Genomic DNA, 144,179 nt, shown 5'->3' with positions numbered 1-144,179 from the left:
TTGGCACTGAATTCATGGTTGTGTTCACACTTCAATGTTCAATGTGTCACTTGTAACTGAACCAGCACTCTCCTAACCAGCACAGCTTCATGCTTTTGCAGCTATGCTATGTGGTAATGATGCTTGGTCCAAGTAGAAAAAGCAGAACAGCTATTTAATGGATTGCCATTAAATTTTGTGGAGACACTTGTGGTCCCCTTGGAATGAATCATATTGACTGTACTGATGCCATGACCTTTCCTCTGGCACCACCAGCTCCGCAGATTCCTTTGAGCCCTTTGAAGTCATCTTAGTTGGACACAAGCTATATTTTTAATAAGATTAAATTTGGAACTAAACAGTCTATTTTTTGACAGTTTTTTAAACTCTGGATGATTAATATCTAAACTCTCTGAGATTACTTTCCTAACCCCTTTCCACCTTTATGCAAATCAAAGTTTCTTAATACAAAGTCTTCTGAAATGCTTTGTTTTCTTTTTGAGAGAGGCATGGTTAACATCAGCTGATGCTTCTCATGAATAACAAACCTAAAGTGTTTTATATAAATCAAAGCAGCTGTAACACACACCTTGTTTCATTGATTGGACTCCAGGTTTGCTCACTCCTGACTGCAATTAGATTTGGTTGATATCATTTGCCTCGGGCTTCACCGAGATTTCCAGCCAACACTGTAAACAACTGAATGATGTATTCAATATACAGAAAATTCAATGATCTGTGTTTTATTACCAAAAAATGATTCGATTTCTTTACAATTGCAACATAGACTGTTGTTGTTATTGTTTTGAAAGGGTTGCTTTTTCTTTTTCTCTGTCCTCCTCACATCTTTCTGTTCTTTACTACCCTTGAACAACATTAAGGTCACTGTGAATTTTACACACTGAAACTAAATGTAGAGACTTAAGAGGCAGCCAGACGTCTTTTTGGCTCTGGCTCTGGAGGACAAAAGTAATATTCCCCAAACTAACATATTCCTTTCAGCACACTGTTTGTGTTTTAACAGTCAGTCCTTCTAAAATGAAACGAATCCCTGATAATAAAACAAAGAGACCAAAAATGAAAGATCAAATTTTCCTTTTCCCTTCAGGGAATGTGATATTATGATGATCAGAATCACTTCAGCCACCAATAACTGTTTAAGAGTTTGTATTGGCCTGAAACCCGAAACCTAATAGGGCTTCACAGACTATAATAATGACACACAAGGCAGAAGGACGACAGGATCTCATGGTGCAAAATGATACATTTATGAACCACAGACTGTGGATATTAGTCTAAATATATACATTTTAACAGTATCTGTGTTTGTGTAGGGCGTTGTGTAGTGCATTTGCAGCTGCAGAGGAAACTGTGGGGCCTGATAGTGATTATTATAAGATTTGTAAAATGAAGATGTTGTACTTACAGATACATAATCATTTTTTTCTGAGACCTCAAGCGTTTTTCTTTTGCTAACATATTTATACAGAAACATATATCAGCCATATGCTGTATATAAATGATGGACATCCATCATTTGTGTTGAACTTGTAACAACGGACAAGAGTTGGCCTGACAACGGTCCAATGTAGCCCACTGGGTGGCTTTGCAAAGTATAAAAACTGCAGTAACATGCTGATGACAAGCACCAGCCTACTGCACAGGCGTGCAAATGTTGTAACATGAAATAAATTTTAGATGTAGAAATGTCATGATTTACTACATCTTATATACTCAAATCAGACCAGGAGATAAAGGTTAGGGATGTTTATTACACGTTTATTACAATCACACTGGGAAAGCTTACTTTTCTTAGTAATGGTACATAGTAAGAATGTGACTGTGTGGCTGTGGAGAGTGGGGAGGCAGTCAGGTGAGTTTTTGTGGGAGCCAGTCTGTCTTTTGTAGAGGGAAATCCAACAACAGAATCCAAAATCTAAAGTCCAAAATTCAAGCATATTCCAGGCAGGGAGGTCCAGAGCACACCAAAGGGAAACAAAAAAGGAGACGCGACATCAGTGTAGGTATATGATCAAACACAAATCTGAGCCCAACATTACCAAAACGTAACTGTGAAGCTGGGCAGAAAACAAGTGGAAGACCTGGTTCTTCACGCAGCACCTGAAGAGAAAAAAGGGAACAGGTGCACAGCTGGAGGCTCAGCCTAAGGCTGATCACACAGAGAGAAAGAGAGAGAGCATTAAAAAAAGGCAGAGGAGGACAGATATTGCTGGCACCATAACCAAAAGCTCGAGGCACATCAATGGACTTCTCAGAATGCACCTTGTGGAACTCCCTTAACTAGTGAAGCATCCAGGATTAAAGAGTGTGGCATGAAGTATTCCTTTGGACAGTATCCCTCCCTCGACAACATACTGGAGGTCCAAACCCCCCTCACAGGAAGGATGATGAGTCAAGTTGAAAGGGATCAGATGGAAAGCACAGAGCGCTAGAAGACACCAGATGCTGTTGTGGTCTGTGTGTCTTGTTGGGTCATTTTTGGGCTTTTGTGTTTAATGAGTTTTTAATTTGCTTTTCAGTATTGTCCTCAAGCTCTACTTGTAGTTAATATTTAGTTGAATTTCATTATTGGGTTTTTTTCTATAATTGTTCTGTGATTCATTGGTTTATTTTAGAATTATTCTGGATTGCATCTGTGTAGGTCCCCAGTCATCCAGGTCATGGTAGTCTAAGGGGCTTGGAAAGAAAAGCATCTGGACTTCTTTAAGTTTCTTGAAGACGTTTCACCTCTCATCTGAGAAGGTTCTTCAGTTCTAAGAGCAACTGGTGGAGAGTCAGAGGTATTTAAGCCCTAGTGGGCGTTCTCTCTTAAGATAGTCGTTGACCAACTTTTGATCATGTGCCGCATCACATGAGCCAAGGTGTGAAAAAGGGTGTGGGTTCTCAAAACTGGATTGCAGGTGTCATAGGCCACCCCCTCTGTTCAAAGATGGTTGCTAGCAGTGGACGTAGATGGCTTCTTTCACTCGTCTTTCAAACCATCTGGCCTCTTAGTCCAAACTGTGAACCTTAGTTTCCTCGAAAGAGTGACCTTTGTCCTTTAGATGCTGATGTACAGCTGAGTCTTGTCCTGGTGGCTCTTCGATGCTGTTCCACGCGTTCATGGAGTGCCTGTTTGGTCTCTCCAATGTAGAGGTTTGAGCACGTCTCACTGCACTGCACAGCATACACTTCAGCATTTAATTGGTGTTTGGGAGTTTTGTCCTTTGGATGAGCCAGTTTTTGTCTGAGTGTGTGGCTGGATTTGTGCACTGGGATGTCATCCATGGAGAAGATTCTCCTGAGTTTCTTTTATAAACCTGCCACATAAGGGATGACAACAGAATGAAAAATGGAACATTTTGGTCCCTTAACCTACAACCGACAACCTTCATGACAGAGTCTTCTATTTCTATGTAATTTTATCTGCACAGGTGATTGACAGTCTTCTAAATTTCAAAGGGTCCACTGTGGACCTGTACTAAACTACAGCTTTTTTAGGCTAGCCTAAAAAGGGGTTCCTTTAGCTGAAGAACACAGTAGGATTTAAAGCAACTATATAATCTAAGGAAGCCTCTAACGTTTGGTTGACCCATTAGAGGACAGAATCTGGAGGGAAAAGTTCATTGTTGCTCACTTGTGTGTGCCTGACATGTTTGCAGAATAATAACTGCAGCTACATGGTGCTCCGGCCTACACTTAGTTGGCAGTTTATTAGTCACACTTTCAGCTAAAATTTATGTTATCTGATATGACAGGACTGTCTGCTAAACAAAATGCCCGCTTAATGTTTATATTGCTGAAGGGACAGTTGTCTGTCTTTGTCTGGAAACAAAAAACACTGAAATGTACAAGCTTGACCCTCTTTGAGCTGCTAAATGCACCCTGGTTGCTAGCTAGTTTTCTATAGAGCCTCCAAAAAACTGGGATAAGAATGTTTTTTCTGGAGTATTCTTGCATTTCCGTTTGGCTCAACCCACTTATAACAGACTGCCAGTAAAAAGAAAAATCCTTTAGTGCAGATACGATGGAAAAGGACAGATGATGTGATATGTGATAAAACGGCAGCAGCTGCTCTGCATGACTGTGGCAGGTGAAGCTGTGGCTGGATATGGTTACCACTTGGAGTACAGTTGCTGCTGTGGTTCAGTCTGTGGTGCTAGGAATCTGTCTAGCTATAGTGTGTTTTGAACACTGACAAATGTGGTACCAGTAAACTAGTACAGTAAAATACGCTAGCAGTGAAAAGCCAGCACAGTGTCTCGGTGCACATACACAATGCTGCACAGTCAGTGTAACAGGCATAAAAAAAACTGTGTCAGCACCAGAATTATGACAACAAAAGCACAATAGCAGTGACAGTTATGTCATCCAGTGGCTGAAGTCATAATCACAGTGTGTCTCAATTAGCCTTGGCAGCCATCATTGAGAGCTGGTTATATTTATAAATGCAATATTGTAGACTGTCTTAGGGGGGAGGCTCAACACTCTGAAGCAAGTTCGGTATAACATAGCTTCACCATTTAGTTTAAGCTCCCACACGAAGGTGGTTATCAACTCATAAGTCAGCCCAGGATTTCTAAATCTAGCTAAGAGCTCATTCACATGAAAGATGTGGTTTTGGCAGCACATGACTACAAAAAGAAACGTCTACTTGCAGCAGAGCAGCTTGTTTCACAAAGAAGATAAAAATATAGTATTAGAAAATATGAAGAGGGTAGACACATAATGCAGACTGACAACATCACAGCTGCTGCACCTAAGAAAGTGTGTCTGTAAGGTCAGTATGTCTGGAAAAGTGCTGTATAGAAAGTCTATTTGAAGCCAGGATAGAAAACTGGCAAAAATACTGACTTTTTTAGTCAATAAAATTATTAGTTTCACAACTCTATCATTAGGAAAAGAGGGATCTGACAGATTACAATTGTAAATTTCATTAAATCAGTATTTTTAGAGATGCAGGCAATGATTATTATTATCCCCACTGGTGTTAAACTATTGAACTGCAAAGAGACGAACAAATATAAATTGAACCAGGATGCTTGGGTGTTTTTAAAAAGATTTAGGTGCCCTATGGGATCGTATACAAGTGCTTACAGAACATTTAAATAAGTTGATATAAAAGTATTTTCAGGCAACAGAGAATCTCTAATTCTTATTAATACTCAAAGAAAGACAAGGAAATGTAGACCCTATTACTGTCCAGTTCACTGCTGCCAGGGCCAGGCACCGGTTTGGTGGTATATGTGTTGTGTTACGCATTAACCTGAGCAGATTAGACATGACGCACAGTTACCATGGCTTTGTAACAGTTTTGCAATATAAAATTAAGTCAGGAAAAGAAAATTCTCATTGTTGGCTTTTTACTTGTTAACCATGTGTCTGCAATTTTGTTGTACTGAAGGATTTGGAGCTTGACCTCTGAAAAGAACTGCTATAAAAGGCTATGCATCCTCCAACTATGCCTGAGAAGCATAATTATAATAACCTGTTTTCCTCAAGCTGAATTGTGAGGCTGATGTGTACAAGGATGTTTGTACCACAGAGACTGGTGTTGGAAACAAGGTGGGTATGTTGTACTCTGCTTCATACAAGCTAGCCTGAGGATGCTCCCATGCATGGGCCATGCGAGCAACACTGAAACCAACTTAATGCAACCTGCACTCAGAGGCTCAAAAGAAACACGAGGATTATCAATAAGAAAAAGATGCTGACAGCCAGCAGGTGAAGGTTGTTCGTTACACGTGTGCTCAGACGTAAACGCATGCACTCAACATCATTCCTGTAGCTAGAGGGGAGTGGGAAGTGCCAGCAACTCCAGCTCATTATCTGCATTTCTAAACACACAGTAAAAGATCTCTTTCAGTTCCACTGTAATGATGGTGCTCGTTAAATGAAGGTGACTGTATTCCTGCCATGTTATTCTAATTCCTACACTGTGTCATGTTACTTATAGTCTAATATGTTAATACCTTCTAAGCTTAAGGGTCAAATTTAGAGACTGATGCATCCAAACAAATGACAGCATGTTAGTTATAACCCCAATAATCAAGAGCACATGCTGTCTGGGTTCTTTGATTGGGTTCTTTTGTCACTTTAAATGATCTAAGCATATTGTATGTTTTGGTTGTCTGTGTCAATATGTTGATCCATAGAATCCAGAGACAGTAATTCAGAGAGATCTAGCTTCCAAGTTAAACCCATCCATGGAGGGGGCCGCAAGCCAGTGTGCTATTACTGCCATTCCCAAGACCAGCTAAATGGGCAGGGATGCATCAGGAAGGGTGTTGAAAGAATACAAAAATGTCATTCTTCTCATTAAGAGTGATTTCCAAACTGAAGCAGTCAAGACCTCGGAGACCTGGGTTAACAACCTGCTGGCCAAGTGCTTCTGGTGGTGTTGGCCAACAGAGCGCTAGTGTGCTATTGCTGGCTGAAGAAAAAGGAAGCGGGAAGGGTGATTGTAGTTAGTGGATGAGAGGAGAGTGTCAGACAAGATAATGGTTAGATGACATAAGAGAGAGAGGAATTCTGGAATAAGCCAAATGAAGTGGTAGAGAGCGTAACGAGCAGCTGGAAAGGCGATGTCAGTGTACATGTCGGTAAAGGAAACTGTGGTGATGAGGTGGTTCTGGTATGGTATTAAGAAGAGAAATGTAGAAGGATAGATGGCAGTGGTAGAGAGAGGAGGATGGATGGAGGCAAACTGGTGAATGAGGAAGTGCAGAGGATCAGTAAGGCTGAAGCAAGGGTAGCCATGAAGAGAATAAAGAGTATAAAGGTAGTTGGTCCAGATGACAAACCTGTGGAAGTATGGAGAAGCCTAGGAGAAAGGGCAGTGGAGTCTAACCACATCCTTTCACATTCTTGAAAATTCAGAGGATACCTGAGGAATGGACATAACAGGTTTCCAAGAACATGGGTGAAGTGCAGAGCTGTAGTAACTACAGAGGGACAAGGTTGATGAGCCATACCACAAAGCTATAGGAAAGAGTTGTTGAAGCTAAGCTAAGGAGAGAGTTGATGATCAGTGAGCAGCAGTGTGGCTTCATGCTGAGAGAGCACTACAAATGCAATGTTTTCTTTGAGAGTGTTGATGAAGAAATACAGAGAAGGTCAGAAGGAGTTTCACCCTGTGGCTCTACACAAAGCATATAATAGGGTGCCAAAAGAAGAACTGCAAGAGAAGGAGTGGCAGAGATGTGGTGCAGGACAGGAGTCTCCAAGCGCTACGATGATGTTGTGACCTGTAATGAGAGCAGGGAGCAGGTGAAAAGAGCCTGGAGAGGCGGAGGTATGCACTAAGGAGAACAATGAAAGTCAGAAGAAACACAGCATACAAGTGTGTGTGATGAGAAGGAGACAAGTGTAACAGTGAAACTACGAGAGGTACTGGGAATGAAGATAGATGAGTTTAAAAATCTGGGGTCAAGAAGAAGACAGTATAGACGGGGTGGAGATGTGTCAGATGTGATTTGTGACAGAAGAATAGTGATAAGAGTTAAAAGAAAGCTTCGCATGATGATAGTGAGAGCTCCTACAGTGTGTGGTTTGGAGACAGTGGCACTGGCAAAAAGGAAGCCCAGCTGAAGATCAGAAATCAGAGTATCAGAGGGATGGCTCAGGTCGAGCTAGAGAGACAGTGTTGAGATGGTTTGGAAAAAAAGTGTTAGGAGGCAGGAATAGAGTTTTATGGAGGCAGATGGTCAGCTGTGGCGATCTGAGAAGAAGAAGAAGTTTCCAAAGTTATGCCAACGTAGGGCAACTCACACGGTTGTATTCACACCTACTGAAAATAGCTCTTGGTTTCCTTCATCCAGGTCCTAAGTAAATTCCTTTCTGATGAGTGTACCACACACAGAGGAATGTGCCATAAAAGTAGATACACTGGGTTAACAGCTATGCTGAGATTCCAAAGACATTTGAGTGGCACAAAAATGTCTCTCTTTTTACCTGGATAGGTCACCACCTGGTCTAGATAACCTGGTCTGGGGTAGGTTACGTTCAGAGTTTCGGTTCCAAATTGTATCGAACTGACACATTTTCACTGATTCTTTTATTTACAGCATGCTTGAAACAACATAAAGTTCCTCAAAGCATGCTGTAAATTTAAGCTTACAGCATTTAAATGTGTTTCATGTGTGAAGAGAGCTTTCTCTCTTTATGCAAAAAAGTTAAAACAGATCAGGTCTGGTCTGTCATCTTTGCACAGCCTTTAGACTGGTGGCTTTAATATTTCTGATTTATAGTAAAGGCGAATTAAATTTTCTGTCGCTGCCTTCTTTCCACTTGAAAACTGTTTGAAGTGAAACGATCGTGGACACCCTGTGACGACAGATGGATTTGCTGTCATGTTGCTTTGCCCACATTAAGTCCCAAAGCCTTTGTTCTAATTCTGAAAGAATTCCTGAGCTCATGTGCTTTCCTGCTTTTCTTTGCTCGGGTATTTCCAGAATCACAGATGTAATCAGTCATATGATGTTTTACTTCTTTTAACGACCGCACTGACATTATTTTGCATAATGGTTGGAAACACTTGTAAAAAGGAAGAAAAAGATTTTTATTGTTCTGCCAGTAGATGCAAAGCAATTTTAATCACACAGTGGTGGGTAAATGAATCCTCCCATCAGTCTCAGATGGAAATAATTTACATGTTTGGCTGCGTCATGTCTTGTTTTCCATTTTTATTGTTTTGGATTGTTCTTAATTTTTTCTTTTTATGTTGTACAATTATCATTAGATTGCACCAAGTTAACCCTTTACCCTAGAGGGGTCTTTTTCAATCAGCTGGTTTTTAGCAACATGACAAAACAGGAGATATTAAAGAATAAATGATTAACCCAAAGAAACATGCAAATGTTTATTTTCATTTAATGATGAGCTAGAATGCATTAATGTCTCACAGAGGAGTCTGTTATCTACTGCCCTGTCTCATAGATTGAGGCCTACCAAGCTCCAGTTGTTCAACTCAGTAACCCCCATTTATAACCACGTGCTTTAAGTTATTACAGCATAGTTGTACCCCGCAGTATCTCCAGTGTTTCAGAAGACACTGTTCAGTTTCCAGAAAACCAAACACTCTTACATCCTTCATCAATTTTCAGACGTCATGGAGTCTCTTCACTTGCTTGTGATTTTCTTTTGGCTTTCCAAGTTGGGAGTCTGCTCTGGAAAACTATTGTTCATTTAGCAGTAATGTAAAAGCAGCTGAGGCAAAACTAATTTCTCATCATGAAAAGTCCGAGCTACATTTTCATTTGCTGGGCTGCTGTAATCAAGGCCCCAACAAAATGCCCTTTTGGGAATCACCATGTTGGTGCAAAAATACTCTCTTATGCCTGTCAAATTGTATTAACTTTGGCATTTTTCGTAGATGCCACTAAAGAAATGGGAATAAATGATATTTTTACACCTGTGTCTGCTATGTTAGCCATCTGTGTCATCATGTTTACCACTCTTTATCTTGTCTTCATCATGTTTTTTTTTGTGACAGGCTACTAGTGACAAGTGCCCAAGGCCAAAGATACAATTTAAAATGAGTTCTTTGCTAGGTTGTGTGTTATGTACAGACACAACATTGGTTCATTCTTTGATTTGGGTGCTTTTTTATGTTTGAATCATTCATAGGTCACTGTTATGTGGCTTAACAAACAAATAACAATCTTCTGAAAAATGGTCAGGTACAACGACTGGAGCGAAAATGAGTGAAAAAGCAAAAATGTCCAAAGAAAATCTTTAAAAGAACTTTCAAAAGCCCGAAGAATTACTGCTCAAAAACACTCTCACTCCTTGACTGCAAAATGTAAAGAAATGATGTACTGCTCAAGGCTTTTGAAGGTACTACAAATAAATATAAATTTAAAATAAAACAAAGCATTGGGACATGTCACATATAATTGCACTGATGCTGTTTGAGGACCACAGAACATGTAATCTAATTCCAAATATATGAGTGAAAACAGAGACACATGACAACTTACACCCAAAGCAAATCAGGAAGTAACCAAAAGACAAAACAATGAAACATGAACACACAGAAACACGAAGACTAACAGTAAACATGATGATGGCTGAACACAGCAGGCACAAGAATAAAAATAACTAAAAATTGAATAACACAGCGATTATTAAATGTTAGAGTTAACTTTTTTTTTATTTTAAAAAGAAATTTCATCCAGATGTGGTGCAAGACAAATGATCAAGGGTTCACAAAAATCCCCTTTAAACTTCAGCCGCCCACTTATCACCTCCACAATCTGGATCCCTATTTTCTAGAAGTTATGCTTTTTACTTTATCAGGTGCCAATATAAAACCACAAAAGTACTGCAAATGTAAGAAATGGATGATATATTAAAATGATGGTATTTTGGCAGAAATAACAATTCAATGTGAATAGATATGTTATTATTGTTCTTTTTAAGTAGTATATCAGGTTGCTTTAAACCAGTGAATGGAGCGAATGTCTTAGACAATAAATGGGCAAAAAAGATATAAAGTGCTTTGCATCGTTAAGGAGAAATTATATACAGTGTTTTAAAAATTATCAATTTGACCTGAGAGAAAACTAAGAAACTGCAACGAAAATAAGCACTCGCAATTTTACAATTCACCCTTGTGATTAATTTACCTGTTACAAGCCATTACAATGAGCCTTACATCACTAATCCCATATATTCAACTGCTGTTGCAGGCTCATTAATTAGAAAACAGCCTTTCCTATTATCTTTCTCATCCCCAAAACAGTTTGAAGATGATATGTGATGCACTCGCATTAAACACAATGAACATTGTTTGTCACAATATTTAATGATCTTACCACCTGCATCTGCAAAAATCATTAGCGGTGTTATTGGCCTGCCGTGCTGAGGTGTTACTGGGCTCGGACTAATATGAGCAGTGAGTATGCAAAACCATGTTCTCTATCAGTCTTTGAACAGTGTGTTGTCTCTCGTCACACCACCAACTGAGATGCGCAGCCACTGTCAGCATCAATTCCCAAGCTGATGAGATCTCTGTGTTTGTGTGTGTGCGTGTGTGTGTGTGTGTGTGTGTGTGTGTGTGCACATGCATATGTGTGTTTAAGTCTCTTGTATATTAGGCTTTGATAGACAACTCAGTGTGTTTGCCCACGTTGACATCGTCGTTGGCAGGCCCTGAGGTGATCGTATGATATTGTTTTAGTATTTGTGAACATTTGTAGTTTGACATCAGCCACCCACATCAGTCTCCTATTTAGTCTGTTTCTGTTTTGTCACTCATAGAGAACTAAATTTAAAGCAGGACTCTTATTCATAGTTATGAGGAACTCATTTAAAATCATCAAATAATGAATGATATATTTGATCTAACAAGATAACCATGTTCAACAATTCAATTCAATTCAACTTTATTTATACAGCGCCAAATCACAACAACAGTCGCCACAAGGCTCTTTATACTGTATTGTAAGGTAGACAACATAATAATACATACAGAGAAAAACCCAACAATCATATGACCTCCTGTGAACAAGCACAAGTGGGAAGGAAAAACAGGAAGAAACCTCCGGCAAGATATCGTAGGAGATATCTTAAGGAGTCAAACACATTTTAATCCAAAGAAAAACACATTGAAAAATGTCCTACTATGACCACCAACTGTCCTCTGGCATTCTTTGGTGAAAAGTAATTGATCAAGTTGCTGAAATCCAACTCTAAGACAGTTGTGTTTTAGTGATATTAAATGACAATCAAACCCCATTTCCTCCACAAATGTCGTCATCTTGTCAGGGTCCTGGGACTGGGCGACCCAGGATCCCTGGGCAGTAATGGACCTGTGTATTATTATGTATTTTTGGTGTCGTTTCCCCTTCTCTGTGCGTGTACATATGTGTGTTTCTCTGTGCTGTGTTAGTCTGTGTCCCACTCATATGTTTAGGCGAGGTATGGGTGTGTATGTCTGCGGGTGTGCCTGGAGGATGGAGCTCGGCCACCTGCAGGCCTGAGGGGTGTGGCCCTGCGGAGGGACTGGCCACACCCGAAGCCACACACCTGCCGCTGATCAGGGCTCGTCGGGGGAGCTACTTAGGAGAGTCTTGGAGCTCCCACCGACGCGGGATCATTGCATGAGACTCCACGTTAGTCACCCCGTCTAGGTTTTGTCTTAAAGTGTATGCCTGCTATTCCTAAGTGTCCTGACAGCTGCCGCTATTGTTTCCCACAGGTGGAGCGTGGAAGGCTTGGGAGAGCAGCGAGCACCGGGGGGTGCTGACACGGGAGCAGAGAGCACGAGGGAGACACGACACGGGAGTCTGGGGAATACACTGGGGTTTATTGTTACTTTCCATCACTGTAAATAAACGCACTGTTTATACACAGAGTACCGCGCCTGGGTCCTCCTTTTCCCCACATCCCCACGGTCTGCCAGCCAGACCGTGACACATCTACAGCCAACCTTCCTCTGTGTTGGTCTGGCATACGTCACAACCTTTGAGTTGTCTCAACCAAACCAATTGCCTAAAGGACATTTGTGTTAGCTTTACTACACAATACAATTATGTTTTGCATTACAGTGTACCATCTATAGACTTGGAGAATCACCGCCAAGATTCATTACAACCTTTCCTGCAGCATGTGGTGCCCAACACCGAGGAAAAGACAGTTTATGGAGGCATTTCTTTTCATTTCTCTGTTTCATAGAGTGGCTCTGTTGTGCAGTACTTTACACATTTGCCTAAGAAGTGAAAGATCCCTGGTTTTATCCCAGGAAGCGATAATCTCAGGGGAGTTCCATCAGGAAGTGTATACGGTGTGTAAACTCTGCCAAAGTGAACATTTGGGCTATCTGCTATGGCGACCCCCTGTAAATAAAGGCAGCAGCTGAAAATAGCTTTAAATGGAGTGATGAATGAATTATAATGAGACTGTTCTTGTGTACCAAGACATAGGACATTATACCAAAATGAAAAACATTGATGGGTAGATTTTATCAGTTTCTCCTCCTGCTTCATCCAGTCTCCATGCTAAGCTAAGGTAACCACCAGGATCCATAAAGGATTCATATTTACTGCAACACATGAGCAACACATTCATGTCAAAATAAAAATTGTAAACCTTAGAAACATGATGATGGTCAAAGCTGGCTAGCTAGCCATTAGCTATCGAGCTAATTACGGCTAACTGTTTCTTTGAATCTGACTGGCTGATAAATCAAGCTTGTGGAGCCGCATAGTCAGCACATGATATATGTTACTACAATGCATACCATTTTATTAAAAGAGCCATTAAAAGTACATATTAAAATAAGAATTTTCTCCCCTTTTTTAATAGTATTCATGTTGCTGGTAGCATTTCTGGTGGGCAGCAGTTCTTTGTTTAAAGAAACTATTTCTGCTGACATACCATCCTCAATAAATAAAAATAAAGCTTCCCCCAAGCCTGATGCATTTGATAGAACCATTCCTTTTTATTATGTGAAATAAAATCTCTTAATTTTCACACCAGCTATTAATTTGCACCCGCTGTAGGTCCTTTTTCCAAAAATGGATTATTTGTTTTTCTTTTTCTTTTTTACATTTCTATTTATGTGTTAATATTTATTGTTTTAATTGAAGTTTATGCTGTTTCACTAATAATGATTCTGTTTAATGGGAAATTTGTCTTAGAACTCAAGTGGGACAATAAAATTTTAAATTAACTGAGCTTTTACAAGCTAAATGTTTGGATTATAAACACTGATTGCTAACTGTGGCTATAAAATTAAAGTTGTGAAGTATAATCTGTAACACCTCCCTTTTTAAATGTACCAGAGTTAAGGTAGCCCATAAAGCAGCATGTAAAGTACAATTAAAACTGGAGGATCTGTGATGTGTCCTTCTTGTAAAAGTATACTGTAGTTTCTTTTCATAATCACGTCTCTTATCCCGCCCTGCTTAAGACAAACTCACCAAGAACATTGTAATCAGCTCTGACTCTCATTCTCTCTCCCCACTGAACTTAATCTGCCATTTATTTGACCAAATCATAACAGAAACATTAATAAAATTCCAGGGAAAGGTTTATTTTTCAGAACTCTGTGCCCTCCTGCTTGCTTGTTTTTGGTAACACAACCTTAGCATTTACATTCCTGGTTCTATTTGTATTTGAAAACCTCTGTTTGGCCTGATCTCCACCTTTGCAGATTCTGTAGTTACACCCACACGTCTTGTGATGATATAATGTGGAAAAGTCCAAATGCTCTTGGGACTTTCAGAATAATCCAAGACACACAAGGAGCAGCATGATACTTCACCTATTCAATCCTGGCAGGAAAAATAATCACTCCTTTTCTTTATAGTAAAAAGTATGTAATATGCGACGATTATGCTCCCTTTCAATGTAGGTACTATGTTAAACTGAAGAGAGATTGATTCATGGATTAACTAAATATTGGATTTGGATCGGATTCTCACAAAAAAACAAACAAACATTACTTTGGTTGTTGGCCATATTGCTTTTATTTTTTTTTAAAAAAGAAATGTTTACTTTTTCCAAACATCTTTAAAACTTGATTAGTTATTTTAAAAGCATACAAAAGCAAAAAGTATTTGCTTTAACTTGTCTGTCATAAGAACTCACAGTTGAACTTAAATGCAAGACACTGATTTCTGGATGTCAAACAATAAAAATATCTTGCTAATGAGAGATAATAACAAAAGAGCATTATACAAAGTTGGCAGGAAAGTCCAACAAGGGGAAAAACTAAATTCAGGTTATCAGTAAGACAGCGTTCCCCAACCTTTTCTGTGCCACGGACCAGTTTATGTCCGACAATATTTTCAAGGACCGGCCTTTAAGGTGTTGAGGATAAATACAACAGAATTGATCCAGTACCGCTATCAAAAAATAAGATTCATTCATAAACAGAGATGGGCAGTAACGCATTACTGTAATCCGATTCCTTTTGTCGAGTAACGAATAAAGTAAGGGATTACTATTGCAAAAAAGGTAATTAGATTACTGTTGTTTTCCTGTAAGCACTCTGCGTTACTGCGTTGCTAAAACCATGATTTTTTTGCGAGAGTGTCTCATGACAATGACGTAAGCGAGTGCGACATTCGTGGCAGATCAACAATGGATAATATAACGAGTGAGGAGAGTATGAGCGTGCAGCGTTTAAAGTGTGGAAGTACTGACCTTACTTTGAGTTTGATTCCATAAAAAGTGACAAAAACATTAGCGTCCGCTGCTCAACTTCTTTTTACAGCAAAAAAACCTAAACGTCCAAGCAAGCACCAAATACGCTGCCGCTGGAATGTGAAATTCTGCCGGATCCTTCCACTGACTGCTGCGGCACACCTGCACCAGGGCAAACCTCTGCCTGCTCCACTCCTGCTATACAGGTGAAAATAGAGCAACAGGACCGCTGAGTCTTTGATTTTATTTATTTTCTGCTGTGTTTTACGTGCATCTATTTGAAAGAGTGAGTGTAAACACAAAAAACTATTTTATTTTATGTGCTGGAATGTGCAGAAAATAGCTTTAAATGTTAAACAAATTTCTTCCAGTCAGAGAATGTTGCATATTATTAAATTTTTACTTGATGCATAAAGTTAAAAGATTAAAACTAATAAAACAAGTTTAGTTTTAAAAAGAGACTTTTTCATTTGATTACATTTTGTATGATGGATTATGTAGAAAAAGTAGAATTGGGCTGAAAGATCTATCGCTTTATTACCTATTTAGGGGATAAATCATGTTTTAAAAAGTAACTAAGTAACTAATTACTTTTGAAAATAAGTAATCAGTAAAGTAATAGGATTACTTTATTTCAGGAAGTAACTTGACCAACACTGTTCATAACATACAGAAAAAGGCCCAGGAATCAGAGTTAACGATAAAAAATAACGATAAAACCCTGAAAACCATAAATTTCACACCTGAGCCTCAACTGCTCGCGGCCCGGTACCAAATGACTCGTGGACCGGTACCGGTCCATGGCCTGGGGGTTGGAGACCACTGCGGTAAGGCACAGGCTGGAAAACAGGTTAGCTACATGGCAGGGGAAAAAAAGACAAACCGACAATTTACACAGTTGACTGAAGAAAAGGAAACAGTTGGGAGCTGTGCATAGGAGTAAACGTACAGGAGACAAATAATTAAAACCAATTACAAATATATAAAAAAAAAAACCTTGAAACAAAGGAGGTAACAAGCAAAACATAGGAAGACAACAACATAGAAAAAGTATAAAAAATATGAAGACAAGAAGGAATATAAACATCAATGATGTCAGTAGACTGGCATCTTGTCCCTGCCTTTTGTCCAGTGACAGCTGGGACAGACTCTGGGCCCTCCGCTTCCCTGAACTGAATAAGCAGTTAAGAAAACAGAAATACAACACAAGAACACAGAACATGATAATACTAAAATAAATAAGGCTGTTGATGTTTTTAATTGATTTTCTATTAACCTCACTTTCACTGAGCCATCCTTTCTGCCGCCAAGTATGAATTCAGATGGAAAAGTGAAGGCTTGATTGCACAGAAACAGAAAGAGTACAGCACTCTAACTGTTGGTGCTTTTCTCCATGTAATAGTAATAATAATAAAGTATACTTTATTGATCCCCGTGGGGAAATTCCTCTCTGCATTTAACCCATTCACTCAGTGAAGCAGTGGGCAGCCATTGGGCACCCGGTGAGCAGTGTGTAGGGGCGGTACCTTGCTCAGGGGTCCCTCAGGGTAGCCGTTCAGTGGATTCTGTAAATATCAACACTTCACTGAGTTCTTTTGATTCCTCAGAGGCATCTGATGGAAGACAAAACACTGCTCAGTAGACTATTTAACACTTTATTACTTCAAGAAGGGAGACACGCTGCCGCGGATCTCAAAATGGCAGTGTGCCCCTAACAGTTTTATTACAGAAGCTTTCTCATTCTAGTCTAAACAACAGTGTCTCAGTAACTTTCCACTAGAGATGGTCCCCTCTTATCTACATTTTCCCAGGCAAGCGTGAGCGAGAGTCTGCAGCTTTCAACTCCCCAAGGACACATGGTCTAAGTCCTTTATTTTTCAGGGCTGTGTCCACTTAATATTACACTATATACCTTTATAACACTTATTATTAAAAAAGCATAGCATTATTGAGGCACTGCAGATTATTTCATCCCAACAATTCAAACCCCCAACCTTCCGATCATACGGCCACCATTCTACCTACTGAGCTATCCCTGCCCCGTGTGCTACAGCTGAAGTGGTTGATGCTGGAACAATTAAAGTTACTGGGAAAACAACCTGGCAAGAAGTGAAAAAAAATACCCTGATGCCAGACAAGGTATAAGTGAGGAGGATAAGAGACAGGAACTAAAGTATTAATTTTGGCCTTAGATTTGCCAGGCATGCAGAAACATATTTCTAAAATGTTCAAATTAGCTTTATGTGCAGAGTATTTAAAAAGTCTAAAACACTTAGCGAGTTAAAAGATAATAATGCAGTCTGCTAATGTTGTGCTTAGAGCTTTTATTCTGATGCTCTACAGTGGCTCAACCTGTACACGCCAAAGACATCGAGGCATTCAAGTGTGAATTAAAAATAATCGTAGCACTAAAGGAGAACTCATTAGTATTTATCCCTTGGGGACTATCTGTCAACTCAAGTGAGTTTTATTTATATAGCTTAATATTACAAATTTGCCTCTGGGGCATGTAGTACTGTCAGTTCACAGATTGCCGAGTAAGGTAGGAAAAGTGGATGAAGGTTTATGGGTTATATTTTCTGGTAATTAATATTTCGGTGGAATTTGCATGGAAATTTAGCTCGTGTCACATTTTTGTCTGCAACTGATCCAAGTTGTTGTCAAGATAATTAAGACCTAACTAAAGTGATGGACCACTCTATGGAGTACGAACAGTGTTGTTGAGCGAGAACGTGCAGGCTCAAAGGTGGGGGTGGGAGGGTTAAAGGGTTAATGAAGGGAATAAATTAGTTAAAAAGAAGAAAAAGCAGTGTGTCATCTTGTTTAAAGTCCTTGGCTTAGGCGTGGGGTCATATCCCTCCCCCTGGAGGCTCTTCGGCTCTAAAAAGAGCTGAGTGTTAGGGTTGGATAAACTCAAAGGGAGGAAAGACTCTTCAAATCAGTATGAGCCACAACTATGGGTTCAGTCACCAGGATATAAAATGTAACCAGTGTCCTCTCACGGAGCTAACGAGCACTAGGTTGTGACCTGTGACCCTTAATGTGGTAAAGGTCACTACGCTCATGTGAAATTAAGAGCTATTAACAGACAGGTCATTGCTAATGAGGACCCCTGTCTGGATGTCCGAGGAGCGCTCAGCCTGTGGAATGTGGACTCCTCGTGCGCTCAGGAAAAAGTTATCATAACAAACTCCTGCGAGGCGTGATGAGGTGGTGTTGCAATACACATCACACTGCATTTTAGGAATTTAATTGTGCTCTGTGGGACTTGCAGCGAATGCAGGTTTTGCTCATTACAAACAGCACTAGTTGCATGATAGTAATGCTGTAATGATGAGGAAAAAAAGACAACAAACATCTTTTTCCCTTCAAAGATGAAGCATAGCTTCTGTTTGCCGCAGGACGACAGAAGTCACTCTGATCTGTGATCTGATGAACTGTTCCCTTGATTTCAGAAAACATTTGTGTTGATATTCAGCCTCCAGTGGTTCATTAGTTGTTCTTGTTTTTTTTAAATATTTTCTCCGGTGTTTTTTTTTTATAGCACCAACAGTGGACCATGAATTTTAAGTCTTTGTGGTACACTTATCTCTGTGTACACGAGACTGTGTACACTTGGTCACTACTTTTTTGGTCAGATATTACTGTAGTCTATGAGTCTACAGTAATACTACTGCAATATCCAATGCTTGAGTAGATCCAAGTGAACAATCTGCACTAAGCACAAGGTCCATCACAAGTGAAAGAAATGAGGTCCTGCTGCTGTTGATTAGGTTGGTTCATAACTTATCGTAACTCTTCTCAAACCCCTCTAAATAAACAAAAACATTTCCCTTTTTATGAATGATTATTAAACAGCTTTCATGCCAGGTATGAACAGTGCTCCAAGGCCTAAGTAGCAAAACAAAATTATCACATGGCTAATTAGCATATCATTACATAATACACATTACCAACCACTGTTATTTATACTATATATGAGATACTTGCTGTATACTTTCTCAAATTGCACTCCCGAATATAAAAAATGGTTTAACAGAGTCTCTTTTGAACAAAGTATTTCCTCACAGCTTGGTTACTGTTAGATCCCTACAGCTGGCTACAGTAATAATGGAATCCCTCCTTTTCTCAGTCATGGTTGTCACGTAAATGATGTGTTTTTGTTACATAGTCTCACAGTTTTGTGCAGGGTGGCTGCAATTAACTTTAACAACATGTAGCTATGATCAACGCCTTGATGACTAATGTAATAAGAGCTTACCAAATGTGGCAGCAGCTCAGACAGCCCGTGTACGTGTCTCGGTCTCAGAACCATTACACCCCTACTCTTGGTGGAGCATCATGTTCCAGCCAGTGTGGGTGTTGTTTGGCCTATTTCAAGCCCACACTGACGTTTCCTTTTGGGTTCCTTTTTCTTTGACAATGTTTCATACGTGTCATATTGCATGTTCAGCTAATACAGTACTGTTCGAAAGACTCGAACGAGCGATTTCTCATTTCTCATAAATACTTTGCTAGAAAAATGGGAAATAGGTGCAGCGATTTATTGAAACATGCAAACATACATGGAAATACAGTATATAAAGCAGACTTTGTGCAATTTTAACAAGCGTGAAAGTCAATATTTGATATGACCATCTTTATTTTTCAACACATCCTGAACTCTCTGAGGCTTTCTTGTAATTATTTTTTCTTTAGTCTTCAGGAATAGTTCTCCAGGCTTTTTCAAGGACATCCAAAGCTCTTCTTTGGATGTTGGCTGCATTTTCTTCTGTTCTCTGTCAAGATGATCCCACACTGCTTCAATAATATTGAGGTTCGGCCTCTGGGGACGTCATTCCATTACTGATAGGGCTTCATTCTGTGCTTTTTCGATCCATGTATGCTTTTACTTTAATGGCAGTATATTTGGGATCACTGTTATGCTATTAAAACAAAAAAAACAAAACAAATCAAGAATCAAGCAATTGCCAGATACTTTCCAGTTGTTATTTCATGGTGGATCCTTCTACCACCTGCTGAAACGCAAACTCAAACCATGACAGAGCCTGAACTGTGTTTTGGCTCCAGACACTCACTGCTGTACCTCTATCCTGACCTCCTACTTGTGTATTGACAATGATTTGAACCAAACATTTCACTTTTGGATTCATCACTCTATAAGATCTGTCAGCACTGATTTTCAGTCCAGTTTTTGTGTAATTTGACATACCTCAGCCAAGCTTCCCATCCTTAAGAATGACTTTTTGACAGCCACCCTCCCACTGAGACTATTTCTGATGAGGATTCAGTGAACAGTAGATAATTCAACTGAAGGGCCAGATGGTTCTCTCAGGTCTGTATCAGGTCTTTGCTGGATTTTCCTCCCCTATTTCTTAAAGGCATAACTTTCACATACTGTTCTTTTACTGTAGATAGTTTATAGGCTTGCCACTTCTTTTTGTCCTCTACTTGTCCACTGACAGGTTGCTAGAAAGAAACTGCATAAAGATACAGTTTAAGACTAGTTCTTTGTACAGTTATCTGTTATGTGGAGACACAATGCTGCGTCATTCTTTGAATTAGGTGTGTTTTTGCACTTGAATGATTCATAGGTCAGTGTTAAGTGGTTTAACAAGAAAGTCCATTGAAAATGAGCAGGTACAAGAACAGAAAAGAAAATGAGCATCGACCTTAAATCTTTTGTCAAAGTTGGGAAAGGTTCACTTGTGGTCCACCCACTTCATATCATTTATGCTCCAGGTAGAGCTGGGCGATATAAGATTTTTTCATATCACGATATGTTTTTTTCATTTGAGGCGATAACGATATATATCACGATATAAGCCAAATAACTATATTTGTAAGATTTAAATGTGCCATTGCTCACAAGTAAAATGTGAAATAATCAGCAGGTTGTTTTGATTTAAATATTTATTTCCCATAATAAGTTCAACAGGGTAGATGTACTTAAGGAACATGAGACTTTTTCAGATAAATAAAGGCAAATATTGCAAACTACACAAAAGGCAGCCGCTAAAGCGTTTAAGTTTCAAAATACCGTATTTTCACGACCATAAGACGCACTGTACTAAAAGGCGCAGTCTCAGTTATGTGCGCCATTACTGTATTTAACACACACATAAGGCGCACTGGATCATAGGGCGCAGACAAGTATCGTATGCGTATTTAAAAATAAAGCGGGAGCAAACCCGAGTTCGGTACCTTACTCACATTTTTATTACCAGTAATCATCATCATCAACAACACACAAGCATACAAGTGTGCATATTTAAAAAATAAAGCAGGAGCAAAACAAAGTTTGGTACTCACATTTTTATCATCAATCAAACCTATCGAAGTCCTCATCCTCTGTGTCTGAATTGAACAGCTGCGCTAAATCTCCACCAAACATGCCAAGTTCACTTTCTTCACTGTCAGAGTCACTTTCCGTGCCGTGCGGCTCCTTGGAAATGATGCCAGCTTTTGCGAAAGCTCGAACAACAGTGACAGCAGACATGTTAGCCCAAGCATCTACAATCCATTGGCAAATTGTGGCGTGACTCGCCCGGCGCTGCCTTCCACTCTTGGTGAAACTGTGGTCTCCATCGGTCATCCATCGCTCCCAGGCCGCTCGCAGCCTTACTTTGAACGGGCGGTTCACACCGATGTCCAGCAGTTGGAGTTCCTTTGTCAGGCCTCCCGGAATGACAGCAAGCTCACAGTTCATTTGTTTCACTAGTTTTTTCACATCGGCTGTGAGATGGGCACGCATAGAGTCACAGATTAAGAGCGATGGTGATGCGTGGAAAAAACCACCTGGTCTCCTTACATACACCTCCCTCAGCCACTCTTTCATCATTTCCTCATCCATCCAGCCCTTTTCATTTGCCTTAATGATGATTCCTGCTGGAAACTTCTCTTTAGGCAAAGTCTTTCGCTTAAAAATCACCATAGGCGGCAGTTTCTGTCCATTAGCATGGCAGCCAAGCACAACAGTAAAAGAAGACTTTTCATACCCCGTTGTGCGTATCGCTAGCGTGCTGGTCCCCTTCTTCTCCACAGTGTGACTCACCGGGATGTCAAAAGTGAGCGGGACCTCGTCAATGTTTGTGATGTGGCTGGGCTGGATGTTTTTGTCGCCGATGTGTTTGCTGCAGTAGGAGTGGAAGATGGCCAGCTTTTCATTATAATCCGCTGGAAGTTGCTGCGCTACCGTAGTCCTGGTCCGGATGGAAAAATGGCACCGTTTCATAAAACGAAAGCACCAAGACGGACCTCCTTGGAAATGTTCAATGTTCATCTCTTCAGCTAGTGAAACTGCTTTTAGCCGAATGGTGACCGTCGAAACGCTTCTCCCGCTTTGCTCGATGATCCACCGCTTGAGTCTTTCGTCCAACTCGGGCCACCTCGCCTTATGTCCGCGGAAACTCAGCTGCATTTTCTTGACCTGCCGGAGCTTGTTTTCTAGCTTCCTCCATTTGCGAACCATCGATTCGTTAATCTTAAATTCTCTCGCCGCTGCTCGATTTCCATGTTCCTCCGCGTAGCTGATGGCCTTCAGTTTAAACTGTGCTTCGTAAGCGTGTCTCTTTGCCATTTTCAGGGTTGTTAAAACAACGATGTCCTGCATAATGCACATACCTGTTCTTTTATACAGGTATGTGTGATAAAGTCAACGCATACACTTCACCCTTTAGCGTTCTCATGGTGTTTTCTACTACGGCCTCATTACAACACACAGGGCGCACTGCGCTATAGGGCGCGCCGTACCTTTTGAAGAAAATCTAAGACTTTTAAGTGCGCCTTATGGTTGTGAAAATACGGTAGAACAAACGAAACAGACTAAATTGTCAATTCCACTTAGAAACAAAATATGAATTCTAAAAATAAATCTTAGTTTGTTTTACAGAAGAACAGACAAAACTGACTAACTTTTGTCAATATCAAATAAACTGAGAACTAAAAGGAAATTCTCAATCTCTCCTTGTTGTATAGCTTAGCTTTTCTAACAGTTTTAACAGTTACTTTAGTCTGACAAAAGCCGAATGACGAATTAGCGCTTTCAGTCAGAAAGCGATTTATTGTATTTCCAGACTTGCTTTCGGCACAATTTACAGTGCGCGCTGCTCTGTTTTTTCAACAGTCTCTGGTCAGTATACTTCGAAAAGACTTTTAGACTAAAAATACATAGACATTATTGTAGAATATTTCTCATTTAGGATATATTTTTAGCACACACAAACATGCACACTCTGAGAGCGTATGCCAACAGACTTAATAAACTAATCCGTAAGGCCAGCAATGTTGTGGGGATGGAGCTGGACTCCCTCAAGGTGGTGTCGGAGAGGCGGATGCTGTCCAAGATAAAGACAATGTTGGATAACACCTCCCACACACTCCATGACATGCTGGTCAGTCACAGGAGCACGTTCAGTGAGAGACTGAGATTACCGAAAAGCACCACTGAACGACACAGGAAATCATTCCTGCCTGTGGCCATCTCCCTGTACAACGCATCCACTTAACACACTGTTTGCTGCTACAACTACACATGTTTCTTTTCCAACTATTTATCTATGAGTGACTTATGTATGTATGTATGTATATATATGTATATATTGTACTATTCTTAGTTAGTGTATTGTCTGTCTTGTCTTAATGTTGGTTTAAAATGGAGCACTGTAACAAAAAATAATTTCCCCCAGGGATCAATAAAGTATTCTGATTCTGATTCTGATTCTTCATCAACTTCTTCAGTGATTGGCACAAGGGAGTTAAAGATATACCCTAACTTAAAACAGTTTTGCCTATTTAACTTGTGAGATATCATTATTACGTTTCCTTTTCTCTGAATCATTATTGTGCATCCGTGGCTAAATGCTCCCATATGTGCTGTTCCCAGACCTGGTGTGTCTGTGATTTAATTTTCTCCATGTAAATGTATCTACTGTCTGTGCTGATACAGACTAATTGGATTCGGAGTATCTCATTGTGATTATTTGATTACAGTTCATTACCCTGTGAACTCACACCGCCCTGAGCTGCAGATTTTCAAGCACCAGGAGGTGCTGCCGGTCATACAGGGGTCCATCACTTCCTGTGAGGTCTAAAGTAAGGCAATGATGATGTCTCTCCTTCACTTACTGGTTTGATTTGATAGAGAACACACCAGAATAAGATGATTACGGGTGGGAAAGCAAAGTGAGCGCAGACTGTGTTGTATGTTGATCCTTTTACAAGAACAACTATGTGTTATAATACAGTATAATATAAGGGGAATATAGAAACTGTGGATTGTAGACAGTGGTGGTGATAAAGTTTAAGATGGAGGCTTGCATGGGGCTCTGAGTGACCAGGGTGAGGCAGAGATGTTAGAACTTGGTTGGATTAATACAAGTCCTAAAGGCAGAATGACAGAAGAAGCACACAGAAGGCAGGCGACAGAATGATTGGACTAGAGTAATGATGTCAGCAGTGAGGCTGACAGTGTGGGAAAAAGGAACTGATGATCAGAATAGACTAGCAGACTATCCTAACACCAAGAAATGCCAGCAGATGAGTGATTACAGATCTTCTTTATTGAACTTTTCCTTCAAAGTGTGGTTCTGTGACCTCAGGAAACATTTTCCTTATGACTTTATGGGATCATTCACCAGTTGCTGTCATGGTCTGTAGCTTTTGTGAACTTTAGTTTTAGCTTTTCATTGATAATTTTGAGATTTAGTTTTCTATTTTAGGTTGAGTTTTACTAGTTTGAGTGATTATTCTTGGATTTAAAATTCTGTTATAATTGTGTTCATGTTCACTTGTATTCTTGTATATTTCCTTAAAGTTTTGATGTCAAGACTTTGTTTCTGTGTTAGGTGTTTTCCTGTTTTTTCTATTTGTCCCTTGTCTCTTGGATTTAGGTTAACTTCCCACCTCTTGTCTCAGTGGTCTTGATTGTCTTCAGCTGCATTTTGTCACCCTCCTGTGTTCCAAACCAAATTGCCCTCACGTGTACATATAATCCAGTCTTTGCCTCAGTCTTTGTCACAGTGTCTGTTTGGTCCTTTGTGTGCCTTATGCTCCAGTTCCTAAGTTTGGACTTTGTTCTCTTTGGGCTTCTACACTCAACCTAATTAAAGGTTCGTTTTTCCATTTACCTGTTTGCCCACATACCTGGATATGGGTCCTCTTCCTTTTTTTTTCCCTGTCATATTTAGTAATACAAAGGTCAAATTATGATTATTATTAGAGTCAGGAAGATTTCCTTAGTATACTCATTGGCTAGCCACTGGTGTATCCAAACCTTCATTTAGGTTGAATGCCCAAAAAGAAACTAACAGGTATTCAAATCTAAACATGCAAACTAGGAAGCACATGACAGATACCCAGATGCTATGAGTAAGAACAAACATGAACGACTATTTATACACACTGAGGTCTAATCGGGGAACAGGAAACGGGTTGGGAACAAGCAACAGCTGCTATTAATTAGGACAACCACAGGGGAGGAATCAAAAATCCCAAAAACCCAGGCATATAAGACAACCGACTGTCCCAAAAAACAACAACAACAACAAAAAGAGGTAATAACATAAGAGCAAAACTACACACAGAGATGAAAAACTCACACAGAACATGATATAAAGCGATAGGAGGGAGGCTACAAAAGTAACCCAAGATGCAAAGAAAACCTTAAAGGACTGAGCTCAATTAGACAACTCCATTGCATCTAACTAGAACTCCGATATAGTAGATTTATCAGAACTTAATAATAACAAAAACTAAAATCTCAAATGACAAAGTAAACAACAAAACCACATACCATGACACCTTCAAAGTGTAGACATTGGTGGTGATGGAGCAGGATAAGCACATGACTGATAGGATATTTTGGCTGAGATGCAGTTGGCGCTGAGGAGGCGACGATGGAGGAGGAGAAGGAACACATGACAGGAAGCCTGAACGGTAGAATGAAAATTTACAGTAAATTCAATCAGCAGTCAAACTTTCCTGTATTTCCACTGCCAAGCCCTTCCAACCTTCAAATGTGGACCAATCTAAGTGGTACACTTTTTATACCTGTAATAACTTCACTTTGTGTTCATGCAAATTAAGGTAAATTAAAAATGTATGTTCATCCATAGCCTAATCTCTGTATTTAATGAACTGCTATGAGAGTTAGTTGCCTAGTTACTGAAACCAGAACCACCATTGACAGGAAGTCAGAAAACAATAATGGCGCTGTGATTTCTGAGAAAGGGCGTTTAAATATGAAAACATCAACAATGAACTCTTGGCGAGCTCAGTTGAGCTTTGATATGTCAGCAGCTGCAATGAGCCGGAAAGGTGACAAGTTCTCCAGGCCTAATTAAACACAGATGATTTAACAAGTAATGCTATTAAAATAGTTGCCTGTTTTTTCCCTCCAAAGAGTGTGGGATGTAGGCCTACCAGATTTTCGCTATGATGGTATGATTTTTATATGCCTCCCATGACTGACAATTCTTTTTCTTTTTTTTGCCTGTCCCATTTGTTTCTTTAGCCATCAGAATTGTTGTCTGAAGACCAACAAGGATACCCAATGGATTTACTTTGTCAGATGGATCATCACGGCCTTGCCGTATTGGTCCATTTGATCAACCTTTGTTGTTATTATTTATTTTATTTTATTTTCAGTTGTTACAGACGGGACAGACATGATGAGGGATAGGAAAGGGGGAAAGAAAGATGAAGGAAAAGAAAAACAGAAGGGAAGAGGGACAGTGAGAAAGGGCACTTAAAAGAGAAAAAAAATCTCCTGAGTCACCTGTTGAGAGAAAAAGAAGAGAAAACAAGCAAAAAAAAACAGAGCAACATACTAAACACAACACCATCACATTAATCTAGCTAAGTGTAAACAGCAGTAAATACTAAATATTGAATGTTGTTGTGTAGCAAGCAGGACACGCAGCGCACAATGTGCTTGGAAATAGCAGCCAATAAAGGTGTAGTTTATGTCTATGAACAGTGAACACCCGTGTGCACACCTGTGTGGATCAGCGTGCTTGTATTCAAAAGGTTTCCCCATGTAATGGTCTGCTAGAGGATGTAGAGAGCCATAGCCCTGTCCCCCAGGGCATGAAGCAGGCATGGAGGAGATCCAGGCCCCAGAAATCCAGAGGCCCCAGATTGCGAGAGCCCAAGGAGGAGGCCACATCCGTGCCACCCTCCTAGGAAGAGCTGAGGAGAGCCCCAGATGAGGGGTCACCCAATAGCCATGAAACAGAAGCCAGAGGGGTGCCAGAGTGAACTGAGCCGCAGGCCCAGAGGCCCGAGGGCCCCCTTTGCCCCGGTAAAGGCCTGACCGAGCAACAGGCACCAGGCCCCGCCAAGTAATCACTGGGAGTGAGCTGGTACATACCTGAGCGCCCAGCCCCGGACACCAAGAACCACCAACACACCGACCCCTGAGGGCATCAGTTACCGGCAGGGAGTGTATGACTGACAATTCTTAATAGCCTTTTTGGAGTTGATGTGGCTCCTAAACGCTTCCACTTTGCAATCACACCACTTACAGCTGAAGATGTTTCATGGACTGACTTGTTGCACCACTGGCATCCTATTAGAGTGCCACACTTTAATTTAGCGAGCTCTTTAGATTAATCCATCTTTCACAAATGTTGGTAAATGTAGACTTTATGGCTGCATGCTTGTTATTGTTATACACCTGTGGCAATGGGACTGAAAACACCTCTTCCTCCTAGCGTTTTTCCCGCTGGGTCCGCTTTTCTGCAAAGTCGTCTCCACTTGGGTCGGTCAAGGGCGTCGGTCAGATCGGCTTCGATCTTCTTCACGTTGTCCTTGATTCGGTCCATCCATCTCCGCTTTGGTCTGCCTCTAGGTCGACGTCCTTGGGGGCTGAGCCGCAGTGCTGTTCTCACCACTGAGTTCTCATCGCTCCGTACCACATGTCCGTACCACCGCAGCCTCGCTTCTTGCATCTTATCTGTGATTGGCGCGATTCCCATCCTCTTTCTAACGTCGGTGTTCATGACGTGGTCCCATCGTGTCAGGCCTAGGCACCATCGCAGCATCCGCATTTCCATCGTGTGAAGGGCTTGTTCGTGCTTTGGGACTGAAAACACCAAATTTCGAAAATTAAGAGGCACGACCCAATACTGTCCATATAGTGTAGTTAGCACTATATTTAATCACTATTATCTACTCCATTCACCACTGTCTTGCTTTTTTCTCATCTTCACTCCCAGTACTATGCCTCACTTTTTAAGTGGCTTTCCTTCTTGTAATTAGGTTTCCTTAAATCAGACGGGGCCCTCTTAGAGAGACTGGGTCTCTCCTACTGTCACTGCAAACTCTGCATATCACTACTGCTGTAGTTTAAAGTTTGTCAGCCTTTGGGAATCCAAAGATGTTCCCTGCCCTGCCTGCATCTCTGAAAATATCTATGCAGTTACCTCCTTTGTAAATAGAGGTAGGTTTGTGTTTCTTCATGAAGTACTTCTCCTGTTCTGGGTGATTTAGATACTTAGATACTTTCTATATGAGTCTATATCAAATATGCAAATGCTGCTTATTGCAGTTTGTTAGATTAATGTTGGCTTGTTTTCAGTTCAGTTTTATGTTAGGTTTCATTTACTTTCAATTGAGCTTTTTCTGTGTTTCTTGGTAAGCTATTGGGTCCAGATTTAAGAAGTTCATAACAGCTTACAACACTTGATTCACGATATACTTTACAATGGCTGTGCCTGTGTTTTGTAATTCCTGGGTGTGTACCGTGTGTTTGTACTTTAACTTGTTCTTTTTTTCTCTCATTTAAATAATTATATTCTTGTATGTGTATCTTTTTTTAGTTTATAAAGCAAGTGTGTGTGTGTGTCTTAACTGTATGACCACTCAGGAAGCACATTTTTTGTACATCTGTACAATTACAACTAAAAGGAATTCTGTTTCATTCTGATATCAATATATGGACCAAAGTCTCCTAAAACTTGACCAGTTGAGAAACTGAAACTAAAGAGCTGTTTCTGTAACTTTGTAAGTTCACGTCATTGTTTTTGGTCAGTTTTTATGTTTAGAAATTGAGCATTTCTTTGTTGTGTCTGTTTCTGTGTCATTTTCCTCCTATAGTGTCCTTTTTGACTTTGAGCCACTTTATGAGACAATCTTGAAAATCTGTAGGAACATCACAGCTTTCCCACAGCTGTGAGTGTCACAGCGTTTATGTCTTTTTGGAGTGTTTGCCACATAAAGCGGTCCATCTCCACTCCCTGGGCGATGCTGACCTGTGTATCATCAGTGTATCTGCTGCTGTAGCATCCGACAGTTGCCACATAATGGATAGCCGGGGCGGTAGAGTAAACAGTCCAGGGCGTGAGCTGTGTGCAGTGGAGGTCAGGCATGTTGATTTATTGCCTCTGTGATAAATCGCCTGCTCTTTCAGGGAGGAGGTCACCATCAGGATCTTCCTGAGTGAGGAGCATCTGTAGATTCAGCTGTGGCCTCCGTGACCTGCAGGCGGGGCTGCTGATGCAGCCTGGAGCCTCAGTGTCAATCCAAGTCTCCTCCTACTCCATGTCACTCATCTCCTCCTCCACGTCTTTCTTTTCTTCCCTTCTTTGCCTCGCATTTGCTTTCCTTTTGCCATCCATCTCATCTTTTTCATTCCTCTTGTCCCTCTTTTCTGCCTACACATTTTTGTCCTCTTCTGTTTATTTCTCATCCTCTTTCTGTCTCAAATATCACAAAAGTTTTCTTGTCGATCTCCTTCTTCTTCTCCTCTTACAGTTTATTCTTCCCCCCTGTGTCTTGTGGCTATTTGCCTCCTACTCTTTTCCCCCTTGTCATCTCTTGCCGCTTCTTCACCCATCTTCTTGTATCCTCTGTCAGCCGTCACAAGTGCTTCTCTCCTTCCTCCCCCACTTTCTCCGACTTAATCAGACGACACGAATTAATGTTCACGCAGATATCATTTAAGGGTCATACAAATGCCTATTTCAGGGGAGACTGAGGACACACAAGAAAGCGGCATATCTACCAAGCCCACCTCAAAATTAGCGGTGATTATCCCGTGTATTTTCAGTTCAGCAGGGTATTTATTAGACTAAAATGTTAATGAGTCCAGCTGCGGTTCATTTGCATTTGCATGCGGTGCCCCTGTTGTAAATAACACCTGATGCCGAGATATTTAGACACGTGTTGCACATGTCTGGAAAGAAATGGAGCACAAAGTAAAGTGTCTGCTCCTATATCATTAACCAGGCTTCAAGTATGGAGCTGCTGTGAGCTGTTAAAAGCCAAAAAATAAGAAGAAGCCAAAAGAAATGATTATGGTGTGGGAAAAATTATTGGCCTGCTTGTAGATGTGGTCTGACTATACACTATATAACCTTGCTTGTTTGAAAAAATACTAGTACGGCACACAAATGAAAACAGACTTTTTTCAACCCAAGGTAATTACACTCATCTGAGTATGATCATTGAAAGTGACTGCTTCTATTCTTTCATTGTTCACTTGCTCATAGCCCTGAGTGTTATGAAAGGGAAGAAGTCCGTGACATGCATTAAACTTTCAGCAAACATACATATTTCATTTGAGGAGATTTATTTACCATTTTTTGCTTTAATCTCTGTTCTTTATCTACTTTTATCTAGGATGTTGCCATTTCTCTGTTTTCTGTGCATTGTTGTATGGTCTTTACCTCAAAGACCTTCAGTAATAGTAATAAATCACACAGCAATAGTACATTCATGTAGTTGTAAAAAAGCATGATAAAGTATTCAGTATTCAGAATACGTTACTCTCATTGAGTAAAGTATGTATTCTGTAATCTGCAGTGGAATACATTTTAAAAGTAACCTTCCCAACACTCCATACAAGTAAACCTGAACTGAATCACACGTTCGTGTAATGTAATGGTCCAGCATGTACAAAGAGCTCGTTTATTTTATATTTTCTGACTTATATGAGACCCAAACCAGGTAAAAAGGAAAACAAAAACACTTTGTAAACCTGATGCTCTGTTTGAACCCAGTCACCCAGCGACAAATTAAAACAACATTATCCGATCAGTGTTCCTCATCAGCATGGGGCAGGTGATCTCTGCGTGTCTGTCTCATTCTTCACTTCTCTCATTATCTCAAATTCCAGTAAACACACGTGGATGCAGTGATGGGAAGCATTCGCTTGGGAGATCTGTGTGTGCGATCGCAGTCTGGATTCGTACAGCATGTCTGACTGTGTTGGTATTTGCATGTGATGTTTTGATACAGAGATGGGCAGAAATCACCTTGTGTGTGTGTGTGTGTGTGTGTGTGTGTGTGTGTGTGTGTGTGTGTGTGTGTGTGTGTGTGTGTGTGTGTGTGTGTGTGTGTCACCAGACCCTGTCATTCGATTACAGGTCACACTAATCTAATCATCCAGCTGTGAGCTCAGTGAGCAACCATTTATGAAAGGGGCTGTAGTGCTGGTGAACACAGACCTCAGTCTGTCACCATGTTACCTTTTGCTCAATGACAAGCTGTGTCTGGGCTTACTCTGATAGCCCGCAGCTATTTCCCAGACTGATTGCTGTGGGAGTGAGCAGCCTTTGCTTCAATTTAGACATTGCACCAGCTCTAGTTAGACATGGAAGTGTAAACAAGAGGTCACATCTGGCCTCCCAAACGCATGCAGGTCTGTGTGAAACCTGGAAGATGTCCAGGTGTGATGGAGGACAGAGGGACCTCGGAGATAAATCTGTTATCAGTGTGACTTACAGGACTGGACAGGACAAGCAACTCAACTCTCCTCGCTGAAATCATATTGACAGGAAATATGGCTCCTTCAGATGAACTCTGAGACGTTTCGTCTGGTTTATCATTCTCATGCCCGCTTGTGAGGGTTGGCAGCTGATACAGATTTTCTCAGGCTCAATCAGCTGAGCGGCTTGAGGTAAAGGAGATCAATACTTTTCATTTTTTACCACAGAGGCAATATCGACCGTCTGGAGCAGCCTCTTCAGTGGGCACAGAGAGGCTTTCTGCACCACGATAAGAGGCGTATTATTTTAATCAGCCTCATCTCTCATCTGATCCCTCTTATCTGTCGCCCGTAAACAGGAAGATGGTGGAGGACATGGTGGCAATACAAAAAGCTTGACAGAATGATTTGGAGTCACATAGGTGTTTTTAAAAAACGGGTTGATTCATGTGTGAATCAGTGACTTCTAATTTTTTTACACCCTTTTTTTAAATTAAAGTCAGGGCTAATAGAATGACATGCTATCAGGTTGCGAAAACAGGCAGGCTCATAGATGCAACCACCACCATAATGTGCCATTGCTATTACATCCAAACCTAGAAGTAAGCACAGTCAACTCATACAGATAACTGGAGTTTTAGCACTCACCATTGGTAGCAAAAGTGTTACAATACTTTTAGTACAAAGTACATCAGAAATAATTTGTCACTGGAGAGAGGCAAAGAGAATTAATTAAGAGCAAGAACTACCATCAGACTGTTCTATTCAAAGGAAATGCAGAGTGTGATTAGCAATGAACAGATAAAGAAACTGGAACTAAGGCTCTGAAATACTTACTGTCTAATGGTTATAAAAGTGACAGGCCAGCCAACAGCTTTCAGCCAGTGGAAGCATCGTAGACCTGTGAACCACGGAGTACCCCGTCTGTTGCCCTGTGACTACTGGGATAGGTTCCAGACCTGCCCGAATGGGATAAATGCCAAATGGATGAATGGATCATACTTTATCAACATGCTGTAAATACATGGCTCACTGTTACATGTCACCTGTTACATTAGGCGGCCTTCATAGTCAGGGGTTAAAGTACCAGCGTCTGGTACCTTCAGTTAGTGAGCAATTAAATCTAATAGGTTTCATATTGATTTTGAATGAGTTATAGTGTTGCTTTCAGTGACGGCATGGAGATACTTGCTCAGTACCTAATCAATCCAACTTCCAATCTAACTTTATTTATATAGCAGTTCAAAAACAACAAAGTCGACCAGTGCTTTCCAATAATAAAACAGAGATAGCAGTTAAAAACCATACATTAAGCAGACAAAGAAATAAATATAAATAACAATAAAATGAATGCATAAATGAAAAAGAAGATAAAAATAAATCAGTATATATATTAAATATTAAAACAAGAGTAAAATAGACAATAAGATATACAATGAATAAAATTAACAAAATAAAAAGATTAAGAGAAAAACAGCTGACTAAAACTGGCTACAAGCTGACTCTGCCACAGCAAAATCTCCAGTGTTAAATTAACACTAGAGAGTGTCTATATGGGTCCACACCTCTGAGTGTTAAATACAACACTGTTGAGGGTTAAATTAACACTTTTGACAGTGTTATATGTTTAAAAGTAACTTAGTCAGTTTTGAAGATTAACAATGGCTAACACTGAGCAGTGCTGGTTTTCTAACACTGGAATATTTCTAACATTTTGAGTTATTTTCCCAGTGTTAGAAAATCAGCACTCTATGCAGCCAGGAGGCAGCCTGGGATCGAACCACCGACCTTCTGATTAGTGGCTGACCTGCTCTGCCACCTGAGCTACAGCCACGCCCACAAAGTGAAAGTGATTTAAACATTTCAAGTGTTGGGGCCAGCCTAATATGGAGGGGCAGTTTATTCCATAATCAGAATTAAACGGACAGTCCCACCCTTAACAAGAAATCTTTTTGCTTTCATCCTTGCGATGTACTCATGGTGCAGATGTTAAGTTTTGATCACTGCTCTTTAACACTTAGCTCGAGCTACAGAAGATCAGTGAGCCTAAATAGAGTTTCTTTATAAATGGCAGTTAATTTTAAAGACAACTTTTCTAATGATAAAATAAATTTCAGGAAAAACACAAACTTTTCCTGCGCAGTTTCCACAAAATCTGTCTGCAAGCTACGTGTTGCTGTATTTCCACTGGAAGGGAAAAAATACATTAACGTGCAAAACTCAGAGACAGAGAAACATGTAAGAAAAACAGGACAAGAGAAGGCGATGAGAAATTATTTGAAACGGTCTGACAGCAGAGTTTACTACAGGCAGGCATTGGAGTGGAGTGGACATCGAATGTGCCACCTCTGCTTGACAATAGATCACGCTTGAGTAACATGAAAAAGTGATCCTGCCTTAGACCCTGCTCATCACACAATACTTGAAGCCTTGGTGAAATTTAAATGGATAACATATATAAAATTATTATATATAAATTATTCACCTACAGTGAATGAAATGAAATCATCTCTAAACATGTTTTATTTCTTCTGTAAAGTTCAATATGGGAATCTGTGGATGTGACCATGTTTTGAACCAGCCTCAAGTGGCAGCTAGAGGAACTGCAGTATAGCATTTCTTTACTGGCTTATTGTTTAAGCCCCAAAGGTTGCAGCTTAAACAGTACACATCAACCTACTACTTCTCCTCTGGCTGCTGTGGACCCAAGACTTGTTACCTCTGCTGCTACAGATTTACTGTTTACAGCTTTATTGCTGCGGCAGCCACGACTCAGCAAGTCAAACCCATTGATCGCAGGTTTGGTGTTTTGATCCCCGGCACTTCCCTGAAGTGTCCTTGAGCAACACGCTTAATCCCTAACTTGTTTATAACAGTAAATCTAGGGCCTTACATGGATGCCTCAGCACTGGTTTATGAGCGGCAGAATGCAAAAGCACATTGTAAAATCCTTTGGATAATGGGTATTTAAGAGTGAAACTACGTGTTCTGCGTCTGCAAGAATCCATTCTGCTGACATGCTGTTTAGCATGACTCTGAAGCCCACCTAGATGCCGAGGTGGTGCTGACACAGTGCTTTGACCTGCCTGCGGATGGGGGCGAGCGAAAAATCGTTTCTATTTTGGGACAAGTGAAAAATGGTTTCCATCTTGAGATCACCATTATCATGAGCTGCAATAACAGATAGCTGTGTAAACACTCAGAGGAGCCAGGAGACAATGTAATGGTCATATTATCATAAGAAAACAATGACTATTTATATCCACATGCATGCACACTCTATGATGAAGCTATAATATTTCAGAGAAGAAGAATCATGTGATCCCGTACTATCATGCAGCCTTATGAAGAGGAGAACAGTTGGGTTCCATCACAGTTTTTCAGGAGGCAGAGAAACCAACAAACTGCTTATTGTAAATTTATTCATTGACCAAACTGGCATATGAAATGCAAACCATTTCCATAAAGTGGCAAAAAGAGGCAGATGCAATACAAAGATAATGGCTGCACTAGTAAAGTTGTTGTTTCAGTGCACTAATAGACTCTTGAGGATAAACTGTTGTTCAGAAGTCGTAGAAAGAAAATGACGTAATTATTCTGACAAATTAAATCATGTGGACCCCTGCTTTTGTCCTTAAGTTTTGATAGTCTCCATTAATGCAATTCGAAACGATTACTTGTCTCACTTTATTGGATTTCTTTGTAAAAGTTGCAGCAGATCCTCATATAAGTCCTTCCAAATGGTCCATGTGACTGCAGAGAAACAGGGTGTGTGAAAATCCCACTTTTACAATGGAGGCTATTAAGTTTAGTTGACTGTAACTGTTTTGTGGTGGTCAGGGAAAAGTCATTGTCATGGTAGATGGGATACATTGGGTTCTTTTCTCTTTAACCCAGCTCACTTCAGTCCATTATGTTTTGTTTCATCGTGACAAGGTTACAATAACCAGGCACCTCAGTGCCGCCAAATGCTGATTACCTTAAACTATCGCTGCCAGCTCCCATTCAGCCTCCCTATGAATCACTTCTGCTACATCCATTGTGTGACACAAACCAGAGATAGTGAGGAATTTACTCTCTCTGTGCACCTCTGCTGTCAGGAATGTCAAAGTTTCGTTCTTCTGGGGCTGGAAAATATATTTTCAGATCGAAACCATTTATTATTAGAAGACACTTGATTTTTTTGAGCCCAAGAGATGCTGAAATATTTCTTAATGATCATCCAGTTCAATAAGCTCACCAAGATTGTAGTCAAGGGACTTAACCTTCTTAAAGACATGTGACCCATGCTTCCACTTTAAGCAGTCCCACACAGATTTACCCAATAATCCTTGCTGACAATTTACCAGCGAGAGCTTTCAGGATGGTAAAGGAGATTAGCTAAACAAATACAGCACCTTTTGGAGGCTAAATCTTTCTTCAAGGAGACTGGTGAGGAAAAGGCCTCTGTGCAGGGTAATAAAGACAATGAATGGTGTGCGTGTGTGACGACAGGATGATCAGATAGCTACCGAGGACAGCCTGTGCCCTGGAAAATCACACATTTCATCTTTACAGCATTCAAGCGTCACTCACTGTTGAAGTGTCCTTGAGCAAAAGCTTTATGCGAAAATTGAAGAACAGAAAACTGAAAAACAGTGACTTGCTTTTACAAGCCTCTGATCCTCTGGTGTCTATGACCTTTTTGAGAGTAATAGGCCTACAGGTAACAAGGTCTTTCTTTTGCTTTGTGTAAAAACAGGGAATTAAATAAAGGAGCCACAAGGTCTCCACCTGGAGATCAATAGGGTGCATTAAAGCACTGACGACTTGTGACTTTTGAGAGTGGTGGATAACTAATACAGTTTCATCATTTTTGCAATTTAATAAATGAGATTATAAGATGATCTGAATGTTATTATGGGTTTTCTCTTTTTTCCCCTCACTGCAACATGCAGTGACATGAAAACCTCAAGGATGGATATCACATCAATTGTACCTTGTTGGAAAAAATAGTATTCATAGAGCAGTCCTTCAAGTACAAATCTCCATAAAACAGAAATATATGTAAACGAAAACTCTGTCAGTCCCAATTCATGTTCAGCTAAGCCATTGTGGAAGTGTCAAAAATCTGCATTCTGCAGTGGCAAAAGCAAGTTCCTGCATAAACAACCCCTCTTCTCACTTAAGACTCAATTAATACATTCCTGTTCAATTTACACTTTATTAGAAACACTGGTTCAGCTGCTCACCAACACACCTAATCAGCCAGACTGCTTCAAGCTGATGAGCAATAGTATCCTAAATAACCACTCATTACAACCAAGGTATGACTTTGACCATAGCACGGTTGTTGGTACCAGAGACGCTACTCTACTGGGATTTTCCCCTCAAATATTTCTAGGCTTCACAGGGAATGGTCCAAAAAAGTAAATATCCATTGAGTTCTCTGGCAGAAAATCTCTTGATGCTGTGGAGTTTAGAGGAGAATGGCCAGACTGCTGTGAGCTGACAGGAATGCATCAGTAACCACTTGTTACAAACGAGGTATGCAGAAGAGCATCTCTGAATGCACAGTACATCAAGCCCTGAAACAAGCAGACTTGCAACAGCAGAAGACCATACCTGGGGTCACGCCTGTCTGCTAATATGAGAAAACTGTTATTTGTTTTCTTTAATTTGGCAAAAGTGACAAACAATCACACTATCCTTCATGCAGTGTGAGAAACACAACCCAGTCCATATGTCCTTGGAGAGACTGTCTGAAAAATACAGGCTGTTATCCTTGTTTCCCTTACCTTACCTGATACGATGGCCACTCTTCACCTTCTAAGAAAGCATAAAAAATAGCTACAAACACAATTTGATTTTAACATGGTCAGACAGCAAACCTGAAGAATTTGTCCTGAGAGACTACACAACAGCTCTTATTCTAGCCTGAGAGTAATATGTAAAATTGTCACATTTTGAGAGGGGCTAAAATAAATCTGAAAGATATAAGCATGTTTTTGGCCCTCGGCTCTCACTGCTGCTAGTGAGAGCCAAGGGAAACAACACACACCTGTGCTTTCTTACCTGATATTGTTCGCTCCTCTTATCCTTATTTGTTTTCAGAATTACACTTACTTGTATCACATCTCTTTACGGTTGGTTGTTTTTTTTTTCTTAGGTTTTGAAAAGACAAGCGTTTCCTTTGAGAGTTTATCTATTTGCTTTGTGATTGCCTCCTTATATCTCCTCTCTGTCTCACTCAGATAAATGTGTTTCATTTTTGTTGTGGAAATTGTTATAAGAAGCTCTGCCATCAGCTGCCTCAATGGTCTACTTGGATTCTTTCTTCACAGGTGTACAGAGAGCCGAACTGTGTAATTTTGTCTAAACAGAACAATTTAGTGTATGAAATAGTTTGGGGTATAATTTTGACTTAATGTGGGGACCTCCTGATGATTACTAGTGTACCAGCAGTGCCAGTCTATAGTAGTAAAGGCAATTTTAGCTGCAGATGTAGTTCTTGGTGCAAAAATGTTTACCATCTGTTATCTGTAAGAATTCTCAAAAAGACGATAGTTTTGTTCATTAATTAATTAACTTATTGAGCCCACAATCCTTGAAGTTGGCCTTTCTAGTCAGTATATTTCAGATAAGGTGCAGCTCTTCCAGCCTTAAACCGGGTATCGCCCCTTTAGGGGACGCCCAAAAACAGAGCAGATCTACAAAATTGCAAATTTTACATAAGCTAGTCAAAACTGGCAGTTGGCATTGTGCAGCTATGCTTCTTTAACTGTACTCCAACAGCTTGTGCCAAGCGGAGATTTATTTTAGTTTGTACCTGTGATCTGTGAAGCAAGGCACATATAAAAGAAGCATCCAATTAATGGTCCTCTCCTCCAGGCATTTGGAGGCAAATACTAATGCGAACTCCCATTAACTCCCAACATGAATGACACTCACCATTGCCCAATGAAATTTCTGTAACCGGGTACTAAATTGTGATTTATTTATTTTTATGAGGAAACTGCTCTGAGGCATTGTGGGAGATGGAGTTATTCAGTTAATGTAGTTTAACAACGACAAACAAGACGTGTCTCGTTTTCGTGTTCAAAATTCATGTAACTGTATTTCAAACGTGGAGCGTAATGTTGGTCTTCTGTTGCTGCCAGTTCAGTGAATTTTGGTGCTGTCGGGTTAATGGAGGTGCTTTGTGTTTACGTCATTTTGTCGATTTCTTTTATATGCCCTTTTATTTGCTTGCTGTTTTAGCTGTGTTTGTTTTGTGTGAGGCTTTAGCTTTCATAAGAGACCTGGTGTAGAGGTCCATGGAACTGGATGTCCCCCCCCCCCCCCCCCCCCACCCCGCCCCAGTATCGTGGGCGTTGGGGTTTAAGGGTTTTTTAACAAATAAATAAATAGATAATACTGGTCTCAGTAGACACAATGAAAAAAAAAACCACAAAGCAAACCTTTTCACCATGCAATTATTATCCAAGAAATTCTGAATTTATTCACTAAATAGTGACATAGTTGATGCTTGCTTTTATATAGAAATGAAACCAGCTGGAAAGCGGCTGAGTCAAAGCCCCTATTGCTAACAGATGAGTTCCAGAGGAGCTGCACTCATCAGCGCTGACTGACTCAGACTGATTGCATCACGTTGGCAGTAAATAATGTAAATAAATTAGACAAACCTTCACCAGCCTAGCTGACGGGGATTGTAGTATAAGGCAGACCGTGATTGTTTGGAGACGGGTTGACTCACATCAGGCGACCTGTGCAACTGCCTCGTGATCGAAAGTGGTTGCCTAGAGTTTAATGCTGTTGTATGCTCCACTTCTTAGTGACCAGCTAGTTGCTACAACTATTTGCAGTTGGTCTTCAACTGCACAAAAAAAAAAAAAAAATCAGTGCGATCATCACTGATGTTGCTGTCCTGTTTTGTTGTAGCCCATCCGAGCATAGCACTTTCATGCTTTGTGGTTTGCTTTTATCAGATCATTGCGAGGCTCTCCAGGAAATAATACTGAGCTGATACTAAATCAGTATCTGTCAGCAGATTTGTCATTGACATATATTGTGTAAATCTTTTTCTTATTAAAGTATTTCATAAAATTTGAATTCATCATAATAAAAAAAATACTGTAGCTTAAAAAAGTGGAAAATCAGTGTCCAGAAATCAGTGGATTCAAGGTTGTAAGTATTCCACACACTGCAGTGAGACTGTATTAGCTGTTATTCATATCTGTGCAGTGAATGCAATGCAGTAAATAAAACTTGTTAACCAAGCTAGACAAGGCTACCCGAAAACTTCTAAAGATGAAGCTTAAAAAACAGAGATCCATGATGGCTTCACTTCGATGGAGACACAAATTAATGACAAAGGCATCAAAATGTACAAAAGACGTATCACGCCACGCCTGCTTCATTAGCCCATATGTTCAATATGTTTTTAATCATATTCAACAAAAAAACCACAAAAATAATTATATTGTATTACACTACACTACCTTGTAGACTCGCTACATGATAGAAGTAGTTCCAAACATGCAGATATTTTGCAGCTCTCTCTCCTCAGAGTGCGACTGTGCCGCTCTGCTGGGCTGGCACAGATGCCTGTGATCCATCATTACCAGGCACAGCCAATGCGAAGTCACCTCATCCCCACACTATCTCTGCAGGCTGTCTGCTAATTAGGGGAAGCACAGAGTTGTGAAGTAGCTGCGGTGTAATAAAATAACATCTACAGTTCGAGTTATGCGCACGCTCCCAACGTGGAGCAGTGATATTTTAGCTCGCTGAGGGTATGTTTAAATATGCCGTTATATCAAGTTTTCCTCCAAAATTAGATAACTTCCACTGGAAGCAGCACAAAATTGAAATTAAATGGAAAAGTGTATTCCAGTAAATAGCTCGAGCTGGAAGTTAAGAGCTCAGTGACACATGCTTTTAAAAAGTCCATGCAGCATGAGTTAAAATGAGAAAAATCATGCTGATGAATGATTTATCATTGTGTATTTCTATTTTTTTCCCCAGGCTGTATTTATTACAGTTATGTGTCACCACTTGTCAAAAACCAATTTAATTGTTCACAGCAAACAAATGCCAGTAAATGTTGATGACTGCTTTCAGCTGATCTTTGAAGTGACATTGGGTGTATCGCCCACATAGCGGTGTAAAACCACATGTCCTACCAATTGCTGAAATGCTACCGGTGCTGCACCTGGCAGCTGCTTTCTGTTGGCTGTTTCACAGCTTCACGATGATTTGGTTGCTCGCAGGATGCCATGCACAGATTCTTGGTGCTGCGCCAAACTTTGAAAGCCAGAGATACACAAATGAGGAAGGGTAGAGCTGATGTGCCATATCTGGTGCTCCGTGGATTAAATTAAATCATGTTGCAATCCACATAAGGGTCTTTGTCAGGTCTAAATGTCGTAATCTAATAGAATCCTGGGAGGGAGATACAAGCTGTAAGTACTTGTTCTTTATTTAATGGTATTTAGCACTCAGGGGGTATATGGCTATGTTTCTTGTGAACCATCTCCACTAGTATGCTTTAAAAGAATGCAATGTGTTTGAGATGAGCTGGCTGTTTTTTAATGTAAATTTTCAGCATTTTTAGCTTCAGTATCAGCTAAAAATGCTGTATCAGCTGATACTGAGTCATATCATCCTCAGTATCAGCCTGTTCTCACTCCTGGTTGAGGGCTGTATTGCATAAAATATGGCCAGAAGTATGCAGACAAATGAGCATTACATCCTCCTATTTCCAATACTGCCATACTGTCTAAGTGTCAAGTGTCTTAAACTTACCTTAAACTTACCTGGATGTGCTTTGGCATTTGCGCTGATACACCAAAGTTAGTGAATAATGATGGGAGCCTTTCACTGTAATTCATGTAAAGCAGCTCTCGGTGTCATATTTAAAAGCATGTTTACAATGAATCCTGTGGAGTGGCATATGTTAAAAGTGAAAGCAATACTGTTGCAGCAGATGGCTTCCGCTCCCAGAGCCTGGTTCTGCCGGAGGTTTCTTCCTGTTAAAAGGGAGTTTTTCCTTCCCACTGTTGCCAAGTGCTTGCTCAAAGGGGGTCAGATGATTGTTTTCTCTAGTCTACCTTACAATATAAACCACCTTGAGGTGACTGCTGTTGTGATTTGGCTCTATATAAATAACATTAAATTGCACTGAACTGAAAACACAAAGTGAAGCACACAAAATAATATGATCCACGGGTCTCTTTGCTGCCACATTTCTGACATATTGCTCTGCTGCATTTTAAAGTGCCAAATGTGAAATTAATCAGTCTTTAAAAGAAATGAACTGTTATCTCTCGCTGTTCACTGTTGCCATGGTTGGTGCATCACTCATGGAGACCAAAGGACAGTTTACATCTGGTGGCAGTGTTTTATGCGTTGACTTTATGCTGATCGCATAGGATAAAATACATAGAACAGGGCTCAGTTAGCCAAAATACCTGTCTACGTCTGTTCTCACGGGCACAAAAGACCATATAGTGTGAAAAAATAGATTGCACTTTCCATGACTGTTTCATGCTTTCTTGTGAGACTGAGCTAATTTACATCATAAAAGCAGCCTCACATTAAATGTATACAAAAGCATGTGGTCACGGTTTCATTTTATTTGGTGGTTGAGATTTTTTCAAGACATTAAACAGATGGTCAGGACTAATGTGTAAAACATTTTCTAGATATGCATTTAAATGAAATATGCACACACAAAAAAGGAAGAAAATAAAGACCAAAAAGCAAAAACTTAAAAATGAACCATGTATTATCAGTAGCCAGTTTTACGATAACACCCAAACAATTATCTGAAACACCATTACTGTCAAAACAGAAAATATATTGGCCGTACATTTGATATGTATTAAAAAGTCTTTGGGTTATTTTTAAATTAAAAATGTCCAGCTCCTAAAACAGGAAGGCTTGCTGACTTTCTTACTTGTCTTTTGCAATCAGAAGCTCATTATTGTTTTAAAGTATTAAAATAAGAGATCTCTATACAATGTGTTTAAAAACCAAATGATAAACTTTGAAGATAATCACTTTGATAAATCTGTGAACGATAATTAGCTGTAGCTCAGCTGTAAGTTTCCCCGTGGCTGGCCTGGTTATACTTGAACTATAACATAGCCCACATCAACGCTGCCACTCAGCAGCTGATTTTTTTACTATTAAGTGTTTTTTTGCTGAACTATTCTGGAACTCTCTCCTGCAATTATTTGATGTTTCCATTTAAAATTTTGAGGGGCGCTTTGTCAGCCTGACTGCAGCACAAACCATTTATTTCCAAAATCTGTATTAAAGGCCACCAGCTTTATTGAAAAATGTCTGTTTCATTTTCACACAGACCTTCCCAGAGGGGGATCAGATAGCTGTCGGAAGCAGAGCCAGACAATGTAGTCCCTCCTACCCCCCCACTCCCCTCTAGGACAATGACCCGCCACCGTATGTCCCTCCCACCCCCTCCTTTTTCATCCCGCAGACATATGAGCTCATGAGTTCCCTCGATCATTATCTTCAGATCAATTTTAGCGTGCATGAAGCAATTTTGTCTGATTCACCGCTCCCCAATGTCCTGTTCATGAGCAAGTGCCCACTTCAGCCACAGATACCTTGAACCAAAGTCTAATGAATTAAAGCTAACTGGACTAATTTTGAATCATTTTTCATTGGATGAACTGAAAGATGTAAGTGCACCGCATATAATTAATCACATAAATTGCATAAATTAGCTCAGAGAGCTTTTTCTTATTTACATGTTCCACATATTTCATTGTACAAAATGTTTTGCTGTTTTTTTTAAGAGGGGTCTTAGACCTGGCCACTTGGACAAAAAATACAGTCCAATGTATGTAAATATCTTTAGCTATTTTCCATTCTGTTATTATTCCTCTACCCAAATCTAATCCGGACTCCTGCAGCTTTAGAAATAAGCTAATTTCAGGCTGACAAAATTATGTTATGAGAATGGGAGTGACTGGATTGACTGAAAGGGCAATAAGGGACGATCAATGTGCAGATCCACGCTGGACTTTTAGCCCCACAGTATAGAATTCCCCGAGGCAGATTTATCTTCGATTTTCATGACATTTAGACACTCGTTGTAGTCTTTGGAACAGTAACCCACAGCTGCGACTCTTCCCAGTTCATCCAGTTCAGCCCTGCTTTCCCACACAGGAACTGAATGATCAGTGCCGTGCTGAGAATCTCTGAGGGCCGAGGGCCTCAGAAAAAAAAAAAAAAAGGAGAAACTCTTCTCCTGTGAAAGGGTGAAGGACTTCTTTCAGTTATTTTATTTTGATTCGCTGGAAGGGTTCTTCATCAGACTAAAGCTCCCTGGTCTGAAACGTAAAGCCGACCCATAAGTACATTCTTTCTAGTGGTCAATAGGGTGTGACTGCTCCAGTTGTAAAAACTACAAGATCTGTGATCTCAGTAAACACTTGCCTGATGAGTTTACGACCTCAAACGCTAGTTTCAAGCCTATGAATTGAACATGATGTTCATTTTGTAAATTATGGTTCTCCTTAGCATCCAGAAAGATACCCTTAACAGAGTATGACTAAGACTGTACTGTATGATCATGTAGTTTCAGAGCCACCCTGCATTTCAGAGAGCTAAAATGATGGTGACAATAAAGACGCAGCTCAATTCTTCAAAAACCAGACTCTGCTAACCAGAGGGAGATGTCACGGATACCTTCTCTTCTATACAGTCTACGCCAGAAATGAAGCACTTCGGTCATTCTCGACTGAGTTTCAGAGCACTTTTGTTTATCACTGCTGTACTTTGTCCAATGACAAGGGTACTTGTGCAAAACAGCGAACTGGTCTTAAAGGCATTTTTGGCACACACAAATACTCCTTTGATGTGACATTAAGGCAACAATAGTGCCAGTTCATGAAGGCTATAAAGAAAGGGTGCTTTCATCACCTTCTGCCACTGGTATAAATGTACAAATCTGGTGAGAACCTCCCCCATCAGCATAGCAAGCATTCCAGTGTCAGCAGCCCTCAGTCTGAATGACTTTAAGCAAGGCGGGCTCCATGGGTCACAGGCATCACTTACCTACATGCAGGAAAACATCTCTGTGAAAACATGGATGGAGAGAAGTTTTTTTTTCCTCCATAAAAACATGTGAGAGATGTATGTGTGTGCATATGTATATTTTTGTGAATTTGCACCCTCTGGCTTTTGTGCACAAGTGTGAGTTTGTGTGTTTGTGTTTGCAGAGGTCATGTATACAGAAGAGTTCAATCAGGTGCCACACACAGACCTACAAGTGCAGATTCAACGGGAATAACTCAGACCTCCCACGTCTTTCTGCGTCTGAGTCAACCTGTCATCATGCATCTTCCTCACACCCCACCACCCCCTCTCTCAACTCCTATTTCACCTTAATTTGTGTATTCTTCACCGCGGCCAAATCTTTTATTAGAGGCTATTCTTCTTCTAACCGTAACATCTAAAACCTACGTGGAGCAGTGTAGCGAGGCCAGCTGGTAAGGCTCAGGCAGGAGTTTTCGACAGAGCGATGAAGGAGAAGAGGCCGAGGAATAAACTAGTCCCTCAAGGGAGATATAAACATTTACCTTTCCATAAGGGGATGGCCGTAGCATTGCAAGCAGTTGGAAAAGAGGCACAGAGAAAGAAAAAAGGTGAAAGTAAAAGGAAGCAAGATAGATAGAAATGGAAGTGTGTGACTCATCAGTGGCCCTTAAAGCAGTTTATTCAAACAACAGCAGCTGACCTGGACACTTCTTTTCTAAAATCCTTTTAACAACAAGCAGAGCAGATCATGTAAATATGACTGTAACCACCATCAGGTATTAAACTGCAGTGACCAGAATGCATTCTGTGTTTAATGAGTAGTTTTAACATTTAACCCTGACTTACCCCCAAAAATCTAAGAAGTATGCTTTGCTGCATCTGTTATTTTTTTATTGGGCTAACTTTTTTATTTTTTTATTTTTTTTTTAAATCCACCTAACGTCACTTTGTATGGAGCAAAAAGCCACATAGTCTGCAGTCCCAACGAGCTGTTGGTAACACCACATTTAAATGTATTTATAGATCAATAATTAGTGGCTGATTTGCAGGCCAGGCTGTAATTATTTGGACTGTTACACTCGTCTTTGTTCTTTAAGCTCCGCACTTCAGCATTCAATTTGACATTTAAGAAATACACACTAATAAAGTCCTTAGTCTCATCTGCTTTCATGGGGATATTGCACATGGAGAGGGGAAAACAGCATACAGGCGCTGTCCCACGCCTACGTCCTCCCATAACAGCGCAAACACAAGGTTGTAACCAACTGAATGAATCTTTCCTCATTTTAGGTCGACAAAGGTTAATTCAAAACTTTTCTTTGACTTTCCAGATGCGTGACGCATCTGGAAAGTCAAAGAAAAGTTGGCTACATTGTTGCACAATGTAGCCAACTTTATGTAAATGAGGAGCGTGCTATTCGACACCCCCCTCGCTCAAAATGCAACGCGACACCACAAGAATGCATTGCATGACTGCTCACACAGGCTGTGAATTCTAAGTGTGGAAATGATGGCCCCTGTGGACATGTACCTTCACAGGAAAGAGGTTGCATGCAGCTCAGTTATTGCAATAACTATATAAAAAAGGACAGTAAGTGGTGATGTCAGGCAATAAAAGGTGATGGATAACATTCATTAGATAAGAAAGAAATGCCAGTGAACAAACCTCAGAATGTGCCTCTATGGTCCTTGGAGAATGCTCTTGTAAGGAGCTAACATCAGAGACTAAGGCTTGCAGTATTTCTGTGTGGATAGATTTGGACTGCATGAAAAGAAATGTCCTCTGCATTTTTTAACCACAAAGTAAGCTCATACATTTGATTCATATTTTACTTGCAAAAACTGAAAATCTATGCAGAGGTGGGAAACCAGGCAAGGTTTGAAGTCTTTCATCATAACCATGTCTGCCTTTAGACCTGGTTGGATGAAACAAACGAGTCTAAAGCGGTTTGCTTTGAGTATTACTTGCATATATTTCCTCCCCAAGTGTTTCTTTTCCCACTCATATGGAAAACAATTTAATAAAACATTTAATCACTTTAACAAAAGTCTTAGAAAAGTTGATATGAACACAGATACTTTCATGTAATTTTGTTGTATGCGATTGGGATGCATCTGCTTTATGAATGGAGTCAAGCTCAGCTGCATATGTATTAGATCACTTGATCTCAGTGCCCTTTTATTTGGTTTTAGTTTTTCTTATAAGCTATTGTAGCCACTTCAGTTGACCATGCATCACTGATGACTTTGAATATTCATTTTCATCACTCTCTTTGGTACACACCGTAAAAACTATAAGAAAATAAAACAAAAACTTTACAGCACACTTCCCTCTGTCTTTTTCAAAATCTCTCATGTTTGCATGCGACAACAAAAAAATCCCAAATATGCTGAAAGGGGCCGGTGCCTCTATAATGCTTTTCTATTTCAACTGAGCAAGCGTTTTGTTTTTCAAAGCACTTTTTACAGACCTCATTCCCTACTAGCGCTTTTTTCTATACTTAACCATCTTGTCTAGTATTTCCAAACACACTTGTACAGATGCATTTAGTCACTTAAGGTTCAGTAGCTTGAAGATACTTCAACATGCAGACTGGAGTGACCGGAGATCGATCCACTACTTTTCCATTTGGTAGACAACCTGCTCTACCTCTTAAAGCCGTCACTCAAAATAGGTGTTACTGTCCAAATAAAGGTATATAGGCAGCATCGCATGCAGTATAAACAAGTTAAGGAGACACAAATCCCTTTGGGGTTGTGTCAGGAAGGACATCTAGCATAAAAATCTGCCAAATAAGGAAGCAGCTGAAAGCAGCTTTTACACAGAATGTAAACAAATAAAGGCTGCACCTGTGCACCTGGACCACATGCAAATTAAGGTTGTTTTGGGACTGTATGTGTTTCCTCTGCATCTGTTCTAGCTCTCACCACAATGTCATGCTCTCGACTAAACTTCGGTCATATGACCAGTTACAATCTACATGAACCAAACGTTACATAAAGGCCACATTTTCCCTCTTCTTTTATACAGTTTTGATCATTTTTTAATAACTGAACTGTGTAAAATGTTTCTGGAACAGTTACGACTGCTTTTGCCTGCCTATAGGTATCTCACATCTGCAAGCCACTTTGCAACCCACCTCTACCCAACTCTTCTTCATGCTGTGTCTGACACATAGTATAAAAGACTGAAGTAGCTGTGAAGCTGTGATGTCACCAATTGGTTTATCTCTACTTCATCTGTTCTGAAGTAGAGATGAGCATTCAAGCCATCGCCCTCTGCAACTGGATATGATGAAAGAGAAGGTGAGCTGACTATGAGACCACAGTTTCAAAAGATCAAGGTTACAGCTGTGCTGTCCCCATAGACTCCTATAGAAAGGGAAGTATTTTTGCAACCTCAGGTATCGCCCTTAAATCCAGCTTTAAGGCACTTCTGCATTGGCTTCGGAAGCTACAGTATGCCCCTTTTTTATACCGTCTGTGGCCCTGTCCTGTGCTGAGGTGTCGCTGCTGCTCTCCTGGGTCACAGAATCGAATCAGGCTGCCAAATACAAAATTATAGGACAGAAGATAGGATTGAGCTTCTAAAGACTGTTGTTAATGTATAGCTTTTTCTTTTGTTTCATGTTTTTTCTCCACATCATATAAATATAAATTGGAAATATAAAGTCAAGATTTCACTTAAGATCTTTTTTAGCCATGCATACACAAAGCCCGAATTAATCAACAAAACATAAATGACTCAAGCTGTTACAGCAGATATTTAACTTTTAGTAATAAAAAGAAGCAATTTGTTCAGTTCTTTGCTTGCAAGATAGAAATATTGAAATGGATTTTTCTTTACAGAGCACAACGTGATTACAGTCTGTTTACCAGCTGCTAATGGAAGAGGACTGGGAGGCTGTAATGCCTGTGTCACTACATAAACATTCAGTGGCACTTTGATGGTGCTCCTTTATTGCAGATTGCATTCATAAACAACAGGGGGAAAAAAAAGCTGAACAATCTGCACCCTCGCTCTGCTTATGTGTGTGTGTGATTCAGAACTCCTGTGGAAAAACTGTGTGTGATATATACATCAAAATGAAATCTCATTCCTCTCTGTGTGTGACAGTCGAATCATAAGGCCATGAGAAACATTAGGATGCTGTGTGTTGTGCTGGCAGCCCCACTGACCCTAATTTATAATGACTCCATTGTCTTGGGGAACACAGACGTATATCAGGCATAAATGAAGTAGGACAGGCACTTTAGCTGGGGAGATGAGGTGATTATAGCTCATGGATTAGTCTGCCTGGGTGAGGTGGATCATCAGCCCCGGGGTGTGCGCACACACATACACACATGCATGCACATGCACAAAAGTAGAATACGCTCAAACACGCACACACACAAATCACTTGACCAGCCGGTTTGCGTATGCACACTGATGAGTTTGCAAGACGCACACATGCATGCACACTTGTGCACACACAATGACCTCACAAGAAAGCCAAACCAAACACAGCGTACGGTGGATTTACTGTAAACAAAGCCAACGGGAACATGAGCACAGCGTTGCCGAGTTCGGGTTCAGCTTGCTCCCTAGCCTTCTTAGGATGTGTGGTGCACAGCAGGAGTGTGTCACGGTCGTTTCACAAGATTTTTTTCCCATGACTTTATGTATTTGCATGTGGTTCTTTGCCAGTTACAGGAACAGAGAGCTGTTTCATAATGGCAGTACAAGTGTAGTCAGACTTAATTCAGTAATCCAGGAAGTTTTGTTTGATTGAGGTGGTTTAAAAAGTTTGACCTTAGATATAATTAAAGAATATTCCTTAGAAAAACAAGTCATGGTAAATGGCCTGTATTTGTATAGCGCTTTTCTAGTCCCTAAGGACGCCAAAGCACTTTCGCAACCAGTCATCCACCCACTTGTGATGATAAGCTACATTGTAGCCACAGCCACCCTGGGGCGCACTGACAGAGGCAAGGCTGCCGGACACTGACGCCACCGGTAGGGTTGCCAACTCCCTGAAAAATAAATAAGGGACACCTCGGGCGACCCAGTTGTCTTCACCCTTCCCAGTGTGGTGAATTTTCTAGCTCTTTTTTTGTGTGTGAAATTATTTTTTTAACCATTTGACTTGAAGTTGATTTAAGTAGATGCATATTCTATTCTTTGTGATATGAACACATGTGAAACAAATGATCATTTAGCCATTTATTTTTAGCTCAAAATGACAACATTAACACAATAAAACAGGTCTCTTTCTTAAACAGAAGCCTGTCATGCTTAACTTTTGAGAATATAAGTAAATCTTTCTTTAAAAGCACTCTGTCCTGCTTAACTTAAAATAATAGAAAACAATAGAAAGAAAAATATTCTTGTAACAGTGCACATTTAGTGCATTTAGTACAATTGGCTTCAGTTGAGGTATTATTTCAGCTTTTCTAATGCTAATCAGCTGCTCCTGTTTGTAAACCCGCTTGTTCCCATGATTACGCATCATAACTCATCATCATTATTCATCTATGTATTACTTTTATGTATTAGTCATCAATTTGTTGTAATCATCTATCCTTGCAGTTGTTTATTACACAAAATAAATTATATTATCACACTTCTGGCCACATAGCGCTGATATTCACTGCACATGCCCATATTAACGTTTTCCAGCCAGGTGTTTTCCTTTTCCCATTCTTCCCTTTCTCTGAGGGGAACAAACATTGCTGCTCTAATGCTGGGCTCACACTGTGCGATTTTTGGCCCATTTTGAGCCGATTTTTGAGTGATCGGACCGATTTTGGCCTTCATCGTGCGTCGTGTAGTATACGTGGGGTAACGAGAAGTGATTAACACCTCACGACCAGCTCCCGATCATCAATCGCTCGTGAGGGTGTCACCACAGGCGCTCACACTGCTCACGCGCAAACACGTAAACGTCGGTGAAAAAGACGGAGCAGCACGGCAGTGCAGCGTGTGATCTGGACACAAGCGATGGAGGCACAACTTGTAGAACTTTGGAGCCTTTTCGATGTGGCATCACAAAATTATCACGACCACAACAACCGTGAAAATAGTTGGATCTACACTGCTGCTCAATCACAGCTGCCTGATCAATGTTTTTCATTAGCAATTTAGCAAAGTTGATGGTGGTGGTGTGCGTGTGAGTGAAAGACAGAGAGAGCGAGCGAGCGACAGATTTTCTGTTATAACCTTCATGTTATGGACGCACAGTGTGAGCACTCAGGTCGCATCAGAGCATCGGGCGGTATAGTGTGAGAGTACATCGTGACATACGAACTTCTAACCCCTGCGAGTCAATCGTGCAGTTTGAGCAGGAGCTGAATAACGTGACTGAAAAAAATCGCACAGTGTTTGCCCAGCTTTAGGTGTACTGTCATCCGAGACTTGCACCGCAGAGTCGGCGTTTGTTCCCCTGTTGGCCATGCTTCTTGTTGTGGTCATCTGTTGTCTTCCGGTATCTCCGCCATCGACCTTTCCTTGACCAATGAGATGAGCGGTAATCTGAATTGTCATACTCGAATTGTCATAAGTGTGCTGTCAGCTCATTGGTCACAAAGCAGGAGAGGGGCTGGGAATTATGTTTTCAAACAAAGCGTTAATTCCATAAACATTTATAGACTACTTTTGATTCTCACTGTATTACGGGACAAAGTGCGTCCCTTATTAGCTCAATACGGGACGTGTACTTTTGTTTCGAAATACGGGACGATTCCGTATTTTAAGGGACGGTTGGCAACCCTAGCCACCGGGGCCTCTGATCACCACCAGTAGGCAACAGGTGAAGTGTCTTGCCCAAGGACACAACACTGGAATTACTCCTTGGAAAGCTCTTCTTTACTGCTGTGCTGTGAACATGAACCTTCTTTATACCAAAAACTTTGTGGTTGAAAATAAACCTGTTGCTGAAGTGCACTTCCTCCCATGTCCACTTGAGGCTCTCTTCAAAACTGAGTTAATTCCCACAGACTACCATGTGGGCAGCTGTGGCTACAACTGTAGCTTGCCTCCACCAGTGTGTGAATGTGTGTGTGAATGGGTGGATGACTGGGTGTGTAAAGCGCTATGGGGTCCCTAGGGGGGACTAGTAAAAAGCACTATACATATACAGGCCATTTACCATTTAAAATTACTTTACAGCAGAAATAAACATCATTACAGACTTTTACCCAAACAGTTTTGATCTTGGGTTGCTGCACACTACTTAATAGGCTAATTCAGGTCACTAGCTTGACACTTCCACTGGTATTTGAAGCCTTTTTAATTATTTATCTGACACACTGTTTATAAGGTTGGGGAAACCTGCAGTCAGCTGAGACTGAAGAAGTCACTTGGATGAGTGACGAAACGTTTCTCCCACAGAAAACGCTACGTCCAGATCAACAGAATCAACCTTTTGGGATTTACTTACCTGGATGATTGAGTACGCATCAAGACAGATAATACAGGTTAGGATCATCCAAGAAGTTTGGATTCCATTGTTTTGGTGAGTGAAATTCAAGTTAGTTGTAGGTAATGCAGCCATATGGGTTCAACTTGCTTACCAACTTAGCTATAACTAGACCATATCTTAGAGCTCTGAAACACAAAAATGATAAACAGTCAACTGAAAAAGAGTTTTCACCGGACTCTCTGCAGTCCTGTGAAGAACTAAGTCCAGCCTTACCGCTTCCATAGGAATTAAGAAGGTAAATAGCAGCCAGGTTCTGATAATCACATGAACCTGATTAAGTGATCATCCGGAACCTGACAAAACTTCTTTAAAAGCAGGAGTTTTGGGGTGTTGTGGGGATGTGGTAACACAATGCATATATGGTTTTTCCAAATTCACCCAGCAATGTTCAGAGAAACTTCAGAAAACCTAAGCGGTGTTTCTACAAGCTCTTGAGTCATGGGCTGTACTTACTTAGAGTCAAACTGTCTCTTTTACATGACTGTAGTAGCCCACAAAACAATAGAAGATCTAATGGTACTGACATCAATCTTTTCTATAGTCTGTGGTTTATACTTACTGTTTGTAAGAACATACTGTGGAGCACCCAGGTGTCAGGTTCAGTGCAGAGCAGCATTTTCTTTCATGCTGGAAGATACTGATGACAGGAGCTCTATAAGTGAAGATGTTCCCAAAGCTAGCGATGAGGATGAAATGGTTTATTTGCCATTTCTCAGAAAACTGATGAACGCCCACCTACCCAGCATCAAATGACAGAGACAGATACCAGCTAACATCTGAACATGCAACAGGCACTCTTGGAGAACACTGCACATAAAAGACTCAGTGGATAAAAACATATTGAAACCATCTTTCTCTGAGGCAGCTGTGTGAACCACTTAACCACTCAGCTGCGGAGTCCCACTCAGAAAAACATTTGATTTGATTTACTGTATAAGGCATTTGATGTGATAATTTGATGTGATATCTACCCTATGCCCTTTCACTTTCACATCATTTCAAGCTGCTCTCACCCCAAAGCTTGCCTCCTGGTAAAATAAGAAAAGAGTGGGGGTGGTGGGTATCTCATCATGTGGAGGGAAAAAAAGTATTTTCTTCTCATTCATTTAACTGTTGCTTTTATTGAAGCAATTTCACATTGTGCTCTGAGTAGTTTTTAAAAACTGAGCTAAACTTTGAAGGAGGCGAGATGGAGTTCAGCCGGCCTTTTTCAGCTGGAATAAATCAAGCTGTTAGTGAACAGAAGCCACAGTGTGAAGAGCGACTGTTTAGTGTCTTAGTGCAGTTTACAATCCTCTTGCTGAGCCCAGTGGCACTCAGACGAGCTTCCTCGGTGGTACTGTTGTTATAAGGAGGATTAGTTCAACCACCAGGCTGAGCTCTATCTGCGTCTGCCTCGGTGCGGAAAGAAAATCTCACCTGATGACATTTATGTAGCCTAAACACCCCGAAACACACAATTTACTTTAATTAGTTAATATAATCTCGTCTCTCATGAGCACAGTGTTGCAATCTTCCTTAAAAAAAAACTGACCCTCCGTGGATCCTCGTGATCTGTGGAGCTTTTCCTGTGACCACCACTACGTGGCGCACTGAGTCATAAACTCAAACCAGCACACATGGCAGGGTGCACATGCACAGCACTGGAAGCTATGAAACAAAGGTCTTATAATGCCTGTGTGTGGCCATGGAAAAAAAAAGAAAGAGAATAAAAAATAAACCCGGTTTCCATTTGTTCAGACAATAAAATATTTGGCTATTTAGAGAAAATGTTGTTTTTTCGGTCCAAGAAAACAAGAGAAAACTCTGCCAGCAGAGCGCTTGAGATCGTTTTACAGGTTTGAGAATGGCAGCTTCCCAAGTGAAAACAGTGCTTTCGGGGGAAAAAAACAGAAAATGAAATTAAAAAGCTTGTTTTCAGGCCACCAGAAGAGCTCTTTATTGACATAATTATGTCAGTAAATCCATTAAACGACTGTTTGAAACGCAATCTGCACGCTGGTGTCACATTTGAATAAAACTTTTCAAGTAGAAAATGAAACTTGGACACTAGGAGAATGGCTGCTTAGTGAAAATGAAGCTGAACCAGTGAAAGTGGCTGGTTGCGCAGCGATCTGAGGTCTGTCTGCGGGCCCGTGGGAAGCCCGCACACACCAGCCACCCTCCCTCAAACCCTCTCACCCCCTCGAGTAGGAGAAGATGTGTTGTTTTTGAAAGCGAAACGCACGTCGTTCAAAAATCCAAAGCCGATGGGAGAGCGCGCACCCGTGAAACTGTACACTGCAAGAAATATCTGCAACAACAAACACCGCTGCAGCGGATCGGCTCCAAAACCCCACCGTGAAGAACTTGATTATGACCCCCACCTCCCCCGTGCACGAGCACGACAAATAATATGGTGAATTTGTGAGGTTGGATCATTTTTTCATTCAAAAAAACGATCTCCTCGGGGGGAAATGGTTTATTTAAAAGTGGGAAAAAGCAAAAATAGCCGATGAATCCAGGTTTTATTTGACTTATTTTCCTGGGAAAAGAGAATCAAGAAGACTGAACAGTCCGAGCTCTAGCCTCTCAACTGTCAAGATTTTTTTCCAGTGTTCCCCGGCTGGCCCGGTAGAAGAGAGAGAGGGAGGGAGGGAGAGAGAGAGAGGGGGGGGGGGGGGGGGGGGGGGTAGAGGAGGAGAAGGGGGGGTTGGTCCGGGAGAGCTTGGCAGCGGGAGCCACACGGCGCTGCTTTTACTTGCTTCGCACCGCTTCTGGCGCGCTTTCGGTTACGTGGCAGAGCGGCTCGTCGGGGGACATTTAACCTGAAGACCGCGCGCGTTTACACGAGAGCTTTGTTATCTCGTGCGCTTGGATAGGAGAGATCGGACAGCTGCGGATTCAGCTCAAGCTGCTGCTTTGAGTGGTTGTCGCTGGATCCACGGGGAGCCAGAGGAGAGGTCCCGAGCTGGCGAGAGCGGCGACACGGGGACTGGGTGTCTGCGCTTTTTCTTTTTAAAACCTCTGCGCTACCAGGAACACTTTCCTGCTGCTTCTTTTATTCTAAAAGACACGCACACACACATATATATAATTCTTCTGTACTGCGTAGATTGCGCAGGGCTGCCTCCTGTTTTGAACTGTTTCACTGCGAGTTGGAGAAACTGTTCGCTGCGCGGTGCGGAGTTGAGCCGTGGATGAAACGGTGATTTTGTGGTGTCTCTTGATTTAAAGTAGATCCGATCGAGGAAATGATCTGACTGCTAAAACCCCAAGTTGCTGCTTTAAATGAAGAAGACGGCGTTTAAGCTCCAGATACAGAAGAATAGAGCTCCATCTTTAAGGAAATAAAAGTGGACTGTCATTCACACAGGCACAACCAGCACACATCAGAGCTTTTAAACCTGATTCAAGAAGGACTTTCGGCCAATTTTCAGTTCATCGGAGTTCCACAGCAATTATGCCGCAGGTGGACATGATCCTCTTCCTCATCCTCATCATTGGGATGTGCGTGTACGGCCAGGACCCTGCTTCCAAGGTGGTGTCCGACCGCTATGCCGTCTTCTGGAACAGAACCAACCCCAAGTAAGTAATCCCGCTATCCCACAGGGACGCAGCGACACGGAGCGGGGAGAGGGGGCTCTTTGTGCCCCGCCGGAGCGCCCTGTGCGCTGCCCCGTGTGCTGCCCCGTGTGCAGCAGTGCAAAAGGCTGATTGATTGGTTGAGGTGGTTACACTCTCAGCTCCATTTGTGGCATTACAGGTGCGCGCAACTGAAGGTAATGCACTTTAGGAAGCAAAGCAAAAAACCCAACGTTAAATACTGATAATTTAATGGCTCAGCTGTTATCACACCTGTTTGTGTCCATGATGTAACGTTTGCCTTTTAAGTGCCACCATTTTTAAATCTTCAAACGCAAGCCTGGCAGATTGCTCGCTGCCTCACTCACCTTAATAATTGTTGTCCTTGTTGATGGATTGTTGCATTGATTGAAGATTAATTGCCCCTCATGTCTGAGTCTTCTTTGTAATGAACCGTGCACATTTAGCAGCATAAATCTCCCCGTGACAGCTCCTCAACAACAAGGTGTTTTTACACAGGCTGTCATTTACGTGCTGTTATCCATTAATGCTCACTGTTTGCTCCACATTATCAGGCTGGAAATTTGAATGCAGAAGTGTTACAAGTGCTGCTGGGAATGCATTACTGTGCTGCTTTAAAAATAATGCTGAGCCGCTTGCAGTCTGCTGTCATCGATTAGAAATGACAGGATCGTTTTGGTGCCAAATGGAGACTCATCCTGTGAGGGATTGCTGATATTCCCTGTCAGCTTAGGGTTAATGTTATTGATCTATCGCACTATCGCTGATAAATTGTAATCTGATGTGTTTCTTGCTTCCTGTTTGAGAGGTTTCTCCCAGAAACTTTTGCTTGGATCCTGAGGTGACATTTCTCCTCCGAAACTTCCTCTTGCTTGTGCCTGGGCGCCTCCCTCCCTCAGTGACTCAGTGCTTCACTTTTCCACCTTCAGCACCGGAGCACATAGTGATATGATGAGTGTTTGTCACTTTGTTTCAGCTTGAATACTTTCTTTATTAGCAGGCTGCAGTTTCAGAATGAGTCAATAAATAAATATTATATCAACATTTGCTCAGAGGCCAGGAACTGGTTTCTGGGCTTCAACAGTCAAAACACACATCAAGAGCCTTTGTATGTCTTTGTAATGGTCACCCTGAGGGCAAGTGTGTGTTACGGAGGAGTTAAACTGACAGGATGTTAATGATAGAAATGCAAATGCTGCAGCGGTGACATCAAAGGAGGTGATGCAGTTCTTGCTCTGCTGCTAACAGAAAGATATCTGAGTCTGATAACAGCCTTCTGTCACACTTGCTGGCTGCAGGTCCTCTCCTCCCTCCATTTTTGGCATTGAAGCAGTTCCCAGTTCCCAAGTCTAGTTTCTTGGTTGCCATGCTTCCCCCCCCCACCCCCTTATCCAAGTGTCCCCTCCGCCTTGTCCGCCCTCCTCCTGGCCCATGCTGGGGCAGACAATAAGCGGGTACACAGGGGTATTTCAGCAGCGGCCAAGGCACAGCGTGGCGCTCAGTCTTGTGAGAGATCCACACATGCTGAGGTCACACACTTGGTAGTAACCAGGCAAGTTGCGGGTTAAGCAGCACAGAGGGGACCGTTGTCAGGGTCAAAACCAGGGCAGTACCGCTGGCCATGGGGCCCGATGACGGGCCCAGCACGGCACCCTGCCTGGACTTTGTCTCGACAGAATAGGGACTAAATAAATGAGTAACTCTAAATGACTGTCTCCTTTTCTCATTCATGACTTTAATCTAAACCTGACCCTTGCTGTATAATGTAAAAGAGGGCCATGCTAAAAAGCCCAGGGGCCCCTGACCCGCAGCAGAACTTAAGAGTATTCCATACAAGCTGGCGGGTGCTGAATCCCCGCTGTTTAATGTAACCATACTCAGTGTTGGAGTCCTGGGAACCTGCTGCGGTACAGTCCCAACTTCCAGATGAGCTTTCTTACCCCCCTCTTCTCCTGTTTCTGCTGCATATTTGACCAAAGTGAGGAAAAATGGCATCCGGAGCAGCAGTCCATACTCAGCCATTCATGAAATGCCCTACAGGAGCTCTGGAATTGAAATGGGAAGTGAGTCGTGAAAAATGGAAATGCTTTGACATTTTCATGTTTTTTCCATTGTTTCAGAGGAGCTGGAAGGAGCCCTTTTTTGTAATTTCGATAAACGTTGCGTTCGTGTTTGCCTTGCTTTCATCTTGGGGAACAATCTTCCTGCGCTGATGCTCGGTGCTGATTAGGCTCAGATGAGCGGGACTTGGAGCGGCGGTGGAGGGATTTACAGCCCTCAGGATGGCTCAGCCTTGCCTGGAGTTTGAAAAGCTTTCACAGTCAGTGACAGCGAGTCGCTGTGCTTGTATAAGCTACTTAATGAAATTAAAGAGAACTCCAGTATCAGGGAGACTTGTTAAAAAGAAACAGCTCACACATAATTGATATAATGACTTATAGTTATTTTTTTAAATGTTAAATCCCTCAAAAAGAATTAAAAGGACTTCAGATTATTGTCAGCTAAATCTGTCTGGTGTAAAGGCTGGAGGAGACAGAAACAATCTGTCCCATTAGTTTAAGGGGGTGTTAGCCGTGACGCACTTGGCTGCTATGCTGCTTTGGAAAGCAGCTAATTTGGATATAAACTTTAAAAATGCTGGTGTTTTACATAAATCTGCAAAGAGTGTGTGTCTCCTCTTAGGTCAGATATTGTCTGTGTGGTGGCCGTGCCGTTTGAGAAGGTTAATAAGAACTGTGTACTTAATAAATTGTTCATAAAATATGAGTTTATTAAACGAATTATGTATATCGACAGATGTGCAGAAAGCAATTTTGCAGACAAACTTTTGTGTTCTCAGGTTGCAAAACATTTTTCTGCTATTCACATTTACAGCCCAACCCTGATGGAAGATTTAGTGAGATTTACAGATGCACTAATATTCATAATAACACACCTCAGGGCGTTTTAGGACCTTGTTTCTGCAAAGTGATCCATTACTATTAGTATATTAGTGCATTAAAGCCAGTAAAACAGGCATATTGTGTCCATTACGTTATCTTTTGGGCCAGTTGAAACTCTCCTATGCTCCTGACACATGATATCATGAGACTATCCGCTTCTCTCAGGGTGTAACGGACCATTCCTGCTGCTCTGTAGAGCGGCGTTTTAGCCAGCTAGCCAGCTGCGAGCATGAAGATCCATTTGAGTGAGTCCACATCGTCAAGTGATGCTGAGCCCCAGCCACTTAAATCTGCGTTGGGATTATTCTGGGGTTCCTTGGACGATTTTCTCCTCTGTAAGAAGTCTCTGGCCGCAAAAAATACCGAGAACTTCTCATTTAGAAGGAGAGAAACATATGATCAAAAATAAAAAAAGTTTTTGAAATGTTGTTGGTGTATTTTCAGGTATTACAGTTAACTGCTGCTGCAATCTGCTTTAAAAAGTTGTACCAAATGTTTAAGAAATAACTTTAAATGTTTAGTTGAGCAGATCTTGGAGTGCCAACAAATATTTGTTAATGTCAAAGTAATAAAGCATTAATAACTTATCTATTACTATTAATTTAACGTCTATCCTACCTTATAAAGTGTTTTCCTGTGAAGGTTTTAATGCTCACAACAGTATGGAGACCACCTTTAGTAATAACTATATGAAGTATGATGTGAAAACTAGCAATAAATCCAGTTGTGGTTTACAGGCCCTCAATAAATTTTATGAGATTATATTATTAAATGTTCACCTAGTGTGATCCATCCTCATAAATGTAACATATGAAGCGTTTATTAAAAAAGTAACAGCAGGGTAAAAACAGCCCAGTCAAGGCAAGAAACCTGGAAAACAAAAACTGCAGCTTTTCCTTGTGGAAACACTCATGTAAGAAAAATGAGCCACAGATGTTCCTTGTCAGCTTAGTCGGCTGTGTCAGTAACCAAATGATGGAATAAAGTGAACGAGTTGGGTATTTAGTGCTGCTCTGACAAGGAGCTATTAGCGAATTCCCCGCTCACCAGCTATTTAGCTGCTTCATTAAAGCCCACCCGGGTCCATATGGCCTGCATGCAGGCGTTGCCTTCGCCCAAGGTGTTTATTTGTTGCTGATAGGTGGGATCAACTGAGAATCAGGGCTGAGTTCCGACCCTAATCTCCCAAGCTGTTTGTGTCTCCGATGCCATGGAAACTGATACCCCTCGTCATCAAAGAACCTCATTGGGTGGGACTAACGACCTGACAGCTGGGCAGAGAGGGATTCCAGCATTCAGGGGGAGCACTGTCACCCCAGGGGTTTCCTTTAATCCTTGATAATGCTCATCCAAAGCTTTCCACAGCAGATGCAACATATTTCTCCATAAGATAGTCAAAGAATCTTTTCAGTGGCCTATTTTCATGTATAAGTGTTCACTTAAAAGACCTCTCTGATGATTGGCCGTTTGCAGTGAAACCCTCCGCGTGCACAGTTCTCCTCATGGCAGAATGACCTCCGATATTTGTTTTTCCTACACCGCTCTCTTTTTAATCTCCACTTAAAGAAACAATACTCCATTTTTCACTTGGTGGCGAGTTGATGTTGTGATAGTTTCCCAGTGGCATTGTGAGTTGCCCCATTTGCATTGTTCCCAGTGTTTACCCTCGCTTTCCCCTCTCAGCCTTTTCCCGGCTCCCTGCTGCTTGGTTCCGCTTGGATTAAAAACGGACACAAAAAGGCAACCATGTCCAAATATTGACTGGGTCTCAGGACCGTAGTCCTCTCCCAGCGCTGGCACAGAACACCTGAAAGGCCGCTATTGTTCCAATCGTACTCAGCAGCCCATAGCCGGCTTTTTAGCTATGCAGAGACAGAGAGGAGGAGACGGGAGAGGTGGAAGTGAAGAGTGTGTGTGTGCTATCTAAGGTGGGGCAGGGGGTTTCTACGGAGAAACTTACACATAAGAGGCCAGAGGCTACAGCAGGGGAACAGTGTCCAGGCCGCGGCATCCCAGGGTGGGGTCAGAATCAGTGTTTCCACCCTGAGGAAGTATCAGTCTCAAAAGGCATCAAAGAGAGCAGAGCAAATGTGATTTCCTGCACCGGGGGCTTCAGAAACTGTCAATAAACTGAGCACGAGAGGCATCTTATCTGAGGTTTACCTTCCATTTTATTACAGAGTGCAGAAGCATTAAGCCCGCTCACAGCACTTCAGTCTCTCAGTGCATGAAATGAAAGAGCGTCAAATCTCAGATAAGAAATCTCCCATATTCAACTTCTCATATGTCCGTTTCCTACCACTCTGTGTACTTTAATCAGTAGTACCTTACAGAATGTACTTCAGGAAGGCTGAACCTTCGGGTCAATTAAACCGGGAGCTTTATAGTCTCAGTTTTCTGCAAAGAGGGGGAAAGCTTTCCTGCGGAGACCCGTCAATCTACATGCCATCTGTGACTGCCTGGAGAGTGAAGCTGCCTCAATCCTCCCTTTATGCTCTGACTAAAGACTCCCTCATGGTACTGCGTTGGTGCTATGCGGAGTTTTGCATATATACATCTACCTGTTATAGTAGTCTGCTGCCACTTGGGGGCTGTTTCATAAATATGTGGAATGCCTAGAAATATAGACAACTGCAAAAAGGTTTATGGTTTAAGCCAATCTTTCAGCCTGAGCGTGGTCACTGCTAATGGGTGACTAGCTGTTGGCCTTTTGTAGGAACGACCACAAATGTGTCTCCATCGCTTCTGTTGTTGGTTCAACTCCCACAATTCTTACACACTGTCATCAGCGTGGGACCATAAATCAGCCTTAATAAGGGCACGGCCCCAGGCTGCCAGGGAGTGACTGACAGGAAGCAGTGACTAAAGCTTGTGTAGCGGGTTTACTGGTTTACAGCAGTATCTCTTTTGAGGTCCAGCACAGTGAATGCACTGTAGATACAGCAACATATCGATGCATCTCATTTTCCTTCGCCATTTTTGTTTTTCATTGCCAGATTTTCCATCTTTTTTTATTCTAAATAGTTTTAGTTTCGTATTCGTGAGAGAGAAAAAAACAGCTGACAGTGCAGCACCACGACACCAAACAGATTGCAAGAGATATCAGCTCACTTTAAGAATTTTCAGGAATCAATGCTGGAATCACACTTAGTGGAAAAAATTATCTGTTGACCAAAATTTGAATACAACCTCATTTCGGCAAAGCAGGGGAAAAGGCTGATAGTAGTCTAGATGACTGTGTGTTAAATTACTGCAGTTCTCCGAAAATTTTAAGTAAAATTACTCCAAGAGTCAGAAAAATCTAAAGTAGTGCAAAAAAAAAAAAAAATCCTAAGAAGTATAATTTCATGGTACACGATTAGATGGATTTATGGGATAAACATTGATATACTGAAAGAATAATAAGCTATGCATAATTCAGCAATGATTAAAATCAATCATTAAATCTCCAATAGAGCACCTCAGGAAATCTGAAAATGTCTTTGCATGTAAAATAATAATAAAAAATCTCCTTTACATCATCAAAAGACTTTTTAAAGAATAATGCCACTTCTTGGATTTAAAGAAGTGAAAAAAAGTCAGCCAATGAGGTATTAATTTAATTCGAGATACTTGTGAACGTGTGGTAAGAATTTTCTAACGCTTAGTATTTGCAAAAAATACCAAAATGAAAAACATCTGCCGAATACAATAAATTCAACTTGTTTTCAGTACAAATCAACGTTTCAAGTGTTTCGAAAGAAAGAAGAAAAAAGCAACTCAAGAGCATTAAAAGTGTATTTTCACAAAAGTTTAAAAGAAAAACGGCCTTATAGTTTTATAGTACAGTGTGAGTTACTTTTACTACAAATTCTCTCAAATCATTCTTTCTTGAAAAAGATCAAAGTAGTTCAATTAAAATCATAGAGGAAAGAAAAACTACCCAGTTCTTGAATTTTATAAAGCGAAAAAATCTGCCCTTGCAGCATAACTAAAAATTCACACACATGTAAAATGTATGTGAATGTCGATATTATGCTTTGCACGAATGAAGAAAAAAGTCAGTTTGTTGCACTTTTAGGTTTCTTGAAATAGACTAAAAAAGGGTGCTAGAGTCTAGAGTGGCTCTTGACATATAGAAAAATGTGCTTACTGTACATTTGAAAATGTATACTTTGCATCAACATGCGTCAGTTTTGTGAGGAATTCAGTAAAAGTGAGTGCAAGTTGAAAAAAGACAGAAAACGGTAAACATCATCTTTCGGTTTAGGAAAAGTGGAAAGTAGAAAAATGCTTATGCAACAAAACTTGTGTCAAGTTTTAGAAAAAGAAACCCGAATGAGGCAAAATGCCATTAAAAGTTTTTTGATCTAGTGAAAGTAAAGAATGAGCCAGAGCCTTTCACACATTGTCCTGTCAATCATGCAAATCTGCTCAGAATCTAGACCAAGAAAAGGCAGATTACAGGACCAGACTCTAGAAAGCATCAATAAATCATGTCTAGATCGGTACAATTAGATTTTTGTAGCTGATTTTTAAGAGTTGTGATTAAAGATGAACCAGAAATAATGTAAAATGTGAAAAATACCAATTTGGAACCGGTTGTAATATATGTATTTTTTTTTCTTCAGATTTTTTCCCTTTGTGTTGAAGAAATAAAACTTTAACTGTGACTTAGCAGATCCTCGATAAGATCCATAAGAGTTCAGATCAGATACTGTGAGAGTTTGGCTTCTTGCGTTTGATATGCGTGACAGTCACTGTGTTAGTGGGAGACTCTTCAGGCCTGATCTCACACAGTCTCACTCCACTGCACAGAGCTTCACTTTTCTGCCGTTTTAATCTTAGCGGGCCTTTTTTGTGTGTATGTGTGTGCTCTTTAAATGTGAGTGGTGAAATGGCATCCCCTGTGTCTTTGTAGGCACCGGTGAGGGTATTAGCAAAGAGGCTCTAAGGGGCTTAAGAGGTCAGCCTCCCCTTTGTGTGGAGACACAAAACACTTCCTGTGAGACCCTTCACCCCTCTCTGTTCTTCCCTCAGAAAGCCAGGCCCTGCCTGACCATTCACATTAATCAGTCTTAACTCCTAATGACTGCAGTAAAGCTTCAAAAAAGTGCCTCCAAAAAAGTCCTAAGAGCCACTAAGCTGCTAACAGACTGGGCACGGCTGCCGCTGTTTGCAGGGCATCACTTAATATCAAAGATGGCAGGGTGGTTGCCCAGCCATCCTGGCGTCCCTTTCCGGACTCCAAAAACTGTCGAGACGTGCGTGCCGATTGTTTCTTAAATTGTGTGCCACCGTTCACACTAAAATCATCAGTTTTGGAGGAAAATGTGTGGGTACTGTGTGAATTATTGAGCCAGATTACCTCATGCAAACCCAGTGCCAGTCAACTTTAATCCATTTTTCTTGATTGTAATGCGTTTTTTGGCCTCACTCTATGTTGTTTCTTACCAGAAAGTAAGAAGAAGAAAAGTGCTGGAAACAAAAGTTCAAATGAAGTTGCTTAACTGGGACTTTTCAGGAGTTACGACCGATAAAATGACTTGACAACAGTGATAAATTTTTGCTTTAATGAAGTTACAGGTGTATTTTACTAAGTAAATGAATCAGGTGGAAAAGTTTTCTTTGACATGTTTGGATTATTTAAAAGTGAATTAGTCTCCTTGAGCTTCTTTTTTTGTTTTAGACTGATGAGGATAAAGGTTTGATTTTTTTCTGACGCAGCAAAGAAAAAGGTTTTGCTGTCTCCTCTGGTTTAAGACAAATGGATGTAATGAGAAAATTGGCACTTCGGTGGATTCAAATCATACACAATTACATCTGAAACCTAAACTGGCTTCAGATATATGCTTGATGAAAAGCAAATGTGATCATTTTGACAGCAGGGGCCAAACCTCCAAGTCAGTGTTTCTGGAACTAAATTTGGGTCAGTGCGGCTTTTGGAGGGAGGCCTGAAACGAAAAGTATGCGTACCTCCTCAATGGGACGATATTTCCTGATTTTAAACGGCTGCTGACTTTGGGTTTTCTGTGTATCTTGGAAGAAATTAGACAAAGCTGATGTGTGAGCGTGTTACTGTTCCAGTCAGTTTGTTGAATCATGTGTGATTCACAGAGCGATGAAGCTCTCAGAGCTTCACGTACCATAGGCATATTTTTTTTTTGTTGGTTTTAGCCACAAAGACAAACCAAAATATCCCCGATGAACCAAAAGCTTTTGTGGGAGACTCTGCTGCTGCCTAATTGCTTTTGTTTCTCGGGTTCAAATGTCTCGTGTAATCGTTTTGGTATGGGGGTTTATCTGATGTTGGTTAAGAGCTGTGATTTTTTCATACCACAACAGAGAAGGCTTTTTAGCTGTTTGGCCATTTTCAGACTCCTGCGGTGAAAAATATTGACTGTTATTTATCTGCATGTGTTGTTTAGTGAACTTGGTGTGGCTTTGCGGGACCTTTCGTGGGGCTCGCCGGCCTGTTGAAACTCAAAAGTGTTTCCTCCTGTTGGATTTCAGCAGACTTGGTGCTTTGGGACCCATGAAATATTAAAAAAGCTGTTTGTGATCTCACGATAGAGCCTGGACAAACCTTCACACGCAAACCAGGAGAAATCCAGGTCAGGACCGCCATGACTTTAGCACAAGGGTCGACACGATGTTGGCCTTTTTAAAAAAAATTATTATTTCTCACAAATCCTTTCCTGGCCTCTGTTGCTTTGGTGATGAATGACTGTGATTAAATTGTTTTTGGTATTTTATCACTGTACAGCTCGAACTTCAGGGCCATTAATTGAAATCTCAGACTGCCAAGATCTGTACACTTTCCATAGACGTGGCTGACTGACTTCCCCTCCTCTTCGCCTTTTTCTCTGCGGTGTGTGGCAGAGCGGTGCGGCACAGGCAGCCATTTTCCAAATTCGACTCCATTTTGTTTCAGGGGAAAAAAAAGTAGGTTACGAATCCCGGGCTATCACACGAGCAGTTTCTGATGTTTTCTCATTCCATGCTACTGATCCTGGCGTATTTTACGCCTCCTACCGAGTCCTTAAAGTCAGGTTTTCTTCAATCGAGCGCAAAGAATCTTTTAAAATATTCCTTGTTTTTTTTCCCCGAGAATCTTTTAAACGATTCCTTTTTTTCAAGAATATTTTAAAAGTTTCGTTTTGACGTCTGGTGAAAATGAGATTTTTTTCTGCGTTGCCAAAATTAATTTTCACTTCTCTGAAGATAATTCAGGTTTTTTGGACTCTGTTATGGAGGGAAATTATTTGACAAATAGAATTTTTGTATTACTGGAGATAAAAATGTTTATTGTACGTCTGGAGCTTAAACTTTAAAAGAAAATAGATAAAGGCTAAAAGCAGCACAGTAACTATCAAAATTAGCATGAAACACTAAACGAGACAACTGCAACTTTTCCCACCCTTAAAAAGAGTCAAAAAGACTCGACATGTGCACTGAAATGAAACCAGATTAAACAAATCTTGGAAAATGACGTGACTTCTAGTGTAGTTTTGATTTCTTGAGGCTTTTTCGAGCACTCCAGCCTCAAATGAATCAAAATTCAAGTCCAATTAGAAAGAAGCTAGTTCAACAATGAGGGCAGGAAAAGTTTAGCATCTTAAAATTCTGCTTTTTCACCTTGTTGTTCATGCTGCTTCTGATTGACCCACTAACACAATGCTGAGCATACACGGTGCGTTTGATTTTTGCACGAACCCTTCGGTGTGCGCCGCCACAGCTGCCCTTACATGAGCTGGTACCTTGGCTCATATCACTGGTCGCAGCAATGGCAGCAGCACGGTGGGAACACGCGGGCAGACGCTGCGAGCGCTCGCGCTGATGATCCCCTTTTATGTCTTGGCTCCATCAAGGCTCTGAGTTATTCTAGTGCATAATTGATGGAGGAGTTAGAATAGCAGAAGTAATGCGATGAGAGGGTGCAGCCAAGCGGAGCGAAGGATCGCGTGCGTGGGGCTGCAAACATTGCAGGGGACGAGAGGAGGGCATCTGGCGTAACAGGTCCCAGCGCTGAGTCGACACAGCCTATGTCACCGTCTCAGCCAATCGCTGCTCTCCTCTTCCCTGCCAATGAGACTTCTCCGCCAGAGCGGAGTACTACGTTCTCATGAATCACACAAGAAGCTGTTATCAGCTGTTATTACCCCTCTTATGCACTGGTTTTAATCTTCAACTTGACGATGTTTAGCTAAGATAAATTTAGTGGTAGTTCTACTCTGATTGGTTTGGAATGCAGTAAATAACTTTGGGGTATTTTTGGCCCCAGAAGGCTTTCTTTGTCCCCGTAGTGCATTTCTTTAGGTCGACTGCGGGATCAGCAGGGGCAGGGTGGATATCACACCTAGACGAGCACCTACAAAGAAAAACTAATGGCCCAACAAGCCCGCATTGTCTGTTTAACAAAAGGGACAAGGTCACAGATAACCTGCCACATCCGACATCAAAGACTCTGAGGAAAGGCTTAAAGAACAGGCGAGGAGACGGCTAAAGTTTCACTGCGGTTTAACGTCAAATAGTTATTAGACCAACAGGAAAGTAAAGGGATAAATAAACTGAATATTAAAAACACTCACAAAAAGTTTTCTTTAATTTCTTGGAGAAAGAAGTTACGTTCAGACTTAAATAAAAGCTACAAATATTCAATTTACAAAGGTAGTCATGAGTTAATACTTGATTTAATCCAACTCATAAATCACTCTAATTTACCCTTGCATACATGAAAATGTAGCTGTTTTTGATGAGGGTTTTTTAAAGTTTCAGGGAATTGGAATGATGGAATGAACAGATTAAGTCAAGAAAATTCCCCAACGTTAAAAATACTTAAACATTAATCACTGCTTTTGCTGAAAAATTACTGCTTTAAAAAGAAAATATAGGATTAGAGTGAACTAAGTGGAAAATATGTTGATTATTGCAGTTTAATAAGCACAGCCAAACCACCGATTTTCTATAAAACCTTTCATGGAACTAGTTTCTCTTACTCAGACCATATGATTCCTACATATACTGAGTTTGTTGTGTTTGAATTAGTCTCTTATGCAGTGTTTTAAAGTGCAAAATCGCTCACAGCTAATGGGAATTTATTGCAGCTTCACAGGCATAGAAAGTGTTTTTTTTAATTATCCAGCAGGCAGCGTAATAAAAACAGTAAGTTGTGCAGAGTTTTTGCGTGTGGCTCTGCAGACAGTAGCCGGTGGCTGAAGTCGGCTCTGAAACACAGACCTGTCCAGCGGAGCACTTAGAGGCCACTGGACCGGGAGTGTGCCTATTAAGATCATAAAATCTCGCTCATAAAGATGTTTTATTTGTTTCCTGAATGTGCCGTTTGCTTAGGTTTCCATCAGAAGTCTTTATGGCTCAGTACTCATATTTCTGTCTCTGGACGGAGGTGACTATTAAGTTTTAGTGCACTTCTGTAAGTTTCAAAAGCCTGGTCACCAAAAGTTCACTAATTATTTTTTCTTTGCATCAACGTACTAAAAAACACCCAAAAAATACAACTCGATGTTGTGGAATAAAAATCACAGAAAGGTGTCATTTTTTTTCTTTTTTTATGTGAGGGGTTATATATTTGTTACAGGGAAGAGAAGTTAAAAAAATATTTTTCGTTAAATGTATAGTTTAGGAGCTGAATCAGCAACTTTAAGTAAATGTACAAAACTATATTAATAACTGTACTTGCATCTACAATAAATATGATCATATGTCTTCATATGTCTTTTACATAGTCAAACAAAAAACAGTTATACATTTGTAACTAAAATATGTAAAAAAGTACAATTTATATCAACATACATGTATTTTTATTAAAAATAATTGAAGTTCATATTTTTCTCTGCAACTCAATTCATAGTTCATATGTATACATATATATTTATTATACAAGGTGAGTCAAAATAAGTTTTAAAGATATTATTTTTAGCACACATAAATAGCATTTCAAAACAGTCTTGAGCATTGATATGTAAGTTTGTAGTTTACTAGTTGTCTTAGACTTTTACTGTGACATATGACAGTATGGTGCTGTAAACTTGATTTAAATAATAAAATTCGAAAGAAATTAAATGTAATGTTAAAGTCAAAGATTTTAATAATTTAGGAACATTTTTTATATCATGAAAAAATGTTAAAACAAAAATGTAGTCAATGTAAGCCTCCATTTATGTTTTAAATTTTCATTCAAATGTGGATTTTTTTTAATCTTTCAATAAAGCATTCAGATGTTTAAATCTTATGACTGCTTAGCCTAAATTATGGGGGGGGGAAAAATTTCTTTGATCATTTTTCAAAGGCGAACTGGATTTGGAATGAACCTCGCCTTAATGCCGCCATGTCTCGTTGGTTTCCCCTTCTGTCGCTTTACCTCAATTTCACTTATTTTGAACCTCTCTGATTATTGGCTGGAATAAAAGGAAAGAATTAATTGAAGAAGAAGAGGATGGGGGGAAAATGGACTTGGACTTGGGTGTCGAAGTCCTGTGACTGCTTCTTTGGGTCACATGGTCTTTCCAGAAGTAGTGCTGGTGAGGTCTAGACACGCGATACACAGGGGGGTTAGAGAAACACGCCGGCTAAGACGTCACACACATTTACCATCCACCAATCCACTCCTGTATGGAGGCAGGCCCATTCTAAATTTTGCCCAGCAACCCAGCAGTGTAGTGGGAGATGTGGTGCTGTGATGCAGCACGACTCTTTGACACACTTCTTGACTTTTCCAATTAGTAGCTATTATTTAGCGATTATTTGAAATCACTGCAAATAAAATTTTGATTCTGTGTGGGCCGAAAGTTTGCGTCAACTTTGTTATAATGATGTTAATTGTTATTTCGGGTGAAATCAAATCAACTTGCGAGGCCAAAGCCCCAGCTGAGAAGTCTTTTTTAACAATCTGCCGATATTTCGTCCATGTCGTTAAAAACCTTCAAAATGTTTAAAATTTGGTTAAAACCCTGCACACTACAGTGAAAATGGGTAAAATGCAAATTTGATCCAAGCACCCCCCCACCACCTTCCCTGATACCCCCACCACTGCACCCATAAGGGAAAAAAAAAACTGGGTGTGTTCTTGTAGAAAGTCACCAATCAGGATTAAATCATAACCCCTCAGCAGCCAATGAGCCATGGACCAGCTGTGCTTTCATTGGCCCGCAGAGCACTGATAACCAGAACTGTGCCAGATACACCAGGGTAGAAATAACCCAGAATTACTGTAGCCTGAAGGGAGCAAAGCTCTTAATGCAGCATGTTGAATCCATGCTGCAGAAGCCTGCTGCTTTCTGGGAGATGTAAACTGTATGGTTACTATGTACTGTGGCACACATACACACTGTTGCAGTGCCCATGACGTGATAGAAATGTTAGATGGTTACATGGAGCTGAGTTTGCTTTTTTTGCTTCCACACCTCCTTACTTACTCTGATTTTTATTTCTCACTTTGCTTTTTAATGAGAATCCAAAACGAATGACGACAAAACCGAATTTGCAAAATACTAACGTGCAGCTGCAATATGACTTTATTAGAGAAACTGCCTTTGTATAGGTCAGGGTTAAATCAGTGCGGACCCTGTTTTAGAAACACAAACTCTAATATTGAAAATGTATGCTGTCTCCCAGCTTTGCTGTCCAAATGTTAAAATATGTCAGAAGTCACAGAACTTCGATGGAAAATTCACTTAAGAAAAAAAGTAAATATATATATATATATATATATATATATATATATATATATATATATGTATATATATATATATGTATATATATATATATATATATAATAGAAAATGTTTCTCTCTGTTAGCTAGCTTTTGCTCAAAAGTAGCTGGAACAGCTTTCTAAGTCTTGTATTGTGTTTGTCATAATCGCAAAATGTCTTTTTGGTTTTCCAAAAGTATTTATTATAATTGAAAAAGTTGTTAAGTCCCTACAAAACAGGTGCTGTATCCCTGTAGTATTTGCATGTATGATAATTTGAAGAAGAATTTGCATGTATAATATGAAAACCTTGTTTAGTAAAATACTGAAATGCACGTGAATCTGTGCATGCGTGAAACTAACACATTTTCATATAATTATGTAAATATGTTGCTAAACTTAGAAACTGACCATGTAGATTGATGTTATTTTCTCTTCATATTCAAATTTTGGTGATTTTGACCAAAAAATGTGTTTAGCATCATTTTAGAATTTGTAAAAATCCTAGGCTTTGTAGAGCTTTAGTTTTTATTTACACTCCAAAATATGTTTAATTTAATTTGCCATTTATACAAGCTCACAGTAAAGCAGCAGAAAGCTGTTGTAAAGCAATATCAATAAAATTTGGGCCTCATTCCCAATTTTTTTTTCTTTTTTTGTAGGAACTCTTCTAAGCTAGCATGTCGTAAACCAAGCAAGCGTACATCATAAAAATATATGAGGATTAACAGCAAAGCCGCGCTAAAAAAACAAAAACAAGACAACAGTTCAGATTTTTAGTACATTTAGGACTTTCGTATTGGCTAACCCTGCTGTCCAGATGTTAGTCGACCAGCTGTTGCTGCTCTGCTATCAGAAATGAGAAGGGCAATTAAACCTTCTCAGACTTGACAGCTTTGTTCTACCGTGTAAAAAAAGAAAGAATCCACTTTTACCCCTGGCTGCTATGCTAACTCCTCAGCTCTCGGCCAGGATTGAGCTGAAGTCCCTTCCTCCATGTGTGCAGCACACACCCAGTGGACATTTGTTAAAGCTTGAGGTTATTTAAAAATATTTTCCTCAGCTTTTTTTCTCTTTGCTTTTTGCATTATTTCAGTACAGTATCAACTTGCTGAAAACACAAATGTTTTAAGCCTTAGTCCAAATCTGGAGCAGTTTTGTGACCAGATCCTCGGAGCAAATTGCTTTGGTTGTGATCCTGTAAGAAGAAGTTCAGGTGCTGCACAGATGAAAGTCAGCACATTGGGGACTTTAATTTGGCGGTGTGCTCTGTGGCTGCAGACACACATTTAATCTGCTGTGGAAAATGAGTGTGCAGACTTTGGGGAGACTTTTACACATGCTCAAAGGCCATGCATCTCTGCACACAGAGGAAAACACACACACACACACGGATGCAGACTTGTGTGTAGGGTGTCATATGTTTATCCTGTAAGTCAGCTGTTTGATCATAATTTGTGATTAATCAGCCATGAGAGCTTTCGAATTAAGAGCAGCTTTTCATGTCAGAGTAACTGCAGCCTAATCCGTCTGGCCTTGCCCAAATGCTTTCTAGTTTAGCGAGCAGATGACACAGAGCAGGGTGCTCGTGCTCGTACGTACGGAGTCTCTTATAGCTAGAGTGGCAGGGATTGACTTCTGCCTCACTGATTAAATGTGTGTTTTGGGGGATACTTTCCATTTCGGGAGAGTCTGCTTTCACATTTAGACACTTTCATTTATATACAGTCAAGCAGGTGAGGAACCTGAGGAGCCTCTCTTTCTGGAAAGCAGAAACTGAAGGAAAATTACTCCGAATAAAAAAAAACTAAGTGCAACGAGATGGATGTGTTAGAAGATGTCAAAGTAGAATTACTCCACAAAAATAAGATTTCTTGTACCAGTCTTTCAGGGAAACTGGTCAGAAAACACTACATGTTCATGTAGCATCACTTCATTGTTTCTAAAACATTTATACCTTTAAAAACTTCACATCTTCCGTTTCATTCCGCAGGAATAACATGGAGTAAATAGACTAGCATGTGGCTGATAGCGCTAATAATTTGTCTCTCTCGATTTTTTTCCAGCTTAGTTCGCCGATTTGGAAGATAATTTAGCTCCTTTATTTTTTAATCGTGTAATGAATGGACTAAAGTAATAAAATATTTGTTACGCATGGACTGTTTGTACACTAATGTCTGGTTCTACGCTATTATAGTCGAATACGATATAAATGCTGATTCTTTTAGGAAATTTAAATGACCATTTACGATACAATACGGCATTTGTTTCGATGAAAGTTCGTTAAAAGAGGCTCGTTTAGAGGTGTTGTAATGATTTTTGTGGATGTGTAATATGGCCGACTAAAGTCTTATGATTTAGCTAATAAATGTGCGAGTATTACCAAGACCCTTGTACTGCTCAATCATGTAATGCCACAGTATTTGCTACGATGGTTAATACAGCAGCATTCCTGTAACTGTAGGGGAACGGTGACAATGCTCATCTTTCCATGCCCATGAAAGATCAGACTGAATTCGTGGTATGAGGTAAGGACATTCACTTATCTCTCACACAGACATTACTATAGGATTACTATAGAAACACTCAAATGGCAATATAATGGTAACCAAACAGCTGGCAGTATTATACTGTAAAGCTTGCCTGCTATGCAGCACAGCGGGTTGTGCTAAAAAACTGTTATTCTATTTTGCGGTAAGTATACACTAAAATAACAGTTAAAAGCATCTGGACTTCTGCAGAAATTTAATTTCTTAAAGTTCTTTTTTGGGTGAAACTGATCCTAATTTCCAAGATGATTCAGTTTGAAGCTAGGCTTTGATTCCAGACTGTGAAGTCTTTAATCCAAAGATTTGCAGACTCCCCTCCCATCTGGTTGAGTCAAGTCACAGCTCGGTTAGACCCAGACATTTGCTCAAAGCATAATGTGGACAAAGGGTGGACAGCGGCTCAGGCTAGTGCAGCTCTGATTTTCCTGTCATTTCTGCCACACGCTGCAGGATCAGCTGCAAAAATATCAGATCCTGCCATAAGGAACACTTGGCACATATGTATTAAGAAACAATTTCCCCCTAATCGCATGGGTTATATTGCCATTAAAATGCATCAAACTCACCCTGCATGGCATGCCCCGGGCACACTGTTCCCTCCCCACAAATGTTTCTCCTACTGCCCTTTTGTTCCGCTCCAGAATGGAGTTGACGCGTGTGAAACCGAACGTGATACCAGGGGCCCGAGAGTTCATTATTCCCTGCTGTTCTCACGGGGCGAGTGAAAAATCACTCCTTTGTGCCAAGGAAGAAAGAGCCTTCCTCTGACCTCATGGTTGCGCAGTGTAATGTGAAAAGGCCCAGAGGTTTGTGTGGTGTAGCCACACCCACTCTGTTGTGGAGCCACCATGGAATCCGACCGGGGTCCCTCGTCTGTGAGAGTGAGAGCTACGGAAAAAAACCCTGCCTTTTGTAAACAAATGTTTGGATCCCACATCATATACCACACTAATTGGACTTTGGCTGCTCACAGCATCTTTTTTGGGGGGGGAGATTGGGGGGGGGGGGGGGGGGGGGGTGTTCATTTTCTGCCTTCTCCGTACACTGACCACTTCAGACCACAGCCACTCTCCAATTAGGCTCTCTCTTTTAACAGACATCTTTTTTCCTTTTCACTTTCTCTGTGCTGCAGTGCTGTGCAGTACCAGATAAGTTGGAATTATAGGTTTCTTGATGTCTCCTCAGTTAGGGGCTCTCCTCTCCTCGTCACATCTCTCAGAAAGTCGACCAGCTTCAAACACAGTCCCCTCTTCATCAAAGTGGCTGCAGAAAGTTTCTTAAGTGCAGATCCTGTACGGTGGTGGATCTGAAGAGGCGTTCTCAAAGCTACAATCTGAATGCTACCAGATGACATAATGACCCACAGGAGCCTGCTGCCTTTCAGGTGTTACTTAAAGCTGTGTGTGGTATGTTTATATCTGTGTGTGTGTATATCTGAATGCCATAAGCATACACAAATGCAAAAACTTCTTTTTTGGGGGAACACCTTGAAATGCTTGTTTGGTTAAAGTGAAAAAAAAAAAAACTACACTTTTTTAAGTACACTTTGTTAGTGGTGGGTTGGACCCTGTTTTTTCCTTCAGAGCTGCCTTCGCTCTCTGTGGCGCAGTTTCAGTGCAATGATGGAAACATTCCTCAGAGATTTTGGTCCACATTCATAACAACAGCATCACACCAAGCTGTGACTCTCATTTCACTGTATCCTAAAGGTGGATGACTGTGGAGGCCATTTTGGTAGAGTAAAGTTTAAGATGATTTGAGCTTTGGGACAGTATGTTACTCTGCTGAAGTCATCACACTGTAGTTGCAAAGGGATGGACGTGGTCAGCAACAATACTCAGGCCGTGGTATTTAAACGATGCTCGCTTGTTCCATGGTTGGTTTATGGTTTCCTGTTTCTAGCAGACAGAATTTGGACTCGGTGTGGTCTTCTGCTGCTATAGCTCATCCGCTTTGAGGTTTGACATATTGTGCAATCAGAGATGCTCTACTGCATACCTTGGTTGTTACAAATTTTTATTTGAGTTACTGTTCCCCATCCCCTGAAAATTCCAGAGTTCATTGTGTGGGAAATTACCAGGAGATCCAGAGTTTCTGAAATAACCAGACCAGCCTGTCTGGCACCAACAACAACGCCCTGGTCAAAGTCACTGAATTAATTTTTCTTCCTGATTCTGATGCTCAGGTTGAACTTTAGCAGGTCATATCGACCCTGTCTGGATGCCAGAATGCACTGAGTTATTGTGATTTTCCAATACATTTGGGTTAACAAGCAGTATACCTAACAGGTGTGTCGGACAAAGTGGCTAGACAGTGTATTTCCTGAAGAGAATCCCACTGTATTTCTTTTTTCTGGTTAGGCAATCTGCCATCATTTCTTGAAAAACAACAATTTCCATGAGTTTTATCCAAAAACACACTTCAGAATAAATTTGATAAAGTTAACGGGTAAAATTGGAATAATTTAGTTTTAATGAGCCCAAAACCGGTAAAATTCTCAACGAGCAACCAAAGATTATTACATTTCAAAATGACCATTAGACATCAATAACAGAAAGAAATGTCTCCAAATTCTTTCGACTCTAGACCAGAAATGGTCTCATTTTTAGAATATCTTGAAAAAACAATGTAATCAGTTTTTACGGTTTGATAAACCAAATTATTAAACTGTAAACAAATATGAGGGAGCTTTTTGGACGCTAATGTTGGCTTATTCAAGATTTTGACAACACTTATTTTATGGAAATTTCCTGAAGCTACAATACAATTTTCCTAGACAACTTTTGCAAAACAATAACAGATTAAAAAATTATCTTAAATGATTTACGATTTTGCCACAGCTGCTAAAATCTTTTTCGTTACTCCATGATTTTTTTCCCTTTAAAATTCCTGCTGATGCCAAATACTTAAATGCAAAATCCTTCACTGCAATCTGCAGCTTCTTAACGCATTCAATGTTTAGTTTTTACGAAACGTTTTAAAGTTTTAAGGCGTAATAATGCACCAAAGACGGTAATGTTTCTGCAGCAGCTGCTAAAAGCTTTGGCAGATCCTGCCCGGATCTGAGGCTGTAATGGAGTTTTCATAGAAAATCCCACTAACTGTGTGATATACGATCACCAGCTTTAATCACTCATAATTATGACACGACTCAACCAAACCAGCGCTCACATAAGGTTGATTTTGGAAGCAGTTCCGACGTTCCATGCAGCACCTCCATCTTTCCGTCGTCTCCCACCTCCCCCATATAGCACTGCCTTCTTAGCCAGGAATGTGGAAACGGCGCATTTCTACAGAGCTAAACCTTCATGGGAAAAACCTTGCTTCTTCAGTGGAGGAAGAACTGTTAATGGATTAAGGCGCTGCTGTTTCCCACCCGGGGGGCCAAGCCGCGATCGTACCGCGGTTTATTCAAGCTACATGTCCCCCCTGCATGTGCACGCAGGCTAATAGGCATGGCTAGCGTAGTGCAGCTTTAGACCCTGGTCCTCCGCCATGAACTTGGCTTTCCTGCCCCTCTTCACCCCATTCATGTCAGCAGGCCCTGGCATTCTTGTTGGGCTTTTTTTAAATGTGTGCACTTTGGGCGGCGATGAAAGGAGTCGGGAGAACACGGGATCTTAAATCACTTAATGAGGGGAGACAGGCAACGCTTTTGTCCAGCGTGTTCTGGAGCTACGTCCAGCCAAAGGCCTCTAACGGGCTCTGACACCTCGCTCTGCTGCAGACCTAAGTGTGTGTGTGTGTGTGTGTTGGTACATTGCCAACATTGCTTCAGCCAGCTTGGCTTCTGCGTCCTTACAAATTTTGCTCTTCATCTCAGCATTCATTCGCATTTCCTCACCAGTCTCGCATGTTTATTTGGTCTATTTCGTGTCTTTGGGCAGCGGGAAGCATATTTGAGTATGCGGTGAGGGTTAAGTGGGAGTTAGAAAGAACCCTCATCATGGGTTAGGCACGGTGTGGAGGACAGGGTCGCTCCCTGTGGGTGTTTGGCCTTGGCCTACACTTAGCATGTGCCGACTGCGACAGAGCATGGAGGAAAAAGCCAGAGAAGGAAATAAGTGGCAGCAGAGTCTGACGTGCTCATGTTTGGTCATTATCATAGCCTTGAATTAACCAACGCAAGCCTCTGTTGATCCGATGAGCTAAACACACAAATATGTTAATGGTGGGTGTTTAAAACCGTTAAACACTTTAATGAGCCCCAAAAGTGGATAAGCTTGTTTCCAAGTTCATTTTCTCAGATACTGAAAGTCATGCAACCCTCACTTTGTGTTTTACAGGGTGTATCAAGAAGAACAATCCGATTTCAAAAGGCTATTTTTTTTTAAAGTGGTGGACATAGAAGCGTGCAGTAAATTTTAAAATACATGGCTGAATATAAAGAGTGTGTGACCCTCCAGATGCACGGCATGTGTCCAAACTCATCCCGTCCTTTTTGTGAGCATGTCTGGATTCACTGCAGCCACTGCTGTTTTTGTGGTACCTACTGGTAACCATGTGAAACTCATGAATCCCCTCTTTCTAACACTACGTGTTTCGATCATTACCGGTGAACAGCTGCGGAATTAAAACACTTTGAAATCGTATGATTATTTTTGAGATGCCCTGTATTTTAGCAGCCTAAGCTCAAATTCAGAATCTGAGTAGTAGCCGTTTGAGCAGTACTATTAGCCATAAGGTGATTTTCCTTTTACAAATAACTACAAAAGAAGGTAGAATAATTTTTGTGTTTTTGTCCTTGCAATCATATTGTCGTGTCTGCCTCCTTGGGCACCAGCTGCTCTTAATAAACTAATTAATATTTTTTTTTTATGTCAATAAAATAGTATATAAAAATTGGACATCGGACATGTACAAAGGGACAGCTCTACTAAAACATCCAAAATAGCGCGCTATTCTCCAAATAGCACTTACATGACATTCTCACACACACACACACACACACACACACACACACACACACACACACACACACACACACACACACACACACACACACACACACACACACACAAAGAGTTCCCATCTCTTATGCACAATCCTGTCTCTGCATTCTCTTTGCAATTACAGATGCCAAAACCCAGTTTGCACTGGTGCAATGCGGAAGTCTTGTATACAATATTAGGATAGTATGTGCTCACATACTGCTGCTTGTTAGGTATTAGAAAGTCAGCTGAAATTGGCACATTAGCACCAATGCCAAGTTTTGAGATTTTAGGTCCTCGCTATCCACCAGCACTGAATTCACAGTGTTGCCAGAATGTGTATTAAAATTTTGAAAATAAGTTCTTGAAAGATTATTGTGACATGGGAGCATGGGAATGTGTAACTAATCAAATAACTCGATTACTAAATGAGCCGAGCCTCAGATGCAAGAATTCTCAGATAGTTAACCTCACTCCGTGTTGCCTGTCGTTACACCATTTGGATGCAAGATTTGGTAAGATATTTGCTGCGGCTTGCCGAGGAGTTAAAAACTCAGAAAAAAACAGCTGCAGAGGCTCCTTTTAATTAGCAGTTGCATAAAGGTCTGGAGAAATAGTACCCTTAGTCTATGCAGCTGTGTAGTGTCACGATGCTCTTGGTTGAAACACAATCAAGAGCATTGTGGCAATGAATATCCATGGCTCATTAAGATCACATTTTATATCGTGACTACTGCTTCTATCTATATATATGCATTTTATGAATGCCTTGGCCATCAACTTTTGTCCCTCAAATGACTCTACATGTGTGGGTTGTCTTGAACCGTTTTATTATTATTATTTTTTATTTGGCAGCCAGATTTCAAATCAGACTTAATTACAAGATTGCTCATGTGTTTCCCCCCTGACTTAATTGCTCATATTTATTATTTTTAGAGAATTATAAACCTGTCGTAATTCCCAGGGTGACAAATACTGTGATTTTTTTTTTTATTGTCCCTGGCATCTTACATATACACACAGGAAAGTCTTTGACATTGGTGCCTAAATTAAACCAGGTAGCTCTGGTGCCTAAGCAAACAGTGAGCAAAAACAAGGCAAAGCCATCACGTTTATGCAGTCTTTATAGCTTCGAACAGGTTATTTTCTTTTGGGAGTCCAACAATGCCCGGCACAAATGCCCAAAAAAGTCCTCATCCTTGTTTTTTCTCGTTTTTATTTTATATACGGTACCCTTTTTTAAAATAGTTTTTTGTCCTGGTGGTCACATTAGAGGCAGTAATGGTGTCCACTGACGATCAAAGCTATGGATATCTCCTCCTTTATTTAGATAGTGGCTTGTTAGCTGCCCAGTGATGTTACCAAGATGTTTGGATTTGCTTGTAGAGCCACTATTATTGGAGATGATCTGAGATGCCACTTTCTTTGATAAAAAGTCTTATTTGATAACCAGCTGGAGTTGCTTGATAATAGGACTATGAACTTGTCTCTGCTTCAGTAGCACCGCAATCATAATTAGGATTAGTATTTCTGGGCAGTCATGGGTCAGTTTTTAAGTCCACCCCTCCACCAGCTGACATCACTGACCATGAAACATGCCCCACCCCTCGTTTACCTCCGTCTTCAAATCAAGGGCCAGCTCTCTCTCACTTCCTCGACACCCACTGCTCCACACTCCTCCAGCCGTGAGATGAGCTGCTCTCTCTCTCTGCTGTCTCCGCCACTGCTAGTTAAGTCTATTCACCTCACTCAGTCCATTTTCACTCGTGCTCCGCTCTTAACACTCTCCCACATTCTTCACCCTGTACTCCTTCCTCCCCCATTTTCCTCTGACATTTCTACCCAAGGTGCGTGTTAGCGCTGGGATGGCTGTGTGGATTTGACACTCATACTCCCTTCTCTGGCTCTCTCTCTCTCTCTCTCTCACTAATTCATTGTCTCTCACTGTCTGCCGCCATCTCCCTCTCCTCCCTGTTTCGCACATGCTGCACGCACGTATTTCACACATGCTCACGCACACACTGACTGCCTGGCAGTTACAGGACACCTTTCAGTGTTTCTCTCTTGTTCTCGATGTGTAAATGAGTTTTTGTGAACTCCTCTTCATTAGACTCAGCGCTTTTTTAAGGCCGCTTTGGGTGCCCTGGTACCAAACTCGCCTGGGATGACCCATTAGCATATCAGTTGCAAACAGCCACCGCAGAGCTGCTGTGCATGTGTGTATTCACATGTGAGTGATTGCATGTCTCCAGAAAGTCAAGATTTATATGTCGTCCTCAATTTAGCTTCTCTACAGCCGATTCTTGGCTGTTAGACCTCACTGTTGTTTTCAGCTGGCTCAAGTCCGGTTCTTTTCACACTCCTCCAAAACAAAAGAATGGCTTGAAGTTCCCATGGTAAATCACATTTACATTTTAGGCCTCAGGCAGCATTACAACAGACATCATGAGACTGGCTGTTTTAGACTCACATGGGCACTGCATTAAAAACCCATAATGGGCTAAACTCCTTTGCCACAGGTGCTGGTGAGATTTAAAACTAAAAAGAAATTAAATTTAAAGGCTTGTATCACATGAGTATAATTTACAGCGGTTTATATTGCGGCGAGGCATGATGTTACAACCCTGCAACGCGAAGAAATTTCCTCAGGCTTCTATTTGTTCGAGAGTGTATGTGAATTAAAGGTCAAGATGTAGGAGTGCAATATGATGGTCTCCGACATAAAACTTAGGTGTAAATCAACTTCTTACGGAAACAAAAGGAGTCCTGCATTCTCCTGCACCAGATCCAGAAAAATACATTCAAATAACAACAAAAAAATAAATATGCAAAAACAAAGCCAGGACCTCTAAATTTGATTTCAGGAATCAGTGCTGTAGATGTCAGGGTCATGTTTTTTTTTTTACAGATGATGCTGCTGTATTTTTTGGCAGCACACAGGGATCGTATTGGATGAAGCCAGGAAAGATTTTTGATGCCTTGTTGCTAGGATGCTAAAGAGTTGGCTATGACTGGATCAGCTGGTTAAAGGTAAACATATACATATAGCATGTAAATAACACAAGTGATAAGAGGTTTAAAAACAGCAGGCTACATGTCTTTCAAACGCCATTAAGGCATATGCTTCCATTTGCTCTCTTAGATGACATTTATTCCTATATTGTGGCGGTCCAAAGCCAAACTAGGCACAAGGGTTGGAAATTGGCAATAGCTGTAAATCTGTTCAGCACATCAGTTTCATCTTCTGTATTGAAACGAAGTTAAACTGCATCATTTATTTAAAATAATAATTGAAGCATTTCTGTTGGTTGACAGACAGAGTGAAGGGCACAGTATTCTTATTGATGAAAAGTAACCATTTTAATATGATATCAGTTGTTTAAAGTTATAGCATGTTATGTTGAGGACCTCACGCCTATAGAGCCCTGACCCACACACCCCTGAGTGTCCCAGGACCCCACTTTGAAAACCACTGACCAAATAGGCATGGTGTCATTTCATTCCAGTTATGTTCCACTGTAAAGCACATTTAATACACTGTGAATGCACCATGAAGCTGACTTATAGTATTAGCCCTTGTGGTTTTCTAAACTCAGATTGTTTATTTCAAAAAAATTTCACAAATTAAGACTTTTTTTATTTAAGAATTTTAATGATCTGCAATTTTGGAACAACATTGATTTTTTTGTTAGCATTAAAAAACAGCCGGTGCTATAGGGTTTAAATGAAATGCTCTTTAAACAAGTGAAGCTGAAGGCATGAAGGATCCTGAACCTGGTTTCAGGAGCCCCGGCAGCGCTTTTGGACTTTTCCGGATGTTTACTAGACTAAACAAAGACTTTAACTGAACAAACACACACATCCACACATGTGCAATAACACTAAGTGCAATAATCTTTTCTGGCATCGTTGTATTTTTACTCAGTTGTATATAGCATTCGTATTCTATTTTTATCTTATTGTATATTTTTATTCTATTTTATTCTACTGTATATAGTATATTATTTTATTCTATTCTGTACAGCTGTGTACTGTATTTATTCTTATTGTATTCTAATTTTTGCGTCATAACTTTTGCACTGTCCACTTCCTGCTGTGACAAAACAAATTTCCCACGTGTGGGACTAATAAAGGTTATCTTATCTTATCTTATTTTAAATGACAAGTTTATGCAAAAAAAAAGAAAAGAAAAAAAAGAAGCACCAGCTAAACCGCAGTCCACCCAAGTAGTGGCTCGGGAACAAATCCCAATTTCCAGAGACTATTCGTGCCAAGCAGCCTTCTGCCAGTGCTGCCACATCTGTGCCTACTCAAAAGTTTTCTCGCTACATTCCTCGTCCTAGAAATATGTAGATATGTTTTCAATCAGAGGATCCTGGAGGGCTTTGGGCTTTAAGACAATGTGATTGTTATTTGATCATTTTTTTCCACATTTTTTAATACAGAATTTTTCTCAGGCTTTTAAATTAAACTTTTTATTTTAGTTATGTGATTATTTATGTAAACACACCTTTAGCATTTTTGGCACTAGACTGCTGTCAGCCAACATCAAAAAGTGCAGAGTGTGAATTTTTGTCCTGCTCATATAAATATGGATTTGTGCTTGTGCGAGCAGACTACAAACAGACATTGTGTACCTTGCTTTGGAACCTCTTTGCAAGGCATTTGAATGGGCGGCTTGATAGGCCATGAGACCATGAGAAACACCCGACATGAAAGCCGTCGTCTGCACACCAAGGAAATTCTGCTGACACCTAATCACAAAAAGAGAGGAGTGAAAAAAAATCAGCCGGAGCCCACAGCGATCTCCATGGGTTATCTTGAGGGAGCGTAACCTTTGTGACATTGATAGGATTGTACACAAAAGAAGGCGCTGCACTTGTGCATGCACCAACACACACAACTGCACCAGCCTGCTTTCACTGGGTTTTTTAGGGGTGTGGGTTTGCTGGGCTCTGAAGCTGCAGCAGAAGTGATGGATGTCAGGTTGCCCTCTGTCGCTGTTTTACTCGACTCGCCTTAATGGACCTTTTACAGACTCAAGTGAAATTGATGGGAAAACTACTTCAAAAAAATGAATCGGGGCTCTTTCTCTTTTCTCAGGTTTGCAACCGCAGAGCGCCTTATCAACACCTAATATTTTACATGCAGTAAAACCTCCCGTAAAAATCTGTTTCTCTTTACCCCATATAGCTGGTCAGAGCTTAAGGAGCTGGAAGTCAGACTCAGGCTGGAAGGCACCCAGTGAAACCAGTCACTCCTCTCCTCTCACAATTATTTCTCAGTCTTTTTCTTTCTCATCATTTGACAGAATGTTCTCATGTCAGGCCAAACATGTGATTCCCTTTAAGCTCTGCCCTTAAGCAGCTGATAGTCCAGACATTTTCTCTCAAGACAGACAGTGGAGATAGAGAGAGGCGCGACTATTTATTATATTTACTTGTCTATGGAAAGCGGCTATTTCTAGTGGAGGTGTAAGGCTGACTTGATGAGGTGTTTAAAACGGCAGGATAACACCCATACCAGGGCGCTATGACAGCCTCCCTGTACCCCTGATGGACTGCATTAATGTTTTTTATGTCAAGTAAATAGTTTGGAATAGTCAAAAACTGGCTACACCAAAGGACCAACTGCTACGAATCTGATGCAATTAATTATTTTGATACTGAAACACAATCCAAGGTTGACACCCTTAATGTGGCTGGCCAAAACCCAACAAACTCCACATATAAGCAAAATTTTCTGCTCGGTCTGGCCTAATCCTACAGACATTTGACTTTAGGAAAGGAAACCATATGTCTGGGAACTTATCGGCTATCATCTGGTGATTTATCCTCCAGGAAGAGTGATTAATATTCTCAAGCCTCTGGTGTAGCCAGCAGATATCTAGGCCAGGACTTCCTGTTCTTTCCATCATATACAAATCACGACAGGAATTGAATCATTGGCAGACTTTTTGAGATTGAACCTCCCTCCATTGCTCTTTTCCTCGTAATGTGAACAAAGCATTCAAAAATCTGACTGATGGCTATAACTCTGATTAAATATGGAAACCCATCATTTGCAAAAATCTGGGCTGTTGTCTACATCTAATGCAGATTGTCGTCATCCCTAACTATTCCAAAATTGGCGATCAGGATGACCAAATCACATTACCTGTCTAATAATCCATTGGTTTAAATGGCAAAAGGTCCCTGTAGGACCATAGCAATGTGTTTCCCATTTACACCAATAGCAACAAAGCAACTATTGGTAGCAATATGGAGTGTTGTACTCTGCCCAGGACTCAGGCTATATATAAACTGTTAAAATGGTGGATTCTCCTGTTAAAAAACGTTTAAAATAATGAGGACCGTGGGAACCAAAAGCTCTTCAGGCTGCTCTAACCACTTGATGTAAGAAAGTTTTTTCTACTCTTGGATCTATGTGATGTCAAAGAGACTGGATATCTCTAATATGGTCATCTCAAGCACACAGCTCAGCCTCTGTGGACAGCCAGTGCAAAGAAAGTTGACTTAAAGGGAGAAAAGCTAAAACATCTTGTTTAGACAGGGGAACTGAAGGGCTGCATGAAGGCCCAGTGTAAGATATAAGGACATTTTTGAACTTTAAATCAAATACTACTCTACTGCTACTCCATTATATTAGGAGCTACTCAAGTATAGAAACAATAGGTCCCAATTAAGGTGTTTTAATGCTCAATATAACATCCTGTTGGAAAATTATTCACATCACGTGTGAATATTAGTAATAGTCATAAGTTGTTGTATAATTCCAGCCAGGCTGTATGTAGCCATTCATAGCAGTGCTCTCTGTTGTTAATATAAAAGTGCAAGAAATAGATATGCATTGAAATCCATCTTTATGAAATGTGCTTCATCTTAATAATGCCATTTCACTGGACCTTTAATTTGTTTCTCTTGACAAGTTTTTTGTGCAGAAGCAGTGACTGTGAAAACAAGCATAGAGGAAGAAAAATAGAAGATGGTGGTAGGGGAGACAAAGGCAGAGGGGTGGACACAGGTAAAGCACCACCTGAGGAGAGCAGAGCAGATTGAATCCACTCAGATCTTTAGCTTTTCTGAGACTCTCTCAGCAGAGTCCAGGGTCCCGCCATGTGCACCGAATCACGACCTAATCTCACGTCTGCCGCCTCTTCACCCATGCTGCTCGGCCTCTCGATGCGCATGTGTTTGATGGCTCTCGACTCTGAAGTGCGTTTGTTGATATGTTGATATCGTTTCTGCCCGAGTCAACACCTGCGGCGAGTAATGGCGACATAACAAGCCCGATCTGATCAGAGGTACATGCATGTTTGCACACGTGTGTTTAATGATCTTGTGTGTGATCAGCCTCTGGCTCAGAGATAAGAAGGCAAACAGCCCACAGGAAGTCACTCCGCACACCCAGCCGGAGACAGACTCCTGTTCAAGCGCAAGTGTCAGATTCTCGGCGTGAATGCATCGTGTTTGGACCATGGGCGGTTTTGTTTCAATTCAATTCAATTCAATTTTATTTATATAGCGCCAAATCACAACATAAGTCGCCTCAAGGCGCTTCATAGATACAGAGAAAAACCCAACAATCATATGACCCCCTATGAGCAAGCACTTTGGCAACAGTGGGAAGGAAAAACTCCCTGTTGATGTCATATTTCTTTGTATGACCATTAGTCAATCTGCACAGATGCTGCTGTTAATGTGAAACACGTTCAGATAGAACGACGAGCACAATTTTGTTACTTTTAGTCGAGATTTGTGTCGCCCAGTTTGTAGAGAATTTATTCTTTTCTTCTGCACTGTCTTCACGATATCTGGCTCCTATTGGGGATTGAAGACATCTACGGGCACTTTTGTTCACACTGTATTTTGTGCTGATTTTTCATGTGGTTGTGTAGTGTAAATTTTGTGGATTGTCCCTGCAGTAGTGCAGCTGTGTTAAAAGCTTGCTGGCATGTACGTTTCCTCTTACCCCTGAATCCAAAGAAGTTCTTCGCAGCAAGGCGTCAGAACGGGATGTGGATGAGGTAAATGAGGCACACGGTTTTTTTGTTTGTTTTAGAACTCTTTTATCTTTTCACACCAGCTGGGATAATTTGCTTGACTAGGGAGAAATTATTGGACTCATCCCAGCCTATGTGGCGATACCTTCTATAAACCAGGATGAGCATGTTGGGGCGAAACAGAAGAAGAAATCAGCTATTTTAGGGGTCACCATCTGATCATCTGAGGCCACTGCTTAGTTTCATTATGAATAAAAATAGGTCCAGAAATTTCAAAAGGAGGGATTTACATGAACTAGCATGCACATGAAGCTCCACTGACTACCAGTACAGAACAGAGAAGCTCCGATTACAACGTGCACAAAGAGTGTGACTTCATTCGCAGCTAAGGAGGCCATTAATCCATTAAGTGTTCACTAAACAAATAGTTGTTTGCTGCTAATGTTCACAATCTCATGTATATATAACCTTTAAATCTGAAGAGCTACATTAGTAAGAACTGCAGTGACAGCAGGAAATGATTGATGATAGCATGATGTTGAGATCAAATGACAAGGCATTAAGAGGAAAACCAACATCAGTGCATTATTGGTTCCACTTTGCTCGTGTTATTTTGTGCCTCGATGTCAGCAGAGGTCAGTCGGTCTTGACCCGCTGAACCTCTGTTCTTCATGAGTCCACAAAAACTTCGGATGTCACTCAAACGATGGCCTCCCCCCCGCCTCCACCCGTCCCTCAGCCATTGTCTAAATGTCATCTGGCAAACAAAACGCCTGTTCATACAGAGCCGGAACAAAACACAGCATCCTCCGTTCACACTGCGACTGTCAAACACTCCCAGCAAACGCTGCCACCTCCTGAAAAACACGCCTGTCTCGTCTCTTTCTCTCTTTTTTTTTTTAATTATCGGGGGCAGAGAACTTCTCACCCCAGATCAAAGGGGGTATCACAGCAAACATGGCAGAGATCCCAATCCTGAAATCCATCCTGTGTGTGTGTGCGTGAAAGAGAGGGTGTGTATGATTTGTGCATGGAGGCCATGAAAAAGCCCATTGTGGTTGCGCCAGTGTGCCTAATTAGTGTGTACACAACTATGTCAGTCGTTCTGTGATCTCCTCTTGTTCGGCTGTTGTGTGGGGCTCTATTGTGAGCCGAGTGGGAACACCGAGGGAAATGTAGATCTCTGTGTGTCCCCTATAGTAGTATGTGTGTTATCAGAGACACACATCAGCGTTCCCGTCTGTCTGGTTGCGGTCTCGTCTTTGCCTCACCCGGCGAGCTCAGCGTCTTGGATGCAGCTTGATTTACAGCTGCGAGGCCCCGCGGCTCCAGGATCGGGTGGCGCTGCTGCCCTGTGTGCCAGCCGGGGCCTCGAGGAGTCAAGTTCAGCCTGCCTGTTTACTTTATGCACTTTAATAACTAACTTTATGCCCTTATCAACGGGTCTGAGGCCACTGTCTCTTTTTATCGTGCAGCTCCAGGGTCTGGTTTCCCCAATGTACCCGAAGGTCTCGCCTGACTTTTATTTGAGAACATGCATGAGTTGCTCAGATAACGCTTGCATTTAGGTTTTTTCATCAAAGCTAGTTAAAAGATAGTATCCTCTAAGTCAGTGGCGATAAGTAAACAGGTTTGATGAGTTTTAAAGTTTTAAACTTGACACTGAGAATTAAAAATCACTTTAGCTGGAAATTCTCAGGAGGACTTTGCTGACTTTTAGTACAGCCTCAAACAGATGCTGAACTTTTATCTTCAGCAAGAATAAGTGCAAAATCTTTGCGTTGTTCAAGTCAGGGGTTCAATACTAATAATATTCATTTTTATTTTCACCTTCTTTTTTGACTGCAGTGTTAAATACACTCCCCAAGTGTATGAAATGCAAAATAAAAAAACAACAACACCTGAAAAGAGGAGAATTCAAGCCTTTGATATGAAATTGTATAAAAACGCATTCCCATCACCCAGGGATGCCAGGTTACAAAACAGAAGAGACATTTTTGTTCGATAGTTTCCCTCGAAAACAAAGCTCGGCGAGTTCAAACTGTTGGAAGATTAACTTTGACTTAATCTAATGTTTTCTGTTCCCCCCTGCCCTGTTTGCGCAGATGAAAGAGCTGAGTGAATGGGCTTTGTACTGGATGAGGGATAAGACTATTGTCTGGACTTAGCTATTGTCACAATGCCCAAGGATTTTCAGTTTACCTTGTCGGTGTTTGAGCTGCCAGGTTTTACACCATGGAGACAAACTGTCTGACTTAGTGGAGTTTCTTTCATGCATTTCTTTTCATTTCTCAAAGTTTATTTGCAAATAAGATATCCTGTTGGGATGAAGATCATTTGATATTCCCCTGATAAAAAGGGCTCCAAATTACAACCGTGTCACTTTGCCACATGAAGTGTTGTTTTAGTGATAAACCATGTGTCTCCAAGTTTGGTATTTTTGAAAGATGGCATCCTCAAAAGGAAAAGGGAGAAAAAAAAGCCTTCAAACAGCCCATTCTGGTGATGCATGAGACGGCACCGCAGGAGCTAGATAGATGGGAGGAGGAGTTAACACCCCTATCTTGTTTTTGTGCTGATATCAGTAATCAGTATAATTCTGCAGTTGTGACTTGATAAAAATCTCGTTGTCGAGCAAAACTTTTCAGGAGGATAAAGCGTGCATTTGATCTCCTGTAAACACTTTAAGATGGATTCACCGTGTTGAAGCTTTATGCCGCCTGTCTCCACTAGAAAAAAAGAAATAATAAAATACAGGAGTATGTGTGGTGGTGTACTGGAAGACAAAGCAACATGAAGATAACACTGAGGTGTGTTATCATTCTTTGATGTTCTAGTATAGCACTTTGAGTGTGTGTGAGTACGTCCTGCTTTATCAGCACACAGAGATGTGAGGGGGCCTGACCTTATCGCTGCGTCTCTTCAACCTCCTACATCCCATCCTCCCTTTCTGCTCTTGAGATCGTCAATACAGACACGCGCACACACCCAAACAAAGCAGATCAGAGGAAATGCTCTAAAACAGTTCAATACATCCATCAGTGACACTCTTTGATGGGAGAGGATGGCCGCCAGTGTGTAGTGACGCATCCCGGCAGCTGATATCGATGAATCTCTGGATGTCGATGTTGTGGACCGAGTGGGAAGGCCCCATCGTTGACCTGTGGTCACTTAGAGAGGAGAGCCTGTGGCGATAATGGATTTTTAAGCCATGCTTACCTGTGCTGTGCTACAAATGGTGTGAGAGTTAGCTTGCTTTGCTGTTTACTGAGCGTGTGTGTAAATGCAGCGATTGAACGCTGCCAGAAAGCAAGTGATTTACAGCTCAATACTGCGCCTGAACGCACCCTGTGCAGAAACATGCAACACTGAAGCTGCTGCCCTGCTAACAACTGCCTCATGCTGCTCCTGTACAGGTGACGTGAAGGATGTCTTTATTTCCTGTCTTATCTCTAGGAAACCCTGCATTCACCTTGCTTGCACAATGTTAGAGTCAATAATCTCAATAATGTTAAACTTATAGAAAACAGGAACTTGTGGTTTCCTGTGTGCAACGGAAAATTATAGCAACTAAACAGCTTAATACATCTTATGCATTGTTCAAAGCTGCATTCTATTATGGAAACATTTTAATCAGCACACATACAGGCAATGGAAATTTTCTAAAGCTGAAAATAAATCTTCTAATCGTCTGCACAATGACAACCATATTAGGACACATAGAAACAATAAAAGCATGTGACTTTGCTCAAATGACAATTTTAAAATAATCAACTCTAACATGTTTGTTTCTAAAAATCTTCGTCGTCTAGATAATTTACATTCGTTTGACTTGGAACACCAACTTTATTGTCTTTTTTTCTCTCATATTGCATCTTTAAATATTTAAAACTCTTACATTTATTATTGAAATTTTGGACCCCTAAAAAAATTATCTATCTATCTATCTATCTATCTATCTATCTATCTATCTATGATATAAATAAATACACACACACATACATAGAGAGAGAGAAATATTGTAACATTTACTGGCACATCACCTTTTAGGTGTTTTTTTCCTCAGTTGTTCCACCCCCATGACTAATATAATGATACTTTAGATCATTTGTTTTACCATATACATGACTTAATCATCATTAGATAATGAAAATGAAAAAAGAAAAAAAAGTAGCTTTTCACCACTATTAGCACACTTGAACTTTTAACAACTTCAGCACTGCATGGCTAATTAGCATGAGCAACTTGAGCGCATAGCTAATTATCTTAACATATATCTGTTACCAAATGTTTTTCTCAATTTCTAATTCTCAGTCTATATTTTCACACAGTCTACAGCAACACAAAACCTGCTATTAAATTGGTCAAACCGAAGCTCAGTCGAACTATATTTCTCTCAAAGCTACGTTAACAACAGTGTCCCTGCAGCTACATAATCCTTCTCTTTTGTCTGTTAGTTTTAAAATATCACATTATTGCTTCTATTAGTAAAGAAATGAGACCAAGTGTAAAGCATAATGGCAACAAGGGTTATTGCGACATGAACAGCCAAGACTGTAGCCTCGCTGTCTACATTATACATTTAAAATAGTGATTTAAGTGTGTGGATAATATTTGAGAAATTTTAAAATCAATCACTGTTTAGTTAAAAGTCTGCTTTTTGAGCAAATAAAAAATCCGTGTTCTCAAGTGCACAGCAAACATCTTCTATGTTAATAATGTTTAAAAGCAGACTGCTGCCTGATTATATTAAATACATCAGAGCACATGTTGTTCGTGCTGCTTTCTCCTCTGAACTCCACGTTTTTTTAATCGATCACATCGGCTTCTCTTGTCATCACTGTGCTGGGATGTGTTGTTCGTGACCTTCGGGCTTGCGTCTTTGGTATGAATCTCTATGCCATTTATTTGACGATTTTTGAGGTCTAGTTTCCCAGGGCTCGGTGAAGTCTGCTCGACTGTTTGATTTAAGGCTGTTATTTTCGCCCATCATTTCTCCACCGGAGGAGAAGGCCTTAATTTATGTCCTGTTTTTTGCAGTGCGACTATGCGGTCGCAGGCCTCATCTGTTTTAAAGCACGGAGGGGAAGTCATTCTGTAACCTCCATGCACGTGTGACTCGTTAGCTAACATGGCTATTAGCCACAGTTAATTCCTTTCTCCTTCATTGCTGAAGGCCTTCCGAGAGACACATAAATATCCTGAGTGGAAAATTTTAAAAGTGAGGACACGTGACTCTGATCGCTTCCTGACCACCAGCTGCCCATCTAAGCACTTTTCGGTTACGACAAAGACCTTCGCATACTTCATAACCACTGACACCGTGTTACAGTGGAGAAAAGGGACGTTCCCGGGTGTCACTTGGTCCTGATCAGAGTGAGATTTACGGTGACCTGACCCAGGAAACGCCAGCACGGGGTGGCTGGAATTATCCCAGGTTGACTCCTTTAGGGAGTGACTGCTAGAGGTCAGGGTGAGAGATCTAGATTTATATAGCCTGAGCTACATGCTGTACAGGCTCTTTCTCCATTTAGCTAATGGGCCTGCTGTCATAATAACCATCCTTTCAGGGGGGAAGAGTTATGGCCTCATTGTCTTCCTGCTAAAGTTGTTTGTGCGTTTTCTTCTTGGAAAGCTGTGAGAGCCGAAGGTTGGCCGCTTATGTAAGGAGGGTTGCTGGAGCTGCAAAAGCTACATTAGTGTCCTGAACGCTAAAAACATTGGGCCCATATTATAGTCCCACTATCACCCGAAGTTTTCACGTGTTCAGTAGCATCGTGAATGTGATTTCTTAAAGCAATGTGTCCAAAAAAAGAAAGAAAAACTGAAGCATATTCATACCTCATGGTACTGTAAGAGGGTGGGTTGAACCCACTTTAGCATCCTGTCATTTTTAACATGAAAAAATAAAAATGAAACAACAGTTGTGTTAGTATTCAAAAGAAGAAACGCAATGATTTTGTCAGCATTCAACAACTGCAGCTCCTGCAAGATTTACACAGAATGCCAATACCTAAAGGGCGACACACACCAGCCGTGTCACGCAGCATCGTGTCATTTAATGCCGTTGGCGCGCACACCAAATGTGCCGTGCAGACCGAAGAAATAGTCAAGCATATGCCAAACGTGATAAAACTGCTGTTTTTCTACATCATTGCCTTATGTTAGGGTGACATTGTCACATGTCAGCCCACGGTCACGCCCAATGGTGAGTGGGCTTACAGAGAACACCATGACGCTCTGGTGTTGTGAGTCATGTCCTCACATTGAACAGAGCGTGTTACCCTTAAGTCATGGAATAAATCCTAAATACCCGTAACGCATCTGATTACGTTTGCAGGTGACGAGAAACAAAATGCAGAAACAAAATTATTCAGAGTTTTGTTGTTCTTCTCGAGAGCCTGAGTGGGTCGCTGTGTCAGCTCATCATCATTTTTAACCTCAATTTAAACATAGTTGCAGTACATAGCTAATAACCGTTGCTACGGTTTTATCTGTTGAAATGTATTATTGGACAGTAGCTGAAAGTAAAGTTTCAATCGCGAATTTCATTGCAAATTAGAACATTAATAATACACTCTAATAAATGGCTGTGAAAATATGGTAACTTACCGTTCTTAGTGACAGTATGGGCTCAGTATTATAGCTGTTTGAGGAAAATTTATTAATAGCAAACTACTCTACGTATTCATGTTGTAATAAAGTAGGCAGACACTTTCAGGAGCTCCGTTTGTGCCCAAGGTGGTTACCACAGTGGTCGGATCCACATATTCCGGGGGCCCTTCCTGTTGCAACGCTAACATTTATCCAGGCTTGCGACCGGAACTGGGGAAACAGAGCTTTCTAGCCTCTGAGGGTGGGCTTCTGTTTCCTTTCAGTTGTGATCTGCACATCAGGCAAAGGTGACAAACAATACGCTATTATTTATTTTTCAGAGTCAGATGAGTTTAATCTCACTGTGATGTTCAAGCTCGCCCATAACTCATCCGAGTGACTCATGATGCGTTCGAGTTGTGCCGTCTCACTGAGCAGCGAACAGCAAACTTAAGATAAATTAAAAGACAGTGGATTCAAACCTGGGGCCTTCTCGTGAAGCAACTATGATACCCAACTATGATACAAGCAGGTTTGTTTGGTGTAAATTGACCGTAGGTGTGAGCATGAGCGAGAACGGTCGTCTGTCTTTGTTAGCCTTGTGGCAGACTGGAACAGTCCAGGGCGTGCCCTGACTCTCGTCCTATGACAGCTGTGATAGGTGCCAGATTTCTTGTTGTGGGTGGTTGTTAAAATATTAAATATGACGTTGTGGTGCAGAGTTGATGAATTGCAACAAAAGCTGATATTTTGTTGAGATCATACAGTTTGAGCCTCTGTTAGGCAGGAACTTTCTACTGCAGTCTACTTTCTACTTTTACATTAATAAGCTCAACTCGAGGAACATTAAAATAATGGCAGCCAACAGCTGAGTGTTATAATTATTACATTATATCCTGCACAGCACAGTGCCATAAACAGTACTGTACTGTAACTGACCAGGAAAATGTGTTTTGAATTCACGCAAATGCAAGTGACAACACATCTAAAATGAAGATATTTTAAACTGGAAAAACATGCAGGCTGACTCTACATATGGTGCATTTGAAGCAGCATAAACAACGTTATGGCGTTTTACAGCAAAACAAACAGCTAACCAGGAAATCAGAGGAGTAGTTAAATAACATTGCAGTCAAGCAAAGGCAAACACACACAGAGCAAATGGACTATGAAACAACAAATTCCTCTTTGTTTTATACAGTGACACAGGTTAGCACGAGACACATCTGTGCCACATTCCTCTCCCATTCTCAGAAACGCGCCGTAGCCTCCAGCTAACCCCAGCTACTACGGATTAGCAATGCCACGCTGGCTAACAGCACAATACAAAGTGTTGAGTGGAGCTAACAGGCTGTTCTGCGGCTGTATGCGGAGCAGGTGTGTTGGAAAAACTTTAAACACGTATTCATGCACAGTGACATTTATCATAGTCTTATCACAAACCCGCACAAAAAAAGCACATACTGGCCAGATGGGTGGTTATAGATCGGCATGGGCCATGTGCCAGCAAGCGGCATGGTCATTAGAGGGGAAAGGGTGTGCAGAAAGAAGCCAGTGAGATTGCGAGGGAAGCCTGAACCTCCTGGGAGCTATTCCTCTCTCTGCCTCTGTGTATCACATTAGGAGGAACATAAAACTTTATATTGTCTTAGATGAGATTTTAACTTTGTTTTAGACTGGGTCTCGCCCCAGAATTAATGTCGGCCTCTGGACCAGCACTGAGCTGATGCACTACTAAAAATCCCCACTGAGACCAATGCTAATTACATTGTGTGACATCTCAGGTGCAGCCTGCAAAACGCTGAGGGAAGCTGGAGCAAATACACTTTTTTTTTCTCCCTTTTCTGCCAGCAGCCATTTCATCTGTGAGAGTAATGTGTTTTTGGTATTGGAAATTTTATTCTGTGGGACAGATCATCCAAATCTGTCAGGAAAAATGAGCTGGATTCAAATGACTGGTCAGATTTGTGGCCTTTTTAATATATTCTTTGTATTATTGCAGTTTATATGTCAGCATCAGTTTCCGCTAGTCGAATCCCAATCCTCTTATCAAATCTAATTAGGTTTAGTTTTTATCCTTTGGAAGAAACTAAAGCTATAAATAACTTGAACTTCTTGGTGTGTTATCAGCTTTTGTTGGTTAAGGAGGCAGAAACACTACAATTTTTCTGTGGTAGCCTAATAAATGGCCGTAATCTGTAAACTGAATCAGGTCCAGGCTAACTAGTGTTATTTTTCACAAAGCTTGCTCCAAAGTATTTGGAGTCCAGAGGCAGAACTAATTACTGGCTTAAAATATTTATATGATACGCATGAAAGTTTAACAAGAGATTATCCTGCAATTAATGTGACATAATGGTCTACGTTGTTCCTCAAGTGAAAAGTCAGCACTCTGTTAGGCTTGCTACCCTGCTAACCTTGATGAGTTCATGTTAAAGACTTATATAAAAGGTTTTATTGAGATACTTATTAGCTTCAGAGCTGATACAATCCAAGAACCAAGGCCACATCTGCCATTTCAGTACTCTTAGATAAGTTGGGGAAAAGGACTTGGGAGTTGGAGTTGTTTATGAGGAATTGCAAAACCGTTTGGGCCAGATTCTTCCATATTCCAGTCCTAGTAACAGATGACAGTGTAAATTTATTGCTTCAATTTATTTTTTTTACGCGTGTGTGCACGCTTCTGTGTGTATGTGGCGTATTTATTTAGGTAGTAAATCCCCGGCAGGCAGGACCGAGCCTGGCAGTGTAGCTGTGTGTCAGGACTTACTCATCGGTGTTTGGGGAAGGGATTACGGGGGATGAGAGACCTACATTCACACAAAACAGGATGAAGGGAACAACACGGCGAGAGCGAAGGAGTCCATTTACTAACAGCAGACAAGTTCTCCGCCTGTCTCTTCTTCTCTTTTGTTCTCCTGCGCCATTTAGCGAGCGCTTTCATCCGAAGTGCCTCACCGTACCATGCGTGCATGCATTTTTAGCACTGGTGGCTCCACTGGGAATGCAGCACCAGCCCCTCCTCACCTCCGCTACCCTGGCGGCGGCGGTGCCATGCTCTGCCAGTTGAGCTATGCGGGACCACACACATGCACGTCTTTCCTCCTCGTTAGTCCTTGCTTCTGTAAATTATTAGAATAATGTCCTGCTATTTGCGACAGCTGCTTCAGTCACAGCTGAAACACATCTACTGTGGTGGGCACGCTGTTGGATGAAAAACGCATGCAGATACAGTTTTTGCAAGAGTTTTACTGGAAGCGGTCAAAGCTCATTGTTTGCAATGTTTCATAAATGTGCTTGGATAGCATTGTTATTGTTATAGAACATGGTTATAATTGATACACAAATGAGTATGTAATCTGGCAGATGTTGCTTATAGTTCTGAACCTAAAATGAATCATCAGTCAGGCCAGGTCTATACAGAATAATACCATCTTTCAGCTCATTGTTTTGGTTTTCCTGAAAGTAACCCACAGAGCAATTTGGTGTTGATAAGACATCTAAAAGCACAGCTCACTGGTTCAAAGTGGTTTGGTGTGTGTTAAATTTGACTCTAAGGTGGATATTTTGCTGCTATGTTTTCAACAAAAAAAGTGCAAATATAAATGTTCCAAGCAGGAGTCTTCATCAGTTCACTAACAATAGTAACTTACCAAGATAATTTACTGTATGACAGAAACACAACAGTTTTATATTGGCGACTGTTAGGCAGCGTGACGATCCAGAGCTACAACATCTATTCTATAAATCTAGTCTGGTGCTCACCAGAAAAACTACAAAAAACTAATTAGCTAGCTACTAGTTAACAACTTAGACTTTACTGGAAGTTTTGGGATGACCAAAAATGAGGCTAACAGGAGAGTGAAAATTGGACTGTACATAGTAGGCTAAGAGAATAGAAACACACTCCAAATTAAGTCTAATCTTGCTCTGTCTATACCAGAGGTGGGCAATTAACTTTCCCAAGGGGCCTGTTGTGGAGGGCTGTGCCAATAAGCTGAACTCTAGTCTGCACGATATCAGTGTGGCCCTCCACAACAGTCCCAGTTTCTCATCTTGGTAAAATGAATTGCCGTGGTCTACGCTCTAAACTATTTGCTAACAGGTTGATGCGCACTTCTATTGATATCATCAAGTTTAAAAGATTGGTGGCATGCTTGCTACTTGCTTCAACCAACCAACAGTATATGTCTAATAACTATTTCCAGAAATCAAGAAATTATGCAAGAAATTAGACACTAAATAACAAGTGTGAAGTCAATAGCATGCTTTCCTCCTCCACTCTCGTTTTTTCTTCGTCCTCTGCTCTATCAGTCTGTCGTTGGTCCTCTACAGCTCACCCAGACCTGTCAGCCCTAAATCAGGGGAACAGATGAGAAACAAATGGGTTTTGTCTTGCACACATGAGGGAGGGAGATACGCTTATCAGTGCTTTAGTGGTGGGCTTTACCCAATGCACCACCACTGCCCCAAGCCACAGCTGCCCCTTTAACTTTCTCCATTCCTTCTCTTCCTCTACCTGCCATTTTATCTGAAGAATGTGGGAGTGTTGTAAGGCTGGGGATAGAGGGAAAGGGAAAGAGGGATAAAGAGAGGGGAAAGATAAAGGGGGGAAAACATGGTGTTTTTGGGTGTTGACAGGTCTCTTCTCTACACCGACACCTTCTCCTGAGCCGAGGCGGATTAGAGCCTCATTGGAGGCCAGTAGATCTCCTCCTCCATGACTCTCATTTTCCCAGGCACCCTTCAACCCATTACCAGTCCCCCTCTTCTTCTGCCTTAAACCAGCCACTAGTCCTTATTCTCAGAGGTGGAGTGGGACTTAACTTGTTCCTGGCATTCTGGCAAATTTCACCCGAATGGAAAGTGAAGCTGGCACTTCTCGGATTAAACTAAAGATGGTTCAGATGGTTCTCCCCCCGACTACACCATTTTCTAAGGCGACAACAAGATTGTTTTAAATTAGAGGCCAAGAGGTTCCTTGCAAGCTGCCATATGTTTAATTTATACTTCTGAGTTCAATTTTCATAGATCCTACAACATATACTAGTGGCTGACACCATTTGCAGAATTTATAAGTGTTGCTGTGCAATTTCAGCAACACAAGATTTATCTGCGCCAAGGTTTCTCTCACGAGTTCAAAAGACGGCAGCACTGACTGACCCAGCTGAGTCGTGTCGGGCTGTGTTAAAGCAAGGAAAAATATTCTATAATATACACATGTTGCAAGATTTGTAAACTCTTTAGGTTTACAAACGCACCTTGGAAGCGCATGAAGTTGTGCCACTTGTGCCTACTTAGTCTGAAGGTCGCTGCGGTCAGTACATGTGCTGAAGAGAGAGGACTGTGGAAGCAAACACTGGCGCTCTTTGCTCGGGATCCACTTGGGACCATTTAAAAACTCATCGACTGTAATATCATCCTATTGTGCAGCGTTTACTGTCAACACCATCCACTTAAAGCAGCCACAGATGCGCATATCGTCCGTCGCTGGCACCGAATCTGTGACATGTCATTTGTGGACCGGTGCCGCTGACCGCCAGGCCACCCCGATGCTCTCATCCATTTACGGCGAGGCTCTGAGTGCTTCGGTCATGACAAGGGGGCCCAGAGGCAGAGCTGGCAGAGCCCATGAGTGTTTGTGAGTGTTGGTTAGTGAGTGATTGAACGCAGCTCCCTGTGATGTGTGTGTCAGAGGCACAAGAAAAAAAAAGAAATTGTGTCAAACATTTGGGCATGCGTGTGTTGAATGATTCCGCTGATAGATGCTTCATTTGCAGCTTGCAAGCTTTCATTGTGTGCGTGCAAATGCAAATGTGTGGGGATGTGTGTGCGCACCTTTGTAGGCATACATCTATGAACTTCATTGCGGTGTTAATAAGAAGCAGATACGCCTGGAGGGGTGTGGGTATTTGTGTTTGTGTGCGCGCGTGTGTGTGTTGTGTGCATATGAGTATGAGTTCTCATCTCCGGTGTCAGATCAGTGGTGCAAAGAGAGGAAACGCAGAGGTGAATATTTATTCCAAATGGGGGAAATTCCTCTTTATGAAGACAAACAGAGGATGAAACAACGCCGGAAAGGAATTTCAGAATTAAAGAGCTGTCGAAAATTCATTAGCAGTTATTAAGATGTACTAGTTTCCTCTGTTTTAATCATCTGTGCTGTGATTTTCTATCTTATTTGCATTAAATTTCAGGACAATTAAATGCATGCAAACGGCTTGACAAGGGAGCATTTTTATGATCACCAAGAATCAATTCATTACAGAGAAACATTAAACGCAGAAGAATTTGTTTTAATGACGCCGCCACGGGGACCTTATGACAACAGTTTATTCCAAAACATATGGCAAAACATAAATAGGATCTCATGTGGGAACAGAAAAACTCAATGTGCAGAGTATACATTTACATATAAATATTCACTTCTCTCTAACTGTGTGTTTTTTTTACTTATTAAAAGACAAGAATTGACAGGTGTTGTGCACATTAACCACAAAAACTCAATTATGTCTACTCCCTTGCTTATTATCTCGTGTAATTTTTCCTCCTGCCCTCCCCTTCCTGTTCCTTCTTCTGACTGATATGAAGCCAAGTGAGTACAGCTGGTTTGTGACCCTTCAGTGGGGTCTCTGGCTCCTCCTTGAATCCCCCAAACTCTACTCTGATTCTTGTCTGCTTGTAGCCGGGGAAACCATACGAGCGCGAGGATAGCACTTTAGCACGAAGGCGAAACACTCCAGTACAGGTGCCAGAATTCTGACTTTGGTCTCAGGAGGAAGTTTGATATTGAGGTGTGTGATGTGACTTTGATACCACAATGATACCAGTGGTTTCTTTTAAGTGTTATACCAATACCCAAGAAACTTTAGCTGCTTTCCATACTTTCCATTTAAATCCAGTGCTGAAATGTCAATGGTCAAAAAGCAAACTATTTACGATTTTATAAGCTTGTTAGCCTTTATTGAGAAAGGCCGGTTAACTTGACAGCTGGGAAAAGGCACTCAGAAAATATCCTTGGGTCACCTGTTCGATCCAATGAGCTAATTTGGCAATCATGTCACTTTTTTTCCTGTCAGCCAGGACAACTTTAAAAATAGTGTCATTCAAATAAGTATAGTTGTGTCATTTTTAACTCAAACCAAGTTGTTTTTAATAATAATGAATTATTCTTATTCTAATGAAGTGTAAAAATGTGTAACACCTCAAACTGGGGTCTCTGATATGAGTTACATGAGTTACGCTTTAGTTACACAAGTGTAAAATCAGAATTTTGATGAGATGGGACTAAAAGAAACAAAACTCTGCTCAGGTACGAGGCAACAAGAGCTGGAAATTAGTACTCAGGAATGTGAAAAAATGTGAAAACTTGCATCCAGAATGTGTCACGAATAATCAAATCATATTAGAGGTCATAACTTCCATGGGTCTGTGCTCTGTATTTGGTTTTAGATGTAAAAAAAATCTTTTAATTTTCCCTTTTTACTTTCTTTTAAGTATGCCATGCATATATATATTTTTTGTTTATTTTTAGTTTCATTAGCAGTCCAAGTTCTGTTTGCAAAGCACATTTGAGCTCGCTTTGGTTGCCTGAAGTGCAATACAGTGGATGCAGTCCCTGTTTTCCTGTTACATCAGCAGAACGGGAAAACAGGGACTGTGTTTACCAATCTCAAAAATCATGTGATTCGTCTTTATAAACAGTAGCTGTCACACAGGTAAGGAAATCTTAACTTTAATCTACTGGCTACACTGGAACCCTGATAAATCGTCTGTTGACCCTAAGGCCAAAGTCCACAAACTAGGGTTCACTGTATGTGAGCTGTTACTGTGGCTATATTTCTATATAAATTGGACGGTTAATGTAAGGTTGAGTCCACCCAGTTGAAAACAACATAAATGTGACCAGAAACACATGATTTAAAATGTCACCAAGCAATAAATAGAAAGGTGGATCCCACACTGTGTGAACTGTTGATTTTCTTACATAAGAAGATTAGCCTAATGGTTCCCAGGTTATTCAGTGTAAACTGACTTGTAACATGCCTGTCCAGCTGTATTGATCTGAACTGTACTTGTACTAAGATTTTGTTAGGTAGCCCGATAGCAGAAAGATGATACCCCCTTTCTCGCCTTCAGCGCTCTGACTGGTGTACCGTTTCATCTGCTAGTGGAAGCAGCTGCCAAGTAGCATGGCATCAAACCTATTTGAGACTGAAGAAGATTGAATATGCCTGCTACTGCCAGCAGTTCAGGGTAGATAAGATATTTCCTTTTCATATAAGTGAACTGCTGTAAATGTGTGAAAAAGAATAAATCTCTTTTATTCTACTTCCAATTAAGGGCTTATCTGAAGTCCGTTGCTGTTTTCTCTTACACGCTGTTTAGCTACGAAGCTCTCATTAGTGATGGCCTCACTCCAAGTGATAACAACTCGTGCTGAATCAGTTTGTTTTGTTCAAACAGTGAAAAAATGAGGATTGGATGGGCCAAAACAAAATGAAGGACAAAAAAAATATCCAAACATCGCCCCTCCTTTTTAAATAAAATAATTTATCAAGAAAAAAAAGAGAAGAGCCCGAGATCCAGGTCTGATAGGTGAAAAAGGTCAGAAAGGCCGTTTACATTCTCCTCATGTGCAGTCTGTCTGAAACCTGCTTCACATCTGCTGCTGAGATGAAAAGAGCAACGCTGTTCCTCCCAATTAAGACCCCCTAACACACACATCACCACCACCACCGCTGTGTCCGTCTGTCTGACTCAAGCTTTGTCCACCCAGATGTCACCGTGTGTCTGTCTGTAGTGTTGTAATACAGCGTGAGTACATTTTTATTACTGCTGTGAAGAACAAGACATACTACACTCCAGTCAAACCCTGAATGTGGGATTTATGACAACTATCACAACTCTATTGTTATTGTGAAGACATTTTAAAATGATAAAGCATAGTCTTTTTAAATTTGGGGGTTTAAAAGTGTACTTAACAGTAATTATCAGTAGTAATACCAGTGTCACCAGTGTAGGCCAATACACTTTTAAGACACACAGCTTTATTATTAGACATTTTTAAATGTCAGTTGTATCTGTTACTTGCTCAAAGATCCAGCAAGTTGCAGTGATTTAAATGTACAGTTTTTAACATTCTCAACGATGATATAAGTACAGCAGATTAGCTGACAACAAACAATCCTAAGGCATGATTTTTCACTCGGCTCTGAGCTGAACAGAAGTCGTTTTCCCTCCGAGAAGTTGTGCTGTTTCTTGGAAACAAAGCTCCTGAATCTCGAGGCTGGAGCGGCCGCCAGCCTCCATCTGCGTCCCTGCAGCTCCGGCTCTTGTCACTTGACACCATCTGCATGCTAACAGGCCCGTGAGAGCCTCTTCAGGCCGGCCGGGCACACACTGCAGGGCCCTGCGCTGTCCGGTGACAAGTGTGGTGGGACGAGAGCCAGGAGGCACACAGGAATGCAGCAGGCACCGTGGGTGTGTGCGTGTTTCTCTCTCCCTCTCCCTCTCTCTTGCTCGTTGAAGGCAATTCTTATTGTTTCCTTAGTTTGTTTGCCTCTGGCTAACCTGCGTCACTTCCAGAATCTCAACCAGCTTGCCTTTCACTTTGTTTTCATGTCACACCAGCTGCCTTGCTGCCTGTTTGTCCTTAAATATCTTAATTATTATTTCTCAAGGATGGAATTCATTTATGTGATAGTTCTTTTAAATTCAAGAGCCACCCTTGCCCCATGTCATGCACAAACCCTGAAATAATTCAACTGAAACTAGCTGCTTTGAGAAGGTTTAACGTAAAAAGCTCATAAAGGAAAAACAGAGAGAGATGAAAGAGGATTGGGGCCACTAAAAAAATAAATAAATAAAAAGATTTGTGGGTTTGTGCTTTTTTTTTTTTTTTTTTTCAAAATTATGAGAGAAAACTCATAATTCTGGCTTTTTGCCTCAAAGGTCAGAGAAAAAGAAAAGTCTGATTTTTAAAGAAAAAGACAAAATTCTGAAGAGTTTTTCTCAGAACTAAGATAAATAATAAATTTGGAGAACAAATATTGAAACGAAATAAATTATATTGGGTGATTTTATGTGTAAATTAATGCAAAAGATTCATTATTGAAATTGTACCTTGCACGCGAATGAAATGAAATAGGAAACATGGTCAGTCTTATTTTTTATTTTTATTTTTTTAAAATCTTTTAAATAAAAATTAACATTTTTTAACATATCCAAAACATAACCCATGTCTGGTTTTGGATTAACTTACTTAACCAGATCCTAAAGTCTGCCAGGATCAAGCAGTAAAGTCTTTCTATTGTTATTTCCAAAGGAGGAGGTAATGTGGTTGATCAGCAGACCTATAATTTTAATAGGGATCTGCTAAACAATGAGAAACATGCAAGACTAATGAATCTGTTGCTTATCACACAGCTAGACTGTCGTGTTTCATCAATAAGATGGATTTTTTTGCATGTGCCTGCCATCACTCCTGACTTGAGCTCAGTCGTTTTGAGGGATTATGGGGATTTGAGTCTTTAGATGCATGTGAGAGCAGTTGACCTGCGTGTGACGGCTGCAGCCTCGGCTGCACAGCTATACTACACTTCCCTCTGAGTGTTTGACACCTGGAAAGGTCACATGTGCATACATACAACCACAAACACAGGCATTTGATAAACACGCGGTTCCTCAAATGTGCTTCCTTCGACCTCGGCTCACACACAAAAACACACCCACCTAAACACACAGAGCACTCAGTGAAGCCACCTGCATGAACAGTGCTCAGGTTGGAGTAGTTTGCATTACCTGAATGATTATCGCTCAGGCTGTCAGAGCAGCATAAAGGCTTTGTTGAGGTGGATTAGCTGCCTGTAGGGCAGGGCTCGAGTTTCTCCCTGGGTTAGGCTCAGCAAGCGCCTAATGACAGAAGGAAGGTGCACTCTGTGACCTGTAGGTGTTAAACCGAGACCTCTTCTCGGCTGCGATGACCTGGCCCTGCGATGGGACAGGTTGAATGTGCGAGATGACATCTCCACTGCAGCCACAAAGCCAGCGAACTTTGCCAGCATTAGCAACACTCAAGTTAATCTGAATGCAGCGGTGGCTAGACTGAATTGTTCCTTTGTCTTACAAAAACAGTAGTTGATATCCGTGCAAGAGAAAAAAAAGGAGTTCATTTGAACTAAATAAATGGGCCGCTCCTGCTCAGTTGATTGCTCAGCTAATTAATCTTTAGGCTCTTTGGTCAACCAAAAAATCTTTAGACAATTAGTCATCTTAAAGGTCTTTTTTTTAAAAGAGGAAAGACCTATTAGTCTGTCGTTACTGGAAAAAATATGGGAGAGATTAATCTTTGGATTAAGGAACAATGAAATCGTTTTAAGTTTTTTTTTCTAATTTCCTGTTAAGAAAAATTGTAATGAATTCTTCTAAAAAATATTAATTTAGTGCTAATTACAGAAAAACTGAGGTAATTTTCAGGTGCTGCATGTGAAAATAATAAATACTAGTTCATTGCTACGAGTCATCCTACAGCAGGTCAGCAGAACCTGGAAAAATTACCCTACATGCAATTTAGCAAGTTCCAGTAAGTCTCTGAACTTTACCTCCACTTTTGCTCATTTTGTCAGCTAACAGTGTTTGACCTTATAATGTTATGCGCCTAAGAATCTGCTGCCAACGGTGTCTTTTAAAGTGTAACTGTAAAGTGTAACCTCAAAAACTACAAGTCCACCAAATGCCTGATTATGAGTGTAACAGGAGAATGCAGGAGTGCAGGGACGGATAATTGAAGTGACGGTGTGTTTAGGAATATGTGTCACATACATGACATATAAGAGAAATATTTCAGAGAGTGGGATAAACAGGGTTAATAGCTACTCACAGCTATTTTACCCTGGGGCCCTCACACAGTTGAAACAACCTGACTTCCTGTCATGTAGTTTTCATCAGCATGCCCTATAAATAGTGTAAAAATAAAGGAAAATAATTGATTTGAGAAATTGTTTCACTGATGGCGTTCAGGATGTTTAAAAGTTAAGTCTTTGTTGAAAAATGGCTTCAGCAGCATATTTATCTCTGCACTGAGTTATGTTCTTCGCTTTGATAATATTTAATTGAATCCAAACAGCACTGTGTTGAATAACATAAAAAATGTCCAAATGTTTGTGTCTCTGTGATTACAGTGGCGCTGGGTTAGCTGCTGAAAGGCTCCCTGTCCATGTAATTGGCTGTTGTTCGGAGGGTAAACACTATCTGAGGAGTGTTGAGCCCGTGAAGTGTTCTCGGTGTGCGTTTGTGTGTGTCTGCGTTAACGTGGTGAGTGCTGAGAGCAGTGTGTGCACAGTACTCTGTGTGTGCTGGCTGATGCTGGTTCCAAGTCATTTTAAACTCTGGCCCTCTGTCTGATTCACGCACAGAGATTTGCTGATTTTTGGTGACACTTATCTTGTGTCACACCAGCATCACTGACTCTGAGATAAGCCCACATTTATTTAATAACCTCGAAAAGCAAAAAGATATTCTAGATTTCTAAGGATTATCACTGACTTTCAGTCAGGCTCTGCTGTCTTTAGAGTATTTTAGTTTTAAATTTAAAGATTAGCATAGTTAAAATTAAATTAACATTTTTTTACGTGTCATTTGAATGTTTCACCTCTGTCTCAGAAATCGCCAGGTTGTAATCTAGGCAATATTCTATATATAGGTTTGATGCTGCCTTTAAATGGATGTTCCATGTTGGTTTCATTATACAACCATTGTGTTGTTCCCTTCTTAAAAACAGTAACACATGTATATGTATAGCAATATATGTGTAAGAGCCAAAGTCAATGTTTATGTTTTTCCTTTTTGTTTTGGTGGTACAGGTGTATAGCTTTACCTGCGTCTCAGGTGATGGTATGTGGGTGTGGTTACAGTCTATTTACCTGATGTCGGTGTTCGCAGCAGGTGTGTTGGGTGAGTGGTTTGTGGGCAAACTTTTCTGTTGACCGTCATTTTTTGGCACACCAGTTAATCCATGCGCTATTTGTAAATTGATTGAAAGCGCAATCAATTGTTTTGTTCTTAAAATAAATGCGCAAAGTACAAGTACGACTCATTATGGATTATTGGAGGCGCGTCACAGGGACACAACCAACTCAGCCGGCCGCGGCTTTATTTACGGATGAAAGTCGCAACAATATGTATGCCATTTTTAAACTGATAGATCTAAGTTAAAATCTTTAATGTTTTTATACATATCCACAGCCATGGTATTGTAGGTAGTCTGCAATGCATAGCCATAAGCTGTTAACAGAAATTAGCATGCTATCTGTGTTTGCATGCAGTGTTGCCAACTTAGCGACTTTGTCGCTATATTTAGCGAGTTTTCAGACCCCCTTTAACGACTTTTTTTTCTAAAAAGCGACTAGCGACAAATCTGGCGACTTTTTCTGGTATTACTGGAGACTTATCTATGACGTGAAAACGCGTATCACTCTTACTCTCAACAGGCAGCGGTGCTGCCTTGGGCACCTCACCCGTGCCAAAGCGCTCCCAGGCGGAGGATAGTCCTCCCCCAGCCGCTATCAGGGCAGGAGACGTTCACACCTGTGCATCCAAACAGCAAATGAATCACGCATGGGCGAAGCCGCTGCTCCCGCACTGACTGTAACGCAGTCAGTTCTTTTACTGTTATGCTGTTTTGTGGATCACAAGGTTTAAAACTACTTATAAACTCTCACACACAAAGTAACTCCACCAGAACGCCAATTTCGGGTCACTTTTGCTGGTCCAGGCCCGGATAAAGGAGCAGGGTTGTATCTGTGACATTAAAAAACAATAATTGCTAAAAGAAATTTAATTTGCAGTTCTAAATACATTCTAACTGCATTTAGGACTTTTTTACTCACTTTATGTCTCTTCCACGATGTTATTTCTCTCTCCAACAGCGTAGGTTACAATTACATTAGCATGACCAATTGTGCAAATTAGACGATGACGTCATTTGGCGACTTCTAGCGACTTTTAGGACAGCCAATAGCGATTTTCCTTACTGAGGAGTTGGCAACACTGTTTGCATGTTAAATTACACAGAGTACAACTGAGCTAAAACAGGAGTGATGTGCTGTTTTTTCTTTGTACCAGCTACAAATTGAGCAGTTGTGTTTGCAACCATATGTAATGTACAGCTGAGAGGTGATAAAAGTGTGGATTTTTTCTAGGGCTGCTCGATTATGGCAAAAATGATAATCACGATTATTTTCACTGAAATTGAGATCTCGATTATTTGACGATATTTATTTAACCCTTTAAGACCTACTATAGAACCAAGTCCGCCAGAGCTTATATTAATTTTTTACATGTTGTAGTGCCATTTATGGGAGCATTTCAAGTTGCTATACAACTGTTATAGCCCATATTTTAATAATATGTATGCATTAAGTCCATAGTAACTACATTAATTGCAAAAAAGTGCAATAAACTACAAAAAACAAATTGAAAATCGTTTTTGGTTTTTTTACATATATTTCTACTTGGAGAAATTTAAGAGGTTTGTCCCTCAAAACTTTAAATACAAAAAAGTTGCAAAAAATAGTTTACAACAGGAAATTTATTTTGAGTGTCTTCATAGTTTTATTTTGGAGATACACCAATTTTTATATACACTGCAGGAAAAACGAAAAAACAATCCTATGATGCAAATTTGCAAAGAAAACAGCAGGTGCATCAAAATAAACTATTTCCAGCAGTGCAATTCGAGTTCTAAGCATCCCAGAAACTATTCAGAAAAGTCACACATGACCAGTATAGGCTTTTAAGGCCTACAAGTAAAAAACTACATTTCCGCGAAAATGACGTCACTTCCGGTTTCGGCCAGGAAATGTCGGAGATGTGATAGTTCGCGCTGACGTCTGTTTCACGGTGGGAAGTGTTAAGAACAGCTGATCGGTGAAGCGTGTTTCTGGAATATTATGCTTTTGTTCCTGCAAGCGCTTTTTATGCAATTTTTGCAAAGCTTTTTGTGGAAGGAAACCGTGACCAAGGACAAGCTGATGGCATAAGATGTAAGTACAACTCCTCCGGTTTCATATGGTAAATGGTAAATGGCCTGTATTTATATAGCACTTTACTAGTCCCTAAGGACCCCAAAGCGCTTTACATATCCAGTCATCCACCCATTCACACACACATTCACACACTGGTGATGGCAAGCTACATTGTAGCCACAGCCACCCTGGGGCGCACTGACAGAGGCGAGGCTGCCGGACACTGGCGCCACCGGGCCCTCTGACCACCACCAGTAGGCAACGGGTGAAGTGTCTTGCCCAAGGACACAACGACCGAGACTGTCCAAGCCGGGGCTCGAACCGGCAACCTTCCGATTACAAGACGAACTCCCAACTCTTGAGCCACGATCGCCCATATGCAAAACAAATTATTGCGCTAGCTTACGCGGTTCCAGTTCTACAGGGATTTAAAAATAGTTACACAAAACGGAGCGTGCTGCTCTGACCGGATCTAAAGGGTTAACAATGACTTTAAAAAATAATATAACATAGTGTGCAACACCACTGAAGTTTTTTTTACCTGTCTTTTCAACCAACAGCAGTCACTCTCCTCTCCAAATAACTCCTGCTTAGCTTTCCGAGCTTCCCTCGGGTCCTCTTAATCAGCGGTCTCCAACCTTTTTTGCGCCACGACTGGTTTATGCCCGACAATATTTTCACGGACCGGCCTTTAAGGTGTCGCGGATAAACGAGGGAGGGGCTAATAATCGGCTCAGTCATTTTTAATGATCGTTGAAAGCCCAGATCGTAATCGTGATTAAAATTCGATTAATTGAGCAGCCCTAATTTTTTCTAAAGCTGACAGAGATGAAATTGGCTACAATTTAGCGATTGTTTTCAGTTGGTCAAAGCTGAGCACAGTTAGCTTGTTAACGTGTCGATGCCGAATTTTGTGTATCGTTGCACCCCTACTAGTTAAGTAGCTAACAGAAGCAGATTTTACCATCAGATGTTGATGTTAATTAGCCATTGTGGCATGATATATTGGTATTTCGACTTGTTAAAATATTGTATGCGCTAGAATTTTCCAGTAGCTGTACAGTTTCATGCTTAGGATTAGGTTACACACTGTGTAAGGAATTATGTACAAAATACAGTCTACTGCTTGATGAAAGTATCTGAAATTAGACACCCTGCTTTTTATAACTAGAACTTCTTCAGAGTTTCATAAAGACAAACATGCTGACATGGAGCAGTTGTTGAATTTATCTGACATATTAGCTATGTTGGTGTTGTATAGCACATACATGTGTTTGGAGGGCTACAAACACAACAACCAGCTTATCCGAGCATCGTTGGCAGAGCATAACAAGCATAACATTTTTAAAATGCATCGTGTTATTATCTCATTTAAAAACTAACAAATAACTATACAAAACAAATGTTAGGGGAATCTAACATAAATATTGATCAATATATCAGATTTTTAAATCATCAAATATCAGTATTGGTATCAGTCTTAAAAATCCTGTATTGATCAGGCTCCACTTTAAAGTGTTTCTTTTGAAATTATATACGCTCTATAAGTGAATCATGCATTACCACAGGTCAGCAGCAGTACTAGATCGTGATGTGATTTTAATGAAACAGGATACCAGTTTATTGAGTTTCTGCCCCTCCCTGGTCAAATAACAGCAGCATTGATTAAGCTGTAAAACTCTTCTCCGAGCTCTGGTAATTGGTGGAGAGATCAAACCTGTGGCTGTTTTGACAACCGGATGGTTTCTCCCACCGCTAATCGTCCCTACTCCTCTGGCTTCAAACCCTGAAGGACAGGAAGGATGTACATTAAGGGCTGAAGTACTCAAAGTCGTAAAAAGTAATGACAGTGTCTGCTGGTACTGGCGAGCAGCTGCAGTCCAATCGTGTGCCTACAGTCCATTATTTGAAGACAACGTGTGAGTGGTCGTATCTTTTTACAATGTTCCTAATGGTTATGGATGAAAATGATGGCACACATGATGACGGCGCTCTTTCCACAAGGCGATAATGGCGGTCACATGCCATTTAGGACAGGAGAGAGCGGGTTGCTAATGGCAGTGAAAGGGCAGGGAGAGGGAGGAAGAGGCAGAAGGTTCGGGGCTGTATTAAAATGATCAGAGATGGCAGCCCTGAGAGGGAGTGAAAGAAGAGCAGGCGGAAAGATGAAGAAAGGGATGCTAGCGTAAAATGAGCACAGAGGAAGGGTTAAGATGGCAAGTCTAGCCCTGCTCTGCTCTCTCCGTCTCCCCAGGGGGTATATGAGAGATGAGAATGCCTATCATTCAGTGAAGAGGAGTATATTTATCCAACCCTCCACCCCAAGACTCCCATTGAATGTGTTTGAGCTCTTTTCCTCTTTTAAATCTTTCATTTTCAATTTTCTTTCTTCATTTTTCCTCTCCTCATTTTTTCCGCTTATACATCTCCCATTGTCTCCTTGTCTGTGAAACTGCTGCTCTCCTATGCCACGAAGCACAGAATTGATGATTGTTCAGCTATAATTAAATCAATAGTGCAATATCAAAATATATTAATGTACAGTAAGCTATATTCAGTACCGTTTCGTTTTATTTATTACGTGCCAGTTCACAGTACCAGTCATCGCAAGGCTTGTTAAATTTCAGGTAAAGCCAACAATTCTTTGAGCAAGCAGTTGGAGAAAGCGGGCAAAAGTATAGAAAATTTACATTCAAAATGTCAAAAAATGTTTAGAGTTATCTGAAACTGTGAAACAGCAATTTTCATTAAAAGAAAACTTTATTGACCACTAGGGGCAGCAAACTGAGCTGTGCTGGAAATGCAGGAGTTAGCGGGAGATTTTTTGAAGTGCAACCAAGCATCATTTGTAATGGCAAAATGTTTGAACACAGAAGATTAAAGAAGACAGTTAGCAGCAGCTATCCTCGGTCTCTTTCATTCCTGGGAGCATCTGTCTTCCGTATCAGTATTTACACCCTCGGATCATTGTCTTTGAATTCCTTGCATGAGTGCTGACCTGATAATGACTCAGTCTTCATGTGAATACGTATATTCGAGTGCACCCGTTTAGCAATGGATATTTGGCCCAGATCAGCAGTTTTTTATAGGTCACATTTGGCCCTGACTGAGAGTGAGCCTGACTGCCTCAGCTCAGTCACAACTTTGCCTCATAGAAGCTAAACATCAGGTGTGCTGTGGCATTTTAAGCCACATCTGGTCCGCAAATTACCCATTTCAAGCTAAGATTGTGATTTTTAGTTCACATTTAGCTCACAGACCATTTACCAGTATCATAACTTAGCTATAAGTTAGACGAGAACAGGTCCAAATGTGTCCCCTGCCTGAGAGGTGTTTGTTCTGTGTTGCCCTAACTGGTCACTGATGCTTTGCTATTAGTAGCACTTGGCTGGGGAACCTAGCTAAGCTGACAAGAATCAAACCTACTCGGACAAGTGTTTCTCAGTCTACAGTATGTCTACAAGCACAGCACCAAGTCTCTATCAATTATTAAACAAGGCTATAGAAGCTTTATTGAGATGCTGTTCAGCCAACATTTACATTTAGCCCAGACATAAAAGAGCCATCACGATGATAAAGGAATCATCCTGCAACTCAAAAAGCTCACTTGAACCATTGTTTCCTTATCCTTGTTTTTGTTTAGTTTTCTTGACTCAACAAATTATCTCTTCCTCTCCATTTTTGGTCTCCAATCACACATTTCAGTTCAGCCTGAGCCAAATCTTGATATTTCTCTTCTTTTTCTTCTTCTTATTTTCCGACTCACAAACGAGCGTAGGCAGTGACGGTGTCGCGAGCAACTGTCAGAGTGAGACAGAGAAGAGAGTCTGAACAGCAGGCTAGTATCTTCTCTCCAATAACAATTACATCAAGTGGTGTGTTAAATGAGGTGGCCCACGGTTCAGGGGCTAGGGCTAATCACTGCAGTCTGCTCCCTAAAATACAGCGATAATGACGGGTGGATGGGAGGATTTAGTTGCCGCCAAATGCCTAATTTAACCCAGGCGCATACTGTACGTGGAGAGAAAGGCACCATGAATGAAAAGAAAAAGGACATTTCTGACAAAAAAAACGGAGACACACATCTGTCTTACGTCTCCTTCCCTTTGGCGAGGTGTGGAGGTTAAAAAGTCATCTGCTTGTGTTCTCAGATGGAAGCCGGCCCGCGGTGAGGTGATCTATCAACGGCGGCTCTATCTCTCCTTTACGGCCCTCTCTCCATCATCACATAGCCGCAGTAAATCCTTCCTCAATCTGACGTGCAGCTGCTGACATGTGGTTCCTATCTAGCCATTTCACCACTGGCCCGGATTCAGCCGAGGTGGCGCTCATTGTCACCGCCATCACCGATCGCTGATCCGGGGTCAGTTGTAAAGTTCAGAGAGCAGGCCGGAGAAAGACTGGATGTCAGGTGTTGCGAAACATTTGATGAGGACGTGTTTGTGGACCACATGTTTCTTGGGATGTGATGAGGATGTGAGTTTATTGAAACCTTTGAAAGGGCGTGTCTGTGTATGTGAGGGGGCTTGGCTTTGTTTAATGCTGGTCAGCTGTTGGATAGCAGCTGGTGATATTTTTTTTGGCCAGTCCACCGTATTGGACAGGTCGGCTTCGTCCTGAGCCAGATTTCTGCTGCTCAGAATAATATGAGCCGGGTCTGCAAAAGTCACGTATGTGTGGGCGGATTTCACGTTTTTCTCTTAAATTTTGTATCCAGGGAGAATTTACCACTTTCAACAGTACAATATATAACTGTTGGCTTTACTTTGGACCGTTTCCACATTAACAACACTGAGTTAACAAAAAGACTTCATTTCTCTTACCTTCAGTGGTTTTTAGTTAACATTTTGCTTGCATTTTTCCAGAATTTGAGATACTGATGCCATATTTGTAGTACAACTATTCTCAATAGTACTGGGCTTCCCAGGAACCATTTCCCAATAATCCAGAGCTGCTTGAGTATATATTACTAGATTGTACTTTCTGTCACAAAACTCCCCATGCCGCTGCTTTTTGATTTATTTAAAACTTAAATGTTCATCACTTTTGTGGCCACAAACACTTGGAAAAAAATCAAGGCCTTAATTCTTCTTGACGTTATTCTTGTTAGTCACAAATCCGTCTTCCTAAACTTTTGTCTCCTGCTGCCTCTGTGTGCATCAGCATCAGCAGGTATGTATTCACGTGAAATTCTGGAGCACCTCTCACCTTCATTTATGCTCCTTAGCAGCAGGAAACCGCTTTATATGCATTGAAATTTGCCCACTGGAGGTCCTAAAAGATGGGCCATTACCTCACCGAGTGTACGACTCTCACTGCGCCGAATATGTGAAAGAGGAACATGGCCTCCACCGGCGCTGACACTGGAATGCTGCGGTGGGTGTGAATATGAAATACAGACTCTTAAGGAGGAGCGTGCGAAACTGAACCCAGGACTTCTAAAGGCGGCGCGTGTGAATCCGAGCCGAGGCTCTCTTAAGGCGGTATGCGCAGATCTGAGATAGTCTCCGGTTTGAGAGCTGATGGACGAGACTCTGACAGACATTCTGTGTCATGGGGATGAGGCGGAGGGGGCCTTTCAGGGGCAGATTGAGCGGACCAGGTGGTACAGTTTGGCGTTGGCATGCAGAGCACTCAGGGGATCCTTCTATGTTTAGCCTTTACATGATATTACATGTGCTGTTTTTTCTCGACCTGCTGTTGGGTGTAAAGTGGAGTGAGCCCACCGACGTCCTTACAATGAACACATCAAACTTTATGAGTCTTTAGAACTTTAGTAATCGCCCTGCACCAATTGGAACCTTACATTATAAAAGAAGATATAGAAAAACTTCATTAATTAGATTTAATTTAAATCTGATTTAACTAGTTTAGAATTTCTGCTTTTATTTTTCAAAGCTAAAATCAATGTAAATGAAGTTTGCGGATCATTTTGGAGGACTTCAGATCAACTAATTACATTATTTACAGACATCCCAGTATGCATCATTTCAGTTAGTTTCAATAAAATATATATATTCACCATTTTCTGGATTAATATTAGGGTGATGCTTTGTAAATTTCATTCGTACCTGTGTTTTTAGATTTCAAATATGTTTAACAGTTTTAGTGGGATAATCTTTTCCCACGTTTCTTCAGTTTTCAGTTTTGCAATAGCAATCACAAGACTACATCATGGATGGATGGATAGATGGATGACTGGTGAAATGATGTGACTCAGTTATTTTCTTCTGTATTTCCAGGAAACTCTGAACAACAATTACTCCCTACTTTTTTCTTAAAATCTTCAACACAATGAGTGGCAACTTAATAACTGTAGTAACACATTCTCAATTTGCCTTGTAATTAGTATCAAATTGCATGGGACTTTTGAAGTCTCCTAGTAATTTTCATCAGCAGCAGCAGGATGTTTCCAGACTTCTGCCAAAAGAAAAAAACAACCTCTATGCGGGGGGAAAAACTGCTGGCTAATTTTTGTGAAATTAATTGGGAAAGATTCCTGGAAATCATAAGGGGAATACAGGAGCCATGAAATAAACTGTTCCCAGGTTTTTTAGCTGATTTCACCAGAAAAATCTTGAGGGACCACCATGACATGAGAGTCACAGTAATCATGATAATCACAAAAAATTATAGAGGCAAATGAACAGAGAAAACTGTGAGCAGTGCCTTTCCAAAGAAAAGCTTCTCAGCATGAATGGACAACAAGGATTTTGAGGAATGGGAACCAGTGGTGTTTCGAGCCTGTAAAATCCATTGAGACTGTGAATGTTAAATTGGGCCAAACAAACTCAGAAAGACACACATTCACACACAGACCTCCTAGTTTGTATAAAAGACCTGTGGGAGTTTTAAATCAGGGATGTGCTCGTTCCCAGTCCCCTCCTTTGCGTCCTTTTGGTTTTTCTCACATTATTTTGGCTTCTTCTTTCACTAGTTAATCCTTCACTCTGCCGCTTCCATTTTATCCTCTCTCGCTCTCTTGTCTTTAGGCCTCACATACAACCCTCCATCTCCACCCCTCCACCTCCAGAACCTTGAACACAACAATTTTTCCAAGCCTGAGTTTTTAGCATTTCACCATCTCCCCACAGAACGCCTATTACTCAGCCAAGTCAGCTCCACCGCACTTTGATGTGTGTGAGACCTCACTGGTGGATAAGTGCTGGTGTTGGTGTGTGTGTTTGCATGCAGTCGTAGTGGGGTGTGTGTGCATGTGTGTGAATGCATTGCAGGCTTGTCATGGGCGGGTGATTGAGTCCAGACGTTGTGGGCTCCTCTCGTCACCGTTGTCCCTCCCCTCCGACACCACCACCAACCAGTCCTGGTTGTGGGTTCAGAGTGTTTTGGGCCCAGGGCGGCCTGGAGGGGCAGGGCCATGGCTCCCTGGGGTGCAGTAAAGTGATAGGGCTGCACAGGGGGTTAGGATCGCCCCTGGGGAGCGAGGTCGGAGGTCAGAGTCTTGGCCTCGCAGTGGGGATCGGGGCCATGTTAGTTAAACATGCTTCAGGTGGGGCCTTCCTGTAGAACTCACTGCTGCTTAGGCTAGCTCGCATCTGGCTTTCTGTCTGGTTTGTGTGTGCACGTGCACTAGTTTTGCTTGTTTGTATCGCTGCTTTACTCCTTTGTGTTACTTTTTATGGCTAAACTTTCTTTTTTAATGTCCTACTTATATTAAAGAGAGTAGAAACAGGGATATTAGCATTGATATCCAACTAACAAGCCTAAATAAATACATACTAAGTATTTTTGCATACTACGTCTGGTGCTTGGACTCACCATACATTTGTGCTACATGAAATTATTAAGACAAATATGTTAAAGACAGAAATATTTGCCTCATTCCGCTGGAAAGATGGAGCAAGGAAGGTTTTTTCTCCTGGCTTCATGTGCTGACTGATGCTCCAATTCTACTTTAAGTTTTTGAAAATCTAGCCGCACGAGGCATGACGTTCGTGAACGAGTGCACGAATGGACCACGCAGTTTGTTTTCCATTTGTGTTTGGCACTTTTTCTGCACTAACCTTAAGGTCCAGAATGGAATAAGAAAAATAAAACACGAAGGTTTTTCAGAAAATACAACAATCATGATTTCAGCCTTTTCTTCCAAGAGTGTTATAGAGACGGGAAATGACTTTAACTGGTGGCCATAGATGTGAATTCTTTCATTTTAAAAAGAAAATGAGTCTTTTTGTAAAGTATAATGTTGCATTTTCTGAAATTTTGTTGTATTTTTTTTGTTTTGTGGTTATGATGTGGACCTCAGAGTAGAACGATATGTAGGAATGCTAAAGAGCCAGCTAAGGCTGAATTGAGTAAACGTTTTGGCTGATGTGTCTCCTCCTAATGTTCATTTAGCAGTCTGGCTCCTTGTTGAACATATTAAACTTGCAAAGTATTAAATTAAAGCATAGTTGTGTAATAGCGCCAAACCTGTTACGCAGCTATGCATACAGAGCTCAGAGTGTATGTCAGCAGTTGCTGGTTGTTGGCCTGAGGGTAGCTGTTGGTGAGGCAAGAAAATAAAAAACATGAAAAAACATTACTGCACCACAAAGAGGGATTTTTTTTTCTTAAGGATTATAAAAATACTTAATGACACAGCAGTGGCATCAAACATCTCTACATGCTATTCTAACATAATGTGGCCTCTTTAAAATAACTACTTTGGCTTTATTTTATTCAGTTCTAACTTTAAAAAGCTTTTTGTTTAATTGAATCTAATTCCTATGTAATTTCATTTTGTTAACTTCATAACACATATTACAAATTACCAATATAATCAAAAGTTTAAATAAATAATAGGGCTGGTTTAATGTGGATATTTGTTGATCATTTAAAGCAGGACAAAAAAGAAAGAAATGAACTTTATTGATTCAGTAAAGTCAGCCCATTAAGTGGAAGACAATGAAATGCCTGCAGAACACAAAGATGGCGGGGAGAGAGCGGGACTCCTGTCTATAGCAGCAAAAAACAGAATAAATGAAGCATGAAGCATTTCATGGGGAATTGACGTTTTTAAGAGACTTTTTAAACTTCACCTTCCATCCCTCTGCAGCTTCTAAGATGGACGACAGCGAGGTCAGGCCGTCACCTGGGCTCAGACACTGACCAAACACTGGTTCTCAAGCTGAATAATGGGCTGTCACTAACCCCTGACCTCAGCTCAGAGTCTAAGGTGTCAGATCGATATCAGCCGAGCACGCTGAGCGTCTCGTCTGACGGGAGGCGTCCCGGGATGTTCAGCCACTGAACCCTGCACGAGCGCACACACTCACTCCGTGTGCTCGCCACCAGAATCACGTGCACACGCGTGCCCATATCTGCAGCGCCTCGCAGATTGTTCCTCCATCCACTTGGGCAGGTGCTGATGGGACATATGCTAGCCGGGTTATTTTAACCAAACCTGCTGTGGGCCTCCTGGAGTCATGTGACATTAGAAGTACTTGTGTGTCTGCGCTCATGTTTAGTGCTTGTTTGCCTGCTTGCACACACTCTCAGGTATGTTTGTTAAAAGCGGCGATTCCATGGCTGGAGCGCTGTGTTGCTGTAAACTGCGGTCATGGAAACCTGAACAAGCATCTTTAGCACAGAGGGGGTTTATGAGTCGCTCTGTCGGCCCCTTGGGGTTTTACACTGACTGAATGATGGAGCCCTGCTGTGTGTGCGTCTGTGTGCTGACTCACACTCACCCCATGCTTCCATTGCTGCTTTGACCTCCTTGACACCAGAATAGCGCTGTCAGTAATTAACCTGCCTCATTCATGTAAGACAGGAGGAGAATCGCTTGTCTCACTCAGTTTGTGCACAGTCAGAAATACTCATCTGAAAGGGTCGGGTCACTCAGAGTCGCTCGGCAGCAGTCTGACCAGCAACAACTTGTTTTAAAAGTGGAATAATTCGCGATCAGCTGATCGCTCCACACGAACATCAATCAGAGTTTTATATTTCATTTCAGGAGACCCATATAGGACTCAGACTGTAAAAGTACTCAAAAAGTTATGTTTTTAAACTTCTATATTGAGCAGCAAATTAGCTGCACACATTAGAAATCTGCCCACAAGCTAGAATTGCATTCAGCATATATATAGTGAGTAATTATCTTAGTATAAATTATTACTTGGATATTAAGAGACATTCTGGTAATTTGCACTTGAGATGTAGGCAGGGATGCTGGAAGCAGGAGGGCTGAGGGGCCACTGGGGTTCCCGCTTCATTAGGTCAAGTAAGCAAACACAATATTAGGTCTTATGTTTAACATCAGAAGTTTAATTTTTTTTCTCCCTAAATCTAATAAAGAGGACGTTGGCTAAAGTGACTACAGTGAGTTCTCTTTGACGCGTTTGAGCCTTTTTAAATTGTTGCGAAGAGACAACTTTAAATTAAAGGCGCGTTTCAGGCCCCGCTTCATGTTGCTGTTCTGTTCTTCTGGAGGAATTTTGTAAAGTCAGAGAAAATAACCCTGATTATATCACACTGAGGTCATCGGGGTAACGCAAATTTCAGGCTGTTGAGTGTTGAGTTTGTAATAAGTGGGCATTTACCAGGAAAACAAGGCCTCTAATGGAAAAATGCTGCATTAGTCGCATTATGTGAAATGTAGCCTGTCTCATGCTTGGTTCCAGCTTTTCCATTTTCCAAGGAATGTTAGATTGAACATAAAGTTCTTTCCAAGAAATTAAAGATGTGAAAAATAAGGCTTTATTTAAAGTGTGCGTGTTTAGCAAACTTAACATTGCAAAACATCTTGGAAACACTATTTTGAGAGTTCAGCATCACCTTTAGTAATTAGTTTGTTCTCAAAGTTTGCGCTGGTACATGAAGTGCTCAGAGACAGGAGCTTTGTGGTAAGTTTGGTTAGAGTACGTGAAGCTTTACGTAGATCCTTGTCTGTCTGTCGGAGCTCCTGCAGCTGCGTTGAAGGACGAGTTAGCAGTTGACACAGTCAAGACCGCCAGGAACCAACGACGAACTGTCCGCTCTCGCTGCTCCCATCTCATCCAGCCTCTGTTCTCCCTTTCTGAACTATCTGAGGTGCCTTCCCACAAGCAGCAATGTGTTTTCAATCAGAGGCCAATTATTCACCTCCACTGGTTTTGTTCCCAGCAGAAAAAAGAGAAGCAGAAAACGGGGAACTGTCTATACTTTACAGGCTCCATTTTTCCCATCTCTCTGCTGTCAGCACCCAGCCGGCCTGAGCCCTCTGGCAGACACATTATGTGTTTAAATGCAGTCTGTGCCTATGTGAGTGTGTTTGTGAGTCTATGGACAGATGTGTGTGTATATAATTAGCCACCTAAGTAATGGTGGCTTTAACTTTCCAGAGGCGGAAAGCTGTGAATGATTGGACAGGTGGAGGGAGGGCGATCAAGACCTCCCAACCCTGAGGGCAACGGGGTGGACAGACCCCATCTGGTGACATCACATTACATGATCAGGACCTTATCGGGCCCATTAAGGGCTCCCCCTTGAGGGTGCGACTGGGAACTACAGACTCTGTGGAAAAGTAAGAAGCAGCGTGAGGGCTGCACTCTGCGGTTGTTGCATTTGCATCTTTCAAGTGTTTGTGTGACAGGAGCTTCATGTGTTTCTGTGGGCTCAAAGCATTGCTTCTTTTCTCTTTTTGTGGAATAACCCTGGGAAGCTGCCCCTCGTGTGACCCACCGTGTTCATTAGGAAAACAACAGGGCGGCTTTATCCTGTTCTCCTCCTTCCACTCGTCTTCTACTGTTTTCTTTTTCCCGATCAGGTCTTACCGTTTATCAGTCTTCCATTTGATTTTCTCCTCCTCCACTCTTCTGTTTTACCCTGTTTTCTTTGATAACTACTTCGGTTTATTTTCCCGTCTTTCATTTTGCTCCCGCTTCCTTTCTTTTGTTTAACCTCACTTCCTCCACTCCCTGTCTTTGCCCCCTCTACTCCCTCGTCCTCACTCCTGTTTCCCGTTTTGTTTCTCCAAGAACTTTCCAGTTTGTTTTGTTATCTCTGAATTTCCTACAGGGCAGTGCTGTAACTTCTGTGCAGTCAAGGTTGTGGCTACATTAAGAAATCTTCACGAGGTTGTGAACTTTTTGATGGGTGGTTTTAGTTCTTGTAGGTTTACTTTTACAAAGTTTTTACTGTCATTTTTTCAGTTTTAAAGAAAACATCTTTTCAGACCCAAAAGAATTAAACTATGTCAAAGAGATATGTTCTGAGGAAGGTAAAGGAGACGTGTGCAGACTAGGGATGCACTGATATATCAGCCCATTAGTTGACTTATATTGGCCTTTTGAGACATAGGATGATGTTTTCTGATGTAAGTGGCTGATAATTGTGGACATTTAGCCAGGATGAAGTCAGAGTGATGAAAAACTGAAAAACTTTTAACTGAAGATTTCTTTATTTCACTGCACAAACAGAAGAATAAAAAAGAATAAAAACAAAAATAAAACATCAGTAAGTGCATCAGTCATAGGTTAAATTATTTTAAACACAAATACCAACCCAGATTTTCACAATCGGTGCTTCCTGAGTGCAGACGGGGTTTTTTTTTCTTTCCTTTTATTCGTGGCAATAAAATAAAAAGTAAATACATATAGGTCTCACTCTCTGCCAGAACATAATTCCTGGCAGCAAAGAGAGGACCTGAAACGTCATTTAAAACCCTCATGTTGGGAAATAAAACAGTAATGCTTTATTTACGGTCCTGCTGTTTCTCAAGACTTTCCTTCAATGCTTCCTGGAACAAAAAAAAAAAGCTTTGTAATATGGGAGAAAAGCAAAAGCAAACAACGTTCTTCTAGAGATTGGTGAGCACCGTTGTTTGTCACAGAGAAAGAAATCAAACCTTTAATGCAATAGATATGAAAAAATCTGAATAGTGCAAAGGCACCTTTTCTTGTTTTCTTTCCTGTTTTCACACCCTTCCTCCACCTCTCGCTCTCTCTCTGTGTTGTGGTTTCTCTCTAATCTGGCTCGACCATTCCCTACCTGTGCCAGGCCACGGAGTGACACAAACACACCAGATGGGGATAGAGAAAGCAAACAAAGTGGGAGAGCTGACTGAAAAGAGGGATTATCCATAGATGTGTGCTTTGTTAAGAGCTCCGGTTACTGATTCATTGATTAAACCCCTCTAACTGGGCATGAGTAATTCAGCCAATCGGGGATCATTAATCCCTAAGACAAATGGACTAAGGTGCTTTTGTTTTGTTAATGGCTCATTATGACACATTTATAACTAATACTGAACTGTTGAACCAGAATTTTTTTTTTTCTGCTAAGGTCTAATCGTTCTTTCTGCCTCCTGCTATCAAACCCCGAAGCCTTGTTCAGCCTTCGACACCTCCCGCTGCTCAGAGCAACAGCAAAAGGAAAAACATAACTGTTGAAATTGCCTCGATCAGCCCTGTGAAGGCTTAATGACTCACTAAATAGCCTATAACAACAAAGCCATTTAGAAAAACAGATGAATAAATCTTTTTTTGATGAAAATGAAGAAACCCTATTGCTGGTGACTGAGAAAGCAGTTGAGGCTTTTTAGCTGGGTAAAAGAAAAAGAAAAGTTTCTTTCACACGCTTCAGTCCAGCCCAGAATGGGGGTCCTTCTAGTCTTAAGTTAGATGAAGTAGAGATCAGAGCAGAGATCAGCAGGAGACAGACTTTGGTTAAAAGAAGAAACCCGAAGGCAGCAAGGGCTGTAATTTCATTTATTCCACTACATCGCGGGTCTGCCGGTGCATTTATGGCTCTGCGTCTTATCAATATTTCACTTGTGCCACTCAAAAACGTCCGTACAGCCTCCATCTGGCAAACATCTGGCTCATCTGCTGGCGCTCTCGCTTCTCTCACCCCGCATTTTATCGTCTTTCGCAGTAAACACCTACAGTCCATATGCAGCCCGCTTTTCGCAGCACGTGTTTGGCTCTGCTCGGAGCTAGAATCCAATCCTGTGTTTCACAGTCTGACCGTAAACGAGCAGCAGAGAGAAGCGCATCCAAGACACGAGTAAGAAACCGGTCATTCAAACTACATTTACAGGCAGGCAGGGGTGCACGCTGTTTCAGAGGGCACCCTCTCTCTGCTTAGAGTACATTTTTTGCCAAAAAGAAATATGTCAAGATTAAATCGTGAATGGTTTCACCAACAGCTGTTGATCGATCATGGGCTGTGAATAAAAGCCAAAACTGAGAGAGATAAAGGTGCCGCAACAAATCCTCTCCCCGACCCAGGTGTCTGAGGAATGTTTTGACACCCCACCCTCCCTAATCCCTATTCCATGCAATATCTTTCTAGTTTATTTATTGCAAACTTTCCAGATCATTTGAGAAGCACCCTATAATAAATAGCCTGTATTGATCTTTTATGGCTGGAAGCTTTGGGCAGAATTCAGACAGCCGTTCCAGCGAGCGGCATGTGAACTCCAGCATAGTTTTACACCCAGCATTTAAAGTGCAGCATTGTCTCGAGGGTGGCTCTTCTCTGTCGTTGTAGCTGCCCTGATGACTGAAGCACATTTTCTTATTGTCACATTGTTTGGCTCACATAATGTCACACAGTGCTGTCGGACTGTGATTTACAGCCCAAGTGTTGTGTCACTGTAACACTGTGGTTTGTTGCAGAAATTTCAACTGAATTTCTTGCAGGAAAAAGTTTAGCAAGAAAGCCGTGTGAGCAGCTTCTTACAACATCTAAATGTAAAAATTTATCACCGTGTGCTAGATTTATGTTCAACTGGATTATTGAAGTGAAAAAGAACATTTCTTGATTGATTATTGAAGAGAAATCAAGACATTTTCTGGACTACATACACCCATGGGACACTTCATTAGTTACACCTTGCTAGTACTGTCTTGGACCCCTTTTTGCCTTAAGTTTTCATGGCAAAGCTTCAACAAGGTGCTGGAAAGATTCCTCAGAGGTTCTGCTCCTAACTCACATGACAGCGTCACATGGTGGCTGCAGATTTGTCAGCTGCACATCCATAATGAGAATCTCCTGTTCCACCACATCCCACAGGTGCTCTATTGGGGATTTGGTGACTGTGGAGGCCATTTGAGGACAGTGAACTCATTGTTGTGTTCAGCAAACTGGTTTGAGATGATATGAGCTTTGTTACGTGGCACCTTATCCTGCTGGATGCAGCCATCAGAAGTAATAGTTGTGCTTCCACTCCAATAAAGAGGAGATGATGTATGCAGTGTTTAAACTTTCAAATTTCAAGAGAAACTTATTCTTGCATAAAGTCTTACAGTTTATATCCAAGAACAGTTTCACTTGGATAAAGTAGCTCCAGTTTATTCTAAATGCTGTTTAAAAAGCTTTAAAAAAGTGTGGAATCTAACATCCCGAGTGAACTTGTTGTTTTGATTCCCCTGCACTTAAGCACTGAAGAAGTGAAGTGAAAGCAAATCAGTCACTGGAGACTAATTTTACCACGCTTGCTGATGCTTGAAGTAAACTCTGGCCCCTCTTCAGACATGATCCGGATGTATCTGGAAACAAATACTCAAGCCCGAGTAGGGTCACTGTCACTTTCACAAACTTTCTCCTCTTTTCTTTCACAAAGGAATTAGTTAGAAACTCTTTTTAATCCTGACTAATCTTAGCTGTTACTCTGGGGTCGTGTTTGATTGACAGCCTCTGACACTTACAGGGGCACAGCTATAGTTTACAGCTTTGTAAAGACACAGGACAAAGCAGTCTATCCCACTGTGCTTCTGGCTGAGGACATGATACTGTGGAGCCGGCTGACCCCTGGTAGTCATAATATCAGCAAGCGAGTCTGAAACTAAGGCGCGGGGAGGCCATGCTGAGACTGCCAAAGCGCTCAGCTGGTGCTCGAGGGGGGAAAAAACTGGGAGAGAAAACAAGGCTTTGGTTTCACATTTGACCAGACTATAATTAGAGAGAGAAAAAGATTAGAATATGGCCGACGGTGCCACAAGACACCCACACACCCCGCTATCATGCATACACACACATCCACTCATTTGTGGCCCTTGCAAGCCCAGTGGGCTGGCCACTAATCCTGCAGCACATTTACAATCTGTAACGACAACCTGATACCCCCGGCAGGCCACGGCGAGCACACACGTCCCTTTATGCTGCTCGTGTACGTGTCAGTAGCAACAGCTGCATCTAAAACCCTCCTTGTCTGTCTCACCTGGCCGCAGATCAGCTGATTGGTTTTCCCATTCCCTCGGTGAGGAGCAGAGACAGGCATAATATGTGATCTGTGGCCAGTGAGGGCCTGTGAAAAGTCAGGATAGAAAACCCCCTACGGTGCTCTGGCGAGTTCACCCATATCGGATCATCAGCCTGCCGCATGCTCCAGCACGGTCTCTGGCCCCATCTCCCCTGACGGTCCTCGCTGTGTCAATGAACAGAGGTGGAGTATTGAAGACATCCGCAGTATGTCAGTGATACTGAACCGCGGGCCATTAGCAGCTATAGAGACACATCCAGCCGGCTGTCCAAGCCTAATCTGTCTCCGCTAAAAGCCTCAGAAATGCAACCTTATACGGCGCCTATGGGAATATATGTTTCCAATAGCTCTCCTCAGGAATGAATACCTGGCATATGTCGCTATTATACTTTTTCCCCACTTCTTGTGTCCACTCGGTGTACAGTAAACACAAGGGGCTGTTTCAAGGCGAGGCTTGAGAACAGGCCTCGTTTTCTCAGACTCACAGATTCCACAAGGGGCTCCTACATCATGCTGTCATATTGGAGCTAATGAAAATCGTATTCTACGCAGGGATCCTCTTAGCGCTGCAAAAGGCACATGCTAACCAGGGGGATTAGTCCTGTAATGCTAGGGGACTTTAATTTCAGCTCCAGCATAAGTCATTGCTGCTGAGTACTAACATTGATATATGGCTTAGGAGTGACTAGCATGTGTCAGGAGAGCTTTCTGCTCAGGCGGGTGCCTTGCGGACGAACTCAGTTGAATCTCACAAGATGCTGGGGATGATTAAGGCTGACATGATGAGATCATGTAAACAAAACCAGAGCCTGCGTGCATCTTTTTGACGGTCCAGCCTGAGCACTTTTTCTTCAGCTGTGGCCTTGTTGAGTTGCCCAACTTTTCACCACTTGTCATCAGGTATTGCTGTATTCACAACTCTTTAGGGAAACGCATCATCGGTGAACATGATGGGTAGAGACTCCCCAAACAAATCAATAAATAACTTCCTGCACACTTAAACAGCTGCTCCTGGTGTACCCTTTAGCAAAGCACTGCTTCAGGGGATCTGAATGTTAAATGTGAAGAACAGCACAAACCAGGCAGCTGCAGAGAGCATGCATGCTCAGTGTATCTTCATTAGGCAAATACATGATTTGAAAGGTCAAGACCAGTAGTCACACTTTGTATGATGTTGCCAGGGGAATCATCTCTTCATGTAAATGTGCAGAACAATCATTACAGCCAATAATAAACCAAGTATGGTGGCATTATTGCTGCAACATAAAACCTGCCCTCACTCTTGATTATAAAGACAAATATTCCAAAAAGTCTTGCTTTTTTTTCAGTCATGTATGCCAAATGTGGTTCAGGATTTGACACTAAAATATTCCTCAGATAACATTTGCACAGTTGGCTTTTTTTCTTTATTATGGAATCAGGGACTTAACCTTGAAGGTTTGGGCCTGGTAAAAATCCCAGTGGGGTTTATAAATATTGTTGCAGGTGAAAAAATAAAACTGACGCTTTACCTGCCTGAATAAAGGCTCCCACATTAAACCACAGACAGCAGTTACAGTAATGTCACCAACTGATTAGTAACATCCTATTATGAAGAAACGAGATGTTTTCACTATAGTCATCTTGGTGTTTTGAAACATGTCAAGGGAGTGTTGGATCTGATTGTGAAACCGCATACTTACTGAGTAATGACTTTTCAACCACAAGTCGATAGCCAGTGTGCATATCGTGGACAGTCCTTCTTTCTCGCTCTTAGAATGACCAAAATGTACAGAATGGACTTTATTCATGACCCAAAATGAGTGACTGAGCCCATTAACTCATCAGGAAAGTGTTGAGAGGTTGAGGCTGAGGGTCTTTTTCCCATGGATTTCTATAGGACAGGAAGCCTTATTTCCCCCCACCACCACCCACCAGCTGTATTGCCCCAAGGTGCCCATTAACAAGAATGCAGGTTTCAAAGCCCTTCCGTACTGGCTTCGCTTTTCAGACCCTGCAGCTATGTCTGTCTTTTAACACTCATGGCGGTTATGTTTCTTCTGTTCCTTCCAGATTCTACCGGGGTGACTACCACATCGACGTCTGCATCAATGACTACCTTGACATCTACTGTCCGCACTACATCGGCCCAGTTGCTGATGATCGAGCAGAGCGCTACGTCCTCTACATGGTGAACTACGACGGCTACAGCTCATGCGACCACAACTCCAAGGGCTTCAAGCGTTGGGAGTGCAACAGGCCTCTGTCGCCAAACGGACCGCTCAAGTTCTCAGAGAAATTCCAGCTCTTTACGCCCTTCTCCTTAGGCTTTGAGTTTCGCCCTGGCAGAGAGTATTATTATATCTGTGAGTATCTGCCTTTTGGATATTGCTAGCATTGCAGTTAGAATTAAATGCTTGATCCGATTTCTTTTTTTTTTCTCATTTTTTATGCATCAAATTAGTCCACATTATAGAAATTCAAAGCTCTTAATTTCAGTAATTTTCTACAAACCAAGAAGTTATTATTTTGGTATTGCTGCTAACTCAGTGGTACAGGTATACTATGTGCACACGTCACCACAATAAGAAGCTCCAAGTATGAAACACATCTGTAGACCAGTATGAAAGTTATCTTGGAATTTCGCAAAAAAGACATCAGTGTTCAAATATTGTTTTGCAAGTCCTTGGAACCAGGGCCAAACCAAAACACAAGCCAGAGGGAACAAAGTATCTCTACTGTTGAGGTCTCGCTCGAGGTGCCGTTTGTTGCTGACTGGCTGAGCTCAGTTTTCTCCTCCTCGTGAGAAGACTCGGGGAAAACAAGCAGCTGGGAAGTCATGTTTTCATAAGTGAAGTCAGTGCCCTGCAGGGCCAGAAGACATGGACTAAATGAGACACAGAGCGCTCGATGGTAGATTTGAGGTATTTAGCTGACACTTGTGGTCGGGAAAGACCCTCACTGGTACTGACATTAATAAGGAGTGGAAGAGTAAGCGGAAAGACTGCTTTGGCATCACAACAAAGATAATAAGATAATAGAGAATATGTAGAAAGCTTATTTCCCATACTTCCCCCACAGTGCTAGTGCAGCTTGGCAGCCTTGCCTCCAGACTGAGGTCACTGATTTAACCCGTCAAACAATAATTTCCACTTTTATTGTAAGAAAATATTTCGGAAACTTTAACGACACAGCCAGATCAAAGGTGACACCAGAGATTTTCGAAGGCACTAACTTTGAACATTCCTTTCCTTCCATGGATGTTTCCCCGTGCTAGCATCTGGGATCTTAATATCATCAAGACTGCCGTCCTGCGAGTTCTACCGGATCTCATTCTGTATTTTCATTGCAGTATTTTGTATTGTGATATATTACCCGTCACTGGATGTTTCTGTTGGATCTCTGTGTCAATTGGCTAGTCTGTTTGACTCCATTCTCTTTATTGTTTAGGGAGATTGCGTTGTATTTATAGTGCTGCCAAAGAATTGTTGATGTTGTTGCAGTTCCTCAGATGTGGATAAGAAAAGTTATAGATTGCTTAATTCTGCTGCATTTGTTGAGTTGGCACTGAACTGACAGAAGCCAAGGTTTTCTGCAGATTGATGATGATTGATCATCGAAAGAGAGAGAAGAAAGGCAGAGAGACAGTCCATATGCCCGAAACTGCACAAAGCCATATGGACTTTATCTTGCTGACTCAGATTCATGACTCATCAATCAGATACTTGTTTCTTTTCTTTTTCCTCTGAGAACACAGGGTCTGACCACAGGATTAAATGACAAATGACAGACACCTCCAGGAGAATACCAATGCCCTACAGGCAGAACATCTCATGTGTCTGTAGTCAGGGAAAATGCTGGTTGCAGAGGTACTTCTGCAACATGGAAACATGTAAATCTCAGACCGTGTATAATGAATTGCAGCTGTATGTTTATTTTGTGTCCATCTCTTTAAATATTTCATTATTTGAAATCTGGTGGGTGGATGGATGGACTGTCAAGTTTAGTGATGATGAATGGCAAGTCTCAGATGATGTGGAAAGAATCAATGTCAGGAGATATTTGCGTGTGAGTACACAGAAGCATTAGGCAAGCGACAAGATTTTTGGTACTGGAAGTTCTCTGGTTGTGTTTAATAGTCCACCTTGATTCCCATCAGATTTGAGCAGGCTTTAGCTTGGCGATGCATAGAGCTAAGGAAAAAAATACAGGCCATCACTTGACAATGATTTAGCTTTTCATCATTTTAACTTATATGTATTCATATATATTAACCAGTGTGACTGAAAGGGAAGCCTTGTCCTGGAAGACCCTTGGCTGTGCTGGAAGCTTCAAAATACCATTGCCTCCAAAGTGAGCTTTTAACTTCCACAGCATGTCTTTTATTTCCACAGCATGTCTTTTATCCTGTCTTCCTCCCTTCCGCCCCTCCCTGAGCCTGGTTCTGCCGGAGGTTTCTTCCTGTTAAAAGGGAGTTTTTCCTTCCCACTGTCGCCAAAGTGCTTGCTCATAAGGGGTCATATGATTGTTGGGTTTTTCTCTGTATCTATGAAGCGCCTTGAGGCGACTTTTGTTGTGATTTGGCGCTATATAAATAAAATTGAATTGAAAATTGAATTGAATTAACTCTTTCCATTAACTCTTTATGTTTTTCTAATAATCATTCTCTTTTTTTGGAGCAGTTGTGGCTCAGGTGGTAGAGCGGGTCACCTACAGGTTGAAAGGTCGGTGGATTAATCCCTGACACTTCCAGTCTATGTTTTGCAGGATCCTTGGGCGAGATACTGAGCCTTGAGTGCATCAACCAGAGTGTGCGTGTGAATGTTAGACAGGGCACCTTAGCATAAAGGAAGCACTGGATGAATGTGTGCAAGTGGGTAAATGTGAATTGTTGCTCTTATTTTGGTCTCCACCAAGCATGGTTACTTACCTCTCCCTTTAGCATCTAAATGCTTAGAGACCAGTAATATTTCCTGTTGAGTGCTGGGGAAGTAGGGTGCAGTCTGTTTAATAAAGTGCTTTTCTCTGTAACTAAATGTTTGTGCAACTATTGATGGACAAAAGTATTTTTGTGTTTGTATTTACCACAAAAAAAAAAGAAAAATATTAGCAGAAAGGAGATTTAAGTTTCTATACAGTGTAATGGTTAACATTAGCTTGACTTTAACCAGCACACCAACAAAACTTTAAGCACGGTAAACAAATATCTTTTTTTTGGTATGTCTACAGACATGTACATTTGACGTTTTTAAGCGATCGTTTGTGTTTGTTAAGTTTCAAATGAGCCGTGAAATCCTGAAATTTATACCAATGACAAAAAAAAATATTTCTGTTTATACAAGAAACCCATATTTTTCCAGATGGATCCGGGTTTTCTTCTCCAGATTCCGAAATCCTGGCTGCGTTACATTAAACACTGTTTTATCAGCTGCTGATACCAGTGTCATATTGCATGTTGACATTATCCTGCACCGGCAAAGCCTAACAATAGTTGATAGTTAATACCGGTGTTATACATGTGGTTTGAGAAGCTGTTGTGTGGGCATGTAAATGACATATTGAGAGGAGTGTTCATGCTTGCTCGTCTCAGTGAAGACAGATACTCCTTTGTCCTCCTCTGCAGTGATTGTCACTCTCCTTAGGCTTGGCAAGGGGGGGGGGGTGCATGTCAAATGGATGACACCTGCAGCTGCATGTGGACCAACCCTTCAGGCAGACAGACAGACAGACTCTTAGGGGAAAGCCATCCTGGTGTGAGATCAGTACTATGGCTAGTCCTAGAAGGTCAAAGGTCACCAGTATGATGACGAGGTTTTTGCTGCAAGCTTCTCCTGGCCTCAGAGGGCGGCATGTTTTTCTAATAGAGCCACAGTGGAGCAAGGGAAGCCTGATCCTAATCTCAGGGGATAGAAATCCAATTTTCAGAGGAGACAGTTGAGAGTCTGGCTCTCCCCGCGTGAGAGAGATGACTGTCTCCCTGTAAAGCCCTCCTGCTTCAAACGCCCGAGTCCCGCTCCGTACAGCCAGCGCAGATCTACATTGATAATGACGTGAACCTCGGCAGCACAGGACCCCAACAGTTCTCCTTTAGCTCCTCGCTGCTAACGCAAAAACAAAGGGCTGTGTTCCCCAAGATAAACCACAAGAAAAACATCTCTTCCCAGAGTATTTATTTCAGGATTTGTTTAATTTACCTCAGAGTCACACTGAAGCCCAGCCTTACACGCCATCCCAGTCTGTTTAGAGATATGGAATATGTGCTGCAGGTTTGGACTATGCGATTGCATTGATTCAGTCCACACAGTACATGACTGAATGTGCAAAGCGTGTCTAAGCGCGTGACCGGGAGGTTTACCGTTGTCTCGTCGTCAGATGACCTGACTATAGCTGGGGTCTAGAGTTGCAGGCAGAGCTGGAGTTACAGTCATGGGGAAGCACGGCTGTGTTGCTTGAGGAAAGAAAACCCAGACTGTGACCTCAGTGGTAGACACAAGAGAAAGGAGCAGAGACGGTCGGGTAATTGCATGTGTGTGGTGGAATCTGTGAAGCGATGGTGGCAAGGCAGGAGAGGAGGAGGGTGAGAGAATGCGATGAGAGAGTAACATTGTGACCTAATGCCAGGGAGTAAGAAATACAAGAAAAGAAAAGATTCTTAAACAGTTTTGCAACTGTACATTAGAAAAAAAAGAGATCAAAGGAATAACAAGTTATCTAAAGGACACAAAAAAAAACCCAATGCATAACAGGATCTACTGATATATGACACCACAGAGTGCATTTTGAGGCGTACACCATGGTCACCTGCCAAAGGTAAATAAGAGCAGCTTTGTTTATCCCTCCGGAGGCTATTCTTTTTTTTCCCTTCCACTTCCTTTTTGTGTATGCCCACTGCTGATTGTCTGACTGATCTGGCTGGTGCTCACATGGAAAGTAGGAAACTTTCACTTTCAACTGAATAGTTTTAATAGCAAAGAGTAGCAATGAGGTTTACAAATTTTAAATTGATGAGAAATTATTTCCAAGCCTGTCTCAACCCAGGGTGTCAGTTACTGTAGTTCTATCACATACCTCTGCTGTCACAGAGGGTTTTCTTTGGCTGTGCATTAAGGCACAGCCTGCAGCAATACTGGATGCTGAGAGATAACAGTCCTCCTCTAAAAGCTACAAAGTCCACAAGGTTGAAGGATGACAGTGGAGTAAATCACAAGTGTGTCAGTAAGGAAACCACTTGTAAACTTTGTGTTTTGCATTTTTCACCTTTTTTGCTTTTGTTCACGGGTAGGTTTAGGTACTAAATCCCATTTTTTAGGTTCAGTGAGCGTCTGTGTAGGCTTGTCTGAAGCAGGAATTATACTTTCCGCGTCTGCGAGTCCGTTAGGTTCTGCTCGGGTTCCAGTGATGTAAATTTTGTCATCTGACAGTACCCATGCCTGACTGTTTTTTCATCCACACAACCACACAATCGGAGGTCAAGGAGATATAACAGGAATGATTACTCGGGTCTTCAGCTGTCCATGTCCATGAAGTATAATCTGGGCTAAGGCTTCACTAACGGACCAGTTCTGTTGTTTAGCTTGAGTTTCATGAACATTGTGTATTCCACACTTGGTTGGTTAGATATTGCTGTAGCTTGCTTCCCGCTGCTTTCTCAAATTGGTCTCAAAGAGGTGCCGAAAATCTTCTTGGGATTTGCTTCGGTTAATAGCAGATTGCGACGGTTGCCTGTGGTTTGCATTGAAGACGCCAACTCGGCTGCAAAAACTCGCAAACCAACAAACCAACTATTCAGTAAGTGGTAGTCAAACTGTAAAAAATGTGATACAAACCAGAAGCGGAGACTGTTTGGCTTCACAGTAAAAGGCACGCCTCTTAAAATGTGTTTGTTTAAGAAGGCACAGTTTTTACTTTGCCACACACTGTTTGCAACTGATTACATAGCGACAAGTGGGAGCTTCCTGTAATCACTTGCCAATATTTTCCACTAGTGACTGGAGGTTGAGAGTGGGTCACTGAGCAGTCTCTAGGTCTGTGTCACTAAGGCCCAACTATTGCCTAAGCCTGTTGCATCACAATCACCAGAGAACACCTTATACTTACCTTTGACATAACAGAATCTTTTTAAAAAAGGGGCATGGGTGGGAGGATGGGCTGAAATTTACAGGTTTTTGATGAAAGTTATAAAAACTGCTTGTTTGTCACAGGATGACTGCAGTGTCTGCAGATCAAGTGGGTTTAAATTGTGTTTCAGTACTTTAATAAGTCATTGGCAGTACAGTATACGTATAACTTTTAGGTTTTCATTTCAACTTTTTTCAAATGTTTTGTAAAAAAAAAGAAGTAATAATTTAATGGAAAAATAATCAAGAAGTTATTTTAAAGGCTAAAATGATTCTTATCTTAGTTGCAGCTCGAATCCGATAAGATTAAAAGAATGTCTCGGATGGAAAGTTGGGACAATTGTTTTTGTCTGTGTCCTTCCAGACGTTCCGTGCAAGTATGCAGAAATAAACTTTTTATAGCCATTGAGCAAAGTTAGAGTGAGATAACAAAAGCCAAGGAAAGCTAGACATAAGGAGCATGAGCGACATAAAGAGTCAGTCTGGCCAGTCGAGTTCAGTTCACTCAAGTTCTGTTCCAGCCACCGTTGGGCTGTGAGGTAAGTTACTCAATACCCGCGGACACAGACAGAAGCAGCGTGATTGACAACGTTTCTGTCATTCATTTCCTCCCTCTGCTGCTTCACTTCCAATATTTCTCTCATGGTAAAGTTTAAAGATGATTTTTATCTCCTCTCACAGCCGCGCAGCATCTGATAAAATGCCTTTTTGAAATATGACGCCCCAGGTCATCTGCAACTGGAAATACCGACATGGTTTACTTTTATCAGGAATTTACCGCTGGGCTAGAATCTATCACATGGAGGGTCTGCGTGACGGGGTAGCCAAGTGTCCGTGGACAAATTGTGGAGACCTCTTTGCACAGATGTACATACAGGAACCACAACATACATACATGCGCACATGCATGCTTATCAAGTCATCTAGGGCGTGTGTGTGTTTGAACGGTCAGATCAAGAGCAGTTTCAGACACTTGACAGGCAGCAGGAAATGGCAGAGGTCGCTGTATCAAGACATGTGAGGCGAAGCTAGAGAAAGAGAGGAAAAAATATTGTGGGACTAAGATAAGAAGGCAAGAAAAAGAAAAGCAAAATATATTATTGAGAAAAGTGCAAACCATTCGTCACAGCTGGTGACACCCTCAGCGCTCTATTAGCTGCTCGGACCCCGGTACTACTTGAAAACTAATTAGTTTTGTTAGCTCGGGAAAACAATCACAGCAAACATGCCCAACCCCAGAAACACACGCAGGCACACACACAAATTCTAATCTTTGCCTTTCACAATCAGGAACCAAAGGAAATGAGATTTCGAAGGTGAGCATAACAGCGTGCCACACATCTGCAGAAATGACTGCCCCTGGCCAAATTAGACTTGGAAATACGAGGGTGACATTGACATAAAATATAGAGCAGAAATGCTTTTACATCAGGATGAGAGGGAAGTTCAGACACCGAGATAAAGCTCTTCAGACCGAATTTAAAGGGAGATAAGAGTGGAATACCTCTGATGGAGAAACAATCGACCTTGTCAGATTGTTCGTTTCTACTGCTCCGCTGATGTTTATGAATGAAGGTAGATTTAGAGAGCTAAGAGGCCGCAAAGTGAATGCGAATAGATAACGTCGAGTGGATTTGGAACAGAAAAGCAATCTTGTAATGTAGCTATGCAATTTTTTTTTTACCTTTCTGCTGTCTAGAGAGCTCTCTGTGCCTCCACTGGTCATGGCTGTGGAGCATGTCATAGAAATGGTCTGGCTTTTTTAGGTAATACATCAGGAATACTGCAAACACCACGGTTACCTGTTAATAATTTTCCCTACAATAGGGTTCATTATCAGATAATTAGGCAGTTTGAGCAACTTCATCTGGGACTTGGGTGATTCGGAGTTATTGAAGAATGCAAATGCAGAAGGTCCGACTACAAATAAAGTATTTCGCTGATATGACTAGGCTGAAAATATCAAAGCTTCAAAACTGGTAAAACGTCCTTTTTTTAAAGCCAAACTCCTTGAATATCAAACACAAACAGCAATACAAGAAGTATCCAGTTTTTTTTAAAGGGTGATCACAGTTATGACCAGACATTCGATGTCAGCTAAATACAGTTCGATACTAAGAGCAAAGTAAACAGTTTCCATCACATCACACATCCATCGTTACCCATCTCAGTGGTTTAAAGAACTCCAGTCCCTATAATTTTGCAATAGGATGGTTAGATTTGGTTCCACAGATTCAGGTAACAAAGAACTCTTTTCCTGCAGTGCAGTTGCTTTGTTGGTGCAGAACCTTTCTAGCTTTGAGAACCCATTATTGTGCAGCATTACAAGCTTAAGTTGTATGTCTTTGTGTGCTGCATCTGCCAATCCTGGTAGTCCTTTCCGTTGCCACTAATGTCAGTAGGTCTAAATTTGGACCCAGCAGTTTTTGCGTTGCAATGCTGGTGCTGGATTTGCAAGAGGGATACAAGAGGTATGATTGCTTCTAAAAGCGCCCATTTACCATCGTTGGATCCCTTTTAGAATCATTATTAAAAATATGCATGTCATACTTGGCCAGTTTCCACAAAGGCTTTAGCTAAAGACACCACCAAAACATTTTAAAGCATGCTATAATCAAGCTGGAGTTGTCTACTGTTAAATGCAATTACTTAATTTGGATGTGTGGCCTGATATAGGTGTCTGTCTGTGTAGCACATTGGTTATACAGAAACAATAATTATGGGGATTGTAACCATTATAGAGGCTAGGGAGACGACAGCGACAAAACTGCACATAGGTCATGTGCAGATTGGTTGCTAAACAGAAAGGGGAATGCACAAAGATAAACCATCAAAGACATGGATGAGAAGCACAAACAATGGCTGGAGATTTTTTATTTTTCATGCTTGGTTTCACAGCACTACAAAGCTCTTTGTGTTTTGACTTTTATCTTCTATGCTGCAGGTGGCGAGTTAAAGACTCAACAACAGCGCAAACGTGAACAAGTATAGCCCACATTGCCAGTTGTTTCAAATAGTTTTGACTCTGCCCCCAACTTCCAGACACATGTCTGTAAACTGCAAAGCTCTCTTTAGCACCGGCACATCTGAGTGGCTGGTGTTTGGGTTGCGTGTTAGAATGAAGCCTGATAGGGTGCAGCGCTGATACTCGTGCTCTCAAAGCTGTTTTATTGCAAAGTATAAAGGTATCTTTTGTCAAATTAAGAAGTTCAAGTGTGGTAATAATAGTGACATTTTAACTGACATTTTAATTCAGAATGACATTTCCCCTGATCACGCAGCAGTAGATTAGATCAAAGAAGGTATTTCGATATCTGAAACTGAAGCTGGCATGTTTGAAGTGCCTTTGTTTCTTAACTCCGTGTGATGTGTCCACAGCCTCCATCTCTGACGACAGAGGAAGAAGGAGCTGCCTTCGACTCAAAGTCTTCGTCAGGCCTCAGAGTGAGTCCCAGATTGTTGTGTCTGCTCTGCCTGGTTTTCCATTCTTTATGTGTGCCAGCGTGTGATCGGACTGCGCGCGTGTGACGTTCAACTCGTCTAATCTACACATCTCCTCTCTCCTCTTTGTTTCTCTTAGACAATTGTGTGAAAAACTCTGGGACCGTGGAAGAAGGAGTCAATTTTGATGATAATAGTCACAACTCCCTAGAACCTGGAGGTTGGTGGGAATATACTGTACAGTTCATGATGTTTGTCAGTGTGTGATGGTGACGGAATCATGTGGGATAGATAAAGATTATTCTGAACACGTGGTGATGGACAGATTAACCATCGAGTCAGAGGTTTGGATGACGTTAGTCAATAAAATGATCGACAAAAATTTAGTTGATTGACTGGCATTCAGGTAATCGTGATATACCGAGACTTGGATTTGCATCGCTATTTCCCAGTGTGTCACTTAAATACAAAGCTGGAGGATGAAGTAGGTTAGCTATGATTAGCAGAAAAAAATGGCGGCTCCTTTTAATTCAGTTAAATGTAGGTGTCGTGTCTTGACTAGGTGTCGTGACTTCCTGGAGTCTTTGGTGGCTGCAGTATCAGGTGACATAGACATGAAAGAAAAAAACTTGGACATAGGGCAAATGGATAGATTTTTTTAGATGGAGCTTTGAATAGAGTTAAGGTATTAGGTGCAAGGCGTAACTCTAAAAAATTGCACCCATAACAAGGAACTAGCAAAATCTGATGTTTTTAGCCATCTTCTATGACAGGACATTGTTTTAGCACCCAGCATTTCGAATAAGGCAATAAAAAGCTTAGTTAGCTGTGTGTTAGCAGGCTAGTTAGTTAAGGCATTTGTAAATATAGCAACATTACTCACTGCATACAGGTTAAATATTGTCAAAATTTGCTTTAAGCTTAATTTAATCTTTTAGTGCCGCTTGTCTTATGCCTGGGATCCACTTTTGTCACATGCAAGGCTTGTTGTTTTGTTCATTAGTTTAGAAAAGCTCAGTTCTTTGTTCTTCAACGTGTTTCTAGTGCATCCCACCAAACTGCAGCTTTTAGGCATTTATCAGTTGACTTTTGATAGCAGTTAGACATGACAAGGAGGCCTCTAAGCTAAAAAAAAAGGCAGTCGAAAACCATGACTCTTTCCTTCTCTGTTGCTGGTGGGACTTTCTTGGGCTCCATCTCTATATAAAACATTTGTAAAGCTCTTTCTGAATCATTTGTTGCCTTTTAAGATATTTCTGTCACAAAAGGGAAAACAGTGGTTGGAGACCATGGCCAAAATTATTGCCACCATTAGCAATGAACTCGCAATCTCATTGACTGTAAAAGACAGACTCAATCTGCTACCAATTTGTGGTTGAATTGGGTCAAGTTACAGGCAATCTGTTGGAGATTAAAATTAGCAATAATCGCAATTTGTATTAACCAGAAAACTATATTCAGTCCAACCAGAACCTCATAGATATGAAACAGAAATTCAGAAAATTCTTCATAAATAGAAACGTAACTTCTGCAGGACAGCAATTTAACCACACACGGCTGGTCTGCTAACGATTCATTAGTGGGTCAAATACACCTTCCAACCAGTCGCTGCAGGCCCCCCTCCCTGAGTCTGGTTCTACTGGAGGGCTCTTCCTGTTAAAAGGGAGTTTTTCCTTCCCACTGTCACCAAGCACTTGCTTAAAGGTGCTTGATTGTTGATGTTTTATGTGCTATTGTAGGGTCTCTGCCTTACAATATAAAGTGCTTTGAGGTGGCTGGGCCATATATAAATGAAACTGTATTAACCTCCTAGGACCTGGCGTCCACATATGTGGACATCCCATTTTGGGTTATTTAGACCAAAATACTCAATTTTGCTCTACAAGGAAGGTCTACCTGATATCCACTTATGAAATTTTATTGAAATTTTAAACGAATATCCTCATATGTGGCTCTCATTTTTCTTAGAAACAAAAATCAGGTAAAAAAAAAATCTGGTAATTCTTTGTTTTTACATTCATTGGTTCCCAATATGCCCAAATATCAAAGAGAAATGAAAAATGCATGCCGTGGAAGAGTGCAGGTCTTAGGAGGTTAAAATACACAATCAAAATTTTGCATGAGGGAGCCTTCTACTCAAAATCATCACACAATTTCAGCTTTCCCTGTTAAGTGTGCATTTTCATCTGTTTGCTCTTAGATGGTGTCAGTCACGAGTCACCAGAGCCAGCAAGAAGGGATGTGAACTCCGCTGGACGGTGCCAGACTTCAGTTCTCCTGCTCAGCTCCACCCTCATACTCCTGGCTGTCATCTTGTCTTTATAGCAGCGAGATGTAGAAATCAGGGATGGACTGTCCTAACTGGAGCACAGGCCGCTCTACCCTGCAACCTCTCCCCTCAAGGAGCACTTTTAAAAGAAAAAATGAAATAAATAAAAAAAATTAAAACAAATCACTGACAATCTCTCATTACAAAGAGAGAGGAAGGGACTTCGGTGCTGAAGCCTTTGATGTTTTTTGACTTTGTAAAATGCCAACTAGTTTGATTTTTGACTTTCTGGCGAGTGCCGATGGTCGTGGCGCCCCAAGGTGAAAGCGTCTTTTACCTATTCGCCTCTCTACCATTTAAAGTATGCAGATATTACACCTTTTTTTTTGCATTTAAAACAAGCACAGAAACATGCTTTTAAACATATAAACACACAGGACACAATGTCTACACAATCAGTACACTTTTTAACGCGAATGGCAAAGAAGCACAGCAGGACCCCTCTGAAGTTTACAGATGAACTCTGTTTTTTGTTTAGTTTTTTACATTACATAACCTCCAACATGTAACATGATTAAATCTCACTTCAACGTGGAAGAAGATCCTGGAGCGGCACATCGGCAAAAAGGAAAACAAAGAAAGATGCTATTTGTTGGAGACTGTTGGTACAGGCGTGGAGGTACGGGGCGGGCCTTTGATGGATTAACCTCTCTCTCAGGTTAAAAGGGATGCATTGTCTCAGACTGTGGAGGACCCTTTATGAGAGATTTAAAAAAAGGAAAAAGTTAAAGAAGCACTCATCTTTTAGTGTTTGGATAGGAGGCAATTTTAATGGTTGATTAATGTATGTGTTTGTTTTATTTTTTAATAATTCACATAACTCAATTGTAGCAGCCAACACGGGTGTACAGTAAAATATTTGAATGGCGCGTAGACAACGATACGGTCTTTTGCCTGGCGAAATGTATTTTCCTATTTATTGTGAAGTCCTTGTGCTTTTTTCTGTTCTGGTTCAGTCTGTAAGTACAGTAGAAAGGCAATAAAAAACAAACACCCTTACCCGTTAAGTTAGTTTATATTACCCACAGTTAATTTGATACCATTAAACAAAAAAAAAAACAACCACACAGTTTTACGTATCTGTTTGGACTGCTCGCTGATGATGGTTTTTAATTGTTTTTAACAAAGTCCGGGAAGAAGAGGGAAAAAAAAGTCTGATGTGCTATCAGGGTGTAGAAATCGTAGAATATTTGTGTTTGAAATGTCATTAAATGAATGTCACAAATGTAGTTTTACTGTTACACTATTGTTTTTGTGAATCACTGTCATAACACAAACTATTGTAAATAGAAGGCAAAGTTCCTACAAAGTTCAGGGATGTGTCCATGCCTAACATGAGGTCCATTTTTTCTTTGTTTCTAAATCAGGGAGAATTCTCTTCCCTAAAATAAAGTAGAAATTTTATGTGGCGAAAAAAGTTTCAGTGAGATGGTGGGCGAATTACAAAGCAGGTGGAAGAAGTGTGCGTAGGATGGTCGGGACTGTGATTCATTTACCCTCTTTGATGTCGTGTAAAGTGGCATCTGTACAGAAAATACACCGGGGGCACCCTCGTACCAGTTATTTCTGGAATGAAAAAATCGACCACCAGGGGAGATGGAATAAACACGAGGTGGTGTCCTGTTCTCTTGGGGCAAACTGAAACTGACCTGAGAGAAGGGGGGAAAGAGACGAAGAGGGCGAGATGTGAAGAACTGTAGTGCCCCTGCTGAGATCAATAATGCTCTTCTATTTTCTCCTCATGTGGCAGGAACATGTGGTAAACAGATCCTACTGTCACATTCACTCAGCGCCAAATAACACAGCCTTGCTAATGTCACTGCTAAAGAACAACACCTGTACTGCCTGCCTGCTGGAAGCACGGGAGTGTTAGGGCCACTTTGGGTTAAAATAAACCAAGTTAGGGAAAGAAACTGAAGCTTTGGTAAGAAAAGATAGTAATTACATAGCATATTTTTTAGGTTCAAAGATGCAAATAAAAGAGATGCAAATATTTTATTTGACTGGCTCCTGTGCTAAATATACATCTAGATCAGGGGTGGGCCCCTGGCCCATTCTGGCCCGTGGCAAAGGAAACTAAATGGAAGGTTAAGTGTATTTTTACATGTTTTACAGCTTTTTCTATTGATAAAGACCCCCCCCCCCTCTCCCACATACACACACACACTCACACTATAACATACAAAAATAGACAAAATATAAATGACAGAAAAGTTCCTGTTTTCCACAAACTACTTTAAAATTTTCATTTTTTGTCCAGTCCACAATAAAAGAAAAAAAAAAGACATTTTCTATTAATTAACAAAAACCTTTTCAATAATTGTACACATATAATGTAGTTTCACTGGTCCCCCCCACTTGAGTTGCCCTGGCTTAGAGATAGACTGCCCAGATTTATCTTGAATATAATGGAACTCAACTATGTTATCCTCAAAAGGCGCCAAAAATATACATCTAAAAAACTTGGCAGAAATTCTTTGCAAACCTTCTTTTGAGCAGCAACTATTTTTTTCAAATTACAACAGCCAGTTAAAGAATGCATGCAGTTAGCTAACATCAGATTCATCTGAGGCAGGTATGCCATGTCACGAGCACGTAATAAGACGTCACTTGCTTGCTAGGTGGTGTTTGTAGAAAGAAAATACTTCTTGCATAAAGTTTTTATTAAATAACCAGAAAGAGATACCTCTGGAGGTTTTCAAACATATACTTTTGGGACTTTTGTTTTAGTTCTGTTATAAATATGTGTATCACTAATATGTTGAAAAAGTTGGGCGACTGGGGTAATGATTTCAGTCTACAAGCATAAGTAGTGTAAGTAGTTAAATCTGGCCCTAACACTCCATTATAGTGCAGGACACCTGTGGCATAGAAGAAAAACAACAGTGTGTAACTTGTTGCATAGTTTATAAGTTGCTCCCTTAAATACCGAAGACAAGACCAAAAAAAATTAATAGCTTTGAGTTTTCAATTTGATCCTCTGTTCCTGGCAGATACAAGGACCACTCTTTCAGAATGGCTGGTAAACTGAAGCTGATGTTTAAAACTGGTGGAGTGTCCCTTTAAATTATAACTTATTTAATTTATAATTACTTCTGTGCACGGCTTCTGTGCTAAGACAACCATATTAGGGTTATCCACCCTCTATGATATCATACAGAACCAAAAGAGGAAAAACTCATCTGAAACAGTGTTTAGAGCAATCTGAGCTTTGGCCTCACGTGGATTACTTGTACATACTTATGTCATTATTTGAATCTTTAGCCATGCTTCACGTGAGCACCCAACATTGTAATAGTTTATATGCATGACAGAAATGAAGAAAAAGCATATTAGGTCTTATTAAAAACTAAGCTAAGAACTTGAGACAGACAAGAATAGAGTATAAAAGCATTATTTTCAGGAGATTCAGGAAATTAATAGTTTGAGGTGAAAGGTTATTAATATAGCGGCACAACAAGTACGCTGCGCGTCTGAATTAGTTAACAGATTTCTTTTCTGTCATTTTCTTCAAGAGCTTAGTAAGATTTAAATAACATTTTCCTCCTTGGTCACAGCTTGGCCACTCGCCTCTCCATGAACATCAGTCCTGTTTTTTAAGCCTGGCCACCATTAAAAGTCCACTATCATTGAAATTATCGCCTCCTGCCACACCATGTTGAGAAACCCCTCGAAACAATCTGTTTGTTTTGTGGATACTGTGTATCCAACAGTTAGCGTGTTATAACACACAGTGTTAGATACTCCCTTTTTCTCGTCCCACACCTCTTTTAAAGGGCGATTTACCTGACATATTAATGTTCTTTGGGAAGAAAAATGTTTGATACAAAAAAATGCAGACTTTCATTTTATATGTCTTTTATATGAAGCAAGAAAAACAAACAAGAATCATCATTGCACCCACTATCTGTAAAATATGTTTGTGCAAATGTGGCACATATTGAACATGCAGTACGGTTACAATCATGACTCAAATGGCCTGACAAGAGTACAAATGGATGTCCAAGAGCTCGAAAAATTTGTGTTTCCTTTTGTTTTCTTAAACCACTCTTGTTTTTTTTTTTTGTTTTTTTGTTTTAAATTGTTGCATCCAAAGTGTCTTTAAAGGTCCAGGATGTTCTTTATTTCCGTTTGCTTATCTACACCTCCAGCTGTTTCTGACATGTAACAACAATAATCAGTGTAAAAGCTCAATGTGTTAGTGGCAGAAGAAGACAGTCCCACTCAAATGCTGATGTTTCGTGTGTTTTTGAGCAAACTGTGCTGCGAGGAGGGCGGGTAACATGCTCTAACCTGATTTTGTTATAATGTAGCTTCAAGCTAACACCACTGTTTCTGTTTGCAGCATCTGTTTCCCATCCTCTGTATCTGAAATACAGATGTGTGCTTTTTTTCTTCTGTTGGTCCATCTAGCAGTGGGAAGCTTTTTGTTAGCCACAACTGTGTTTTCCCCTCCCCCAAGTAGACGTGGATGTGCCACCAAACTGCACATTTCTTTAAAACATTGTAGTAACTGTACCTTGTGCCTATACAAGTCCCATCCTCTCCTGTACTCATCTAAACTATTCTAATGTCTGTTTCCTGCTCAGTCCTTCACTAGATTTTTCTACAAAACTACAAAAAAAGGCAATTTCTTTGTAAATACACGTGTTGGAGCAGCTATGACTAACTAAAACAAAAAAGATTTAATAAATATTTCTTTGTCGTTGTAATTATCGTGTCTGATTTGTTTTATTAATCATTATGGAAATGAGTGACAGCTTGTGAAACAGAAAGAACATCAAAAAGGCGTGAAAGCTTCGTCGCGGTAGCGCGAGCAAGCACTGGATGTTTGTCTTGGTTGTCGCTCGGTGCATAATCACACAGGCCGAGTCCGGGGGAAGTGGATGAACAGCTGTTTCTCCATAATCTGGAGGTAATTCAGTCTGAAAAAGCACAAAACAGAAACAGCTTCAATTAATCTTGCAGGGAATGTGCAGCGCTTTGGGGAGCTCTGCCAAGAAAACTCTGTCTCACACGCTCTTTTGCTCCTCACTCCGCTCTGCCTCTCCTGCTGTCTGACTTAATTTCTCAATTTCTGTCCTTCTTACCCTCTTTTTGTACCTGTGGTGAGTTTGCAACCTTTAACTGGCTCATTTCATATAATCTAGATCAAGGTTTTTGCCAAATTTAAATAACCTGGAGAGACAATGTAGGCAAGGTGTCTGAAATAAATCTTAACATTTATTTCATGGGAAATGCGTAAATATACCTAAAGGACAGAGTATCTTGATTACCAACATAGATTGCATATAAAAGATGGCTGTAGCTTCTGTGATGTCAGCCACTTGTTCGTAAATCCTGTTATGAAGTGTTTTCACCTTCACCTGGTGTTTTGAAACCAGATGTGAAGAGCGAGGGGCGGCTCGGACTGTGATTGGGTTGTTAGCCCAAGAGCACACCCTGGACAATCCTTCAAACTCTAATAATGACCAGAATTTATAAAACATTGTGTTTTATTCAGTATGGCCTGAAGCTAGAGATTTAACCAATAAACTCATCATGAAAGCATTTGTTGAAGTCACCCTAGACTGAGTATTTCCTAGACTTGGGTAAAAGTTAGGCCTAGGGTTGAGGTTGTCACCAATGATGACTCAGATCTTAATTATTAGTTATTATTAGTCTCTGTCTTCCTCTTCTCACCCCCAACTGGTTGCGGCCGCCCCTCCCTGAACCTGGTTCTGCCAGAGGTTTCTTCCTGTTAAAAGGGGTTTTTTCCTTCCTACTGTTGTCAAGTGCTTGCTCAAAGGGGGTTGGTTTGATTGTTGGGGTTTCATTATTCTAGGGTTTTACCTTTACGATATAAAGCACCTTGAGGCAACTGCTGTTGTGATTCGGTGCTATATAAATATAATTGAATTGAATCTTAGAGCAGAAACTTGTACAACCTTCTTTACCCTTAAGTGGGCCATACCAGTGAAACTCCCTTTGCTATCAGTGTAAATGCATTTCACTACACATTTAATCTGTGAGGTCTTAATACGAGTGCAATTTCAACAGTACGTCTCAGTTTTTCTACATGACAAATGTGTAAAACTACAGATAAAAATTTTGGTAGCTCAGTGGCTAGACAAATGTTTTAGTAGGTATTTCTACAGTATGCAGTGAAAAACAAGAATTTTTCTGTCTTCAGATTGTTCTACTACTATCCATTACATTACCTTGGAAAAGGTGAAGGACTCTATTTTCCTAGGTTTTACAGCTTTTCCAATTGACAGACCTCCTCCACTGCAATTCATACTACACCAAAGCCTTTCAGTGGGTCAGATTGGAGTCTTTGCCAGGCTGATTCTGGCACCCAGGCCTAATGTTTAACACTGCTTCACATGGACAAGCAGCAGTTTAAGGAAGTGCAAGACTAAATTTCTAAAGATAAGAAGTTCTGAGAGACATTTAAAATGCAGAAGAGGCA

The 144,179-nt window shown here is 41.1% G+C and overlaps 1 protein-coding gene across 2 annotated transcripts; it reads left to right on the top strand.

Moving 5' to 3' along the window:
- Window positions 1-55,049: 55,049 nt before the first annotated feature.
- Window positions 55,050-142,440, top strand: LOC101487687 (ephrin-A5b). 2 transcript variants are annotated; one of them, XM_004538484.3, is made up of 5 exons: window positions 55,050-55,920; window positions 125,915-126,207; window positions 135,337-135,402; window positions 135,539-135,619; window positions 137,600-142,440. In XM_004538484.3, exons 1-5 carry the CDS (start codon window positions 55,796-55,798, stop codon window positions 137,722-137,724), a joined length of 690 nt encoding a protein of 229 aa, XP_004538541.1. In that variant the 5' UTR covers window positions 55,050-55,795; the 3' UTR covers window positions 137,725-142,440. The 2 variants fall into 2 exon arrangements, with proteins under 2 accessions (XP_004538541.1, XP_004538542.1); XM_004538485.3 differs by lacking the exon at window positions 135,539-135,619.
- Window positions 142,441-144,179: the final 1,739 nt, after the last annotated feature.

This window comes from Maylandia zebra, linkage group LG7 (assembly GCF_041146795.1).
Source record: "Maylandia zebra isolate NMK-2024a linkage group LG7, Mzebra_GT3a, whole genome shotgun sequence".
Lineage (NCBI taxonomy): Eukaryota > Metazoa > Chordata > Actinopteri > Cichliformes > Cichlidae > Maylandia > Maylandia zebra.
The sequence above is the reverse complement of the archived record's forward strand: the minus strand, read 5'-3'. Positions and strand labels throughout refer to the sequence as shown.

What these genes read in the sequence shown, in the direction of transcription:
- LOC101487687 (XM_004538484.3), top strand. Translation starts at nt 55,796, where the DNA reads ATGCCGCAGGTGGACATGATCCTCTTCCTCATCCTCATCATTGGGATG. An exon ending in TGGAACAGAACCAACCCCAA is followed by an intron (nt 55,921 to 125,914) that starts GTAAGTAATCCC and finishes TGTTCCTTCCAG; the next exon opens with ATTCTACCGGGGTGACTACC. An exon ending in CAACTCCCTAGAACCTGGAG is followed by an intron (nt 135,620 to 137,599) that starts GTTGGTGGGAAT and finishes GTTTGCTCTTAG; the next exon opens with ATGGTGTCAGTCACGAGTCA.